Source organism: Pristiophorus japonicus, chromosome 25, assembly GCF_044704955.1.
Source record: "Pristiophorus japonicus isolate sPriJap1 chromosome 25, sPriJap1.hap1, whole genome shotgun sequence".
Classification (NCBI taxonomy): Eukaryota; Metazoa; Chordata; class Chondrichthyes; family Pristiophoridae; genus Pristiophorus; species Pristiophorus japonicus.
Window position 1 is genome coordinate 31,624,901 of NC_092001.1, and position 144,179 is coordinate 31,769,079.

Here is a 144,179-nt window from a genome sequence, read left to right on the forward strand (position 1 = left end):
AGGGGCTTGCTGGCCTACTCCTGTTCCTAATTCTTATGTTCTTATGTCCCTATTAATATGGGGGGTATGATTAAAAAATTTGTGGATGGTACTAAAATCGGCTTTGTGGTTAATAATGAAGAAAGCTGCTGACTGCAGGAAGATATCAATCAACTGGTCAGGTGGGCTGAACAGTGGCAAATGGAATTGTGAAAGGGAAATCATGCTTGACAAATCTTCTGGAATTTTTTGAGGATGTTTCCAGTGGAGTGGACAAGGGAGAACCAGTTGATGTGGTATATTTGGATTTTCAGAAGGCTTTCGACAAGGTCCCACACAAGAGATTAATGTGCAAAGTTAAAGCACATGGGATTGGGGGTAGTGTGCTGACATGGCTTGAGAACTGATTGTCAGACAGGAAGCAAAGAGTAGGAGTAAATGGGGACTTTTCATAATGGCAGGCAGTGACAAGTGGGGTACCGCGAGGTTCTGTGTTGGGGCCCCAGCTGTTTACACTGTATATTAATGATTTAGACGAGGGGATTAAATGTAGTATCTCCAAATTTGCGGATGACACTAAGTTGGATGGCAGTGTGAGCTGCGAGGAGGAAGCTATGAGGCTGCAGAGCGACTTGGATAGGTTAGGTGCGTGGGCAAATGCATGGCAGATGAAGTATAATGTGGATAAATGTGAGGTTATCCACTTTGGTGGTAAAAACAGAAAGACAGACTATTATCTGAATGGTGACAGATTGGGAAAAGGGGAGGTGCAACGAGACCTGGGTGTCATGGTACATCAGTCATTGAAGGTTGGCATGCAGGTACAGCAGACGGTTAAGAAAGCAAATGGCATGTTGGCCTTCATAGCGAGGGGATTTGAGTACAGGGGCAGGGAGGTGTTGCTACAGTTGTACAGGGCCTTGGTGAGGCCACACCTGGAATATTGTGTACAGTTTTGGTCTCCTAACCTGAGGAAGGACATTCTTGCTATTGAGGGAGTGCAGCGAAGGTTCACCAGACTGATTCCCGGGATGGCGGGACAGACCTATCAAGAAAGACTGGATCAACTGGGCTTGTATTCACTGTAGTTCAGCAGAATGAGAGGGGACCTCATAGAAACGTTTAAAATTCTGACGGGGTTAGACAGGTTAGATGCAGAAAGAATGTTCCCAATGTTGGGGAAGTCCAGAACCAGTTGACACAGTCTAAGAATAAGGGGTAAGCCATTTAGGACCGAGATGAGGAGGAATTTCTTCACCCAGAGAGTGCTGAACCTGTGGAAGTCTCTACCACAGAAAGTTGTTGAGGCCAATTCACTAAATATATTCAAAAAGGGGTTAGATGGAGTCCTTACTACTAGGGAAATCAAGCGGTATGGTGAGAAAGCAGGAATGTGGTACTGAAGTTGCATGTTCAGCCATGAACTCATTGAATGGCGGTGCAGGCTAGAAGGGCCGAATGGCCTACTCCTGCAGCTATTTTCTATGTTTCTATGTTTCTAATCCGGAGATTGTTAATAATGCATTTTGGGGAGGGCTAACAAGGAAAGGGAATACAGATTAAGTGGTAAGAGACTGAGAAGTTTAGAAGGACAAAGGAACCTTAGAATGCATGTCCACAGATCCCTGAAGGTAGCAGGCCAGCAAGATAAGGTGGTTAAGAAGATATACGGAATACTTGCATTTGTTATCCGAAGCATAGAATACAAGGTCAGAGGGGCTATGCTTGTATTGTATACAATATTGGTTAAGCAGTTCTGGTCACCGCATTCCAGGAAGGATGTGATTGCACTGGAGAAGTTACAGAGCAGATTTGCGAAGATGTTTCCAGGAGTGGAGATTCTTAATCGAAAATAAGAACATAAGAAATAGGAGGAGGAGAAAGTCATACGGCCCTTCCAGCCTGCTCCACCATTTAATACGATCATGGTTGATTAGATCGAGGACTCAGCTCCACTCCCTGTCCGCTACCCATAACCCCTTATTCCCTTATCGTTTAAGAAACTGACTATTTCTGTCTTAAATTTATTCAATGTCTCGGCTTCTACAACTCGCTGAGGCAGCGAATTCCACAGATCCACATCCTTCTGAGAGAATAAATTTCTCGTCATCACAGTTATAAATGGGCGGCCCCTTATTCTAAGATTATGCCTTCTACGTTTACTCACCCCTATCAGTGGACACATTCTCTCTGCATCTACCCTGTCAAGCCACCTCATCTTTTTACAGGTTTCGGTAAGATTACCTCTCATTGTTCTGAATTCCCTTGAGTAGAGGCCCAACCTACACAAAGTTTCCTCATAAGTAAACGCCGTCATCTCTGGAATCAACCTTGTGAACCCTCTTTGAACTGCCTCCAAACCAAGTATGTCCTTTTGTAAATATGGAAAGCAAAACTGTCCGCAGTGTTCCAGGTGTGATCTCACCAATACCCTATACAACTTTCCTGCTTTTATTCTCCAGCCCCGATGCATTTAAGGCCAAGATTCAATTGGCCTTCCTGATCACTTGCTTTACCTGCATATTAACCTTTTGTGTTTCATGCACAAGTACCTCCAGGTCCCGCTGTACTGCAGCACTTTGCAATCCTTCTCAATTAAAATATTAATTTCTTTTTTGATCTTGTTCCGCTAAAATGCATGACCTCACATTTTCCAACATTATATTCGATCTGCCAAATCTTTGCACACACACTTAGCCTGTCCATGTCCCTTTTCAGATTTTGTGTGTCCAACTCACACGTTTCTTTTCCTCCGATCTTTGTATCGTCGGCAAACTTCGCTACGTTACATTCAGTCGCTTCCTACACGTCGCTAATATAGATTGTAAATAGTTGGGGGTCCCAGCACTGATCGCTGCGGCACCCCACTGGTTCCTATTTGCCAACCCGGGAATGAACCATTTATTGCTACTCTCTGTTTTCTGTTCGTTAGCTAATCCTCTATCCATGCTAATATCTTACCCCCTACGCCGTTAATTTTTATCTTGTGCAGTAACCTTTTATGTGGCATATTGTCAAATGCCTTCTGGAAGTCCAAATACACTACATCCAGTGGTTCCGCATCCACCCTGTTCATTAAATCCTCAATGAATTCTAGCAAATTTGTCAAACATGACTTCCCCTTTATAAATCTATGTTGACTATGCCTGACCGAATTTTGCTTTTCCAAATATCCTGCTACTGCTACTTTAATAATGGACTCAAACATCTTCCCAACCTCAGATGTTAGGCTAACTGGTCTATAGTTTCCGGCTTTTTGTCTGACTCTTTTTTTAAATAGTGGCGTTACATTTGCAGTTTTCCAATCTGCTGAAACTTTCCCAGAATGCAGTGAATTTTTGTAAATTACAACCTAAGCATCTATAATCCCTGCCGCTACTTCTCTTAAACCCTAGGATGCATGAATCAGGTCCAGTGTAGTTATCTACCTTTAGTCCCATTATCTTACTGAGTGCCACTTCCTTAGTGATTGCGATTGTGCTAAGTTCCTCCCCCCGATAGCCACTTGACTATCCACTGTTGGAATAATATTAGTGTACTCACCATAAGGATTGATAAAAAAATGTTTGTTCAGAGTTTCTGTCATCTCCATGTTCCCCATTACTAATTCTCCGGTCTCGTCCTCCAAGGGATCAACTTTACTCGAGCCATTCTTGTCCATTTTATATACCTATAGAAACTCTTGCCAAATGTTTTTATAGATCGTGCTAGTTTATTTTTCGTAGTCTATCTTCCCTTTCTTAATCATTTTTTTAGCCATTCTTTGTTGGCTTTTAAACGCTTCCCAATCTTGTGTCCTCCCAGTAGTTTTGGCCACATTGTATACCCATGCTTTTAATTCGATACCGTCCTTTATTTCTTTAGTAAGCAACGGATGGCTATCTTTTCCCTCACGCCCTTTCCTCCTCATTTTTCATGAGAGTTGTGAAATATCTCCTAAAATGTATACCATTGTTCATCAACTGTCCTACACTTTAATCTATTTTCCCAGTCCACTTTAGCCAACTGAGCACTCATACCTTCATTGTTTACTTTATTTAAGCTCAGTATGCTAGTTAGAGATCCAAATTTCTCACCCTCCATCTGAATTTGAAATTGAATCATGCTATGATCACTCATTCATATCTATGATGGCAGATTGCATAGGCTGAGTTTGTTTTCCTTAGAATAGAGCAGTCTGAGTGGTGACCTAATCGAGCTATATAAAATTATTAGGGCCTAGATATAAGGAATGCAAATGGCATATTACCCTTTGTTGTAAGGTGGTTGGAGTGTAAGAATGTGGAAATCGTGCTCAAATTCTGCAGTGCCTATAGAAAGTGTCTATTTCCCTTAGCAGCGGTGTCAGAAAACCAGGGACATAAATTTAAAATAATTGGCAGAAAGTTTAGAGGGGGTTCGAACGGTTATTTTTTCACCCAGAAGATTGCGGGGAGCTGCACGCACTGCCTGAAACCCTCACCACATTTAAAACGTGTTGGATATGCACCTGGAGTGCAATGACGTGCAGGGCTATGGACCCAGAGTTGGAAAGTGCGATTAGCCACTTGTTGGCTGGCAAAGACACGATGGATCGAAATGGCCTCCTTCTGTGCTGTAAACTTCTATGATTTTATGATTCTATAAGAACATAAGAAATAGGAGATTGTCTACCTCAACTCCACTTTCCGGCCCGATCCCCACATTACTTGATTCCCCTAGAGTCCAAAAAATCGATCCAAGTCAGCCTTGTTTATACTCAAACATTAGTATCCACAGCCTTCTGAGGGAAAAAATTGCCAACATTCACAATCCACTGAGTGAAGAATGTCTTCCTTATTTCGGTTTTAATTGTCTAACCCTTATCCTGGGACTGTGCCTCCTTGTTCCAACCACTCCAGCTAGGGGAAACAATCACTCATTATTTCTCCTATCAACCCTGTTCCAGCATCTTGGAAGTTTCAATGAGATCACCACTCTTTACTAACTGCCAGAAAGTATAGGCCAATTCTACTAAATCTATGATCATAAGACAACCCTCGCATCCCCTGCATCGGTTAGCGATCCTTTGTTGCACCATTTCCAAGGCAACGTTACCCTTCCTTAGATAAGGAGACAATTTCCAGGTATGGTCCCACCAAGGCACTGCATAATGATCGCAAGATTTCCCCACTGTTTCACTCCAACCCCTTTACAACAAAGGACAACATGCCATTTGCATTCCTTATTACTTGCTGTACCTGCATGTGTGTTTCTTGCACAAGGACATGAAAATCTCGCTGAACTACAGCATTTAAAAGTTTCATACCATTTAAACATATTATGTTTTCTTATTTTTCTTCCCAAAGTACATAAGATCACATTTCCCTACATTACACTCCATCTGCCAGCTTACTGGCACTCACAATCTATCTATATCCCTTTTCAGACGGTTTGTGTTCTCCTTACAAGCTTACTGTCCCACCTAGCTTTGTAGCGTCAGCAAACATGATTACAGAACACTAGGTCCCTTCATATCGGTAGTTAATATAGTTTGTAAATAGCTGAGTCCGCAGCACTGATCATTGAGGCTCCACACTAGTTACCAGCTACTAACTTGAAAAAGATCAAATGAACACAATTCTTTGTACCTTTCCATTAAGAACACTGTTATCCATGCTGACATATTACCCCAATACCTGAGCCCTAATCTTGTGTAATAATTATCTATTTGTCATTTTTGGAATGCCTTCTGGAAATCCAAATATACTGCATCCATTGGTTTCCCTTCATATATGCTCCTCGTTACATCCTAAAAGCATTATAATAAATTTGTCAAACATGATTTCCCTTTCATAAAACCAGATTTGCTCTGCGTGATATGATTTTCTAAGTGTCCTGATTCCACTTCTTTAACAAAGGATTCCAGCATTTCCCCCCAACATTGATGTCAGTCTAACTGGCCAGTAGGCCTCTATTTTCTCTCCCCCACCTTTTTTGAATAGCAGTGTTATATTTTCTCAATTCCATCCCAGAACAGCATCATTAATCTATTGAATTTTGGAAGATCAATACCAATACATCCATTATCTCTGCATCCAGCCCTTTTATAAACCAAGAATGAAGCCCGTCAAATCTATTGGGGTTGTCGGATAATCGTCCTATTCGTTGCCTCGTACTTTTTCTCTACTTCTATTCATTGCATTAAGTTCTTCACCCTCATTAGACCCTTGGTTCCCCAAAATTGTTGGTATGCTTTTTGTGTATTCAAATGTGAAGACTGGTACAAAATATTTGTTTAACGTTTCTGCCATTTCCTTATACCTCATAATATTTTCTCCTGTCTCAGCCTCTAAAGGTCCGAAGAAGACTTGTGCTACTCTGTTCCTTTTTACATTCTCGCAGAAGCTATTGCAATCTGTTTTTATATTTCTTGCTAGTTTTCTCTCATATTGTATTTATCCCCATTTTATCAATTTGTTTGTCATTCTTTGCTGGTTTCTGAAATTCTCGCAATGCGCAGGCTTACTACCATTCTTCGCAATATTATAAGCTTATTTCAATCTAATGCTATGCTTAAATTGCTCAGTTAGCCTTGGATTGATCACTTTTTCCATGGAATTTTTATTTCTCTTTCTGTCTTTGCTTCTGTCCGTGTAATGGTGAGGGATAACTTGTCCTTCCAACCAGTTCCACCCTAGTTTATATCGGTTTATACCCTGAAACATTGTAACAGATGAAATCACCGCATGCCGGCGTCACAATTTGTCCCACAGCTCGTCGGCCGTATGTTCACATTGGGTATGATCAGCCTCCCTAGCTGGTTTGTGATTACAGAACACTCGGTCCCTTCATATCGGTAGTTATTATAGTTTGTAAATAGCTGAGTCCGCAGCAGTGATCATTGAGGCTCCACACTAATTACCAGCTACTAACTTGAAAAAGATCAAATGAACACTATTCTTTGTACCTTTCCATTAAGAACACTGTTATCCATGCTGACATATTACCCCAATACCTGAGCCCTAATCTTGTGTAATAATTATCTATTTGTCATTTTTGGAATGCCTTCTGGAAATCCAAATATACTGCATCCATTGGTTTCCCTTTATATATGCTCCTCGTTACATCCTAAAAGCATTATAATAAATTTGTCAAACATGATTTCCCTTTCATAAAACCAGATTTGCTCTGCGTGATATGATTGTCCAAGTGTCCTGATTCCACTTATTTAACAAAGGATTCCAGCATTTCCCCCCAACATTGATGTCAGTCTAACTGGCCAGTAGGCCTCTATTTTCTCTCCCCCACCTTTTTTGAATAGCAGTGTTATATTTTCTCAATTCCATCCCAGAACAGCATCATTAATCTATTGAATTTTGGAAGATCAATACCAATACATCCATTATCTCTGCATCCAGCCCTTTTATAAACCAAGAATGAAGCCCGTCAAATCTATTGGGGTAGTCGGCTAATCGTCCTATTCGTTGTCTCGTACTTTTTCTCTACTTCTATTCATTGCATTAAGTTATTCACCCTCATTAGACCCTTGGTTCCCCAAAATTGTTGGTATGCTTTTTGTGTATTCAAATGTGAAGACTGGTACAAAATATTTGTTTAACGTTTCTGCCATTTCCTTATACCTCATAATATTTTCTCCTGTCTCAGCCTCTAAAGGTCCGAAGAAGACTTGTGCTACTCTGTTCCTTTTTACATTCTCGCAGAAGCTATTGCAATCTGTTTTTATATTTCTTGCTAGTTTTCTCTCATATTGTATTTATCCCCATTTTATCAATTTGTTTGTCATTCTTTGCTGGTTTCTGAAATTCTCGCAATGCGCAGGCTTACTACCATTCTTCGCAATATTATAAGCTTATTTCAATCTAATGCTATGCTTAAATTGCTCAGTTAGCCTTGGATTGATCACTTTTTCCATGGAATTTTTATTTCTCTTTCTGTCTTTGCTTCTGTCCGTGTAATGGTGAGGGATAACTTGTCCTTCCAACCAGTTCCACCCTAGTTTATATCGGTTTATACCCTGAAACATTGTAACAGATGAAATCACCGCATGCCGGCGTCCCAATTTGTCCCACAGCTCGTCGGCCGTATGTTCACATTGGGTATGATCAGCCTCCCTAGCTGGTTTGTGATTACAGAACACTCGGTCCCTTCATATCGGTAGTTATTATAGTTTGTAAATAGCTGAGTCCGCAGCAGTGATCATTGAGGCTCCACACTAATTACCAGCTACTAACTTGAAAAAGATCAAATGAACACTATTCTTTGTACCTTTCCATTAAGAACACTGTTATCCATGCTGACATATTACCCCAATACCTGAGCCCTAATCTTGTGTAATAATTATCTATTTGTCATTTTTGGAATGCCTTCTGGAAATCCAAATATACTGCATCCATTGGTTTCCCTTCATATATGCTCCTCGTTACATCCTAAAAGCATTATAATAAATTTGTCAAACATGATTTCCCTTTCATAAAACCAGATTTGCTCTGCGTGATATGATTGTCCAAGTGTCCTGATTCCACTTCTTTAACAAAGGATTCCAGCATTTCCCCCCAACATTGATGTCAGTCTAACTGGCCAGTAGGCCTCTATTTTCTCTCCCCCACCTTTTTTGAATAGCAGTGTTATATTTTCTCAATTCCATCCCAGAACAGCATCATTAATCTATTGAATTTTGGAAGATCAATACCAATACATCCATTATCTCTGCATCCAGCCCTTTTATAAACCAAGAATGAAGCCCGTCAAATCTATTGGGGTAGTCGGCTAATCGTCCTATTCGTTGTCTCGTACTTTTTCTCTACTTCTATTCATTGCATTAAGTTATTCACCCTCATTAGACCCTTGGTTCCCCAAAATTGTTGGTATGCTTTTTGTGTATTCAAATGTGAAGACTGGTACAAAATATTTGTTTAACGTTTCTGCCATTTCCTTATACCTCATAATATTTTCTCCTGTCTCAGCCTCTAAAGGTCCGAAGAAGACTTGTGCTACTCTGTTCCTTTTTGCATTCTCGCAGAAGCTATTGCAATCTGTTTTTATATTTCTTGCTAGTTTTCTCTCATATTGTATTTATCCCCATTTTATCAATTTGTTTGTCATTCTTTGCTGGTTTCTGAAATTCTCACAATGCGCAGGCTTACTACCATTCTTCGCAATATTATAAGCTTATTTCAATCTAATGCTATGCTTAAATTGCTCAGTTAGCCTTGGATTGATCACTTTTTCCATGGAATTTTTATTTCTCTTTCTGTCTTTGCTTCTGTCCGTGTAATGGTGAGGGATAACTTGTCCTTCCAACCAGTTCCACCCTAGTTTATATCGGCTTATCCCCTGAAACATTGTAACAGATGAAATCACCGCATTCCGGCGTCCCAATGTGTCCCACAGCTCGTAAGCCGTATGTTCACATTGGGTATGATCAGCCTCCCTAGCTGGTTTGATCATTATTTCCCAATAAGGCTCCTATCGCTTCTTCCAACTTTTGGGTCCAAACGTCAAATTCGTTTTCTAATTCTGTATTTCTATCATTTATCGCTCGTGACCCGACTGCGACTACAGCTGATACATACGCCTGAGTTTGCAGGTGCTGTAGCAGACATAACAGGTCCTGGGGCCTTGTGAGGTGTGCCTTGAATGTCTGCATTGTTTCGCCAAGTTACTTTTCCACATCAAGGTATTGCAGTTTTTACAGGCTTAGCTGTTTTCTAGATCAATGATTAGCTGCTCACTTATTTGTTGCAAACGAATGCAGCAAATCCCAACCACGGTCTGCCCTTTTCCAATCTGATTGCATTGTCATCGACCTTCTTTTGGATGAACCGCTGCAAATTAGCTTTATAATTACAGGACAAAATCGCCTTGAATAAATCCGTCCCACTCAACTTACCCAAGTGTTTCTCTAAAGCTATCTCTATGTCAGTTGTAAAGTCAGATATTCTGGGACATTATGACAACTGGCAGGTGTACTAATATCCCTGCACTCCCCAATGGCTATCCTTCCAAGAACGATGTACCAGCAAAATGGATCGGCCTTAGAATGTTTTTTAAACCCAAATAAACACCACCGTTTGGTCACACCAGATTTTGCTAGGGTTTTTGCATGCTTTACCAATTGTTTGACGTGACTTCAATATGGCACAATGTTTTTTATTAGGTATTACACAACGGTGAGCATTTATCTATAGTTTACAGTATAGAACGGAAATGATATCACGCGTGCAGCCTCAGGTAGTTTTAGTACCCTTTTGATAGGAGTCTGAAAGGGTCAAAGGGTCTCTTCCACCTTACCCCGCCTGGAGTATCTAATGTTCATTGGCCCTTGGGTTGGACTCATCCCACTCGAGGTTTTCTCTGTTCGTTGGCCTTTGCCTTGGACTCAAGCCGCTTGGGCTATTCTATGTTCATTGGCCCTTATCTTGTCTGTTTGGATCCGGATCCTCCTCCCGTGGGCCACTACTGCTTGGTCCCTCTCCAGGGTCAGCCCTTGCTCCTCGTATTCTACAGTCTAACTCTCATAAGTGGCCCTTTTATACTACTTTTCCAGGCGGTTTCATGAGTCGATATTGACACAGGTACCATTTTGGTGTCTTTCCAAATGGTGGGCTGGCCAATAGGGCGTCGAGTTTCTTTCAGACGATGAAAGAAGAGTCGTCCCTCATCATATCCATAACTTTGATGGACAAGGGGTGATTGACTAGTCCTCAAGATGCCATATATTTATGGCTGACGAATTAACGGCCTACAAGAGAGGAAGAGGGTTGTTCTTTCATTTTATTTGGCTCTTGCTTTTTCTCAAGGCCTTAGCCAGAAACTTCAGAACATGTGATCACCAATTCTACAAATATTATCCCGTCCCAGGCTTCGGACTTCCAAGAAACAATTGTAAACACTGTTTATTATGTGTATTATGTCGTCTCAAGACCAGTTAGTTGATTCTAACATTGCATTAATTGCATGAAGTTAGAATGCTTCTTTTTCTCAGTTTTTCAATGCTTGACAAATTTAGGCTTCAGGACTACTGTACACTTGTTCGATTAACATGAAAAAGATGAACATATAAGAAAAATAAAAAGTTCTATTTCAAAAATGCATGTGGTACATTGAATCTAAACACGTGTGTAAGGTTGCAAGACGAGTCGACAATCAGTTCGTAGTCAATAAGTATATCTCTGGCTAATACAAAGGAGATTAAAAAAATACATATCCGATCCAGATTTAACATATAGTGGAATGTTATTTCACAGCTGAGCCTGCGTTAAGTATTGCTGCAGTAAATAGTGCAGACTGGAGCAAGAAACATCCACTCCAGAGACTTCATCACACATATCTGGCTGAAAATCCACTGAAATATAGAGGGAATGCTGAACTGTCGGTGGTGCCTTCTTTCAGATGAGTGTTATGTTCTCCGAGGAGGGCGTAGACGGTCCTATGGCACGATTTCTAAGAAGAGCTTGGGAGTTATCCAGTTGCATAAACCTATATATATCCCGCAATCAAATTCATGATTAACGGAGATTACCTTGTTATTGTAACATTGCTGTTTTTGGAACTCTGCTGTGTACAAATTACCTGCAGCATTTGCTACAAAAGTACAGTGACTAAAGGTGAAAAATTATGTAATTGGCTATAAAGCCTTTTGTGACATCCGTTGATTGTGAAAGGCGCTATGTAAATTCAAGTGTTTCTATAAATGCGGGAAATATTGAGTTGGGGAGTAATTGAATGGTGGAGTATGTCCGAGCAACTAAATAGCCTACTAGTGTCCGTACATTCCTCAGCCTCTATAATATCTCAGAACATATCAAAGTGAAACTACGGCAATGGATAATACGAGAAGATAATGAATGGAGCAGCGTCGTGAATCCCCACCACAGCCCACAAAATCCATGGGAAGGTACATTTCCAGAGAGATTCTGCTTCTCACGTGTGAGAAGCTATTCCAATGCTGTACAGGTCCCTTGTCACAGTTAGCCCTCTGGAAACGGTTTTAACATCATCTGTAACGTTTGAAAAATGTTAATTGCAGTCAAACGAGGTTTATTTCGAGCCATTTTCTAATGTTACATTTTTCTACACTAGTTTTTAGGTTAATTTTATTCTAGGTGTTGGTGCAAAGCCCGACATCATGCCGTTGTAAAGATATAAATTCCTCATTCAATTGCAAGCCTCAACTCCGAGATTGAAAGGGATGATTGTCAAATGACGGGAGTGGTGTAAAATTTGTAATTTGATTGGGAATTTGGGGAATTCGCATTGTGCATTGACAAGAGTAAACCGCGTCATTTAACAGTTGGAAAACTGAAGCTGTTTCTGTTTAAGGTGCGGAAGTCATGCCGGCAGAGCTCGGCTTTCTGTACATTTTTAGTTAGAAATATGACCAATATATTAGGCCAAGCTTTTGGGCGGTTTCACATCAAACACTTGTATTACCAGGTTGGATATAATCAGTGCAGCACAAACATTACAGTGAAGGGAGTTGACGTGCTGCCAAATGACTGGAAATAATATCAATGCTCCCATGGAAAGGGTCCCGCAATTATAAATGATGTTTTCTCTTAAGCTCTCGTCTCACAATTATTTTGATCTCTGTTTCCAGTGCCAAGAGTCATCAAACAGAATGAGAGTTCTGTTAACTGCCTATCCATTTTCCTGGTTACCACTAATTTTACAGGCAGTAATGATTTACTATCCGATTATAGCAGCCATTGGAACCCCTGGTAAGTGATTATATGCCGTTACAAAATTTGTGAATAAAGTTGGAATTAAATGTATTCCTATCTCAGGAACTGTCTTTTTGTAACGATCCTTCACAATTCAATCCAAAGGCAGAAATTCAGTGACAGTATTTCTCACTCAACCTTGTTCATTGACTGATCATTTGGTGACTTTTAATCTTATTTAACCCCGCATAATACCTGCAGATTAATTTCCACATGTAATGTCTTTCAAACTTGTTCCGTTTTAACTGAGAGTCGTGCAATTTTTATTCAATGGACTAATTTAATTCTATTCTCTTCTTGTCTCCCCGAACACTCGGTAATATCTGACAGATTATATGTGACTGAACATTCCGCCTGTTGTAAAATGCTCCAGTTTGTCTCCCATTGACTCCCGCTGTGGAGATAGACACTGACAGCCGATCATGAACATATACCTGGGAATTCGGACAGTCAGGACCGGGATTTGTTCAGTCCCGTCAATCAGAATCTACCCGCTGTTCTCGGTCAGTTTCCAGCAAAGTGCCGGATATTATTCCTGGTGATCACAATCCATGCCGAGAGTGGGATTGTGCTCCATGCAGCAACACAGACTCTCTCCCTCATCTTCTCCACTGACCGGTGACCAGCCTGTTCTCAGACTCGCCTTCACCCTCCCGGCGTAGATTTTTCTGCCTTCAGCCGGTGGGAGTCAGCTGGTTTCTGTCACATCCATTCGTGCAGCGGTACAGGTCAGACCGGGAATCCGTGCTGTGAGAGACCGATTGAAACAAGGCAGCCGCGCTCTATGCAGCTGTACTGGTTATGTCCACATTTAAAAACCCATTTTAGATTCAATACCTGCATTTTAACCAAAACACCGTCTCTATGCCGGGTCATGCTCCCTTTATACGAATCGGACAAACTTATTGTTCAGATCAAATGCTTGCAGGGTGATAGAACATCGATGTACCCTCAGAAAGCCTGTCCGCTCGGTTATCCACACACATTCACTTTAATTTCGCTTCAGAAACTTTCAGATAGATGAATTTCTAGTCACATTTACCCACCCGGTCTCCATATCCTTTTATCGCCTCTTCCTCTAGCCACGTACACAATCTACTTTGAATTGCGACACAGATACTGCCTCAACCTCTATCCATGTAACTGAACTCGACCGCCTCCTCAATCCCTGTATAAAAAAGCTTCTCCCGCTCTCTGTTCTTTCTGTTCCATTGTCTTCTATTTCATCTAGTTTCTACAGCGTCTCGTTCTGAAACACGCATCTACTGGAATCAGTCTGCTTCTATCATACCTTCTTCCATCCTGTCAATAATTTTAAACACATTTGTCACATCGCCCTGTAATCTGTGTCTATATTACATTCCTCTACCTCACATTTACAATTTATGTGGCAGAGCTCAGTGTATCGAACCAGTGTGTTTTATCACCCATTGTACCACTGTCTAAATTTCCCCACTTCACCTGGGAAACTGAAATCTCACATACTGTCTCATGAGTTCCCACCACCCTGTACTAATAAATTGCTTTGCATGTGTGTGTTTGAAGAAATATGATCAGCATTAAAGTCCAATATTACGGCTGTTGTTTCCAACACTCTGCAGAGTCTGTTTGAAGAGGTTACTCAATGAGAACAGATTGAAGTGAGTTGTCTCACTGTCCCGCTGACTCTCACAAATCTCAGGATCAATGCAGCCTAATGCTCCTACTGCAAGTTTCGCCCCTGTATTATTAAGAGTATCTCTGACTATATCAGCTCACATGGTCCGTTGTAACATGTGCCGCACCAAGAGTCCGCATCATTTCTCAGAGATCAATACAGTTTGATTTATTGTATTACCATTTGCCGTGTTCCAGTTCTCGGTGTGCTAATTGGTGTTCCCGGTAACGTGTTTAGTTTGTGAAGCAAATACGCCAAATTGTTATTTCCATTCAATATTGTGTCAGCTGCGGTAATTTTAACAATAAACATGATCAGTACTCGGTGCATTGGAATGTCTGTTCCCATCGTCTAAAATTGTATTACCTTGTCAGTTAAGTTCTTGCTTTGATAATGTTTTTCAGTTATTATTCGTAAAAATCGGAACCCACGTAATTTGCGGTAATCTTACGACTTGGATCGATAGTTGATTGCACGGAAGGAACCACAGAATAGAGATACATGTTTAGCGAATTATGGCTTTTATCACAAGGGGGAAGATATTTACAACTGAGGAAGTGCTGTTCTCGCTGTACAGAGATTTGGTGAGATCTCATTTGGAATATATACGTTCAGTTTTGGGCAGCATATCACAGGATAGATGGATTGGCCTTCGGGGGGTTTCAGCACAAGTTAACCAGACTGATACCACGGTTTATAAAGTATTCAAATATGAGGAATGGTTACATAACTTTGCCTTGTATTCCATTGTGTTTAGAAGGATGAAGCGTGATATAACCGAGCTATTTAAATAGATAAAGGTGTTCGATAGTGTAGGCACAGAAACTGTTTCCTATGGCGGTGTAATCTAAACCAGAAGGCATTATCTTAAAATTGGAGCTCGACAATTTAGGAGTGAAATCACGAAATATTTTCTCACACAAAGTCGAGGAGAAATCTAACATTCGTTCTCCCAAAATTCTGTCAATTAACGGTCAGTTGTAATTATACAGACTCTGATCGATAGATTTGTTAAGGTCAGGGTATCAAGGGGTATGGAACCAAGACGGTAATTGGAGTTAGGGTGCCGATCACCCATGGTCTACTGGAATGGTGGAATAGGCTTGTGGGGCAGAATGATCTAATCCTGCGTTCTTGTGCGTCAAACACCCAGAGTCATCATTTCTGCAAAGACAGTTCCATTACTCGCAGGTCCAATTTCAGTGTATCTGTATGTTCTACAGGAAAAAAATGTCTGATGATATTATTGCAGCCCATAGAGTTTCCGGCACTCATTTTAACAGGTTACCGATTGCATAAATCCGTGTCTCGCTGTATTACCTGGAGCGCCTGTTCATTGCTCTGTCGTTCCTGAGGTGATTATTTGTCAGATTTGGGTCACTATCGGAAATTCCGAGAATATCTGTCCTCCATTTCCTCCAAACTTTGCGAGATGTTTATTGCTATTACAATGTATTTGAATCTCCAACACAAAATCTAACATTGTTTTGCATGGAATGTCTCAGAGCAATGCGTTTCTAAGTCAGAATGAGCCCAGTATTCACACAGTGGGATGTCGTTTGAGTGTGAAATTGTTTCAGTTAATCGTTAGCAGCGTCAAGAACCCCTCGCTAATGTTCTCCTCTTTGCATGCTCTGGTTCAATAATCTACATCGCCTTTTACTGGAAAAGTGGGGGCTCCCATCTGATTCAGAAGTTTTTGGGTTTGACACCCTGTCGAAAATCTAGGCTCACATTCGTATGCACTGACTTTCCCATGGCAGTGTTTTCGAAGAAAGCAAACCTTAGCCAACTTTACCAACTAGATGTTGTGTTTGTGGACCTTGCTGTGTGCAAATATATAGACATTTAGTTACATACCAAGGTATGTTATGAAGTTGTAGAAACCATCTTCTGATAAACAGTGAAAGTCCATATTACTTTGCTAGACTGTAACAAACAAGTGTTTTATTGCAAGCCATTTCTGACAAATACGGTTGTGTTTTCAAGCATTTCCTGAAACCATAATTTTGGTGTATTTATTCAGAGCTGAATTCGTGCACCAAGCAAAGTTATGCCCTGTGGCCGCAAATTTTATTTTTAAATATTTGCAGTCAGTTATACACACATGTAATGATTATATTTGTGACATTGCACTGGCAGTGGAACCGGAGACTGAAGGGATGGAGAGCTTGGAAAATAGAAACAGTAAGACACAGTAGTAATGATGTTTTGATTTGTAACTGGCAACAGTGGTGTTTGGATTCTGTGAGAGAAGGACATTGTTTCCTTTTTGTCCTGTCATTATATAGCAGCTGCAATAGCAACAAGATTAATTGTCAAATCGTTTTGTTACTAGAATATTTGTCAATCAGGTATCACCACTATTTAAACTGTGACTCTGTTTAAACCGAGGAGATAATGTATTAATTGGCAATGACATTTCTGCAGCCACTAATCTCCTCAAATATCCCCTCACCATCACTTTTGATGCCATATTTCCTATTAAAACAATTAATCTCTCTCACCCTGGCCTTTCCCCTGTACGGCCCTCATTCTCGCTCACTTAAGTCCAAGGGCCGTAGACTTGTACGGATTTGGCGGACAACTGGTTTAACCATTCAACGCCAGATTTGGCTAGACCACATAAAGTATTATCGGGCCCTACTCATGTCTGCCAAAACTGCTCACTATTCTAGCACCATTATAGAATGCAAACATAACCCTCGGCTAGTATTCTCGACTGTTAACCATCTTGTGAAACCCCTCTCCCCTGTCTCCACCACACTTCCTCCAACAACAAGTGTGAGTAGCTCATGGAATTATTTGTCTCAAAGATTGAGAACACCCAATCAGCTGCCTCTGCCACTTCGCTTCCTTACTATAGCCCAACGGGTCAAACTACCCCTAATGTTCCACCCTGCCCGAGGCATGAAGTCGCATCTCTCTCTAGTCTCTCCCTGATCTGCACCTCTTGACCTCTCCATGCTCATCTTATCCATGAGACCCACTTCCTGCTCACTTGATCTTATTCCCAGCAAGCTGCTGACCACCCAACTTCCTTTTCTGGCTCCCCTGTTAGCTGACATTGTTAATGGTCCTCTCAGCTCATGTCCTCTCATCTCATTCAAATCTACCATCATCACCTCTCTCCTCAAAAAACCATTGATATATTCGGCTGACAAGCTACCGCCCCCTCTCCAATCTCAATTTCAACTCCCAAGTCCTTGAACATGTTGTCGCCTCCCGGAACTCCAAGTTTTAATCCCTTTAGTCTGGTTTCCACCAAGCCACGCTACTGAAACAGCTCTCATCAAAGTCACAAAAGTCATCCTTTGTGACATTGAAAAAGTAACCTTTCCCTCCTCAACATTCTCGACATGTCTGCAAACTATGATATGGTTGGGTACTCCATGTTCCTCCAATGCCTCTCCACCACCCTCCAGCTGGGTGGGACTGCACTCACCTTGTTCCATCAATATCTCCCTAATTGTAGCCAGAAAATCACTTGCATTCGCTTATATTCCCACGAGCCAATCGTTGCATATCGTGCTTCCCAAGGATCTATCCTTGGCACCCTCGCGTTTCTCCACTATATGCTGCCTCTTAACATCATCCGAAAACACAGCGTCAGTCTCCACATGTGGACTGATGATATCAAGCTCCATCACACCATCACTTCTTTCGACCCCTCCAAGGTCTCTAAATTGGCAGACTGCTTGTCCGACATCCAGTACTGGATGAGCAGAATATTTCTCTAATTAAATATTGGGAAGAGTGACGACATTCTCTTTGCTTCCCGCCGCAAATTGTGTTCCCTAACCATCGACTCGATCCCTCTCCCGTGCTTCTGTCTGTGACTGAAGCAGACAGTTCGCAAACTAGGTGTCCTTTAGAAAGTGAAATGATCTTCTGGCCATATATCTGCGATATGACATTGCCTGTCTTCGCCCGTGTCTCAGCTCCTCTGCTGCTGAAACCCTCATCCATGCCTTTGTGACCTCTAGTTTGTACAGCTCCAACACACTCCTCGCTGACCTCCTACATTCTACGCGATGTAAACTTGAAGTCATTCATAACTCGCCAAGTGCATGTCCAATCTCGCACGAAATCCCACCTGTGCTCGCAGAGCTACATTGATCCCGGTTCAACAATACCTCGGCTTCAAACTTCTCCTTCTGTGTACAAATCCCTCCATGGCCTCGTCCCTCGCTATCTCTGTAATTTGCTTCAACATCGCAACCACCAAAGATGTCTGCGCGACTCAAATTCTATCCTCTTGTGCATCCCTGATTATAACTGCTCAAACATTGGTGGCCGTGCCTACAGCTGTCCGAACCCTGAGCTCTGGAACAGCCTCCCGAAATCCTAACGGCCTCTATACCTCCCTTTCTTCCTTGAAGACAGTGCTTAGAACCTACCTCTGACCAAACGTTTGGTCATCGGTCGTAATTTATTCTTATGGGGCTCGGTGCCAAATTTATTTGTTTTGTCTGGTATCAGTCTTGTGAAGCGCCTCAGGAAGTTTTATAAAGGCGCTATATAAGTAGAAATTATTGTTGTTGTTAAAATAATGTTACAATTGTTGAATTAATTAAGTGGTTTGAAAATTACTGAACAGGGGACATGATTTTAGCAACTTTTATGAGGCTCTATAGTTCAGATACATAAATTACTGACAGATTTGGCCGTTTGCAAAGTCCAGACGGAAATATTTTCTCATCATATCTTCACCATTATTTCATGCAGCTCACCACCTAACAACTCTGTGGAGCACCGTCAACACAGGGACTGCAGCGGTTCGAGAAGGAGCCCCACCTCCGTCTTGTAAAAAGCACAGGACGGCCCATTTCTTGTGTTTGATTCAGAGTTACTTTGTTCATTTTTCTCTGTAGATTTCCATTATACTTCTGTATCCATGGTAACCACACCCACCATCCTCCCCACATACCACATACCACACACTCATACTTAACTATATTAATCTTATATACTCATGTGATTTAATTTCCAGCTAAGACTGTATTGTCTAAACACAGTTGAACGGGAATGCAATTAATTATTTCTACACCAGCCGCCTTATCTTGTTCAGGATATCTTTTCAGTGAAGATGTTTCTTTTGTATATGTAGTCTCTCTCTCGCTCTCTGCCTGTCTCTATTTCTTTACAAATGAACACATGGAGCTCTTTACGTATATCAAGTTGGAACAACTGCTATATGTCACACTATCCTGCACACCAAAGGATTCCGAATCAAACACTTCTGAGCATATCTTACATTGTTGATAGATTGCGCTGGAAGCTCAGGTATATATAATGTCTAACATCCGCTGCGATGTACTTTCCGCCAGTCTTTCTCACCAGGGAGACAGATTATCCATATTGCTATGTGCCGGATTAATATTAAAGGTGGATTCTGCCAATTCAGAGCTAAGACCTTACCACGGAGCCTTTCTGAAGCTGAATCTCGGCAGGTATCTCCTGGGCTGGACTGCAGCCTCTATTGTCACTTGTACTGTATCTTTGCTTCGGTCTGGAGATCGCCACCCACAACTCCCTCTGAAGTTTGCTGCATTATTAGAAGCGTCAAAAGCGAGGTGAAGATTATGCCCCTTGTGCCATTGTGTACTATGGAATGTATATTTTTCCTAGGATTACAGAAGAAGGTGCAAGATAAGGTTTTTTGTTCCTGATCACATCTGAACTTCTCCCCCTTGTTGTTATTTTTGGAGTTTGTCCAGATGGGGGTTGCACTATACAAGGCACCAATGTAAAGACCTGCGACTGCAGGCCAAGAAGTCAGTTGTCCAGCTTAAATGTTCATCTGGTGGATTATAAACATAACTGTTGCAAATTGGTTGAGTTGAAACATACCAACTCCCCTATTATCGTGGTGTTTGACAGTAGTTTGTCCAAAGATCTTTACTCATAGCCTCCAGTCGGCGAATACAACATGAGAACTCTGAGCCATTTCGTACCCACACCTTGTATCCGCTCCCCTTTCCTGTCCACGGACCCAAATCTCGCACTTTGTCCCACCCTCGGTTGTTCCCCTTCAGCATTCACTGCATTTCGGTCAGGCTTCATTCTCATCGCTCCTCAACCATCTCCCAATTTAGAATTGACCATTCATGACTTATTTTAAAATAGTTTTCTGTTCATTTCTTCTTCCGTCACTTAACTGCTACTTTTCGCAATTATCCATAACTCATTCTCACACTTTCCATTTATTCATACATTTAAATGGCCAGTAGTTTACTCGGATTTCCGGTGGATTTCTACCCCACTTTCTACGAAGTTGCAGTGGCAGAAGGTAACAGCTCCGAGGAAATTTCCAGAGTCTATTTGTATATTCTATACACTTTGTGAAGTCATTTATTTTCGCGTATTTAACCCAGTCACAGATATTTAACATTACAATTGTATGTTAAAATCCTGTTCTGCTAGACAATTCTAGGAGCGGTAAAGAGTTCAGTTCCAGTCCCCAGATCCTGCAGTAAAGTACATTTCACACCAAATCCTGTGTAACTGGCTCCCTTGTTGTAACCTGACGGCTGATTCCCTGTTTCTGTGTGTTTCCCTTTTACAGCTAATGTGGTGACGATTGTGGTCCTGTCCCGGGGAAAGTGCGGTCTCTCCAGATGTATCACTCGCTACCTGGTGACCATGGCAGCGGCGGATCTACTGGTCATTATCACTGATGTGATACTGGTTCGGATTAATAATTATTATTTCCCGACTACCTTCCTGCACATCACAGCTGTGTGTTCTTTCCTCCGAGCGCTGATGCGTGCAGTCACCGATATTTCCGTCTGGTTAACAATCGCTTTCACTTTCGATCGTTTTCTTACCATTTGTTGCCAGAAGCTGAGGACTAAATATTGCACCGAGAAAACTGCATCTCTGGTTATAGGAACCGTGTGCCTGCTGTCCTGTATAAAAAACATCCCGTGGTTCTTTATATATGAACCGTACTATACAATCGACAATGTACCCTGGGGCTGTCATGAAAAACTAGAGTATTACACTGTAACTGCTTGGGTAGCATTTGACTGGATTAACCGCTGTTTAACCCCACTGCTCCCAATATTACTGATACTGCTGCTCAATGCTCTGACGGTAGGATACATTTTGGCGGCCAGCAGAGTCCGCAGGAGGCTAAGGGGCAGCAAGAATGATGTGAATCACAATGATCCGGAGATGGAGAACCGAAGGAAATCCATCATCTTACTCTTTGCTTTGTCCGTTAACTTCATACTGCTCTGGACAACCTTTGTGATATTTTTCTTATTATACCGAATTACAAACCAGTATTATTCTACAGGTTACAATTGCCCAATGCATATTGCAGACTGTACCAGCTATATGCTGCTGCTTTTGAGCTGCTGTAGAAACACGTGTATTTATGCAGTAACCCAGACTAAATTCAGAGATGAACTGAAAAATGGGTTGAAGTATCCTCTGAGAATAATATTTAATTTAGTTCAGGAAAGAAAAGTTCAGAGCAATTCCCAACATTAGATCTGCATTAGATTACATATCGTATCCTGGGTTATATTTTACCTGATCCTCAGCAGGCTGCAACTCAGGCCCAGGCTTCTTCAAACATAACACTGGGCAATATCTGACAAGGCCTGCGGTTTCCTATATAAGTGTCTGTGAACAAGGTAGAAGAGCATTATGTAGACAGTGGGTTTTAATAGAGGTAGGAGTTTAATTGGATTAAATCCTGCTCCTGGACACAAAGAGATACAAGTCCCAGCATTGAGGTTTAGGATGTTGTGACCATGGAATGTTTATTGCCCGATGAACATCAGAAAAGGTGGGTTATCCCAGGGGAGTGTAAAAGGAGAATACGCCTCTCGATTTAATAGCTGAAGAATATAGGGAAGTGACTAATAACTGTGTTGGTTTTTATGTGTGGAAATGCCTGGAGTATAATAAACAGATCATGATATCAATCAGCATGTATTGTCTTTGAAATTTTACATTCTCCAGTTCACGAACAGCTTCTCTATCACCTGCGGCTCTGTGGAATTTATTGGAACTGAAGTGATGTTGATTGTGGACGTGAGTCCATTGTTCTGGTGTCTGTGAACGGCGGTGTTTCCAGCAGCGAGTCCCCTTTCCCACTGTCTATGTACAATGGTGTTTGCAGAGTAACAACACCACTGGCAATGAGAACCAGTAGCACAGTGTGTGGACAGCTGCAGACTCTTCTCAGGAAGAAATGACCCAGGTGGCCATTGCCTGCAGTCAGATATCTGAGACTGCAGGTCAGATTGGGCACTGTGACAGCAATGTGATTCTAACCTTGTGAGCAGTAAAATAGGATCGCTTTCATCGAGCTCTCCTTCACCGAAAACATACTGAGGCTCAATTTCTGGAGGAAAACCCCGCCATTGTCCTAACTCATTCGCTGCATATCCAGTATCAGGGTCCAGTGATCCAGACCTAGCTGAAGTGTGTGTGAATGTGAGGCTCAGTGTGTGAGGGACCAGCCTCAGGGTCAAGTGATCCAGACCCTGCTGAAATGTGTGTGAATGTGAGGCTCAGTGTGTGAGGGATAAGACTCAGGGTCCAGTGATCCAGACCCAGATGAAGTGTGTGTGAATGTAAGGCTCAGTGTGTGAGGGACCTGCCTCAGGGTCCAGTGATCCAGACCCAGCTGAAGTGTGTGTGAATGTAAGGGTTCAGTGTGTGAGGGACCAGACTCAGGATCCAGTGACCTAGACCAAGCTGAAGTGTGTGTGGATGTGAGACTCAGTGTGTGAGGTACCAGCCTCAGGGTCCAGTGATCCACACCCAGCTGTGCACAACGCAGTTTAGGGAGAATATGAAAGCCTTATAGAGGGTGCAGAAAAGATTTACGAGAATGATTCCAGGGATGAGGGACTTCAGTTACCTGGATAACTGGAGAAGTTGGGATTGCAAAGGGGATAGAGTATAAAAGCAGAGAAGTCCTGCTACAACTGTACAGGTTATTGATGACGCCACACCTGGAGTACTGCGTGCAGTTTTGGTCTCTTATTTAAGGAAGGATATACTTCCATTGGAGGCAATTCAGAGAAGGTTCACGAGGTTGATTCCTGAGATGAGGGGGTTGACTTATAAAGAAAGGTTTGAGTAGTTTGTGCCTATACACATTGGAGTTAAGAAGAATGAGAGGTGATCTTATTGAAACATAAAAGATACTGAGGGGGCTTGACAAGGTGAATGCAGAGAGGATGTTCCCACTCATCGGGGAAACTAAAACCAGGGGGCATAGTTTCAGAGTAAGAGGTCGCCCATTTAAAACGGAGATGAGGAGGAATTTCTTCTCTTGAGGGTTATAAATCTGTGGAATTCCCTGTCCCAGAGAGCTGTGGAAGACGGGTCATTGAATATAATTAAAGCGGGGATAGACAGATGTTGGAGCGATTGTGGAAGTAAAGGTTTATGGGGAGCGGGCAGCGAAGTGGAGCTGAATCCATGATCAGATCAGCCATGATCTTATTGAATGGGGGAGCAGGCTCCAGGGGCCGTATGGCCTACTCCTGCTCCTATTTCTTATGTTCTAATGTAATTATTTCACTTTACTTTACAGAAGTTCACTTTACAGGGTATTAAAGAGGGAGGATTTGTCGACCAGAGGATCAAACCAAACATCACATTCAGACCTGATGGAGTCACTCGATTCATCGGGACCTGAATATCTTCAGCCTTTGACCATGGAAGCAAAAAACACTGTTCACAGCGGGGAGAAACTGTACACGTGCTGTGTGTGTGGGCAAGGATTCAGCCGATCATTCAACCTGGAGAGACACAAGCGCAGTCACACTGGAGAAAAACTGTGTAAATATGGGGACTGTGGGAAAGAATTCAACTGCCCGTCCCAGCTGGAAACACATCGGCGAGTTCACACTGGGGAGAGACCGTTCACCTCTCTGTGTGTGGGAAGGGATTCACTTGGTTATCCCGCCTGCTGATACAACAGTGACTTCACACTGGGGAGAGGCCGTTCACCTCTCTGAGTGTGGGAAGGGATTCACTCAGTTATCCAACCTACTGATACGCCAGCGAGTTCACACTGGGGAGAGACCGTTCACCTCTCTGAGTGTGGGAAGGGATTCACTCAGTTATCCCACCTGCTGATACACCAGCGAGTTCACACTGGGGAGAGGCCGTTCACCTCTCTGAGTGTGGGAAGGGATTCACTCAGTTATCCGACCTACTGATATACCAGTGACTTCACACTGGGGAGATGCCGTTCACCTCTCTGTGTGTGGGAAGGGATTCAGTCAGTTATCCCACCTGCTGATAAACCAGCGAGTTCACACTGGGGAGAGGCCGTTCACCTCTCTGTGTGTGGGAATGGATTCACTCAGTTATCCCACCTACTGATACACCAGCGAGTTCACACTGGGGAGAGGCCGTTCACCTCTCTGAGTGTGGGAAGGGATTCACTCAGTTATCCCACCTGCTGATACACCAGCGAGTTCACACTGGGGAGAGACCGTTCACCTCTCTGAGTGTGGGAAGGGATTCACTCATTTATCTCACCAGCTGATACACCGGCGAGTTCACACTGGGGAGAGACCGTTCAGCTCTCTGAGTATGGGAAGGGATTCACTGAGTCATTAGAGTCAGGCAGAGAATTCCGCAGGTTAACAATTCTCTGAGTGAGTTATGTACTCAGAAAGGTGAGGGGCTTTAATGGCAGCTTTCCAGGCCCCTGTTTGTTTTACCTTCTCTCTGATCTAATTATCTCAGTTCTGAAGAAAGGCCTTGCCTGAATTGTGAAATGAAGCGAATGTTTCTCCAATGTTGGTATTACTGCAGTACTGATGCACACCAGCAGCTGGTGATATTGTACTGTAAAACTTTACAGACCTTTACCCAGCTCACCCTCCCCATCTCCTGGCTGTCAGTGGTCTACACTGGGCTGCAAGGGACGGTTAAACACTCTGGGGTGAATTCTCACTTTTACCTCCCACAACTCGGGTGTTAGGTGATCGGCTCCAGTTTTACAGCCCGCACGGAGGAAATGTGAACATTCAGCCCTTTAAACCGAAGGTTTACAAACTCCGGGTCTCTGTGAAGAGAGATAGTTTGTGTATTTCCCATCACCAATGGTGCGTGGTGCTGATACCTGAGCAATGTGCTCACTTTCAGACCACAACTTATTGCTGCTTTTTAATAAAAAAGGAGCGGGGCAGTGATGAGAAAGGGCGGGAATGGAGCTGCTGCCGGCGTTTACTTTTTATTAAAGTCTTCTCACATTTTATATTTCTATCGGTTTATTTACAATCTCACTAGGATTTACAATGTGTCATTTGGTATTACATTTTCTAACTCCCGAACTCTGACGTCTGCACCTGACCCCATCCGCTCTGGGTCAAGTCATTGTGAGGTCACGGATGATACAGGCCGAGAGAGAGACAGAGAGAGAGAGAGACTGAGAGAGGGAAAGATAGAGTGAGAGAGAGAGAGAGAGAGACAGAGAGAGGGAAAGATAGATAGAGAGAGAGAGACAGAGCGACATAGAGTGAGAGAGAGACAGAGAGGGAGAGAGCGAGACAAAGAGTGAGATACATAGAGAGAGAGAGAGAGAGAGAGAGAGAGAGAGAGGAAGTGTGTCCCTACTCTGTCTGTCTTTCTGTATAGATTCTGGGTTTGATACAGGGCTATGGGGAGAGAGCGGGGCAGTGGGATTAGTTTGGAGATTATTACAGGATTATGGGGAGAGAGCGGGGCAGTGGGATTAGTTTGCGGATTGGCAGAGGGCTATGGGGAGAGAGCGGGGCAGTGTGATTAGTTTGGGGATTGATACAGGGCCATGAGGAGAGAGTGGGGCAGTGGGATAAGTTTGGGGATTGATAAAGGGCTATGGGGAGAGAGCGAGGCAGTGGGATTAGTTTTGGGATTGATGCAGGGCTATGGGGAGAGATCGGGGCAGTGGGATTAGTTTGGGGACTGATACAGGATTATCGGGAGAGAGCGGGGCAGTGGGATTCCTTTGGGGATTGATACAGGATTATGGGGAGAGAGCGGGGTAGTGGGATTAGTTTGTGATTGATACAGTGCTATGGGGAGAGAGCGAGGCAATGGGATTTGTTTGGGTGAGATTGAGCAGCCATTTTACATGAGATGTGTGGTGACCATTTTACACCAGGACACATTTTACAGAGAACGGGAGAGAGAGAGAGAGAGAGAGAGAGAGAGAGAGAGAGAGAGAGAGAGAGAGAGAGAGAGAGAGAGAGAGAGAGAGACAAGAGAGTGAGAGTGACAGAAATCGAGAGGGAGAGAGGCACAGAGAGAGAGAACGAGAGAGACATAGAGAAAGAGACAGAGGGAGAGAGACAGATCGAGACACAGAGGGAGAGAGAGAGAGAGAGAGAGAAAAAGACAGGGAGAGACTGAGTGACAATCAGAGCGAGAGAAAAAAATAGAGACAGATAGGCAGAGAGATAGGGAAAGATAGTGCAAGGCAGAAACAGGGAAAGAGACACAGAGAAACAAAGAGAGAGAGAGAGTGACAGAGAGGGAGAGAGAATGAGAGAGAGAGATACAGAGCGAGTTGGAGAGAGAGAGTCAGAGAGAGAGACACAAAAAATACAGAGCGAGAGAGAGAGATCGACAGACAGGTAGAGAGAGATAGAGAGAGAGACTCAGAGAGAGGGGGACAGAGAGAGCGAGAGAGAGAAAGACAAACTTATAGAGAGAATCAGAGAGACAGAGATATAGAGAGATCAATAGAGAGAGAGTGATGGAGAGAGAGAGCGAGACAGAGATAGGCAGACAGAGAGAGCCAGAGAAAGATACTCAGAGAGAAAGGGACAGAGAGAGAGAGACAGAGAGAGAGAGAGAGAGAGTGACAGATAGAGAGAGAGACAGAGGGTAAGAGAATCATGCAGAGACAGACAGAGAGTGAGAGACAGAGCGACTGAGACAGAGAGAGAGAGAGAGACAGAGCGAAAGACAGATATAGAGGCAGAGAGAGAGAGAGAGAGAGAAGAGGCAGATTGACAAAGAGAGAGAGAGAGATTGACATAGGGAGCGAGAGAGACAGATAGAGGGAGAGCGAGAGGGAGAGAAACAGATAGACAGGCAGAAAGACAGAGAGAGAGACAGACACAGAGATAAAGATAGACAGAGAGCGAGACAGAGAGTGAGAGGCATAGAGAGAGAGAGGTAGAGAGTGACAGTAATGGAGAGAGAGACAGAGATCGAGAGACAGAGAAACAGAGAGATAGAGAGAAACAGAGTGAGTGTGTGTGTCTCTCTCTCTCTCTGTATAGATTCTGGGTTTGATACAGGTCTATGAGGAGAGAGCAGGGAAGTGGGATTAATTTGGGATTGATACAGGGCTATGAGGATAGAGCGGGGCAGTGGGATTAGTTAGGGAATTGATACAGGTCTATGGGGATAGAGCGGGGCAGTGGATTAATTTGAGGATTGATACAGGGCTATGAGGAGAGAGCAGGGCAGTGGGATTAGTTTGAGGATTGATACAGGGCTATGGGGAGAGGGCGGGGCAGAGGGATTAGTTTGGGTATTGACACAGGTCTATGGGGAGAGAGCGGGGTAGTGGGATTAGTTTGGTGATTGATACAGAGCTATGGGGAGAGAGTGGGGCAGTGGGATTAGTTTGAGGATGGTACAGGGCTATGGGGAGAGAGGGGGCAGAAGGATTGGTTTGGGTGAGATTGAGCATCCCTTTTACATGAAATGTGTGGTGACCATTTTACACCAGGACACGTGTTGCAGAGAAAGAGAGAGAGAGAGAGAGAGACAGAGAAGTCAGTGATAGAGAGTGAGAGAGAGAGAGACAAGAGAGTGAGAGTGACAGAAATAGAGAGGGAGAGAGGCACAGAGAGAAAGAGAGAGACATAGAGAAAGTGACATAGAGGAAGAGGCAGAGGGAGAGAGACAGATAGAGCCAGAGAGAGAGAGGGAGAGAGAGAGAAAGAAAGGGAGAGACTGAGAGTGAGATTCAGAGAGAAAGAGAAAAAACAGAGACACGGATAGACAGAGAAACAAAGAGAGAAAGAGAGAGACAGGGACAGAGAGAGAGAAAAAGAGAGAGATACAGAGCGAGATGGAGAGAGAGAGAGTCAGAGAGAGAGACACAAAAAATACAGAGCGAGAGAGAGAGAGAGAGAGACAGAGAGAGATCGACAGACAGATAGAGAGAGACAGAGAGAGAGACTCAGAGAGAGGGGAACAGAGAGACAGAGAGCGAGAGAGAGAGAGACAGGCAAAATTATAGAGAGATGCAGAGAGAGACAGAGAAAGAGAGAGAGAGTGTGTGTGTGTGTGTGTGTGTGTGTGTGTGTGTGTGTGTGTGTGTGTGTGTCTCTATCTGTCTCTCTGTTTAGATTCTGGGATTGACACAGGACTATGGGGAGAGGGCGGGGCAGTTGAATTAGTTTGGGGACTGATACAGGGCTATGGGGAGAGAGCGGGGCAGTGGGATTATTTTGGGGTTGGGACAGGGCTATGGGGAGAGAGCTGGGCCGTGAGATTAGTTTAGCTGTTGATACAGTGCTTTAGGGAGAGAGCGGGGCAGTGGGATTAGACCGAGAGAGAGAGCCAGAGAGACTGAGAGAGAGAGAGAGAGAGGCAGCGACAGAGAGACAGAGAGAGAGAGACAGAGAAAAATACAAAATGAGAGAGAGAGACAGAGAGAGTGAGAGACAGATCGCGGGAGAGAGAGAGACAGAGAGAGACAGGGAGAGAGAGAGAGGCAGAGACAGTGACACAGAGAGAGAGGCAGAGAGAGCGAGAGAGGCAGAGAGAGCGAGAGAGACAGAGAGAGCGAGAGAGACAGAGAGAGCGAGAGAGATACAGAGAAAGAGAGACGGAGAGATACATAGTGAGAGAGAGAGAGAGAGTCGGCGAGAGAGAGAGATAGACAGAGATATGGAGAGACAGAGATACAGAGAGAGAGAGCGAGAGAGAGAGTGATGGAGAGAGAGAGAGAGACAGAGATAGGCAGACAGAGCGATAGAGAGAGAGACTTAGAGAGAGCAGGACAGAGAGACAGAGACAGAAAACATAAGAGACAGGCAGAGAATGAGAGACAGACAGAGACAGAGCGAGAGAGAGAGGATTGCGAGCCAAAAAGAGAGACAGAGTGAGAAGGAAAGAAAGTGAGAGCGAGTGGGAGAGACAGATTGACAGAGAGAGGGAGAGAGAGATAGAGAGAGAAAGAGAGAGACAAAGAGAGAGACAGAGAAAAATACAGAGCGAGAGAGAGAGACAGAGAGAGAAAGGCAGAGAGAGAAAGAGGGTGAGAGAGAGATAGAGACAGATGGAGAGAGATAGAGATAGAGATATAAGAGCGGTGGAGAGGCACAAAGAGGCAGAAAGAGAAAGAGAGAGAGAGAAACAGATAGAGACAGAGAGAGAGAGGGAAAGAAAGACAGAGAGAGAGGTTGAGCGAGAGTCAGAGAGAGAAAAACAGAGACAGAAAGACAGAGAGAGAGAGAGATACAGAGCGAGGCAGAAACAGAGAGAGAGACAGAGAGAGACAAAGAGAGAGTGAAAGTGAGAGAGAGAGGCAGAGAGAGAGACAGAGACAGAGAGAGAGACCAAAAGAGAGACACAGAGAAAAATACAACGCGAGAGAGAGAGGCAGAGAGCGTGAGGGACAGATCGAGGGAGAGAGACAGAGAGACAGTGATAGAGACAGGGAGACAGAGAGATAGAGAGGCAGAGAGAGAGAGAGACAGAGACAGAGAGAGAAAGACAGAAAAATACAGAGTGAGAGATAGTGAGAGACAGGGAGAGAGTGAGTGAGAGAGAGAGAGTGTGAGAGACAGGGCGAATGGGAGAGTCAGGGAGAGAGTGAAGCAGAGAGAGAGAGAGACAGAGGGACATCAACAGACAGACAGAGAGGGACAGAGAACGGGAGAGGGTGAGACAGAGTGAGAGAGAGAGAGAGAGAGAGAGAGAGAGAGAGAGTTATTGAGAGATGCACAGAGAGAGAGACAAAGAGATACATAGCAAGAGAGAGACAGAGAGGGAGAGCGAGAGAGACAGAGAGCGAGAGTGATGGAGAGAGAGAGACAGATATAGGCAGACAGAGAGAGATAGAGGGATAGATTCATAGAGAGAGAGGGATAGAGAGACAGAGAGAGAGACAGAGATATACAGAGAGGGACTGACAGAGAGAGAGAGACCTAGAGAGAGAGACTGAGAGCGAGACCAAGAGAGAGAGACCGAGAAAGAGATACCGAGAGAGAGACAGAGAGAGAGACATAGAGAGAGACAGAGAGACCGAGAGAGAGAGAGGCAGAAATAGAGACAGTGAGAAAGAGAGAGAGAGAGAGAGAGGCAGAGAGAGATAGAGATTTAGTCACAGAGAAAGAAAGACAGAAACAATGCAGAGTGAGAGAGAGAGAGAGAGAGAGAGAGAGAGCAAATGAGACAGACAGAGTGACAGAGAGAGTGAGAGACAGATCGAGAGAGAGAGAGAGACAGGGAAAGAGAGAGAGATAGAGACAGAGACAGAGAGAGAGAGAGGGGGGAGAGAGAGGGCGAGAGAGGGCGAGAGAGGGAGAGAGAAAGAGAGAGAGAGAGAGACGGAGACAGAGAGAGAGACAGAGAAAAATACAGAGCGAGAGAGATAGACAGAGACAGGGAGTCAGAGAGAGAGATAGAGATGGTTGGAGACAAGAGAGAGACAGAGAAAGATATAAAGTGAGAGAGAGAGAGAGGAATTGAGAGAGAGAGATGCAGAGTGACAGAGACAGAGAGACAGAGAGCGAGAGAGAGACAGAGACAGGAGAGAGAGACAGAGTGAGAGACAGAGAGAGACAGAATTGTAGAGAGATACAGAGAGTGAGACAGAGCGATACATAGAGAGAGGGTGACGCAGGGAGAGAGACAGAGATAGGCAGACAAAGAGAGAGAGATAGACTCAGAGAGAGGGACAAACAGTCATAGTGAGAGAGAAACAGAGAGATAGAGAGAGAGTCAGAGAGATGGAGAGAGAGAGAGAGTCAGAGAGAGAGAAAAACAGAGAGATACAGATAAACAACGCGAGAGAAAGAGAGAAAGAGAAGACAGACAGAGCGAGAGAGCGAGAGAGTGAGAGAGAGAGAGACAGAGAGAAAGCCACAGAGAGCGAGGGAGAGAGACAGAGAGACAGAGAGAGAGACAGATGGAGAGGCAGAGAGTGTCAGAGAGAGAAAAAACAGAGAGACAGATAGACAGAGAGAGAGAGAATGAGAGAGAGAGACAGACAGAGAGAAAGACACAGAGAGCGAGAGAGAGAGAGAGAGAGAAAGAGAGAGAGTGACAGAGAGGGAGACAGACAGAGAGACAGTCTGCGGGAGAGAGAGAGACAGATAGAGAGAGAGAAACAGAGAGAGAGACAGATCAGAGAGAGACACAAGAAAAAGAAGAGATAGACAGAGAGCGAGAGAGAGAGACAGAGATAGGGAGACAGACAGAGAGAGAGAGACACACAGAGGGAGAGAGAGACAGACAGAGAGCGAGAGAGAGCGACAGATAGTGAGAGACAGACAGAGACAGAGAGGACAAGATTGCATGTGTCTGTCTCTCTATGTGTCTCTCTTCCTGTATAGATTCTGGGATTGATACAAGGCTATAGGGAGAGAGAGGGGCAGTGAGATTTGTTTGGGGATTGATACATGCTATGGGGAGAGAACGGGAAAGTGGGATTAGTTTGGGGATTGACACAGGGCTATGGGGAGAGAACGGGCGAGAGGGATTAGTTTGGGAATTGATACACTGCTATCGGGAGAAAGCGGGGCAGTGGGATTAGAGACAGAGAGAGAGAGAGAGAGAGCGAGAGAGACAGAGATAGAGAGAAATAGTGAGAAAAAGTGAGGGAAAGATAAAGAGAGAGACAGAGAGAGTGAGTCCGAGAGAGAGAAAAACAGAGAGACAGAAAGACAAAGATAGAGATTGAGAGAGAGAGATAGTGAGAGAGAGAGTCAGTGAGAGACAGGCAGACAGAGAGCGAGAGAGCGAGACAGAAATAGAGACAGACAGACACAGAGAGAGAGAGAGAGACACAGAGAGTCAGAGACAGAGAAAGAGAGAGCGAGAGAGAGAGAGAGAGAGCGAGAGAGCGGAAGACAGAGAGTGGGAGTAGACAGCGAGAGAGAGAGTGCGTGTGTGTCTCTCTCGCTCTATATATATATTATATATCTATGTGTCAGTGTGTGTTTGTCTCTCTATCTGTCTCTCTCTGTATAGATTCTGGGATTGATTCAGGACTATGGGGAGAGAGCAGGGCAGTTGGATTAGTTCGGGGATTGATACAGAGCTATGGGGAGAGAGCGCGGCAGTGGGATTAGTTTGGGGATTGACACAGGGTTATTGGGAGAGAACGACAGAGAAGGATTAGTTTGGGGATTGATACAGGGCTATGGAGAGAGAGTTGGGGCAGTGGGATTAGTTTGGGATTGATACAGGGCTGTGAGGAGAGAGCGGGGCAGTGGGATTATTTTGGTATTGATACAGGACTCTGTGGAGAGAGCGGGGCAGTGGGATTAGTATGGAGATTGATACAGGGCTATGGGGAGAGAGCGGGGCAGTGGTATTAGTTTGGAGATTGATACAGGGCTATGGGGAGAGAGCGGGGCAGTAGGATTACTTTTGGAATGATACTGTGCTTTGGCGAGAGGCGGGAGCAGCGTCGGAGCGGCCTATAAAAGGCCCAGCGGGTGTTGCACAGGCAGCGGCAATTGGTGAGAGGTGGGAGCAGTGACGGAGAGGCCTATAAAGGCGGGACTTGTACAGCTACAGCGGGGAGAGAAAGCAAAAAAGAAGTAGAAAGGAATCAAAAGGTTACTTCACAGCCAAGCGGGTAAGTGATTGGCTGGTGATTGGTGAGTAGCTTTTCTTTTTATTTTTTATATAAGTAAATAAACTGTAACATTGTTGTGCCAATTTAACGGTATCTAAGGGTTAAGTCATGGTAGGAGAGCTCGGTGACTTGTTATGCTCCTCCTGTACCATGTAGGAACTCAGGGACACATCCGGTGTCCCTGACGACTACGTGTGCGGGAAGTGTATCCGCCTCCATCTCCTCACGGTCCGCATTGCGGAATTGGAGCTGAGGGTGGATTCACTCTGGAGCATCCACGATGCTGAGAATGACATGAGTGGCACATGTCGTGAGTTGGTCTTACCGCAGGAGAAGGTTCCACAGCCATCTAGGGAATGGAAGACCAGCAGGAAGAGTAGTACAAAGAAGGTAGTGCAAGGGTCCCATGTGGTCATCCCCCTGCAAAACTGATACACTGCTTTGGGTACTGTGAAGGGTTGACTCATCAATGGTGGGCAGCAGCAGCCAAGTTCAATGCACCGTGGATGGTTCTGTTGCACAGGAGGGCAGGAAAAGTGTGGGAGAGCGATAGTGATAGTGGATTTAAACATAAGTGGAATAGATAGGCGTTTCTGCAGCCGCAACCGAGACTCCAGGATGACTTGTTGCCTCCCTGGAGCAAGGGTGAAGGATGTCTCAGAGCGGGTGCAGGACATTCTAAAAAGGGAGGGAGAACAGCCAGTTGTCGTGGTGCACATTGGTACCAACGACATAGGTAAACAAAGGGATGAGGTCCTACGAGACGAATGTAAGGAGCTAGAAGCTAAATTAAAACGTAGGATCTCAAAAGTAGTAATCTCGGGATTGCTACCAGTGCCACGTGCTAGTCAGAGTAGGAATCGCAGGATAGCACAGATGAATACGTGGCTTGAGCAGTGGTGCAGCAGGGAGGGATTCAAATTCCTGGGGCATTGGAACCGGTTCTGGGGGAGGTGGGCCCAGTACAAACCGGACGGTCTGCATTTGGGCAGGACCGGAACCAATGTCCTAGGGGGAGTGTTTGCTAGTCTTGTTGGGGAGGAGTTAAACTAATATGGCAGGGGGATGGGAACCAATACAGGGAGACAGAGGGAAACAAAAAGGAGACAAAAACAAAAGACAGAAAGGAGATGAGTAATAGTGGAGGGCAGAGAAACCCAAGGCAAGAAACAAAAAGGGCCACTAAATATAAAGGGGCTGCAGGAGGGGTCAAAACTAAAAATCATGGTTTAAAAACTAGGATGAAAACACTCTACCTAAATGCACGTAGCATTCGAAATAAAGTAAATGAGTTGACGGCACAAATCATTGCAAATGGGTATGATTTGGTGGTCATTACAGAAACATGGTTGCAGGGTGGACAAGACTGGGAATTAAACATACAGGGGAATCTGACGATTCAGAAAGATAGGCAAGAAGGGAAAGGAGGTGTGGTAGCTCTGTAAATAAAAAATGATATCAGGGCAGTTGTCAGAGATGATATTGGCTCTAATGAACAAAATGTTGCATCATTGTGGGTGGAGATTAGTGATAGTAAGGGGAAAAAGTCACTGGTCAGCGTAGTTTATAGGCCCCCAAATAAAAACTTCACGGTGGGGCGGGAAATAATCAAGGGAATAATGGAGGCATGTGAAAAAGGAACGGCAGTAGTCATGGGGGATTTTAACCTACATATCGATTGGTCAAATCAAATCGCACGGGGTAGCCTGGAGGAGGAATGCATAGAATGCATACGTGATTGTTTCTTAGAACAGCATGTAACAGAACCTACAAGGGAGCAAGCCACCTTAGATCTGGTGCTGTGTAATGAGACAGGAAAAATAAACGATCTCCTAGTAAAAGATGCTCTCAGAATGAGTGATCACAATATGGTGGAATTTGTAATACAGATTGAGGATGAGGAAGTTGTGTCATTAACGAGCATACTATGCATAAACAAAGGGGACTACAGCGGGATGAGGGCAGAGTTGGCTAAAGTAGACTGGAAACAAGGACTAAACGGTGGCACAATTGAGGAACAGTGGAGCACGTTTAAGGAGCTCTTTCATAGTGCGCAACAAAAATATATTCCAGTGAAAAAGAAGGGCGGCAAGAGAAGGGATAACCAGCCGTGGATAACCAAGGAAATAAAGGAAAGTATCAAATCAAAGACCAATGCGTATAAGGTGGCCAAGGTTAGTCGGAAACTACAGGATTGGGAAAATTATAAGCAACAGCGAAGAATGACTAAAAAAGGAATAAAGAAAGGGAAGGTAGATTACGAAGGTAAACTTACGCAAAACATAAAAACAGATAGTAAAAGCTTTTACAGATATATAAAACGGAAAAGAGTGACTGAAGTAAATGTTGGTCCCTTAGAAGATGAAAAGGGGGATTTAATAATGGGAAATGTGGAAATGGCTGAGACCTTAAACAATTATTTTGCTTCCGTCGTCACAGTGGAAGACACAAAAACCATGCCAAAATTTTCAGGCCACAGGAATGTGGGAAGGGAGGACGTTGAGATGATCACTATCACTAGCGGGGTAGTGCTGGACAGGCTAATGGGACTGGAGGAAGACAAGTCCCCTGGTCCTGATGAAATGCATTTCAGGGTATTAAAAGAGATGGCGGAAGTGAAAGCAGATGCATTCGTTCTAATCTACCAAAATTCTCTGGACTCTGGGGAGGTACCAGCGGATTGGAAAGCAGCTAATGTAACGCCTCTGTTTAAAAAAGGGGGAAGGCCAAAGGCAGGTAACTGTAGGCCGGTTAGTTTAACATCTGTAGTGGGGAAAATGCTTCAAACTATCAGTAAGGAAGAAATAGCGGGACATCTAGATAGGAATAGTGCAATCAAGCAGACGCAACATGGATTCATGAAGGGCAAATCATGTTTAACTAACTTACTGGAATTATTTGAGGATATAATGAGCATGGTGGATAGAGTTGTACCGATGGATGTGGTGTATTTAGATTTCCAAAAGGCATTCAATAAGGTGCCACACAAAAGGTTACTGCAGAAGATAAAGCTACGCGGATTCAGAGGAAATGTATTAGCATGGATAGATAATTGGCTGGGGAACAGAAAGCATAGAGTCGGGATAAATGGGTCCTTTTCCGGTTGGAAATCAGTGGTTAGTGGTGTGCCACAGGGATCGGTGCTGGGACCACAACTGTTTACAATATACATACATGACCTGGAAGAGGGGACAGAGTGTAGTGCAACAAAATTTGCAGATGACACAAAGATTAGTGGGGAAGCGGGTTGTGTAGAAGACACAGAGAGGCTGAAAAGAGATTTAGATAGGTTAAGCGAATGGGCTAAGGTTTGGCAGATGGAATACAATGTCGGAAAATGTGAGGTCATCCACCTTGGGAAAAAAAACAGTAAAAGGGAATATTATTTGAATGGGGAGAAATTACAACATGCTGTGGTGCAGACCGACCTGGGGGTCCTTGAACATTTATCCCAAAAGGTTAGTTTGCAGGTGCATCACGTAATCAGGAAGGCGAATGGAATGTTGGCCTTCATTGCGAAAGGGATGGAGTACAAAAGCAGGGAGGTCCTGCTGCAACTGTATAGGCTATTGGTGAGGCCGCACCTGGAGTACTGCGTTCAGTTTTGGTCACCTTACTTAAGGAAGGATATAATAGCTTTGAAAGGGGTACAGAGACGATTCACTAGGCTGATTCCAGAAATGAGGGGGTTACCTGATGACGATAGATTGAGAAGACTGGGTCTTTACTCGTTGCAATTCAGAATGATGAGGGGGGATCTTATAGAAACATTTAAAATCATGAAAGGGATAGACAAGATAGAGGCAGAGAGATTGTTTCCACTGGTAAGGGAGACTAGAACTAGTGGGCACAGCCTCAAAATGCGGAGGAGCCAATTTAAAACCGAGTTGAGAAAGAATGCCTTCTCCCAGAGGGTTGTGAATCTGTGGAATTCTCTGCCCAAGGAAGCAGTTGAGGCTAGCTCATTGAATGTTTTCAAGTTAAAGATAGATATATTTTTAACCAATAAGGGAATTAAGGGTTACAGGGAGAGGGCGGGTTAGTGGAGCTCAGTCCACGCAGAGATCAGCCATCGTCTTATTGAATGGTGGAGCAGGCTCGAGGGGCTAGATGGCCTACTCCTGTTCCTAATTCTTATGTTCTTATGTTCTTATGTCCCGGTTCATTCTGTGTCTGTTTAAAAGGGATGTGCTATCTGTCCCAGATTTCAAATTTCAAATTTCAAAAACAGCATTTGGAGGGTGCAGGAATTTTAGTTTAATTGTGTGTTTGTGTTAGCGAGAGAGTGCGTGCAAACATGCTGCTCGATTTACTGTGCATTTCATGTCATGTGAGAAAAAAGGCATCACATGCAAATTGAAGCCATACTGACTTGATGGAACACGCATTCGAGGACTGCCTGACATGAGAAGAATTGCTGTGGGATTTTGCTATTCCACATCTGAAAGAAGGCAATGAGATAAGTTAAAAACATATCGATTTTAGCGAGAGCTTGCGTATGGGCTGTTTGACATGATGAGCTCCTTCCCCCTTATTTTCAAATACAAATCAAATCAAGACAAGACACGACATGACTGACTGACTTTGTTTATACAGATATATATAGATATAAAAATGTATATGCTGTTCAGGATCATTCGGTGCTTGCTTAAACGGGATGGTTGTCAGTTTCGGTTCATAATTTGCCCGTTTAAGACTTATTTTCACATAATCCGGATCATCCTGTATATTTTAAAAGGAGTGTGATTTCAGCTGCGATGACCGAATTGTGAAACTGTTGTGTTTCAAGCTACATTGACGTTGCCTGTGCTCGTGCGCATCCATATCACAGCAAAACTATTCATTGCTCGAAATATGCTCATGTTTTCTTAAATCTATTCCTTGATATAACCCTTGTCCCAAATTTGCTCCCAATATAAAAAACAACAAATGTTTTGCAACCGGCAGCGGCCGCTTTGCCCAATGGATAATAAGTCTGACTTCGATTGTAACCGCGATGTTATCAGAAAATTGCAGGTTCGAGTCCTGCCGCGGTCAACTAACTGGCCACGTGAATTTTTATATTCTTTATTTTGATTCTGCCTCAAAAAACCAATCATCTCGTACAGTCACTCACCTGAAGTACCGGAAGGCTGTTTGCTTTCAGAAGCTAATGGCACATTTTCATCACTGCCGATCTGGTTGCATGGGCAGAACAGGTGGTGAAGTTGACTTTCTTGCACATTATTTCTGTTTGGATGCAAAAAATAGGGGATGGATGTCTGACGTTACTGTAAATAGGACACGAGGTGGCCGAGATGTTCAGGCGATGGACTGCTGATACAGTGTGCTCCCACCATCGTCGCTATTGTGTTAAACATTTGACCGCTCTGGTTTTTTTGTCAATTACATTTAACCTCATTGCCAAATTCACATTTTACTGACAAGGATGCAGCTCTTTGGTAATGTAATGTCTCAAATTAATAATATATTCATCAAAGGGAAAACATTACCAGGACTATGGAGAGGGGGACTCAATAGATAGGTCACTGAGAATCAGCACAGGCACGATGAGCCGAATAGCATGCTACCGTTAGAATCTGAGAGCGCCGTTCCACACTGTCGGCGGCTCGTTGGTCTAGGTGTATGATTTTCGCTTTGAGATTTTCATAATTGAAATGCAAGAGGTCCCAGGTTCAAATCCCGGAGGAGCCCTGCCAACTTTTATTCAAAGAACTGCTTCTGTGACCGGTCGACATGTGAGAAAACGGACATATTTCAAAATAAAGCGTGTCATTTCGATCCGTTGTTCCCACAGCGTCCAAATCCTGGAGTTTTCCAGGAGCAAAGTAAAACTCACCTAACTGATTAAAGTTAAAGTATCTCTGAGATGTACTCGGCTCTGTGTCTCATTGGACAACCTAAAGCCGTGTTTGTTTCCGGCCAATACTTGATCAAAATATCTTCATTTCTGCATGCATGAGCTCACCGCCATTGGGATACGCATATATTCAGCGTCAATCTCCACTTCAACGTCAAAATTCTCTTCCATGAATATGAGTGCCTCCTGTTTCTCTAGTGCCGAAAAGATGTGAGAAGCTGGCTTTTGAATTAGTCCAGTGAAAAACAAGGGCGGGCAGAGAAGGGATAACAGCCGGGGATAAACAAGGAAATAAAGGAGAGTATCAAATTAAAAACCAATGCGCATAAGTTCGCCAAGGTTAGTGGAAAACTAGAAGATTGAGAAAATTGTAAACGACAGCAAAGTATGACTAAGAAAGCAATAAAGAAAGGAAATATAGATTACGAAAGTAAACTTGCGCAAAACATAAAAACAAATAGTAAAAGCTTTTACCGATATATAAAAAGGAAAAGAGTGACTAAAGTAAATGTTGGTCCTTTAGAAGATGAGAAGGGGGATTTAATAATGGGAAATGTGGTATTGGCTGAGACCTTAAACAATTATTTTGCTTTGGTCTTCACAGTGGAAGACACAAAAACCATGCCAAAAATTGCTGGTCACGGGAATGTGGGAAGGGAGGACCTTGAGACAATCACTATCACTAGGGAGGTAGTGCTAGACAGGCTAATGGGACTCAAGGTAGACAATCCCCTGGTCCTGATGAAATGCATCCCAGGATATTAAAAGAGATGGCAGAAGTTATAGCAGATGCATTAGTTATAATCTACCAAAATTGTCTGGACTCTGGGGAGGTATCAGTGGATTGGAAAGCAGCTAATGTAACGCCTCTGTTTAAAAAAGGTGGCAGACAAAAGGCAGATAATTATAGGCCGGTTAGTTTAACATCTGTCGTGGGGAAAATGCCTGAACTATCAGTAAGGAAGAAATAGCGGGACATCTAGATAGGAATAGTGCAATCAAGCAGACACAACATGGATTCATGAAGGGGAAATCATGTTTAAATAATTTACTGAAATTATTTGAAGCTATAACGAGCATGGTGGATTGAGGTGTACCGATGGATGTGGTGTATTTAGATTTCCAAAAGGCATTCGATAAGGTGCCACACAAAATGGTACTGCAGAATGTAAAGGTACGCAGAGTCAGTGGACATGTATTAGCATGGATAGAGAATTTGCTGGCTAACAGAAAGCAGAGAGTTGGGATAAATGGGTCATTTTCAGGTTGGAAATCGATGGTTAGTGGTGTGCCACAGGGATCGGTGCTGAGACCACAACTGTTTAATATATACATAGATGAGCTGGAGGAGGGAACAGAGAGTAGTATAACAAAATTTGCAGATGCCACAACGATTAGTGGGGAAACGGGTTGTGTAGAGGGCAAAGAGAGGGTGCAAAGAGATTTAGATAGGTTAAGCGAATGGGCTAAGGCTTGGCAGATGGAATACAATGTAGGAAAGTGTGAGGTCATCCACCTTGGAAAAAAAAACAGTAAAAGAGAATATTATGTGAATGGGGAGAAATTACAACATGCTGCGGTGCAGAGGGACCTGGGGGTCCTTGTACATTAATCTCAAAAATTTAATTTGCATGTGCAGCAGGTAATCAGGAAGGCGAATGGAATGTTGGCCTTCATTGGAGAGGGATGGAGTACAAAAGCAGGGAGGTCTGGCTGCAATTTTACAGGATATTGGGGAGGCCACACCTGGAGTACTGCGTGCAGTTTTGGTCACCTTACATAAGGAAGGATATACTAGCTTTGGAGGGGGTACTGAGACGATTCACTAGGCTTATTACGGAGATGAGGGGGTTACCTTATGATGATAGATTGAGAAGACTGGGACTTTACTCGTTGGAGTTCAGAAGGATGAGGGGTGATATTATAGAAACATTTAAAATAATGAAAGTGATAGACAAGATAGAGGCAGAGAGGTTGTTTCCTCTGGTTGGGGAGACTAGAACTAGGGGCCACACCCTCAAAATACGGGAGAGCCAATATAAAACCGAGTTGAGAAGGAATTTCTTCTCCCAGAGGGTTGTGAATCTGTGGAATTCTCTGCCCAGGGAAGCAGTTGAGGCTAGCTCATTGAATGTATTCAAATCACAGTTAGATAAATGTTTAAGCAATAAGGGAATGAAGGGGTCTGTGGAGCGAGCGGGTAAGTGGAGCTAAGTCCATGGCCAGATCAGCTATGATCTTTGTGAATGGCTGAGCAGGCTCGACGGGCGCGATGGCCTACTCCTGTTCCTAATTCTTATGTTCTTACGTTCTTATGTTCTTATTATGTTCCCTTGGCTACCGAATTCAAACCGTGCAGGAAATCAATCCGAGGTGGCCAAGCTGCCTCGTCTGATTAAAAGGCGTTCACACCCTATATTTCAGGTATGTTATCGTCTTCTGGCCAAAACATTAGGTTCAACGTATCGGATCATAAGCACCGCTCCCATTGTCTGGTAATGGTTCTGCTGTTCCCACTAACACCTCCTCTGGACCATCCTTTGTTGCTTTATTGCCCGCTTACCACCCACTTTGCCTTTTCGCATTGTGCCATTTATTATTCAATCACTTCTAAGATCCACTGTATCACAGACATTCCCTTTTGTCCTTCCTCGCTGCCTATTTTTTTTCAGGCGCTATTTTTGTTGAAAAAATCTGTAAAATTTACATTTTTCCTAAAATAGCGGAATGATCATCTGACTGAACGTGAGCACGGGATCTTCATCCACAGAATCTGCACGACCTGCTGAGTTTTACAGAATTCTCTGTTTTTGTTCATTCTGTTTCCGTATCCCTTTTAAGGTGATGTGCTGATCGCCGGCGTCATTCTCTGTCTCTCCAAAATGGTGTGCTATCAGTCCCGGTTCATTCTGTGTCTGTTTACAAGGGATGTGCTATCTGTACCGAATTTCAAATTTCAAAAACTGCTTTGTGAGGGTGCAGGAATTTTAGTTTGATTGTGTGTTTGTGTAAGCGAGAGAGTGCGTGCAAACGTGCTGCGTGATCTTCCTGTGCATTTCATGTCGTGTGAGAAAAAATGCATTACATGCAACTTGAATCCGTACTGGCTTGATGGAACACGCATTCGAGGACTGCCTGAAATGAGAAGAATCTGCTGTGGGATTTTGCTATTCCACATCTGAAAGAAGGCAAATGACCAAATGACATAAGTTAGAAACATGGCGATTTTAGCGAGAGCTTGCGTATGGGCTGTGTGACATGATGAGCTCCTTCCCCCTTATTTTCAAATACAAATCAATTCAAGACAAGGCACGACATGACTGACTGACTTTGTTTATACAGGTATATATAGATATAAAAATGTAAATGTACGTATGTTTTTATATATTCCCGACTTTTTAACATTCACAATAAATGTGCTTTTTCTGTTCTGCCTGCATTGGCTCTATTACATTTGACGTCTTTCACAGCACACGCAGCTGCTGTCAGATCCTGCAGAAAGGCACTCGCGACTTTAAAAGATCGCCTTGTTGCCTACAACTTCCATCGTGGCTTGTCTTCCACCATGGGCTTACTGTGTTTGGGTATTTAGAGACTGCACGCCTTGATTTCCAGTGGAATTCATCCAGTCACACAGCCTTCGTTCAATCAAAAATGTATAGATTATGAAACAATTAATTATTTGTTTGAATCAAATCAAATTCAAATTTTTGCAATAAAATTGTAAAATTATTTATTTTCTTATTATGATAAATATCTAGAAATTTTAAATTGGCTTTTTGTCTGGTTTGGTTTTACTTCCCTCCGTCCTTCCTGCCTAATATCACCTGTGGCTTCAACAACTGTCCCAGCCCCGACTGGTCCTGAGACCCACGCTCACTCACGCTCTCAATATAAAAAACAACAAATGTTTTGCAAACGGCAGCGGCCACTTTCCCTAATGGATAATAAGTCTGACTTCGATTGTAACCGCGATGTTATCAGAAGATTGCAGGTTCGAGTCCTGCCGCGGTCAACTAATTAGCCACGTGAAATTTTATATTCTTTATTTTGATTCTGCCTCAAAAAACCAATCATCTCGTACAGTCACTCACCTGAAGTACAGGAAGGCTGTTTGCTTTCAGAAGCTAATGGCACATTTTCATCACTGCCGATCTGGTTGCATGGGCAGAACAGGTGGTTAAGTCAACTTTCTTGCACATTATTTCTGTTTGGATGCAAAAAATAGGGGATGGATGTCTGACGTTACTGTAAATAGGAGACGAGGTGGCCGAGAGGTTCAGGCGATGGTCGGCTGATACAGTCTGCTCCCACCATCGTCGATATTGTGTTAAACATTTGACCGCTCTGGTTTTTTTGTCAATCACATTTAACCTCATTGCCAAATTCACCTTTTACTGACAAGGATGCAGCTCTTTGGAAATGTAATGTCTCAAATTAATAATATATTCACCAAAGGGAAAACATTAGCAGGACTATGGAGAGGGGGACTCATTCGATAGATCTCTGAGAGTCAGCACAGGTACGATGAGTCGAATAGCAAACTACCGTTAGAATCTGAGAACTATGTCTCTCACTGTCGGCGGCTCGTTGGTCTAGGTGTATGATTTTTGCCTTGAGATTTTCATAATTGAAATGCAAGAGGTCTCAGGTTCAAATCCCGGACGAGCCCTGCCCACATTTAGTCAAAGAACCGCTTCTGTGACCGGTCGACATGTGAGAAAACGGACATATTTCAAAATAAAACGTGTCATTTCGCTCCGTTGTTCCCACAGCGTCCAAATCCTGGAGTTTTCCAGGAGCAAAGTGAAACTCACCTAACTGATTAAAGTTAAAGTATCTCAGATGTACTCGGCTCTGTGTCTCATTGGACAACCTAAACCCGTGTTTGTTTCCGGCCAATACTTGATCAATATATCGTCATTTCTGCACGCATGAGCTCACCTCCATTGGGATAAGCATATATTCAGCGTCAATCTCCACTTCAACGTCAAACATACTCTACCCTGAATATGAGTGCCTCCTGTTTCTCCAGTGCCGAAAAGATGTGAGAAGCTGGCTTTTGAAGTAGTCCAGTGAAAAACAAGGGCGGACAGAGAAGGGATAACAGCCGTGGATAACCAAGGAAATAAAAAGAGTATCAAATTAAAAATTAATGCGTATAAGTTGGCCAAGGTTATTGGAAAACTAGAAGATTGAGAAAATTTTAAATGACAGCAAAGTATGATTAAGAAAGCAATAAAGAAAGGAAAGATAGATTCCAAAAGTATACTTGCGCAAAACATAAAATCAGATAGTAAAAGCATTTACCGATATATAAAAAGGAAAAGAGTGACTAAAGTAAATGTTGGTCCTTTAGAAGTTGAGAAGGGGGATTTAGTAATGGGAAATGTGGTATTGGCTGAGACCTAAAACAATTATTTTGCTTCGGTCTTCACAGTGGAAGACACAAAAACCATGCCAAAAATTGCTGGTCACGGGAATGTGGGAAGGGAGGACCTTGAGACAATCACTATCACTAGGGAGGTAGTGCTAGACAGGCTAATCGGACTCAAGGTAGACAAGGCCCCTGGTCCTGATGAAATGCATCCCAGGGTATTAAAAGAGATGGTAGAAGTTATAGCAGATGTATTGGTTATAATCTACCAAAATTGTCTGGACTCTGGGGAGGTACCAGTGGATGGGAAAGCAGCCAATGTAACGCCTCTGTTTAAAAAAGGGGCAGACAAAAGGCAGATAACTATAGGCCGGTTAGTTTAACATCTGTCGTGGGGAAAATGCTTGAAGCTATCAGTAAGGAAGAAATAGCGGGACATCGAGATAGGAATAGTGCAATCAAGCAGACGCAACATGGATTCATGAAGGGGAACTCATGTTTAACTAATTTACTGGAATTCTTTGAAGATATAACGAGCATGGTGGATAGAGGTGTGCCGAATGATGCGGTGTATTTGGCATTCGATAAGGTGCCACACAAAATGCTACTGCAGAAGGTAAAGGTACGCAGAGTCAGTGGAAATGTATTAGCATGGATAGAGAATTTGCTGGCTAATAGAAAGCAGAGAGTTAGGATAAATGGGTCCTTTTCAGGTTGGAAATCGGTGGTTAGTGGTGTGCCACAGGGATCGATGCTGGGACCACAACTGTTTACTATATACATAGATGAGCTGGAGGCGGGAACAGAGAGTAGTGTAACAACATTTGTAGATGACACAAAGATTAGTGGGGAAGCGGGTTGTGTAGAGGACACAGAGAGGCTGCAAAGAGATTTCGATAGGTTAAGCGAATGGGCTAAGGCTTGGCAGATGGAATACAATGTAGGAAAATGTGAGGTCATCCACCTTGGAAAAAAAAAACAGTAAAAGGGAATATTATGTGAATGGGGAGAAATTACAACATGCTGTGGTACAGAGGGACCTGGGGGTCCTTGTACATTAATCCCAAAATTTTAATTTGCAGGTGCAGCAGGTAATCAGGAAGGCGAATGCAATGTTGGCCTTCATTGCGAGAGGGATGGAGTACAAAAGCAGGGAGGTCTGGCTGCAACTGTACAGGTTATTGGGGAGGCCACACCTGGAGTACTGCGTGCAGTTTTGGTCACCTTACATGAGGAAGGATATACTAGCTTTGGAGGGGGTACAGAGACGATTCACTCGGCTGATTACAGAGATGAGGGCGTTACCTTATGATGATAGATTGAGAGGACTGGGACTTTACTCGTTGGAGTTCAGAAGGATGAGGGGTGATGTTATAGAATCATTTAAAATAATGAAAGGGAGAGAAAAGATAGAGGCAGAGAGGTTGTTTCCTCTGGTTGGGGAGACTAGAACTAGGTGGCACAGCCTCAAAATACGGGAGAGCCAATTTAAAACCGAGTTGAGAAGGAATTTCTTCTCCCAGTGGGTTGTGAATCTGTGGAATTCTCTGCCCAGGGAAGCAGTTGAGGCTAGCTCATTGAATGTATTCAAATCACAGGTTTATAAATTTTTAACCAATAAGGGAATGAAGGGGTCTGTGGAGCGGGCGGGTAAGTGGAGCTAAGTCCATGGCCAGATCAGCCATGATCTTTGAGAATGGCTGAGAAGGCTCGAGGGGCACGATGGCCTACTCCTGTTCCTAATTCTTATGTTCTTACTTTCTTATGTTCTTATTATGTTCCCTTGGCTACCGAATTCAAACCGTGCAGGAAATCAATCCGGGGTGGCCAAGCTGCCTGGTCTGATTAAAATGCGTTCACACCCTGTATTTCAGGCATGTTATAGTCTTCTAGCCTCAACATTAGGTTCAACGTATCGGATCATAAGCACCGCTCCCATTGTCTGGCAATGGTTCTGCTGTTCCCACTAACACCTCCTCTGGACCATCCTTTGTTGCTTTATTGCCCGCTTACCACCAACTTTGCCTTTTCGCATTGTGCCATTTATTATTCAATCACTTCTAAGCTCCACTGTATCACAGACATTCCCTTTTGTCCTTCCTCGCTGCCTATTTTTTTCCAGGCGCTATTGTTGTTGAAAAAATCTGTAAAATTTACATTTTTCCTAAAATATCGGAATGACCGTCTGACTGAACGTGAGTACGGGTTTTTCATCCACAGAATCTGCACGACCTGCTGAGTTTTACAGAATTCTCTGTTTTTGTTCATTCTGTTTCCGTATCCCTTTTAAGGTGATGTGCTGATCGCCGGCGTCATTCTCTGTCTCTCCAAAATGGTGTGCTCTCAGTCCCGGTTCATTCTGTGTCTGTTTACAAGGGATGTGCTGTCTGTCCCGGATTTCAAATTTCAATTTTCAAAAACTGCCTTTGGAGGGTGCAGGAATTTTAGTTTGATTGTCTGTTTGTGTAAGCGAGAGAGTGCGTGCAAACGTGCTGTGCGATCTTACTGTGCATTTCATGAAATGTGAGAAAAACGGCATTACATGCAACTTGAAGCCATACTGGCTTGATGGAACACGCATTCGAGGACTGCCTGACATGAGAAGAATCTGCTGTGGGATTTTGCTATTCCACATCTGAAAGAAGGCAAATGACATAAGTTAGAAACATAGCGATTTTAGCGAGAGCTTGCGCATAGGCTGTGTGACATGATGAGCTCCTTCCCCCTTATTTTCAAATACAAATCAAATCAAGACAAGACACGACATGACTGACTGACTTGGTTTATACAGATATATATAGATATAAAAAATTATATGTACGTATCTTTACATACATTCCCGACTTTTTAACATTCACAATAAATGTGCTTTTTCTGTTCTGCCTGCATTGGCTCTATTACATTAGAACTCTTTCACAGCACACGCAGCTGCTGTCAGATCCTGCAGAAAGGCACTCGCGACTTTAAAAGGATGCCTTTGTTGCCCACAACTTCCATCGTGGCTTGTCTTCCACCATGGGCTGACTGTGTTTGGGTATTTACTGACTGCACCCCCTGATTTCCAGTCACACAGTCTTCGTTCAATCAAAAATATAGAGATTATGAAACAATTAATTATTTGTTTGAATCAAATCAAATTCAAATTTTTGCAATAAAATTCTAAAATTATTTATTTTCTTATTATGATAAATATCTAGAAATTTTAAATTGGCTTTTTGTCTGGGTTGGTTTTACTTCCCTCCGTCCTTCCTGCCTGTCGATCACCTGTGGCTTCAATAACTGTCCCAGTCCTGAGACCCACGCTCACTCACGCACAGCACAATTGCCTTCAGGAATGATAGAAATCCCACTTTATTCTTTTAAAAGCGAACTGCTTTCCCTCAAGGGTGATTCTACATCTTTGTAATAGGAATGCGCTTGCAGTTCAGGATCATTCGGTGCTTGCTTAAACGGGATGGTATTCAGTTCCAGTTCATAATTTGCCCCTTTATGACGTATTTTCGCATAATCCGGTTCATCCTGTATATTTTAAAAGGAGTTTGATTTCAGCTGCGATAACCGAATTGTTAAACTGTTGTATTTCAAGCTGCATTGACGTTGTCTGTGCCCGTGCGCATCCACATCGCAGCGCATCTATTCATTACTCGAAATATGCTCATGTTTTCCGAAATCCATTCCTTGATATAACCCTTGTCCCAAATTTGCTCTCAATATAAAAAACAACAAATGTTTTGCAAACGGCAGCGGCCGCTTTCCCGAATGGATAAGGCGTCTGACTTCGATTGTAACCGCGATGTTATCAGAAGATTGCAGTTTCGAGTCCTGCCGCGGTCAACTAACTGGCCACGTGAAATTTTATATTCTTTATTTTGATTCTGCCTCAAAAAACCAATCATCTCGGACAGTCACTCACCTGAAGTAAAGGAAGGCTGTTTGCTTTAAGAAGCTAATGGCACATTTTTATCACTGTCGATCTGGTTGCACGGGCAGAACAGGTGGTGAAGTATACTTTCTTGCACATTATTTCTGTTTGCATGCAAAAAATAGGGGATGAATGTCTGACGTTGCTGCCAATAGTAGACGAGGTGGCTGAGAGGTTCAGGCGATGGACTGCTGATCCAGTGTGCTCCCACCATCGTCGTTATTGTGTTAAACATTTGACCGCTCTGATTTTTTTGTCAATCACATTTAACCTCATTACCAAATTCACCTTTTACTGACAAGAATGCAACTCTTTGGTAATGTAATGTCTCAAATTAATAATATATTCATCAAAGGGAAAACATTAGCAGGACTATTGAGAGGAGGACTCATCAGATAGGTCTCTGAGAGTCAGCACAGGCACGATGAGCCGAATAGCAAACTACCGTTAGAATCTGAGAGCACCGCTGTTCTCTGTCGGCGGCTCGTTGGTCCAGAAGTATGATTCTCGCTTTGAGATTTTCATACGTGAAATGCGAGAGGTCCCAGGCTCAAATCTCGGACGAACCCTGCCAACTTTTAGTCAACGAACCGCTTCTGTGCTGATCGACATGTGAGAAAACGGACATATTTCAAAATAAAACGTGTGATTTCGCTCCATTGTTCCCACAGCGTCCAAATCCTGGAGTTTCCCAGCAGCAAAGTGAAACTCTCCGAACTGATTAAAGTTCATGTATCTGAGATGTACTCGGCTCTGTGTCTCATTGGACAACCTAAACCTGTGTTTTTTATAAAGGCCAATGCCTGATCAGTATATCTTCATTTCTGCACGCATGAGCTCACCTCCATTGGGATAAGCATACATTCAGCGTCAATCGCCACTTCAACGTGAAAAATACTCTACCCTGAATATGAGTGCGTCCTGTTTCTCAAGCGCCGGAAAGATGTGAGAAGCTGGCTTTTGAATTAGTCCCTTGGCTGCCGAATTCAAACCGTACAGGAAATCAATCCGGGGTGTCCAAGCTGCCTGGTCTGATTAAAGGGCGTTCACACGCTATATTTCAGGCATGTTATAGTCTTCTGGCCTCAACATTAGGTTCAACGTATCGGACCATAAGCACCGCTCCCATTGTCTGATAATGGTTCTGTTGTTCACACTAACACCTCCTCTGGTCCATCCTTTGTTACTTTTTTGCCCGCTTACCACCCATATTGCCTTTTCTCATTGTGCCATTTATTATTCAATCACTCCGAAGCTCCACTGTATCACAGACATTCCCGTTTGTCGTTCCTCATTGCCCACTTTTTTCCAGGCGCTATTTTTGTTGAAAACATCTGTAAACTTTACATTTTTCCTAAAATATCGGAATGATCATCTGACTGAAAGCGAACCCGGGATCTTCATCCACTGAATTGCACGACCTGCTGAGTTTGCAGAATTCTCTTTTTTTGTTCATTCTGTTTCCGTATCCCTTTTAAGGTGATGTGCTGTCTGTCCGGGGTCATTCTCTGACTCTCTAAAATGGTGTGCTATCAGTCCCGGATCATTCTGTGTTTGTTTAAAAGGGATGTGCTGTCTGCCCCGAATTTCAATTTCAAATTTCAAAAACTGCCTTTTGAGGGTGCAGGAATTTTAGTTTGTTTCTGTGTTTGTGTAAGCGAGAGAGTGCGTGCAAACGTGCTGCGCGATTTTAATGTGCATTTCATTTCATGTGAGAAAAAAGGCATTACATGCAGCTTGAAGCCATTCTGATTTGATTGAACACGCATTAGAGGACTGCCTGACAGGAGAAGAATCTGCTCTGGGATTTTGCTATTCCACATCTGAAAGAAGGCAAATCACATACGTTAGAAACATAGCGATTTTAGCGAGAGCTTGCGTATGGGTTGTGTGACATGATGAGCTCCTTCCCCCTTATTTTCAAATACAAATCAAATCAAGACAAGACTGACTGATTGACTTTGTTTTTTATCTATATATATATATATATATAAATATTCATATATATGTATATTAATATATACATTCACTAATTTTTAAATTTCACAATAAATGTGCTTTTTCTGTTCTGCCTACACTGGACTCTACTACATTTTAATCTCTTTCACAGCACACGCAGCTGCTATTAGATCCTGCAGAAAGGCAGTCGCGACTTTAAATGATCGCCTTTGTTGCCCACATCTTCGTTGGTCGCTTGTCTTCCACCATGGGCTTACTGTGTTTGGGCATTTACTGACTGCACCCCCTGATTTCCAGTGGAATTCATCCAGTCACACAAACTTCGTTCAATCAAAAATACATAGCTTATGAAACAATTATTTATTTATTTAAATCATATCAAATTCAATTTTTTTCAATAAAATTGTGAACTTATTTATTTACTTATTATGATAAATGTATATATATTTCAAATTGGCTTTTTGTTTGCAGTCCCGGATCATTCGGTGTCTGTTTAAACGGGATGGTTGTCAGTTCCGGTTCATAATTTGCCCGTTTAAGACTTATTTTCTCATAATCCGGATCATCCTGTATATTTTAAAAGGAGTGTGATTTCAGCTGCGATGATCGAATTGTGAAACTGTTGTGTTTCAAGCTACATTGACGTTGCCTGTGCCCGTGCGCATCCATATCGCAGCGCATCTATTCATTACTCGAAATATGCTCATGTTTTCCTAAATGCACACCTTGATATAACCCTTCTCCCAAATTTGCTCTCAATATAAAAAAACAACAAATGTTGCGTCAACGGCAGCGGCCGCTTTCCCTAATGGATAAGGCATCTGACTTCGATTGTCATCACGATGTTATCGGAAGATTGCAGGTTCGAGTCCTGCCGCGGTCAACTAACTCGCCGAGTGAAATTTTATATTCTTTATTTTGATTCTGCCTCAAAACCAAGCATCTCGTACAGTCACTCACCTGAAGTAAAGGAAGGCTGTTTGCTTTAGGAAGCTAATGTGACATTTTCATCACTTCCGATCTGGTTGCACGGGTAGAACAGGCGGTGAAGTAGACTTTCGTGCACATTATTTCTGTTTGGATGCAGAAAGTAGGGGATGGATGTCTGACGTTGCTGTAAAAAGGAGGCGAGGTAGCCGAGAGGTTCGGGCGATGGACTGCTGATACAGTGTGCTCCCACCATCGTCGTTATTGTGTTAAACATTTGACCGCTCTTGTTTTTTTGTCAATCACATTTAACCTCATTGCCAAATTCACCTTTTACAGACAAGGATGCAGCTCTTTGGCAATGTAATGTCTCAAATTAATAATATATTCATCAAAGGGAAAACATTAGCAGGATTATGGAGAGGGGGACTCATTCGATAGGTCTCTGAGAGTCAGCACAGCAACGGTGGGCCGAATAGTAAACTACCGTCAGAATCTGAGAGCTACGCTCCACATTGTCGGCGGCTCGTTGGTCTAGGTGTATGATTCTCACTTAGGGGATTTTCATAATTGAAATGCGAGACGTCCCGGGTTTAAATCGTGGACGAGCCCTGCCAACTTTTAGTCAGAGGACCGCTTCTGAGCCGGTCGACATGTGAGAAAACAGACATATTTCAAATTAAAACGTGTGATTTCGCTCCGTTGTTCCAACATCGTCCAAATCCTGGAGTTTTCCAGGAGCAAAGTTGAAACTCACCGAACTGAGTAAAGTTAAAGTATCTCAGATGTACTCATTGACAACCTAAAGCCGTGTTTGGTTCCGGCCAATACTTGATCAGTCTATCTTCATTTCTGCGCGCATGAGCTCATATCCATTGGGATGAGCATATATTCAGCGTCAATCTCCAGTTCAACGTCAAACAGACTCTGCCTTGAATATGAGTGCGTCCTGTTGCTCTTGTGCCGAAAAGATGTGAGAAGCTAGCTTTTGATATAGTCCCTTGGATGCCTAATTCAAACCGTACAGGAAATCAATCTTGGGTGGCCAAGTTGCCTGGTCTGATTAAAAGGCGTTCACACCCTATATTTCAGGCATGTTAGAGTCTTCTGGCCTCAACATTAGGTTCAACGTATCGGACCATAAGCACCGCTCCCTATTTATGGTAATAGTTATGCTGGTCACACTATCACCTCCTCTGGACCATCCTTTGTTACTTTATTGACCGCTTACCACCCACTTTGCCTTTTCGCATTGTGCCATTTATTATTCAATCACTCCTAAGCTCCACTGTATCACAGATATTCCCTTTTGTCCTTCCTCGCTGCCTATTTTTATCCAGGCGCTATTTTTTTGAAAAAATCAGTAAACTTTACGTTTTTCCTAAAATATCGGAATGATCATCTGACGGAACGTGAACCCGGGATCTTCATCCACAGAATCTGCACGACCTGCTGAGTTTTACAGAATTCTCTGTTTTTGTTCATTCTGTTTCTATATCCCTTTTAAGGTGATGTGCTGATGGTCGGGGTCATTCTCTGAGTGAGTGACAGTGTCTGTCCTATACACACCTGTCAATCCTGGACTGACACACAGTACCAGAGAGTGAGTGGCAGTGTCTGTCCTATACACAGCTGTCATTCAAACACTGACACACAGTACCAGAGAGTGAGTGAAAATGTCTGTCCTATACACACCTGTCAATACAACACTGACACACAGTACCACAAAGTGACCGATAAAGTGTCTAATCTATCCTAATGAAGCAATGTAAAACTATCCCATTGGACCAATGACTGACAGAAACAATACCAGCCAGAGTCAGCATCTTCAGGGGAGGGAGAGGGAGGGGAACCAGTGAGTGTAGAACTGAACCCAGCCAGTGATGGTGATGATAATTCGGAACATAGGACAAGCTGCCTTCAGACGTGCGATGCGTTTGAATTTCAGGACAGGGATGGGGATGAGAGTATGGGGAGGGGATTTACAGCTTTGGAGGAACAAAAGAGGAAATAATGTTCCATAGAATCTAGATTTGCCTGTTCTGAATTTCTGTCCTGTACTTGCAGTAATGATTTGTGTAAACTCCTTTTCCAGGGTATCAGAAGGGGAGGATTTGTAGATGGGAAACACAAAGCAAACATCACGTCAAGATCGAACAGAACGACTCGATTCCTCAGGACCTGAAAATCATCGGCCTTTGAATGTGGAAGGAGAAATGTTTGTCTGTTCTGTCTGGGAACAGATTTCAAACATCAGTGTGACTGGAAAAGCACCAAGACACACATACCCGAGTGAGAGTGTTCCAGTGCACTGACTGTGGAAAGAGCTTTAACCAGTTACACAGCTTGAAAAAACATCGCAGCATTGACAGCGGGGAGAACCCGTATACGTGTTCTGTGTGTGGACCAGGCTTCAAGTGATCGTCCAACCTGGAGTGACACAAGGACCCCCGCAACATGGAGAAACCGTGTGAATGTGGGGACTGTGGGAAGGGATTCAATTACCTGTCTGAGCTGGAAGTTCATCGACACAGTCACACTGGAGAGAGGCCGTTCACCTGCGCTGAGTGTGGGAAGGGATTCACTCGATCATCCAACCTGCTGACACACCAGCGAGTTCACACTGGGGAGAGGCCATTTACCTGCTCCGCGTGTTGGAAGGGATTCACTGCATCATCCGACCTGCTGAAACACCAGCGAGTTCACACTGGGGAGAGGCCGTTCACCTGCTCCGCGTGTGGGAAGGGATTCACTACATCATCCCATCTGTTGACACACCAGTGAGTTCACACTGGGGAGAGGCCGTTCAACTGCTTCGAGTGTGGGAAAGGATTCACTACATCATCCCACCTGTTGACACACCAGCGAGTTCACACTGGGGAGAGGCCGTACACCTGCTCTGACTGTGGGAATGGATTCACTACATCATCCAACCTGCTAAACACTAGCGAGTTCACACTGCAGAGAGGCCGTACACCTGCTCCGAGTGTGGGAAGGGATAAACTCAGTTATCCGACCTGCTGAGACACCAGCCAGTTCACAAGTGACTTCAGGGTTTGGATTCTGCTGTTGTCCCAGACTGAAACGTGCCCATTCTGACAGTTGGGCTTGCTTTCTGCTTATACTGATCACCCGTATAATTGGGCTGGATTTTAATATTCGAGATATTTCACCAATTAATCAATGGGAATAGAGTCAGGTAAAACAATAACGCTTATTGTGTATGCATCCATACTTCACTCTTTAAAAAACATAAGAAATAGGAGCAGGAGTAGGCCATCGTCCACTCGAGCACGCTCTGCCATTTAATAAGATCATGGCTGATCTGATCTTGGGCACAGCTCCACTTCCCTGCCCGCTCCCCATAACCCTTCACTTCATTATCGCTCACACATCTGTCTATCTCCACCTTAAATATATTCAATGACTCAGCCTCCACAGCGCTCTGGGGTAGAGAATTGCAAATATTTATGATCCTCTGAGAAAAGAAATATTTCCACATCTCCGTTTTAAATCGGTGACCCCTTATTCTCAAACTATGTCCCTAGTTCTAGATTTCCCCACGAGAAGAAACATACTCTCTGCATCTACTTTGTTGCAACCCCTCAGTATCTTATATCTTTCAATAAGATAATTTCTCATTCTTCCAAACTCCAATGAGTATAGGCCCAACCTACTCAACCTTTCTTCATAAGTCAATCTCTTCACCTCAGGAATCAAACTAGTGAAGCTTCTCTGAACTGTCTCCAATGTAAGTATATCCCGCCTTAAATAAGGAGATCAAAACTGTGCACAGTACGCTAGGTGTGGTCTCACCAATACCCTGTACAGTTGTAGCAGGACTTCTCTGCTTTTATACTCTATCCCCCTTGCAATAAAGGCCAACATTCCATTTGCCTTCCTGATCACTTGCTGTACCTGCATACTAACTTTTTGTGTTTCATGCACAAGGTCCCCCAGGTCCCTCTGTACTGCAGCACTTTGCAATTTTTCTCCATTTAAATTACAATTTGCTTTCTTATTTTTTCTACCAAAGTGGATAACCTCACATTTTCCCACATTATACTCCATGTGCCAAATTTTTGCCCACTCACTTAGTCTGTCTATATTCCTTTTTAGATTGTTTGTGTCCTCCTCACAATTTGCTTTCCCACCCAACTTTGTATCATCAGGAAACATGGCCACATTACACTTGATCCCCTCATCCGAGTCATTAATATAGATTGTAAATAGGTGAGCACCCAGCACCGATCCCTACCGCACCTTACTAGTTACTGATTGCCAACCTGAAAATGACCAATTTATGCCAACTCTCTGTTTTCTGTTAGTTAACCAATCCTCTATCCATGCTAATATATTATTCCCAACCCCGTGAACTTTTATCTTGTCAAATGCCTTCTGGATGTCCAAATACACCACATACACTGGTTCGCCCTTATCCACCCTGCTCGGTACACCCTCAAATTGCTCCAGCAAATTTGTGAAATGAGAGTTCCCTTTCGTAAACCATGCTGACTCTGCTTGACTGTATTATGCTTTTCCAAATGTCCTGCTACTGCTTCCTTAGTAACGGACTCCAGCATTTTCCCAACGACAGATGTTAGGCTAATTGATCTATAGTTTCCTGCTTTTTGTCTGCCTCCTTTTGTAAGGACTAAGCAGCCCACTTAATTGGCCCTGCATTGACCACATTAAACATTCACTCCCTCCATCACCGGCGCACCGTGGCTGCAGTGTGTAACATCTACAAGATGCACTGCAGCAACTCACCAAGGCTTCGTTGTCAGCACCTACCAAACCCGCGATCCCTACAACCTAGAATGACAAGGGCAGCAAGCGCATGGAAACAGCATCATCTGCAAGTTCCCCTCCAAATTACTCACAATCCTGACTTGGAAATATATCGGCTGTTGCTTCATAGTCGCTGGGTCAAAATCCTGGCACTCCCTCCCTAACAGCACCGTGGGAGCACCTTCAGCACATGGACTGCAGCGGTTCAAGAACGCAGCTCACTCTCACTTCTCGGGGGCGATTAGGGATGGGCAATATATACTGGCCAGGAGAGTGCCACCCGCAATTGAAGAACGAATAAAGAAAGGAATCAAATTAATCAGAATGCACCAGATTAAAGTGACAAGTCAGCACTTTCTAGGGAGGTGATTGACCCAGACACATTGGCAGTGAATAGTATTTAGAAAGGTCAGGAGAAAGGGGCAGGGGGAACACAGTAACAAACAGAGAAAAACTATAGACACACAGACATAAGCACAGACATATATCACACACAGCCTGTACACAGATATATATCACACACACAGCCTGTACACAGACATATATCACACACACAGCCTGTACACAGACATATATCACACACGCACAGCCTGTACACAGACATATATCACACACACACAGCCTGTACACTGACATATATCACACACACAGTCTGGACACAGACATATATCACACACACAGACTGCACACTGACATATATCAGACACACACAGCCTGTACACTGACATATATCACACACACAGCCTGTACACGGACATATATCACACACACAGCCTGTACACAGACATATTTCACACACATAGCCTATACACAGACATATATCAGACACACACAGTCTATACACTGACAAATATCACACACACAGCCTGCACACTGACATATATCACACACACAGTCTGTACACTGACATATATCACACACACAGCCTGTGCACTGAAATATATTACACACAGTCTGTACACAGACATATATCACACACACACAGCCTGTAAACAGACATATATGACAGACAAAGCCAGTACACAGACATATATCACACACACAGCCTGTACACAGACATATATCAGACACACACAGCCTGTACACTGACATATATCACACACACAGCCTGTACACTGACATATATCACACATACAGTCTGTACACTGACATATATCACACACACAGCCTGTACACTGAAATATATCACACACAGCCTGTACACAGACATATATCACATACACAGCCTGTACACTGACATATATCAGACACACACAGCCTGTGCACTGACATATATCACACACACAGCCTGTACACTGAAATATATCACACACAGTCTGTACACAGACATATATCACACACACACAGCCTGTACACTGACATATAGAAACATAGAAACATAGAAAATAGGTGCAGGAGCAGGCCATTCAGCCCTTCTAGCCTGCACCGCTTTTCAATGAGTTCATGGCTGAACATGAAACTTCAGTACCCCCTTCCTGCTTTCTCGCCATACCCCTTGATCCCCCGAGTAGTAAGGACTTCATCTAACTCCCTTTTGAATATATTTAGTGAATTGGCCTCAACTACTTTCTGTGGTAGAGAATTCCACAGGTTCACCACTCTCTGGGTGAAGAAGTTTCTCCTCATCTCGGTCCTAAATGGCTTATCCCTTATCCTTAGACTGTGACCCCTGGTTCTGGACTTCCCCAACATTGGGAACATTCTTCCTGCATCCAACCTGTCCAAACCCCTCAGAATTTTAGACGTTTCTATGAGGTCACCTCTCACTCTTCTGAATTCCAGTGAATACAAGCCCAGTTGATCCAGTCTTTCTTGATAGGTCAGTCACACCATCCCGGGAATCAGTCTGGTGAATCTTCGCTGCACTCCCTCAATAGCAAGAATGTCCTTCCCCAAGTTAGGAGACCAAAACTGTACACAATACTCCAGGTGTGGCCTCACCAAGGCCCTGTACAACTGTAGCAACACCTCCCTGCCCCGGTACTCAAATCCGCTCGCTATGAAGGCCAACATGCCATTTGCTTTCTTAACGGCCTGCTGGACCTGCATGCCAACCTTCAGTGACTGATGTACCATGACACCCAGGTCTCGTTGCACCTCCCCTTTTCCTAATCTGTCACCATTCAGATAATAGTCTGTCTCTCTGTTTTTACCACCAAAGTGGATAACCTCACATTTATCCACATTATACTTCATCTGCCATGCATTTGCCCATTCACCTAACCTATCCAAGTCACTCTGCATCCTCATAGCTTCCTTCGCGCAGCTCACACTGCCACCCAACTTAGTGTCATCCGCAAATTTGGAGACACTACATTTAATCCCCTCTTCTAAATCATTAATGTACAATGTAAACAGCTGGGGCCCCAGCACAGAACCCTGCGGTACCCCACGAGTCACTGCCTGCCATTCTGAAAAGTACCCATTTACGCCTACTCTTTGCTTCCTGTCTGACAACTTGTTCTCAATCCATGTCAGCACACTATCCGCAATCCCTTGTGCTCTAACTTTGTACATTAATCTCCTGTGTGGGACCTTGTCGAAAGCCTTCTGAAAGTCCAAATATACCACATCAACTGGTTCTCCTTTTTCCACTTTACTGGAAACATCCTCAAAAAATTCCAGAAGATTTGTCAAGCATGATTTACTTTTCACAAATCCATGCTGACTTGGACCTATCATGTCACCATTTTCCAAATGCGCTGCTATGACATCTTTAATAATTGATTCCATCATTTTACCCACAACTGAGGTCAGGCTGACCGGTCTATAATTCCCTGCTTTCTCTCTCCCTCCTTTTCTAAAAAGTGGGGTTACATTGGCTACCCTCCACTCGATAGGAACTGATCCAGAATCAATGGAATGTTGGAAAATGACTGTCAATGCATCCGCTATTTCCAAGGCCACCTCCTTAAGTACTCTGGGATGCAGTCCATCAGGCCCTGGGGATTTATCGGCCTTCAATCCCATCAATTTCCCAACACAATTTCCCGACTAATAAAGATTTCCCTCAGTTCCTCCTCCTTATTAGACCCTCTGACCCCTTTTATATCCGGAAGGTTGTTTGCGTCCTCCTTCGTGAAAACTGAACCAAAGTACTTGTTCAATTGGTCTGCCATTTCTTTGTTCCCCGTTATGACTTCCCCGGATTCTGACTGCAGGGGACCTACGTTTGTCTTTACTAACTTTTTTCTCTTTACATACCTATAGAAACTTTTGCAATCCGCCTTAATGTTCCCTGCAAGCTTCTTCTCATACTTCATTTTCCCTGCACTAATCAAACCCTTTGTCCTCCTCTGCTGAGTTCTAAATTTCTCCCAGTCCCCAGGTTCGCTGCTATTTTGGCCAATTTGTATGCCACTTCCTTGGCTTTAATACTATCCCTGATTACCCTAGGTAACCACGGTTGAGCCACCTTCCCTTTTTTATTTTTACGCCAGACAGGAATGCACAATTGTTGTAATTCATCCATGCGGTCTCTAAATGTCTGTCATTGCCCATCCACAGTCAACCCCTTAATTCCCATTCGCCAATCTATCTTAGCCAATTCACGCCTCATACCTTCAAAGTTACCCTTCTTTAAGTTCTGGACCATGGTCTCTGAATTAACTGTTTCATTCTCCATCCTAACGCAGAATTCCACCATATTATGGTCACTCTTCCCCAAGGGGCCTCGCACAACGAGATTGCTAATTAATCCTCTCTCATTACACAACACCCAGTCTAAGATGGCCTCCCCCCTAGTTGGTTCCTCGACATATTGGTCTAGAAAACCATCCGTTATGCACTCCAGGAAATCCTCCTCCACCGTATTGCTTCCAGTTTGGCTAGCCCAATCTATGTGCATATTAAAGTCACCCATTATAACTGCTGCACCTTTATTGCATGCTCTCCTAATTTCCTGTTTGATGCCCTCCCCAACATCACTACTACTGTTTGGAGGTCTGTACACAACTCCCACTAACGTTTTTTGCCCTTTAGTGTTCTGCAGCTCTACCCATATAGATTCCATATCATCCAAGCTGATGTCTTTCCTAACTATTGCATTAATCTCCTCTTTAACCAGCAATGCTACCCACCACCTTTTCCTTTTATTCTATCATTCCTGAATGTTGAATACCGCTGGATGTTGAGTTCCCAACCCTGATCATCCTGGAGCCACATCTCCGTAATCCCAATCACATCATATTTCTTAACATCTATTTGCACAGTTAATTCATCCACCTTAATGCGGATACTCCTTGCATTAAGACACAAAGCCTAGAGGCTTGTTTTTTTTAACACCCTTTGTCCTTTTAGAATTTTGCTGTACAGTGGCCATTTTTGTTCTTTGCCTTGGGTTTCTCTGCCCTACACTTATCTTCATTTCCTTTCTGTCTTCAGCTTTTGCCTCCTTTTTGTCTCCCTGTGTCTCCCTGCATAGGTTCCCACCCCCTGCCATATTAGTTTAACTCCTCCCCAACAGCACTAGCAAACACTCCCCCTCGGACATTGGTTCCGATCCTGCCCAGGTGCAGACCGTCCGGTTTGTACTGGTCCCACCTCCCCCAGAATCGGTTCCAATGCCCCAGTAATTTGAATCCCTCCCTGCTGCATCACTGCTCAAGCCACATATTCATCTGCGCTATCCTGCGATTCCTATATATCACACACACAGCCTGTACACTGAAATATATCACACACAATCTGTACACAGACATATATCACACACACACAGCCTGTACACAGATATATTTCACACACACAGCCTGTACACTGACATATATCACACACACACAGCCTGTACACAGACATATATCACACATACAGTCTGTACACAGACATATATCACAAACACAGCCCGTACACAGACATATATCACACACACAGTCTGTACACAGACATATATCACAAACACAGCCCGTACACAGACATATATCGCACACACAGCCTGTACACTGACATATATCACACACACAGCCAGTACACATATATATGTCACACACACAGCCTGTACACTGACATATATCACACACACAGTCTGTACACATACATATATCACACACACAGCCAGTACACAGATATATATCACACACACACACAGCCTGTACTCTGATATATAATCACACACACAGCCTGTACACAGACATATTTCAGACACACAGCCTGTACAAAGACATATATCACACACACAGTCTGTACACATACATATTTAACACACACAGCCTGTACACTGACATATATCACACACACAGCCCGTACACAGACATATATCACACACACAGCCTGTACACAGACATATATCACACACACAGCCGCCTGTACACTGATATATATCACAAACACAGTCTGTACACAGACAATATCTCACACACAGCCTGTACACTGACATATATCACACACACAGTCTGTACACAGATATATATCACACACACAGTCTGTACACAGACATATATCACACACAGCATGTACACAGACATATATCACACACACAGCATGTACAGACATATATCACACACACGGCCTGTACACAGACATATCACACACTCAGTCTGTACACAGACATATATCACACACACAACCTGTACACAGACATATATCAAACACACAGACTGTACACAGATATATAGCACACAAACAGCCTGTACACAGACATATATCACACACACAGCCTCTACACAGATATATATCACGCGCACAGACTGTACACTGACATATAGCACACACACAGTCTGTACACTGACATATATCACACACACAGCCTGTACACTGACATATATCACACACACAGTCTGTACACTGACATATATCACATACACAACCTGTACACTGACATATATCAAACACACAGCCTGTACACAGACATATATCACACACACACAGCCTGTACACTGACATATATCACACACACAGTCTGCACACTGACATATATCGCACACACAGTCTGTACACAGACATATATCACACACACACAGCCTGTACACTGACATATATCACACACACAGCCTGTACACTGACATATATCACACACAGCCTGTACACTGACATATATCACACACACAGCCTGTACACTGACATATGTCACACACAGCCTGTACACTGGCATATATCACACACACAGCCCGTACACAGACATATATCACACACACAGACTGTACACAGATATATATCACGCACACAGTCAGTACGCAGACATATATCACACACCCAGCCTGTACACAGATATATATCACACACAGTCTGTACACAGACATATATCACACACACAGCCTGTACACAGACATATATCACACACACAGCCCGTACACTTACATATATCACACACACAGCCTGTACAGAGATATATATATATATCACACACAGTCTGTACACAGACATATATCACACACACAGTCTGTACACAGACATATATCACACACACACAGGATTTACACAGACATATATCACACACACACAGGATTTACACAGACATATATCACACACACACAGTCTGTACACAGACATATATCACACACACAGCCCGTACACAGACATATATCGCACACACAGCCTGTACACAGATATATATCACACACACAGCCTGTACACTGACATATATCACACACACAGCCTGTACACATACATATATCACACACACAGTGTGAACACTGACATATTTCACACACACAGCCTGTGCACAAACATATATCACACAGACAGCCTGTACACTGGCATATATCACACACACAGCCCGTACACAGACGTTTATCACACACACAGTCTGTACACAAACATATATCACACACACAGTCAGTACGCAGACATATATCACATACCCAGCCTGTACACAGATATATATCACACACAGTCTGTACACAGACATATATCACACACACATCCTGTACACAGATATATATATATATCACACACAGTCTGTACAAATACATATATCACACACACAGTCTGTACACAGACATATATCACACACACACAAGATTTACACATACATATATCACACACACACACAGGATTTACACAGACATATATCACACACACACAGTCTGTACACAGACATATATCACACACACACACATATATCACACACACAGCCCGTACACAGACATATATCACACACACAGTCTGTACACAGACATATATCACACACACACAGGATTTACACAGACATATATCACACACACACAGGATTTACACAGACATATATCACACACACATAGTCTGTACACAGACATATATCACACACACACAGTCTGTACACAGACATATATCACACACACAGACATATATCACACACACAGCCCGTACACAGACATATATCACACACACAGTCTGTACACAGACATATATCACAAACACAGCCCGTACACAGACATATATCGCACACACAGCCTGTACACAGACATATATCACACACACAGCACGTACACAGACACATATCACACACACAGCCCGTACACAGACATATATCGCACACACAGCCTGTACACAGACATATATCACACACACAGTCAGTACACAGTCATATATCGCACACACATTCATTACACAGACATATATCGCACTCGCAGTCAGTACACAGACATATATCACACACACAGCCTGTACTCAGACATATATCACATACACAGTCTATACACAGACATATATCACACACACAGTCTGTATGCAGACATATATCACACACATACAGCCCGCTCCTGGTGCCAGCTTACAAGACGTCACACAGACTGCGTTGCCTGGTTACCGATGTCACACAGCTCGGGTTATGGAGGTCACATGCGCTGGGGCGGTTACCAGCAGATTTCAAATCAGGAGCAGATGCCTGGGAATGGCCTCGTCTCCGGCTGTGGGATTGGGCGGGGCGATTCTCGAGCTGTGCCCAGTCGCAATTGGTCGGGCTGCTGTCAATCCGCTGCCTTTACCCAATAGCAGCAACGGATCACATCGATCCCTGAGCGCGCTCTGAACTCCCACTGCGCATGTCATAGATCCCTGGATGTTGACGGTTGGTGAAAGAAAAGCAAATGTCGGAAAGTCAGCGGTCAGCGGAGGGAGATGGAAGCCGCTGAAGGTCAGTATCCCCCAGTGAGAGGGAGCCGGGGGCCGGACTGTGTGGAAAGTGCGGGTCCCAGAATAGGAGCCGATCCTCCAGCTGTAGCTGCCCTGGGAGTGTTTGATGGGACATTGTCGAGGGAGCTTTACTCTGTATCTAACCCCCTGGCCCCGCCCACCGTGTGTGAGGTCAGGGCCCCGCCCACCGTGTGTGAGGTCAGGGCCCCGCCCACACAGTCCCTGAGCCCAGCAGCGGGAATGCTGCAATGTGAGAGAATAAAGAGAGAAGGTGCTGGTGTCTGTACTTAGTCGACCTGGTGTCTGTACTTCTACTAAAGTACGTACCCGTCTGACAAAAGGGACCACATATCCCAAATAACAGGACCCCCTGCAGTCCTGTGGCAACCAGGGGTAGGCCTTATGCCCGCACACAAAATAAGTGCCATTGTATGCTGTTAGATTCGATCCCAATCTCTCTCTCACCCCCCGTCGCCACCTAATCTTAGTGTCCCAGTCCTGGCTACTTGTCTGATTCTTCAAACCCTCTATTTCAAAGAACCCCTGGCTTGTTGTTTCGCTGGCTATTATGTTCCACCTGGTGAGGTTAAAGTATCATGCTACAAAACCTGTTTCCTCACCAGTCAGGGTTCTAGTGAAACAAATGTCAGCAGTGGGCCTTCCAACTCCTGTTGGTCAAAACCAGGAACGGGGATCGTACCGACCTATTGTATTCCGCCTGGTACCACCCGTCAATGCATCCAAAAGGTAAACCCCCGATCTCCACGTTTCTTTATCCCTACTCTGGTTCCAAGTGTCATTTACTTCCCCTGTACCGTTTTGTCGCATTACCCACTCTGCTACTCCGAAATGTTAAGGGAGATTGACCTCAAAGGGATGCCTCCTTTGCTATGTATGGGGATGTGCGAACATACCCAGCAACTGGAAAAGTTCTCATTTTGCGCATAAACATAAGACATGTACAATAAGATATTAACATGTAACTTTCGTTTCGGTCTAGCTAGCAGGCCGGACCTAACACGAACTATGATAATCTCACCGATCGCAATATATAGTTTCATCTTATTACTCTATAATAAACAATTAGTCAAAGGAAAAATGTCCGTATGGCTTTGAAGAATCTCTCGCTGTCAATCTGTAAATAGACAAACAACAACAACTAATACGTGTCCTAAACGGCTGGTTCAAAATCCTTAAGCTGGGTCCGATGCTTCCATTGTCCTTTCCCTTTAACATCGATGCAGGCACAAGTATCCCTGCTGATTATAACCTCATACGGTCTATTCATTTTTGGGGCAAACACCGGTTTTCCATGGAGGACCCTTACCATAACGCAACTTCCCGCCAACGGGACTTCAGGGAGCTTTGTAAGCTCTGCTTCCGCATCCCTTTTAATTGAATACTTAGTTCCAAAACATACCATTTTATTTTGTCTTTTAATGGTCCTACATCGGCCCCCCCTGTTATGATGTTCTCTGGTAATTGAATCGCCCTTCCTGTCATAAGTTCATAAGGGGTTAATCCGGTTTTCCGGTTTGTCGTGGCTCTTAACTTCATCAATATAATGGGTAATACTTCTGTCCACGTTTTTGCTGACGTTTTCATGGCCTTTGCCTGGGCGTTCTTAAGGGTATGGTTCATGCGCTCTACCATCCCAGAACTCTGCGGGTGGTAGGGGATGTGGAATTTTTGTTTTATGCCCATCAGATGGCATATTGTTTTTACAATTTTTTTTTTCCGGTGAAGTGGGTGCCTTGGTCAGAATATCCTTGCCACTGTGAGGCAGTGCAATCACGTGTGGGGAAAGCTTCCATCCACCGGGTAAATTGATCTATAATCACTAGGTAATATCTTTTTCCATGGGATGGGGGCAAAGGACCTGTGAAATCAATTTGTACCTGTTCCATGGCCTGCGTGGACGCGGCTGGTGTCACATTTTAATTTTATTGGGCCTGCCTGGATTATATTGCGCGCACGTAAGACATCGATGGCAATATTTGGCGATATCTCTCCCCATCCCTTTCCACCACCAATCTCTTCCAAGACTCCCGGTCTTGGCCTCTCGTCCTGAATGAGAGAGGCCATGATACAACTCCAATAAGGTATTCTGTATGCATTCAGGCGCCATTACCTTGTCGTTTCGTCTCCAAACGTTCTCCTTCCCTTGCTTTGCGCCCTGCTTTGTCCACATATTTCCTCCTCAGAAGTGTCCTGGTGTAGTTTCTCAATACTTATCTGTTCGTCTCGGTCCCCAGCGGCACAGACTGAAGTTTCCTCACACTTTTCCAGTTCTAATACCTTCTGTGCAGCTACGTCTGCAGCTTTATTTCCCTGGTGACTCAGCCAATCTGGACTGGTTCGGTCCGGCTCCCCCCTGTGGGCTTTAATTTTAATAACCGCTACATGTTTTGGTTTATCACTGGCTGCTAAAAGAGCTTCTATATTCTCAGCTGATGCGTTATGGGATGTCCGCCTATTGTGATAAAACCCCTTCTCCCTCATGCTGTCATATAATCGTGTACTACCCCGAATGCATATCTACTGTCCGTATAGATATTAACAATGTGATTTTCCGATAATTCCAGTGCCCGGGTGAGGGCTAACAGTTCTGCCACTTGAGCTGGCGACCCCCCATTAATTCGCCCTGATTGAACTGACTCTAGATCCTGGTTAACTACGGCCCATCCAGTACGAGGTAGTCCCTCTACGTATTTTCGTCAGCCGTCCACAAACAAGGTTTGTTCTGCGGTTTGAAGGGGGGTGTCTTTTATTCTATCCTCTTCCATATCCTCACATACCTCTTCGCAAAAGTGGGGTTCCCCTTCACCCATCATACCTTCTGCGGGGTTGTTTCCTACATCCATAATTATGGTTACCTCTTTGTTGGGTGTTAAGAGGACTGCTTCCCTCTTTTCCCGTCTCATATTAAATACGGTTCTCAGTTTTCCTGTGTTTAACATTTCTACCAATGTGTGTTTAGTGTGGAGAATGATGTTTCCAGTCATCATCACAGGCTCGCTTAATTTTTACCGCCCAAGCTGCGCAATTTGGCGTGGCTATACATCTGGATAACCCAGTCACCACCGAGCTTTCGGTGGTAGAGTATAAGGCTTTTGGTGTCCTTTTATCCTAGTGATCTTGGGTGACCACGGCCATATAGAACCCACCTTCATTGTTACATTGGATGTGGAAATCCTTACCCATGTCAGGCAGTCCCAATCCAGGTGCGGAGACTAGTTCTGACTTGAGTTTACTATACGCCTGTTCTTGTTCCGGGCCCCACTCTATGAGGTCTAGGGCCGGTTTCCCACCTTTCACTAATCTTTGTATTGGCTTAGCAATTTTTGCAAAATTAGGGATAAAGTTCCGGCTGTAATTAAAGAGTTCCAGTACCTTCCTCACCGCCCTTACATTTACTGGTCTAGGCATGTCCTTGACAGCCTTTTTCCTATCCGAGGGCATTTTTTCAGCTCCTTTGAGAGGCAGTACCCGAGGTACAGGACCTGGGATTTCCCTACCTGGGCCTTTTTGGGGTTCACCTTATGGCCCGCCGTTTCCAGAGCCCTTAATACTAAGTATAGGGTTGCCTGATGTCCTTCCTTGGTATCTGAGGCTATTAATATGTCGTCGACATCTTGTAAAATACTATTTCCTGCCGGTACCTCTATTTGTTTTAGTATATCCCTCATGACTCGAGGGAATATGGCTGGACTATTATGGAATCCTTGTGGTAATCGGGACCAAGTATATTGTTTATCCTCCACCGTGAAGGGAAAGTTTTCTTGTGATTCCAGGTCGAGGGGAAGTGCCCAAAACCCATTGGCTATGTCCAGGACTGTAAAGACCTTATGTTCAGGGGATAATCCATTAAGAATTGTGGAGGGGCTGGCCACTATCTGGTGTAATTTGGGGGTGACCTTGTTAAGGGCAGTGTAGTTTATAGTGAGTCTATAACTCCCATCTGGTTTCCCTACTGGCCATGTTGGGGAGTTAGTGATGCTAACTGTTTCTTTTACGATACCCTTTTCCACTAGCCCTTTTACTATTTCTACAACCGCTGTTCTAGCTTCAGGTCTTATAGTGTATTGTCGGTGTGGTTTATGAGGTGGTCCAGGGATTTAATAGGGTCCATCTTCGCCTTTCCAGTATCCAATTTTGTCTTTGCCCGACCCCGGGCACACAGGCACATATGCCTCCATACCCTCCAGTCCCGATAAGCCAGTCAGTTTTAGTGGCTGAAGCTACAGATATACTTTCCACATGGTGGGCTATCTGTCCTAAATCTCCCTTACTGCCATCCGCCTTTGGCCATGTCAGTTTCCCCTTGCCGCAATCAATCAGGGCCTTAAATTCCCTCATTACATCATTCCCCAATATTGTTCCCTCACGACTCTTGCATACGTAAAATCTCATGGGTAATATATAAGTTATCAATTTCCACCAATTGGGTGTTGCTCAGGTAGGCCAGTGTGGGCCGTCCATCTGTTCCGTTTATCAGAGCCTTCTTGGTGACGGGAAGGGTCATATTGGTAATGGATATTGAGGCTCCCGTGTCTACTAGCATTTCACACTGTCGGCCCCCTAATGGTACAGACACATATATCCTTCCCTCCTTTTTACTTTGTACAGGGGCCGCCGGACATCACCGGGTGGCTTTGTACGCCTGCCACTTCTGGTATTCTTGTTCTGACAGGGTCCTTGCCTTATTAGTATAACCATTTTTACTGTAGCATGTCGCTTCCAGGTGCCCTTACTTACCACAATACGTACATTGCTTTTCACTGCGTTTCCCTTTGCATTCCCTGGCAAAATGGCCCGGTTTTCCACAATTATGGCAAGTCCCCCTTTTCTGCCCTCCTCCTGTTCGCGTGGCAAAGATCTTTTCCTGCTTTATCTTTGTCTGAGATTTTCATCGCCCCCTCCCTGGACGCCACTAGCCCACTCGACCATTTCATCATAATCCTGGGTTACAATTACTCCCATTTTTATAATGGTCTGGTGTGCAGCGGCTAGTCCGTCCTTGAATGCCTGGATAAATGCTCGGTCACCGCGTCCTGGGTTTCCCTGTCGAGAGCATTCTTGATATATCTGGAACAATCGTTCCCCATACTTTGAGGCTCCTTCCCCTTTTTGCTGTTTGGTTGCAGTAATTTTACCCCAATTAGTAGGGGCATTGCCTAAAACCCGATGGATCTCGGTTTTAAAAGGTCCAAAGGCCGCCTGTTGACCATCTACTTCGGTGGTTAAAGGTACCGCGTGTGTCCAACGTCTCCCTGAAAAGTCGACATTGGCTGCTACCACTGCTCCTCCGGCCACTACTGTCCACCGATCTGCCGGGCAAACCGCTCGGACTAGTTGGTATGATATCTCTGAGGTGTAGTTGGTGGCCCAACAAACTGTATCCAGCTCTGCTCAAAATTTAATATTCCCACATCGGGGTTGTAATTTACCCAGGGATGCCATTATCTGCTGTCATTCGCCGGGGGTAAAGGGCTCATAGCTCTCAGTGGGATTTACGGCCGTCCCTGCTCTTGTTACCAGCGCCACCGGGAGGGTGTATAAATCTTCCTGACCCGGGGCGGTTTCTTCGCATTGATAATTCTCGTAAGGGGGCAGCAATCCCCCCCATTAAGATCGATCCTGGATCTGTTGTTCCAGCGCCAGGCATTCCTTTTCCCACTCTAAATTTTTCCTTTGTGCCTGGTTTAATAGTTTACTTTTTTCATCCATTTTCTCTTTAACCTCCTTAACCTGTTCAATTAGTTAACCTAACTGATTCACCAATAATACTCCGGCTTTTTTAGTTTTATCTTTCTTTTGTTTAACTATCCAACTTCGCTGTTGTTCTAACGTCTGGGAGACATCCAAACCGTCCTTTTGCATTTTCTTCATTAAAACCTGTCGATCGGTCACATAGGAATTAATTAATGACCCGGGCAGCCCGCGTTTTACATTCCCATCCTTACCTTCCATCTTTGCCAGTCTCGGACGTTTCCCTTTGTTCCTGTAATACTTACGGCCATGACTACTCAGTGGGGACTCTTTGTCTTCGCAACAAAGCTAGCGTGTTTCCTTACCACCGGAGTTTTTCGGCTCTAGGTTGGAGTGATCAGTTCCCTTCCGCACAGACCTTATTTACCAAAGGGAAAAATCAAACTGTTAGTCAGCCTCTTCCCGCTATCTACTTACTCGTATCTTATACACTATCCCGTCGTGCCCGTACACCTCTCTTTTTAGTCTCTAACAATAGATTCCAGATACTGTCTTATGTGATCACGTCTGATCGGAGAGTATCCTGTAGTGACGCCATTTTGTTGTGGAAAAATATTTACGAGACTGTATAATATAAAAAGAGAGGTTTATTAAATCGGAGACAAAGCTTTGGGAGAAGTGTTAAAGACTCCTGTCTTTGAACCAGCTTCTCAATTTGATATCTCCAGTGAGGTTCTTTTATCTTACAAATTACGTCACTTTACATCACATGCTCTATCATCGCATTACAAGGTTTACAAAGCTTTTCCTCCAAGGCTGAGGTTTTTTGATATAACCCATCCTCGCATTGTGGCAGAGCATTATAAACAAGGGCAGACTCTTTGGCACCGGTATAGACAAACATCCCACTTAATTATCTCTCCAGTCGTTCATTACCTCACTTTCCTATCTCCATAACTCAAAGCCAGCATACCTTAAAGTCTACCTGTGTTTTTTATATAAAGCATATTGCATCAGTATTGTCCCTTACAAAATTCATTAAAGGGGAAAATAAAACAAATGTTTGGTCCCGTATACAAGTCAAGTATATGTCCAAAAATCCGCTGCAACATCCATCAGTAAGGGTTCCATTATTTTCCTATCTAAGAGACAATTATACCCCTTGACCACCTAGCTGATTAGCTGAGACAAGCAGGGAGTGCAGGGAGTGATTCAGCCTATCCCGCTTTCTAATGCGTAATACAGCGACATCAAGTTGTACAGTCTCGGATTAGTCTTTGTCTGTTTAAAATGTTTGTGCTGTCAGTGCTGCTTCACTCGCTGTGTTTTTAAATATGCAACGTGCTATCTGCAGTGGTAATGTGCTTAAATCTTTGGATTTGGAATTGTTTCCGAGTAGGTTCGAGCCCTACTCGTAGTGAACCAGTAGGTGTAGGCATTTGCTCGTAATCCGCTCTGATTGGAGTTCATTTGAGCTTAAATTCTTCTGAATTATTTTGCATCAACTTTTAGGGCACCTGTTACGTCACACTCCCCCAATCATCCACTCGTGTGAGTCCAGAGGATTGGGACATTTTTAAAATCCAGCCAAGAACTATTAAAAATATGATTAAAAGTGGATAGATTATGAATGTTAACTTATACGAAATATAAAATTAGATAGTAAGAGTTTCTACAGGTGTATAAAAAGGAAAAGATTGGCTAAAGTAAATGTTGGTCTCCTGGACGATGAGAATGGGGAATTAATAATGGCGAACAGGGAAATGGCAGAGACTTTGAACAAATATTTTGCATCAGTTCTCACGGTAGAAGTCACTAAAAACATCCCAATAGTGGATTATCCATGGGCTATAGGGAGGGAGGCACTTAATACTATCATTATCACTAATGAAGTAATCAGAGGTAAAATAATGGGAATAAAGGCGGACAAGTCCCCTGAATCTGATGGCTTATATCCTAGTGTCTTAAGAGAAAAGGCAGCAGAGATACTGGATGGTTTGGTTGTAATCTACCAAAATTCCCTCGATTCTGGGTTCGTCCCAGCGGATTGGAATACCACAAACGTAAAGCCCCTATTTAAATAAAGAGGCAGACGCAAAGCAGGAAACTATAAACCAGTTAGACGAACATCTGTCGTTGGGAAAAAGCTGGGGTCCATTATTAAGGAAGCAGTAGCAGGACATTTGATAAAACATGATTGAATCAAGCAGAGTCAACATGGTTTTATGAAAGGGAAGTCATGTTAGACAAATATCCTGCAACTCTTTGAGGATATATCGAGCAGAGTGGATAAGGGGAAACAAGTGGATGTGGTGCATTTGGATTTCCAGAAGGCATTCGATAAAATGCCACACAAGAGGTTACTGCACAAGATAAACGCTCACGGGATTGGCGGTAATATATTAGCATGAATAGAGGATTGGCTTACTAACAGAAATCAGAGAGTCAGGATAAATGGATCATTTTCCGGATGGGAAACAGTGACTAATGAGGTGCCGCAGAGATTTGTGCTGGGTCCTCAGCTATTTGAAATCTATATTAATTACTTAGATGAAAGGACCGAGTGTAAAGTAGCCAAGTTTGCTGATGATACAAAGATGGGTGGGAAAGCAAATCGTGAGCAGCACAAAAAAATCTTCAAAAGGATTTAGACAGGCTAAGTGACTGGGCAATAATTAGGCAGATTGATTTTAATGTGGGAACATGTGAGGTTATCAACTTTGGCAGAAATAATAGAAAAGCAAATATTGGCCCTGAAATTCCGGCTTCCCCGGGTCTGTACAGAGTTCCTATGGAGCCGGGACGGCATCGGAAATGCCGGTTTTCAGTGTGCAAGCTTCTGACTTGAGAGATGGCCCGATCTCTGGAGCAAGGACACTTGTAGGTGGAAATTTCCAATATTTATTCTTACTAATATCCTCAAAAATCTTGTGCCTGAAAAAGCAGGCGCATCGCCGACTTTTACAGGCGCAAATGTTTTACAAAATACAAAAACATAAAAATCAAGTTATTATAACATATTTTATCATTAAAAACACTCCCCAGAACGGTGTTTGTTAAAGAAAATTTTAAAAAATCGTGAATTTTTTAAAGACATTATTAACTTTAATTTAAATGGAAGTAGTGTAATTATTTTTTTTATCAGTGTTTTAGCTGTTTGGGTCTGTGTTTTTAGTGTTTCAGGCGCTATCACAATCATAGTAACAGGAGTATAGGATCCTGCGGAACTCCTATTACTATGATACCTCACCTGATTGGCTGCCCAAAGCCATGTGACTCCAGCTCTAGGCCGTGCACACGCTGCGAAGCGCAGTCGAAGGAGTCCTCAAGAAAGTCGAACGTGGTCAACAGCTTAATGTAGATGCGTTTGTTTTCACTAAAATGCCCACGGGAAGGCCAAAACGGCATTTCATGGCCCACAATTTAAATGGAGAAACGTTGCAACGTGATGCAATCAAATGAGACCTGGGGGTCCTTATGCATTAAACACAAAAACGTTATTATTCAGTTACAGTAAGTAATCAGGAAGGCATATAGCTTGTTGGCATTTATTGCAAGGGAGATAGAGTATAAAAACAATGAAGTCTTGCTACAACTGTACAGGCCACCACGTGGAGTACTGTGTACAGTTTTTAAGGAAGGTTATACTTGCATTGGAGGCTGCTCAGAGAAGGTTCACTAGGTTCATTCCGGAGATGAGGGCGTTGGTTTGAGGATAGGTTTGGAAGGTTGGCCCTATACATATTGGAGTTCTGAAGAATGCGAGGTGATCTGATTGAAATGTATAAGATCGATCGGGAGCTCGACTCGGTGCATGCAGAGAGGATATTTCCACTCATAGGAGAAAAAAAAACAAGGGGATATAGTCTTAAAATAATGTGCCGCCAATTTAAAACTCAGATGAGGAAACATTTCATCTCTCAGAGTTTTGTTAAACAATGCCCCAGAGCGCTGTGGAGGCTTGGTCTGAATATATTTAAAGCGGAGATAGAAAGCTTTTTGAGCAATAATTGGGTAAATGGGTTATGGAGTGCGGACAGGGAAGTGGAGCTGATTCCATTATCAGATCAGCCATCGTCTTATTGAATAGCCGAGCAGACCAAATAGCCTACTCCTGCTCCTATTTCTTACGTTCTTATGTTCCAAATACAACACATCTTCTCGCAACAGCAGTGGGATGTGGCCCAGTGGATAAGGCGCCTGACTTCGGTGCTAACCATGTCCTGTCGGTGCCGGATAACTCACCAGGTAATACCTTTTCTATTCTGCTCTGAAACTGTCTCAAAACTGGCCATTTCTGATACTCCATCACCTGAAGTATTGGAAGGGCTTTTGCTTACAGAAGCTGATTGTAGACTTTGAACGTTGTCGACCTGGATGCTCGGTCCACACAAGTGGTGAACTGGACTTTGTCGCAGGGCATATATGTTTCGATGCAAAAAACAGGAAACCGAAGGACAGATCACACTTTAGGCCTCAGACAAGGTGGCCGTGTGGTTAAGTCGATGTACTGCTAATCCGTTATGCTCTGCACGTGTTGTTTCGGATCCCATTCTCGTAGTTTTTTTGTGGAATGTTTCATGCCTCTGTTTTTTTTTCATTGTACTTTTACCTTGAAGCTCATGTCCAAATTAATCTTTTTCTACCAAGCATGTTACACTCAGCTCATGAAATTTCTCAAATTAATAAGCGAGCCTCGCTGGCTTTTAGATAAAAAGTAAATATAAACTTATGAATTTGCTCCATTTTCCCCACATTTTCCGAAATCTCAGAGCTTCACATGAGCAACTAATGAAAACTAATCAACTGAGTAAAGTTAAATGTTTCCCGGTGTAGGCGGCGCTGTGTCGACTTGACGTCTGACGCCCGTGTTCCATTCAGCACGCAGGAACTCGACTGAATTTGGATACATTTAAATTCAGCGTAAATCTCAAAATAAACTTGAAAAATCCTCAGCACTGTATTTTAGTCAGTGCCCATTCTCTAGTGCTGAAGGTTTAAAGGAGCTGGCCTTTGAATTCGTATCATGTGTGCCGAATGCATCCGATTATTTAGGATATACAGAGCAGGAGCAGGCCATTCGACCCAACCAGTCGATTCCCACCTTTATGGTCCGCTGGACATCCTCTCATCAGAATAACGCGATATTCCTTTTTCACACATATACTTATCTAACTGTCCTTTAAATGATTATATCCTACTTGCTTCAACAAATCCCTGTGATAGTGAGTTCCACATTCACAATCTATGATAAATATGTTTCTTGTGAATTCTTTATTGGATTTGTTCGTGACGATCTTATATTGATACCCTCCAGTGACGGTCCTCCCCACATGTGGAAACTCTCTCTCTCTGTGCATTTAACCTATCAAACCCTTTCATGTCTAGCAGACCTCTATTAGGTCACGCTCAGACTTCTCTTTTCAAGCGAAAAGAGACGCGGCCTGTTTATCCTTTCCTGATATATATCATCGCATTTCATGTATCCTCCTTGTAAATCCTCTCTTTACCCTCTCCAGTTCCATTATATCAATTTTGTAAATAATATGACGACCAGATTTGCACACAATACGCCAAATGTGGTCTATCCGTAGAGGATTCTGTAATGACTGGAAATCAAACCGGCGTCGCCAGGCTGTCTGATCAGAGTAAAAGGCTTCATTCGATCAGGCAGTTTATAGCATTCCTGAAGGCATTTTGCTTGCAGAATCTGATTCTACATTTTGAACTTTGTCAATCTGGTTGCACGGGCAGGACTTTGAAGGTGAGGGGGACACTCTAGCAGAGTATTTCTGGTTGGAGACTAACAGCACCAAATTGAATGGCTGAGTTGTCTTAGACAGTAGACGGGACGTTAAGGCGATGGCCGCCTAAACCGTTGTGCTCATTTATTGTGGTAAACTTTTGATGCTGATGAATCATCCTAGAATTTGACTGAAACTTACGTACAATAGGCATTGAATCCAAATCTCCTGAAAACTACTGGTCTCTGCCCCAGCATTGTTCACGTCTTGTTACAATGAACACTGACTATTGGAATAATTCACTTCTTGAATGAAGGTGGAACAGAGATCCGGTTCGGAGATGGAACTTTTCCTCACTTCTTCCTTCAGATCATTCTGGAGTGAACTGACAAAGATTTTTTTAAGAAATGACATTCAAAGAGAAAACGTGCATGACAGTTATCTTTACCACAAGACCTGTCCGTGCACCCCGATCAACAATGTGAAAAACTGACAGTCAGCTTCTGTGAGCAAAATTAATTTCGCTAAGTCCGTTATGTAAAGTCAGAGACTGTTAGAAATGGTCGGGTAAAAGCAGTTCCTTTTCACGTTGGAAGCCACTGGGCAAACCGACCTTAACAGACTCGAAACCGCAATGTTATGTTCCATGAGGAGAGGTTGAGTAGACTAGGCCTATATTATACAGAGTTTTGAAGAATAGGAGGTGATTTCATTGCAGAGCAGGCTCGAAGGGCTGAATTGCCGACCCTTTCTACTAATGCTTATTTTCTTATGTTCGTCGCATGCCTTGCGGATGTCCTCAGATCGATAATATGGAAAACGCAGAATCAGTCTCTGTAAGCAGGCGTTTCCATAACTTCAGTTGAGTAACTGTCAGAATTGGTCGCTTTTAGGGGAGATTTGGAACACAGAAGAATAAGTTTTGCCCGGTGAGTTAAACAACGGGAGCACAAGCCGAACCTGCAATTTTCTGACAACATCACGATTAAAACTGAACGCGGAGGCCTTATCCATTCGGCAATGTGTCCACAGCTGGTCACTTTGTTGTGGAGAGAATTGGGAGCTTTCTCAGGGCCTCAGCTCTGATTAGAGAAAGGGTTTTACTCAAATATAAATACATTTTGAATTATTCAACAGACGCGCTGTCAACTGGGTTCACTCCTACGCAAGGAAACCCATATCGCTTTCAAATATATCACCTTAGAAATTCGGTCTTCACAGCTGTAATCACACTAATATTAAGCAGGCACACGCACAGAATGATACTGGACAGACAGCACATCCCTTTTATACTGACAAAGAATGAACTGAACTGACAGCATATCCATTTAAAGAGACACAGAATGATCCGGGAGTGACAGCACAGACATATTAAACACATATTGGTCTACTTTGCTAAATCCTAAAATTTCCCCATCATCACCGGAAGTCCTCGGAATTGAGGAGGAGTTACTTCCACTCCCAAAGTGAGTTCTTTCATGGCTGAACACTCCGATAAGAGAGCCACAGACTCTGTCACAGGTGGGACAGACATTCGACGGTGGAAGGGGTCGGTTGGGCTGGATTGCCGCGCGCTCCTTCCGCTGCGTGCGCCTGGGCTCTTCATGCGCCTTGCATCAAGCCTTAAAGAGCACAACGCCCTCCCGGATTGACTTTATCCACCTCGGGCGATCTGCGGCCAGGGTTTCCCAGTTGTCAGTGGTGATGTCGCAGTTTACCAGAGAATCTTTGAGGATGTCCTTATAACGTTTATGCTGTCCTCCTTTGGCTCGGTCACCATGAAGGAGCTCTGCCTAAAGCATTTGCTTCGGGAGTCTCGTATCTGGCATGCGTACTATGTGGCCTGCACAGCGAAGCTGATCGAGTGTGGGCAGTGCTTCAATACTGGGGATTATATTAACTGGAATTTAGAAGAATGAGAGGGGATTGCATAGAAACAGATACAATTCTGACGGGATTGGACAGGTTAAATGCAGGAAGAATGTACCCGATGTTAGGGAAATCCAGAACTAGGGATCAGAGTCTAAGGATAAGAGATAAGCCATTTAGGACTGAGAAGAGGAGAAACTTCTTCACTCAGATAATTGTGAACCTGTGGAATTTTCTATCACGGAAAGTTGTTGTAGCCAGTTCGTTAGATATATTCAAAAGGGAGTAAGATGTTCCACTTACTGCTAAAGGGATCAAGTGGTATGGAGAGAAAGCGGGAATTGTATACTGATTTTGCATGATCAGCCATCATCATATGAATGATGGTGCAGGCTCGAAGGGCCGAATCGCCTACTCCTACATCCATTTTCTATGTTTGTATGTTTCTATGTATCCTGTTGATGTCCAATAGGTGAACAGCGTTTAATCATCCCCTCTATTCCAATGTAAGTGTTTTGAGGGACCGAATAGTCTGCTTCTGTGTAACAATTTATGGGGGCTGAATGACGTCCTTTTGTTCCACTACCACAGGCTTGAAGTACTGAATCGCCTCTACCCGTTCCTGCGTAACAGGCTCAAGTGGATGAATGGCCTCCTCCTATTCGTGTGTAACAAGCTCGAGTGGCGGAATGCCCTCCTGCTGTCTTGTCTAACAAGCTTGAGGGAGTGAATGAACTCCTCCTGTTCCTGATTAACCAGCCTCTGTGGGTTGAATATTCTTCTCCTGTTCCTATATAACCGGCTCGGGAGATTGAATGTCTTCCTCTTTTTCTAATGTATGAGCATCTATGGGCTTAATGACAACCTCCTGTTCCTATGCAACGGATTCGAGGGGCAGAATTGCCTTTTCCTATAACTATAAAACTGTCTGGAAGTGCTGAATGACCCGCCTCCTGTTCTTATTTAAAACGCTTGAAAAGTTGAATGGTGGCCACCTATTACTATTTAACATGTATGAGGGGATGAATAGCCTGCTCCTGCGTATAAGGTTCAAGGAACTGAAAGGCTTGTTCCTGTGCAGTAGCCTCACATCATCATCATCATCATCATAGGCAGTCCCTCGGAATGGAGGAAGACTTGCTTCCACTCTTAGCATGAGTTGGTAGGTGGCTGTACAGTCTAATACGAGAACCACAGTCTCTGTCACAAGTGGGACAGACAGTGTTTGAAGTAAAGGGTGGGCGTGGAGTCTGTTTTGTTGCACGCTCTTTCCGCTGCCTGCGCTTGATGTCTGCATGTTCTCGGGGATGAGACTCGAGCAGCTCAGTGCCCTCCCGGATGCACTTGCTCCACTTAGGGCGGTCATGGGCCAGTGACGCCCAAGTGTCAGTGGGAATGTCACACTATATCCGGGAGGCTTTGAGTGTGTCCTTGTAACGTTTCCACTGCCCAACTTTGGCTCGTTGGCCGTGGACGAGTTGCGAGTAGAGCGCTTGCTTTGGGTGTCTCGTGTCTGGCGTGCGAACTATGTAGCCTGCCCAACGGAGCTGATCAAGTATAGTCAGTGCTACAATGCTGGGTATGTTGGCCTGGACGAGGATATAAAATTTGGTGCGTCTGTCCTCCCAGGGGATTTGTAGGATCTTTCGGACAAATCATTGGTGGTATTTCTCCAACGACGTGCGGTGCCTACTTTATATGTTCCACATCTCTGAGCAGTACAGGATGGCGGGTATTACTACGGCCTGTCGACCATGAGCTTGGTGAAAGTATTTAGGACCTGGCCTTAAAACACACTTTTCCACAGGCGGCCGAAGGCTGCACTGGCTTTCTGTAGGCGTTGTTGGAACTTATTGTCAATGACAGCTCTTTTTGATAGGAGGCACCCGAAATAAGAGAAGTGGCCCACGTTGTCCAGGGCCGTGGATGACGGAGGGTCAATGCTGTGCAGCGAGGACACGTTGGTGAAGGATGTTTAGCGCACGCCACATGCATTCGTGCATCTCATTAAATGCCTCGACTGCGTCCTGGAGTTCAGCCTCTGTGTGAGCACAGATTCAGGCGTCATCCACGTACTGTAGCTCACGACAGAGGTTGGGATGGTCTTGGACCTTGCCGAGAGATGGCGAAGGATGAACAGGTTTCTCCTGGTTCTGTAGTTTAGTTCCACTCTTGCGGGGAGCTTGTGGACTGTGAGGTGGAACATGGCAGCGAGGAAAAATGAGAAGAGGGTTCGAGCGTTGACGCAGTCTGCTTGACCCCCGGTCCGGAAGTGGATTGCGTCTGTGATGTATCCGTTGGTAAGGATCACGGCCTGCATGTCATCGTGGAGCAGGCGGAGGATGGTGACGTACTTTTGGTGGCGTCCGAAACGGAGGAGGATGTTCCTTAGGCTCTCGTGGTTGAGAGTGGGAAAGGCATTTGTAAGGTCGAAGAAGGCCATGTTTCCTGCATTTTTCCTGCAGCTGTCGTGCTGCAAAAAATCATGTCTGTTTTTCCCCGGAGGGGACGAAATCTGCTCTGCAACTCCGCGAGGAGCTCCTCGGCCACAGGGAGAAGCCAGTTGAGAGTGAGGCTAGCGACGACTTTCCAAATGGCTGATAGCAGGGAGATTCCCCTTTAGTTGCTGCAGTCGGACTTACCGCCTTATTAAAGATGTTCACGATCACTGAATCACTAAGATCTCCCGACATGCGTTCCTCCCTCCAGATGCGAGAAAGAAGGTCAGGTATTCGCGCCAGCAGTGCCTCACTGCCATAATTTAGTGCCTCTGCAATGATTCCGTCAGCCCCCGTAGCCTTGTTATTTTTTAGCTTTCTTATGGCGTTTGCTACCTCGTGCAGTGTTGGGGTCTCATTGAGGTGGTGGCGGGTAGCATTCTACGGAATGGAGTCAAGTACACTAATGTCAAGCATTGGATTACATCGGATATACAGCACTGAAACAGGCCATTCGCCTCAGCCAGTCTTTTATGCTCCACTGGAGCCTCCGCTCAACATTCCTCAACAGCCTAATGCTCTATTTCCTTCTCTCTCATATGCCTGTCTAGCCCCTCCTTAAATACTTCCATACTATTCTCTTCAACCACTCCCTGTGGTACCGCGTTCCACAATTTCACCACTCTTTGGGTAAATAAGTTTCTTCTGAATTCCCTATTTTGATTTCATGGTGTCTATCTTATATTGATGGCGTCCAGTTATTCTGTTCCCCACAAGTTAAAACATTCTAATTGTATCCACTCCATCAAAATCTTTCATAATTTTAAATGTCTGTATCATGTCACGCCTCAGCCTTCCTTTTTCAAGAGAAAAGAGACACTGCCTGTTCATCCTTTCCTGATTTGTATACGCTGGCTGTTCTGGTATTATCCTTGAAAATCTTCTCTGCATCCTCTGAAATGCCTCTATGTTCTTGTTATAATATGGCGACCGGAACTGTACGTAGTACTCCAAGCGTGATCTAATGAAGGTTAAATACAGGTTTAGCATAATGTCGCTACTTTTCAATTCTGTATGTCTAGAAATAAATCACCGTGTTTGGTTTGCTTTTTTATGGCCTTGCTAACTTATGCCGTTATTATTTAGAGTTGTTGTATTTGTACTCCGATATCCCTTTGTTCCTGTACACCACCCAGACTGGCACCTTCCAATAATAAGTGACCTCAATAAGTCTCCTACTTAAATGTAACACCTCACATTTATATGCTTTGAAATTCATTTGGCAATTATATGCCCATTCTGCAAGTTTATTAATGTCCTCTTGTAAGTTGCTGCAGTGTTCCATCGTATTAACTATCCCTCCTAATTTGGTGTCACCCGCACATTTAGAAATGTTGTTTTTCATTCCGAGGTCTAAATCTTTAATATAAATTTTGAACAACAGTGGTCCCAGCACCGATCCTTGTGAAACGCCACTACGCGCCTTCTGCGGCTAAGAAACGCTAACTTTGACACATACTCTTTGATTACTGTCTTGAAGCCAGCTAGCTATCCATTCTGCTAGTTGTCACCTGACTCCTCATTCTCTGACCTGGCTTGAGGCTCTTCTTGTTCCGATGAACAATCTATTTTTTTTATTTTATTCATTCAAGCATGTCGACATCGCTAGCAAGAGCCGGATTTGTTGCCCATCTCCATCTGCCCTTGTGAAATTGTTGGTGAGTCACTTTACGCAACCGACTGGCTCGCCAGGCCATTTCAGAGGTCAGTTAAGAGCCAACGACATTGCTGTGGGTTTGGAGTTACATGTTGGCCCAGACCGGTAAGGACGGCAGAATTCTTTCCCGAAAGGAGACAAGTGAACCAGATGAGGAGTTTGTTACAATGGTCATCATTATTGATACTTTTAAAATTCCAGATTTACTTAATTGAATGTAAATATCCCCACTCTCGTGGTGGGCTATGATTTCTTCTCTCTGGATTACTAGTCCAGTGACATAACCATCATGCTACTATGATTGACCTCCATCTGTGTAAGCGCTCAAGGGCTTGAATGACACTTCCTAATCCTTTGCAACCGGTTGAGGGAAGGAATGGTGTGCCCTGTTCCTACGCAACAGGATCGGGAGATTGATTAGCCTCCTCCTGTTCCTGTATAACAGGTTCGTGAGTCGCAAATGCCTCATCCTCAGCCTTTTGAATTGCTAAATGGACTTCTACTCTTCTTATCGATAAGTCTCAAGGAGCTCAATGGCTTCCGCCAGTCCTATGCCTCAGGTTCGAGGGGTTAATGTCCTTCCCCTGTCCTTGTGCAACAGACTGGAGAGGCTCAATGGCATCCTCCTATTTCTGCTCAACAGCTTCGTTGGTTTGGCATTGCCTTCTGGTCAACTATGCGAAAGATTCGAGCGACCGAATGGAGTTCGACATTTCTTGTAAAATAGACGCACACAGCTGAATGGCTTCCTCCTGCCCTTTGAAATTGGTTTGAGGGGTTTAGTGACTCATTGGCCTCCACCTGTCCCTGAGTAACAGGCTCGATTGCTTGCATCCGTTACTGTGCAAAATATTCAGATGATACTTGGGAAGGACTGGAGCCACTAGTGCAACAGAAAGTGCAGGGACCACAGTTAGCCTTCTCTGAAGTATTGCTTTGATGCAAAGTTCACTGTGCGGCCCTGGCTCAAATCCTGACTCTGGTGGGAGTCGAACACAAAAACTTTGAATGTTTAATATGCCAAGAATTAAAAACTAACGTGCTATCCATTGCGCCACAGAGTCGCCAAATTTTGCATCAATACAAAAGTAAAATAGTGTTGATGCGTAATCTGAGCTAAAAACAAACCTGGAAACACTCAGCAGAAGAGGCAGAATCTGCAGAGAGAGAAACAGAGTGAACATTTCAGGTCGATGAACTTTCATCACCACTGGATCAAGCTCCGCCGTCTAAAACGGATGCCCTGTCAGACCCGAATCATTATGTTTGAAAGGGATGTTTTGTCATGGACTCGTAGAACCTTTCAGCACGGAAGGAGGCTACTTCGGCCTAGCGTGTCCGCACCGTCCGAAAATTGATATCCCGCCTAATCCCACTTTCCAACTCTTCTTTTAACCATGTAACAATCTATTTTTTTTTCAAGCATGTTGACATCGCTAGCAAGCGGTTAATGGCCTTCTCCTTTACTTGTGTAACAGACTGGAGAGGGTCAATTGCCTCCTACTATTTCTGTGCAACAGGTTCGTTGGTTTGGCATTGCCTTCTCGTCATCTATGCAACAGGTTCGCGCGACCGAATTTGATGCAGTCATCCTCAGTATTGAATATCCAACTAATTTGGCGTCATCCGCAAATTGAGAAATTGTGTTTTTGATTTCCAGGTAGAAGTCATTAACATAAATTGTAAAAAACAGTGCTCCCAGCACAGATCCTTGTGGAACAGCACTACCCACCTTCTGCTACTCTGAAAAGCTAACTTTTACCCCTACACTCTGCTTTCTGTCTTAAAGCCAGCTAGCTATGCATTTATCTCGTTGTCTCTAGACTCCACATTCTCTGACCTCTCTTGCGGTTCTTCTTTATCCTGTGTAACAATCTAGAGATCCTATTGTTTATTTTATTCATTCTAGTATGTGGACAATGCTAGCAAGGGCAGCCTTTGTTGCACTTCCATAATTGCCCTTTTGAAGGTGATGGTTAGCCACCTGATGCAAATGAGTTTCTCGCTAGGCCTTTTCAGAGGGCCGTAAAGAGCCAACCACTTTGCTCTGGATCTGGAGCCACATTTGGGCCCAGACCAGTAAGGACTGCAGTTTTCCTTCACTAAAGGAGATTATTGAAAGAGATGGGTGTGTTGCGTCAATGGTCAACATTATTAACACTTTCAAATGTCTAGATGTATTTAATTGAATTTAAATTGTCCTACTCTCTTGTGGACTTTGATTTTCTGTCACTGGATTACTAGTCCAGTGCCACAGGCCTCCGGCTGTGTAATGTGCTAGCGGGGCTGAATGACTCAGGCTGTTCCTGTGCAATAGTTTGAGGGACGGAATGTCGTCCCCCGCGTCCTATGTAACAGGTTCTAGGGGTTGATTATTCTCCACCTGTTCCTGTATAACAGGTCGGTGTGTCTGAAATGCCTCGTCCTAATCCTATGCAACATCTTCTATTAAGGGGAGAGTGGTGTGGGGGAGGGGAGGCGGTGGGGAGGACGGTCGCAATGCAGAGAAATCTAGACTGCTAAAGAGAAATGAAAAGGAAGCAATGCCGGAAAGTGATTGTTGTAATGTAACCACATTATGTCAAGAAGGGACAGAGTATACAAACAAAAGAGTGCACTAATAAATAGGATCCTGATAAGAAAAAAAGCGATAAGATAAATCGGGCTATAGTGCAAAAAAATTTTATGATCTCTATTAATGTTAAAAAGACCAATCCAAAAGCATTGTATCTGAATGGACGAAGCATCTGTAATACGATAGAAGATTTAACAGCGCAAATAGATGTAAACAGATACAATATCGTTGCAGTTACAGATATATGGTTGCACGGTGACCAGGGTTGGGAACTGAATATCAAACATTATCCGGTATTTAGAAAGGAAAGGCAAAAAGGAAGAGCGGATTGTGTGGCCTTGTTAGTAAAGGATGGTATCAGCGCAATAATGAGAAAGGTATTCGGCTCAGAAAGACAAGATGTAGATTCAGTTGGATGGCGCTAAGGAGAACGAAGGATCAGAAAAGATTGGTGTGAGTTGTCCATCGGCCTCCAAACAGTTGTGGTAGTGTGGAGGATAACATCAACAGGAAATTAGAGCTGCATGTAACAAGGGTACTACCTTCATCGAAGGTGACTTTAAACTACATATAAATTAAAGTAATAATAACGTGGCCGATGAATTCCTGGCGTTTGTACCAGTTGTTATTTTAGCCCAGTATTTTGCGGAGCCTACTAGGGAACAGAATATCCTAGATTGGGTCTTGTGTAATGAGAAGGGGTTAATTAAAAGTCAAGTTGTCTGGGGTCCTTTAGCGAAAAGTGGCAATAACTCGATTAAACTCGTTATTAAGATGGAAAGTGAAGTAGCGCAATCCGAATCTATGGTCCTAAATCTAAGCAAAGGAAACTACGAATGCATGGGGAATGAATTGCATGGGGTATGATAGATTGGGAAGAATCAATAAACGTCATGTTGGTGGATGGGCAAGGACAAACATTTCAGGAACGAATGTATCAATTGCGGCAGTTATACTTTCCTTTCTGGTGTAAAATAAAGGATGCTGGCCCAACCTTAGTTAACAAAATAAATTAAGGATAGTATTAGATTCAAAGAAGAGTTATACAAAGTTGCCAGTAAAAGTACAAGCCTGAGGATGGGGAACAATTTAGAATTCAGCAAAAATGTGCGAAAAGATTGATTGAGAGGCGAGAAATAGAGTGTAAGAATGAACTTGCAAGGAAAATAAAAACCGGCTGCAGTAGATTCTACAAGTTCGTATAAAGAAAAGATTAGTGAAGATAAATGTAGGCCCTTTACAGGCAGAAACGGGGGAATTTATAATGTGGAACAAGGAAATGGCAGGACAATTAAATAAATACTTCGGTTCTGTCTTCACGGAGGACATAAATAACATCCCAAAAATGCTTGTGAACCAAAGGTCTAGTGCGCAAGAGGAATTAATGGACATGATTATTTGTAAGAAAATAGCGCTAAGGAAACTAATGGGAATGAAGGCCGATAAATCCCCAGGGCATGATGATCTGCATCCCAGAGTACTAAAAGAAGTTGCAATGGAAACAGTGCATGCATTGGTTGACAACTTCCAAACATCTGTAGATTATGGAACAGTTCCTGCAGTTTGCACGGTGGCAAATGTAACCACACTGTTTAAAAATGGAGGAGGAGAGAAAACAAGGAACTACAGACCGGTTTGCCGAACACCAGTTGTAGGGAAAATGCGAGAATCTATAGTAAAGAATAGTATAACGGAATACTTAGATAATACCAAAGGAATTAGACAAAGTCAACATGAATTCCTGAAAAGAAAGTAATGTTTGACAAACCTACTCGAGTTTTTGAGGATGCAACTGATAGAAAAGTTGAGGGAGAACAAGTGGATATAGTATTTGGATTTTCGGAAGGCCTCTGACAAAGTCCCACGTAAGATGTAGTGTGCAAAATTAAAACATATATGATTGGGGGTAATATACTAGCATGGATTGAAAATTGGTTAATGGACAGGAAATTGGATCGATGGGCAGAGGGACCTGGTGTCCTTGCTAAATAGTCTATTGAAAGCATACATGCAGGTGCAGCAATCAGTTAGGAAGGCAGATGGTATGTTGGCCTTCATTCAAAAGCGGATGTGAGTAAATAAGTAAAGATGTGTTACTACAGTTCTATAGGGCCTTGGTGAGACCGCACCTGGAGTATTGTGTGCAGTTTTGGTTTCGTTACCCAAGAAAGGATATTCTTGCCACAGAGGGAGTGCAGCGAAGGTTCACCAGATAGATTATTGGGATGGCAGGACTGTCGTATGAGCAGAGATTGGGTCGACTCGGCCTGTATTCTGCAGAGTTTAGAAGAATGAGAGAGGATCTCATTGAAACGTATACAATTCTGAAAGGGTTGAATAGACTGGATGCGGGGAAGATGAATCACCTGATTGGTAAGGTTATAACAAGGGGTCACAGTCTCAGGATACGGGGTAGGAAATTAGGAAGGAGAAGGTGAGATTTTCTTTTCATTCAGAGAGTGGTGCAGCTGTGGAATTCCTTTTCACAGAAGGCTGTGAATGCCGAGTCACTGAATATATTTAAGATGGAGCTGGATTTCTAGATACAAAATACATCAAGTGATATGCGGGAAAAGCGTGAATATGGTGTTGAGATAGAGGATTAGGAATGATCATATTAAATGGCGGTGCGGACTCGAAGGGCCGAATGTATTACTACTGCTCCCGTTTTCTATGTTTCTATGTTCTCGGATCTAAATGGACTTATACTCTTCTTGTAGAGCAAGCTCATGGAACTGATCGGCTTCTGCCTCTCCTAAGGCTCAGATTTGAGGTGTTAATGGCCTCCTCCTTTCCCTGTGCAACAGTGCGGTGCGGCTGAATGGCCTCCAGCCTTCTGTGTAACAGGAAAGTGTTCCTCCTCGTCATCTATGCAGCAGGTACGAGCGGCCGAAGGCGTTCTACTATTCTTGTATAAAAAGCCCAAGGATCTGAATTACTTCCTCTTGTCCTTTGCAACTGGCTCGAGGGGCTCATGGATTTCTGCTGTCCTTCTCTAACAGGGTCGATGGCTTGCTCTTGTTCCTGTATAATAGACTCAGGTTCTAAGAGAACTCAATGGAAAAGTGGGTCGGATTGGAGCCACTTATGTAGCAGGAATTGCAGGGAATGCAGTTTCCCTTCTCTGAAGTATTGATTTGCTGCAAAATGCACTGAGCTGCTGAAGAAACACCAGATCATGACCAAAATTCCAACTAAAATCCGACCTATCCAGACTAATGCCACTTTCCAGCTCTTGGTCCATAGCCTTTTAGGTTACTGGAATTGAAGTGCACATTCAAGGACTTTTAAAAGTGGTGAGGACTTCTGCCTCTAAATCACTTTCAGGAGTGGTTTCCAGACTCTCAGCACCCCTGGGTGAAAACAGTGTACCTCAAATTCCGGAAAACCTCCAACAATTACTTTAAATCTATGAAGCCTGGTTGTTGGCCACTCTGCTAAGGGAAATAGATCCTTTCTATGCACTCGATCTAGGCCACTGATAATTTTATTCACTTCAATACGGACCCCCTTAGCCTCCTCTGTTCCAAAGAAAACAAACCCAGCCGATGCAATATTTACTCAGAGCTAAATTCACCATCCGCCTAAATCTAACCTGTATGCTCACGAGTGCTGTCTGATCCTTCCTGTAATGCGGTGACCAGAGAAGCATGCAATAATTTAGCGGTGGCCCAACTAGAGTTTTACACATTTGAAGCATAACTTCCCCGATCTTATATTCTATAGCTCATCTAATGAAGACAAGTATTCCGTGTTGCTTCTCAACATAGAAACATCGAAAATTGATTCTGCAGTACACCATTCGACACTTCGAGCCTGCACCACCACTCAATAAGATCATGGCTGATCCTTCCCTCAGTACCGCTTTCCTGTTTCCTCCCTACCTCTTGATCCTTTTCGCCATAAGGGCCACAATAACTCCCTGTTGAATATATCCAATGAACTGGCATCAACAACTCTTTGCGGCAGGGAATTCCACAGGTTAACAACTCTCTGAGTGAAGAAGTTTCTCCTCATCTTCGTTCTAAATGGCCTACCCCTTATCCTAAGGCTGTGTACCCTGGTTCTGGACTTTCCCAAAATGTTGAACATTCTATCCGCATCTAACCTGTCCAGTCCCGTCGGAATCTTACATGTTTCTACGAGATTCCCTCTCATCCTTCTAAACTCCAGTGTATAAAGGCCCAGTTGATCCAGTCTCTTTTCATATGTCAGTCTAGCGATCCCTGGAACTTCGTTGCACTCCCTCAATAGCAAGCACTTCCTTCCTCAAATTAGGAGACCAAAACTGAACACAATATTCCAGGTGAGGTCTCACCAATGCCCTTTACAACTTCAGTAAGACGACCCTGCTCCTATACACAAATCCCCTAGCTATGAAGGCCAACATACCATTTGCGTTCTTCACAGCCTGCTGAACCTGCATGCCAACTTTCAATGACTGATGAACCATGACACCCAGGTCTCGTTACACCTCACCTTTTCATAATCTGCCGCCATGCAGATAATATCCTGATTTGTTGTTTTGCCATCAAAGTGGATAACCGCACATTTATCAACAGTTATCATACATCTGCCATGTATTTGCCCACTCACCTAACCTGTCCAAGTCAACCTGCAGCATCTTAGCGTCCTCCTCACGGCTCACACCGCCAGCTAATTTAGTTTCATCTGCAAACCTGGAGATATTGCACTCAATTACTTCATCTGAATCATTAATGTATTCTGTGAAGAGCTAGGATCCCAGCATTGAGCCCTGCGGCACTCCACTAGTCACTGCCGGCCATTCTGTAAAGGACACGTTTATCCAGACTCTCTGCTTCCTGTCTGCCAACCAGTTCTCGACACTTCGGTTTGTCTTCACAAAGGAAGATACAGATCACCTTCCGAATGTACTAGGGGACAGTGGGTCTAGTGAGAATGAGGAACTGAAAGATATCCTTATTAGTGGGAAATTGTGTTGGGTAGTTGATGGGATTAAAGGCAGATAAATCGCCGAGTCCTGATAGTTTGCATGTCAAAGTACTTAAGGAAGTGGCCCGAAAAAAAGTGGATGCATTGGTGTTCATTTTCCAACAATCTATCGACTCTGGATCAGTTCCTATGGACTGGAGGGTATCTAATGTAACGCCACTTTTGAAAAATGAAGGGAGAAACAAAGCGGGTAATTAAAGACCGGTTAGCCTGACATCCGTAATGGGGAAAATGTTGGAATCAATCATTATGGAGCCCATTTCGAAAGCAGTGACAAGATCGGACCGAGTCAGCATAGATTTATGAAAGGGAAATCGTGCTTGACGAATCTTCTGGAATTTTTTGAGGATGTAACTAGTAGAGTGCACAAGGATAACTAATGGATGTGGTGTATTTCGGCTTTCAAAAGGCTTTTGACGAAGTCCGGCACAAGAGATTGGTATGCAAAGTCAAAGCGCATGGTATTGGTGGTAGTGTACTGACGTGGATAGAGATCTGGTTGGCAGACAGGAAACAGAGAGTCGGGCTGAACGGGTCGTTTTCAGAATGGCAGGCAGTGACTAGTGGACTGTCGCAGGGCTCAGTGCTGGAACCCCAGCTCTTTACAATATACATTAACGATTTGGATAAAGGGATAGAGTGTAATATATCCAAGTTTGTGGATGACACTAAACTGGGTGGCGGTGTGAGCTGTGAGGAGGAAGCTAAGAGGCTGCAGGGTGACGTGGACAGTTTAGTTGAGTGCGCAAATACATGGCAGATGCAGTATAATCTGGATAAATGTGAGGTTATCCATTTTGGGGGCAAAAACACGAAGGCAGAATATTATCTAAATGGTGGCAGACTAGAAAAAGGGGAGATGCAGCGAGACCTGGGTGTCATGGTTCATCAGTCACTGAAAGTGTGCACGCAGGTGCAGCAGGTGGTAAAGAAGGCAAATGGTATGTTGGCCTTCGTAGCTAGGGGATTTGAATATAGGAGCAGGGAGGTCTTACTGCAGTTGTACAGGGCCTTAATGAGTCCTCACCTGGAATATTATGTTCAGTTTTGGTCTCCTAGTCTGAGGAAGGACGTTCTTGCTATTGAGGGAGTGCAGCGAAGGTTCACGAGACTGATTCCCGGGATGGCAGTACAGACGTTTAAGGAGCGACTGGAATAACTCGGCCGGTATTCACTGGAGTTTAGAAGGATGAGATGCAACCTCATAGATATATTCAAGAGGGAGTTAAATATAGCCCTTACGGTTAAGGGGATCAAGAGGTATGGAGAGACAGCGGTACTGAAGGAATGGTCAGTCATGATCTGATTGAATGCCGGTGCATGCTCGAATGGCCGAATGGCCTACGCCTGCAACTATTTTCTTTGTTTTTCTGTTTCTATCCACGTAAGTACATTACCCCCAATACCATGTGCTTTGATTTTGCACACAAATCTCTTGTGTGCGATCTTATCTAAAGCCTTTTGTAAGTCATAATACACTACATCCATTGGTTCTCCCTTGTCCACTCTGCAAGTTACATATTCAGAACATTCTGGAAGATTCGTCAAGCTTAATTTTCCTTCATAAATCCATGCTGACTTGGACCGACCCTATCACTGCTTTCCAAATGCGCTGCGATTTCATCTTTAATAATTGATTCAAACATTTTCCCCACGACTGATGTCAGGCTAACCGGTCTATAATTACCCATTTTCTATCTCCCTCCTTTTTTTAAAAGTGATGTTACATTACCAACCCTCCAGTCCATGGGAACTGATCCAGAGTCGATAGACTGTTGGAAAATGATCACGAATGCATCCACTATTTCTCGGGACACTTCCTTAAGTACTTTGGGATGCAGACTATCAGGCCCCGGGGATTTATCGGCCTTCAATCCCATCAATTTCCGCAACACAATTTCCCATCTAATCAGCATATCCTTCAGTTCCTCTTTCGCACTAGACCCTCGGCCCCCTAGTACATCCAGAAGGTTATCTGTGTCTTCCGTCGTGAAGACAGAACCAAAGTATTTGTTCAATTAGTTTGCCTTTTAATTGTTCCCCATTATAAATTCACCTGAATCCGAATGCAAGGGACCTACCTTTGTCTTCACTAATCTTTTTCTCTTCACATATATATAAAAGCTTTGGCAGTAATTTTTACGCTTCTGGCACGCTTCGTCTCGTACTCTTTTTTCCCCCTCTTAACGAAACCCTTAGTCCCCCTTGGCAGAATTCTAAATTTCTCCCAGTCCTCAGGTTTCCTGATTTTTCTGCCAATTTATATAACTCTTCCTTGGATTTAACACTATCCTTAATTTCCCTTGTTAGCCACGGTTGAGCCACTTCCCCGTTGTATTATTACTCCAGACAGGGATGTACAATTGTTGAAGTTCATCCTTGTGGTCTTTAAATGTTTCCCATTGCCTATCCACCGTCAACCCTTTAAGTATCATTTGCCAGTCTATTCTAGCTAATTCACGCCTCATACCATCGAAATTACCTTTCCTAAAGTTCAGATCCCTAGTTTCTGAATTAACTGTGTCACTCTCCATCTTATAAAGAATTCTACCATGTTATGGTCACTCTTCCCCAAGCGGCCTCGCACAACAAGTTTGCCAATTAGTCCATTCTCATTACACATCACAACCACGATGGCCAGCTCTCTCGGTGGTTCCTCGACATATTGGTCTGGAAAACCATCCCTAATATACTCCAGGAAATCGTACTCCACCGCATTGCTACCATTTTGGTCAGCCCAATCAATATATAGATTCAAGTCGCCCATGGTAACTGCTGTACCTTTATTGCACACATCCCTTATTTCTTGTTTGATGCTGTCCCCAACCTCACTACTACTGTTTGGAGGTCTGTACACAATTCCCAGTATCGTTTTCTGCCATTTGGTATTCTGCAGCTCCCCCCATACCGCTTCCAAATCATCCAAGCTAATGTCCCTCCTTATCATTGCATTAATTTCCTCTTTCACCAGCAACGCCACCCCGCCTCCTTTTTCTTTCTGTCCATCCTTCACAAGCATCGTATCTACCTGCCCTGTTACCGTCAAGGATTCTGTGGACATGCACTCCAAGGTCATTTGCACCTCTACACTCATCAGTGGCCTAACATTTAATTTTTATTCGCTTTCCCTATAAGCACTCCCCAAATGCATTATCTAACACTTCTCCGGTTTGAATTCCATTAAACCCCTGACCAGTTATTTGATATCTACCTGCAATGTACAGCTCTCTTCCTCATTATCAAGCATACCTGGTTGACCAATCTTTTAGTCACCTGCGCTAATTTGTATTTAGTGGCTCGGTGTCAAATTTGTATCACATAATACTTTTGTGAAGCGCCTTGGACATTTCGCTAATTTCAAGGTGCAAATTATATATAAGTTGTTGTTGTTGTTTAAAATGTGTGTTACATAACGTTATATAGAGATTGCATCACAGAAAGAAACTGGTGTTGCTAGAGTTAATGCTGCACACTACCCTACTTCACTTGACCTGTCAGCATATTGATCTATTGCTTTCTCAGTCATGTGCTCAGGTAATTCCCTTTAAAATGAATCTGTGCTATTCGCCTCAACGACTGCTTGTGTAGCATCTTCCACATTCTAAACACCCTTTGGCAAATAATTTGCTCTTGAATTGTCGACTGAATTTATCGGTGACCTCCCGTTCGGAACTCCTGCACAATAGCAAACATTTTCTCCACATCAACTCGTTCAAATACCTTCATAATGTTAAAAATATATCTCACTTGTTTTTCGAGAAAGAAGCTCCCCAGACTGTTCAGTTTTTCCCGAAATGTAAATTATTTCAGTTCTGACCGAAATTTTTCCTTCTTTGCTGTGAGATTCTGTGATTCTGTGATTTAATTTTCACATCGTCTGGGAGATCCAATCGGGCAAGCATGCAGGCGGTCTCTCTGACAAATTGCACCGACGATTCGACTATTAAAGTAAGTCTACTGTGTAGCTGCGATGGCCGGGTGGTTAAGACGTTGTACTTGAAATCCAATGGGATTTCCCCGCGCAGGTTCGAACCCTGCTCGCAGCGATTCTACAGGTGCTTTTTTTTTATCGACTCACGGGGATCTCATTGGAATCTGATCACAATTCGCTCCACTGCCCTTTATTACACTGATTGACGCGAAGCTGTTGTTCGAACTGGAAACAGTAACAGTTTATCGGTATTAATTGTTGGTCTGTTGGCCACTATCTGCAAAAATCAGTGAGCAATATACACAGCATGAAAAAATGCCTTTTAATAAAGATCAGTGCATTGTTTGGGAGGAACTCACCTTTATTTAATGAGTGCGAACGAGGTTTGGTTTTATAAGGATGAACAAGTTTTGCCAAAATGACCACGGCAGCGTTTGACGTTGCAATTTTCTGATAACATCAGTGTTTGCATGAAAGTAGATGCCTTATCCATTAAACGATGTGGCACCTGCAGTTTGCAGCAGACTAATGTACAGCAAAATTCTAATGGGTCAAAGTGTAATAGAAAGGCAAGCATGACATCTCGGTGCCGCAATGCAAGGAGTATTTGGAACCCAGGAGAGGGCTCTGAGCTAGTTAGAGTGGGTGAGAGCTCAGATCACAGGACCCGAAGAAAAAATGTAAAAGGCAGGAGGCAACAGAGCAGAGTAGCACTGGCGTAAGTGTAAACGACAAGGTGATAGGAAGGGAAAATATGTATGAATATAAAGAGGCTACAGGAGTGGTCAAAACTAAAAATCCTGGTTTAAAAACTAGTATTAAAACACTCTACCTAACCGCACGCAGCATTCGAAATAAAGTAAATGATTTGACGGCACAAATCATCATAAATGGGAAAGATTTGGTGGACATTACAGAAACGTTGGAGGTTGGCCAGGACAGGGAATTAAACATACAGGGGTATCTGACAATTCGGAAAGATAGACAAGAAGGAAAAGGAGGTGGGGTAGCTCTCTTAGTAAGGGATGATATCAGGGCAGGTGTGAGAGACGATACTGGCTCCAATGAACAAAATGTTGAATCATTGTGGGTGAAGATTCGAGATAGTAAGGGGAAAAAGTCACTGGTGGGCGTAGTTTATAGGCCCCCAAATAATAGCTTCACGGTGGGGCGGGCAATAACCAAGGGAATAATGGAGGCATGTGAAAAAGGAACGGCAGTTATCATGGGGGATTTTAACCTACATATCGATTGGTCAAATCAAATCTCACTGGGTAGCCTTGAGGAGGAATTCATAGAATGCACACGGGATTGTTTCTTAAAACAGTATGTTACAGAACATACAAGGGAGCAAGCTATCTTAGATCTGGTCCTGTGTAATGAGACAGGAATAATAAACGATCTCCCAGTAAAAGATCCTCTCGGAATGAGTGATCACAGTATGGTTGAATTTGTAATACAGTTTGAGGGTGAGGAAGTAGTGTCTCAAACGAGCGTACTATGCTTAACCAAAAGTGACGATATTGGGATGAGTGCAGAGTTGTTGAAGTAGACTGGAAACACAGACTAAACGGTGGCACAATTGAGGAACAGTGGAGGACTTTTATGGAGATCTTTCATAGTGCTCAACAAAATATATATTCCTGTGAAAAAGAAGAGCGGTAAGAGAAGGGATAACCAGCCGTGGATAACCAAGGAAATAAAGGAGAGTATCTAAATAAAAACCAATGCGTATAAGGTGGCCAAGGTTAGTGGGAAACTAGCAGATTGGGAAAATTTTAAATGACAGCAAAGAATGACGAAGAAAGCAGTACAGAAAGGAAAGATAGATTACGAAGTTAAACTTGCACAAAACATAAAAATAGTTAGTAAAATCATTTACCGATATATAAAACGGAAAAGAGTGACTAAAGTAAATGTTGGTCCATTAGAAGATGAGAAGGGGGATTTAATAATTGGAAATGTGGAAATGGCTGAGACCTCAAACAATTATTTTGCTTCGGTCTTCACAGTGGAACACACAAAAACCATGCCAAAAATTGCTGGTCACGGCAATATGGGTTGGAAGGACCTTGAGATAATCACTATCACTAGGGGGGTAGTGCTGGACAGGCTAATAGGACTCAAGGTAGACAAGCCCCCTGGTCCTGATGAAATGCATCCCATGGTATTAAAAGAGATGGCAGACGTTCTAGCAGATGCATTCGTTATAATCCTCTGGACTCTGGGGAGGTACCAGCGAATTAAAAAGCAGCAAATGTAACGCCTCTGTTTAAAAAAGGGGGCAGACAAAAGGCAGGTAACTATAGGCCGGTTCGTTTAACATCTATTATGGGGAAAATGCTTGAAGCTATCATTAAGGAAGAAATAGCGGGACATCTAGAAAAGAATAGTACAATCAAGCAGATGTAACATTGATTCAGGAAGGGAAAGCATGTTTAAATAATTTACTGGAATTCTTTGAGGATATAACGAGCATGGTGGATAGAGGTGTACCGATGCATGTGGTGTAGTTAGATTTCCAAAAGGCTTTCGATAAGGTGCCACACAAAAGGTTACTGCAGAAGATAAAGTTACGCGGAGGCATAGGAAATCTATTAGCATGGATAGAGAATTGGCTGGCAAACAGAAAGCAGAGAGTCAGGATAATTAGGTCCTTTTTGGGTTGGAAATCGGTGTTTAGTGGTGTGCCACAGGGATCGATGCTGGGACCATAACTGTTTACAATATACACAGAGGACCTGGAAGAGGGGTCAGAGTGTCGTGTAACAAAATTTGCAGATGACACAAAGATTAGTGGGAAAGCGGATTGAGTAGAAGACACAGAGAGGCTGCAAAGAGATTTAGAAAGGTTAAGCGAATGGGCTAAGGTCTGGCAGATGGAATACAATGTCGGAAAATGTGAGGTCATCCACCTTGGGGAAAGAAAAACAGTAAAAAGTAATATTATTTGAATGGGGAGAAATTACAACATGCTGAGGTGCAGAGGGACCTGGGGGTCCTTGTGCATGAATCCCAAAATGTTAGTTTGTAGGTGCAGCAAGTAATCAGGAAGGCGAATGGAATGTTGGCCTTCATTGTGAGCGGGTTGGAGTACAACAGCAGGGACGTCCTTCTGCAACTGTATAGGGCATTGTTGAGGACGCACCTGGAGTACTTCGTGCAGTTTTGATCACCTTTCTTTGGGAACTATATACTAGCTTTGAAGGGGGTACATAGACGATTCACTTGGCTGATTCCGGAGATGAGGGGACTGCCTTATTATGATAGATCGCGTAGTCTGGGTCTTTACTCGTTGGGTTCAGAAGGATGAGGGGTGATCTAAAAGAAACATTTAAAATAATGAAAGGGATAGGCAAGTTAGAGGCAGAGAGGTTGTTTCCACTGGTCGGGGAGACTAGAACTAGGGGGCACAGCCTCAAAATGCGTGGGAGCCAATTTTAAACCGAGTTGAGAAGGAATTTGTTCTCCCAGTGAGTTGTGAATCTATGGAATTCTCTGCCCAAGGAAGCAGTTGAAGCTAGCTCATTGAATGTATTCAAATCACAGATCGATACATTTTTAACCAATAAGCGAATTAAGGGTTACGGGGAGCGGGCGGGTCAGTGGAGCTGAGTCCACGGCCAGATCAGCCATGATCTTGTTGAATGGCGGATCAGGCTCGAGGGGCAAGATGGCCTACTCCTGTTCTGAATTTTAATGTTCTTATAATGAGGGATTACGCAGTGGAATTGTATTTCGATCAATTCCACACTTTGCACTACAAACCAATCAGCGGCAGTGAGCCTTTCACTGATTGAAATACGAGAAGTCACAAATCCCCGGAGGATATGGAATTGTTCATTAAATGCTGGAAACACTCCGCAGGGCCACCAGCTCTCGGCAGAACTAATGTTTTGCAGCATTGCTTCAATGTATTGCAGGTTTGGTGTGAGTTTCGTCCCTGAATGTTTAAGCCGCTCTAACATACTTGCAGCCCAACCGCACAACCAACAATGAAATAAATGGCTCGTAATGGGTTCGAACTCGCCAATTTGGCGTTAGTAACAACAAGCGCTAACCAAGTGAGGCAACCGGCCTTCATGCGATGTACTTTCTGATGGCACTTTTACATTAAAATGATAGCATTCCTCCAGCGACTTTCACCTCAGCACTTCCCAAAGCTGTTCAGAGCAAATTAATTACTTTTAAAATGTGATCACTTTGTAGTGTAGGAAATGCAAAAATGTACAGCATGGAAGGAGGCCATTTCAGCCAATAGTGCCCGAGGAGGCCGATCAAGAGCTTTCCAGCCTAATTCCCACTTCCCAGCTCTAAGTCCGTCCTATGGGTTACAGCAATTTAAGTGGCATTCAAGTATTTTTAAAATGTGTGAGGGTTTCTGCCGCATTGAGGCATTGAGTTCCCGACCACCATGACGCCCTGGGTAAAGACATGTATCCTCACAGCTCGTCTAACCCTCCCCCTAATTCATCATCATAGGCAGTCCATCGGAATCGAGGAAGACTTGCTTCCACTCTTAGCATGTGTTCTTAGATGGCTGTCCAGTTCAATACGGGAACCACAGTCTCTGTCACAGGTCAGACAGACCGTCGTTGAGGGAAAGGATGGGCAGGGAGCCTGGTTTGCCGCAGCTCCTTCCGCTCCCTGCACCTGATTCCTGCATGCTCTCGGCGACGATACTCGAGGAGCTCAGCACACTCCCGCAGGCACTTCCTCCACTTAGGGCCATCTATGGCCAAGGACTCCCAGGTCACAGTGGGGATGTCACACTTTATCAGGGAGGCTTTGAGGGTGTATTTGAAACGTTTCCTCTGTCCGCCTTTAGCTCATTTGCCGTGGACGAGTTCCGAGAAGAGCGCTTGCTATGGCAGTCTCGTGTCTGGCATATGGCCTGCGCAGCGGAGCTGATCAAGTGTGGTAAGTGGTGCAATGCTGGGGATGATGTACTGGACGAGGACGCGAATGTTTGCCCGTCTGTCCTGCCAGGGGATTTGCAGGATCTTGAGGAGACATCGCTGGTGGCATTTCTCCAGCAACTTGAGGTGTTTACGTCGCTGAGCAATACAGGAGGGCGGGTATTACTACAGCCTTGTAGACCATGAGCTTGGTGAAAGTTTTGAGGGACTCATCTTCAAACACCCTTTTCCTCACGCAGCCGAAGGCTGCACTGGCGTACTGCAGGCGGTGTTGGATCTCGTCATCAATGCCTGCTCTTGTTGATAGGAGGCGCCCGAGATAGGGGAATTGCTCCAACCCGAAGTTAGTTTAAATCTATTCCCCCTGGTTGTTGACCACTCTGCAAAGGGAAACAGGACCTTCCTATCAACTCTATCTAGGGCCCTCATAAAGTTATGCACCTCAATATAGTCTCCCCTCAGCCTCCTCTGGTCCAAAGAAAACAGACTCAGTATTTCCAATCTTTCCTCATCACCAAAATTCTCCAGTCCAGGCACTTTTTTTGCAAATTTCCTCAGTACCCTTTCCAGCGCAATCACATCTTTTTTTTTTTAAATGTGGTGACCAGAACTGCACACAGTACTCCAGCAGCGGCCTAACCAATGTTTTATACAGTCAAGTACAATGTCCTTGCTGTAACCAGCAGAGTTACGGACCGAGAGCTGGTAAGTGGGGTTAGGCTGGATAACCTTTTGTTGGCTGGCGCAGGTACTGCAGGGATTCCAATACGACCAAGTTGATCTCTTGGACTAATTTGATCGCGTGGATGGAGAAGAATTTTAACAGATTTTTTCCCCACAATTAGCCTGGGATTTTTTTCTGCCTTTTTCCTTCTCCCCTGCGTTCGCATGGCTCGGGTTGGGGTGGTGTGTATTATTTTTCGGTGCAAGGGATGTAGAAGTTGTGTAACGCGGACCTATTGGGCTGGGCGTTCTTTATCTTTCCGCCATTGTCATACTTCACAGTTTCATATATAGCCTTCAGGGTTGTTGATCAAAGGGCCTTCTGGCTCTTTGTCGACTGGCATGTATATATGGGCCGAAGTGGCCTCCTTCAGCGCTGTGGATTTCTAGATTTCTATGTACTTTCAAAGCCCCAGACTATTCCTTCACAGAGCCAGACAGCTGCATAACATATTCAAACGGCTCTTTCACAGTCCCAGACTCTACCGTCACAGATTCACAATCTTCCAACACAGTCCCATACTCTACCTTCACAGATCCAAACTTTTCCTGCACCGACCAAGACAGCGGCTAAACAGACCCATCTAGCTCCATCACAGAGGGGTACTGATCCTACACCGAGTCAGACATTACTGCACAGATCCATACCCTTCTGTGCAGACAGGCAAAGCGCATCCACAGCATCAAAATGCTTGTGTACAGACTCAGACAGTTCCTTTCAGAGACCCAGCATTACCTACACAGGAGCAAATATGTCCTCATCAGCCGCAGACAACACCAACACATTTCCAGAGAGCTTCGACAGAGACACTGACATTTCCTTCGCGAAAGTAGGCAGCTCCTGTACAGAACCAGGCAGGTGCTACACTGAAGCAGGGATTAACAGCACAGGCATAAACTTTCCTACACAAACCCATACAGCTCTACCCTGGCCAAGGCATCACCAACACAGATCCAAGAGCTCCTACACAGATATAAGCAGTTCTTAAACGGGCGCAGACTGTTCCGAGAAAGGCACAGACTGCTCGTTCACCGAGCCAGACAGCTCGCTTCGGAGATGCAGACACCTCATTTAAAGATCAAGACAGCACCGGTACTGAATCAAAAATCTCAATGCAGAACCACACTGACCCAGGGAGATCAACCACAGACAGACACACTCCAACACAGACGCAGACTCTCCGGCACAAACAGAGACAACTCTTGCACAGACCCAGTCAGCTCCAAACCTGACACATAGAGCTGCAACACAAACCCCGACGCTCCTACACAAACCCGGACAACACTTAAACAGACACAGTCAGCTCAAAATCTGATACAGGCAGCTGCAACACAGACAGCACCGAAAGAGACCCAGAAACTATTACACAGAAACAGAAGGCTCTTACAGTGACACAGACACTCCTACATATACTCAGAGAGCGTGTCATTGAATCCAATGCATAATGCTGAAGATAACTGAATTAAATAGGCTTACAAAGGACAGCATAGCGTATACTGCCTTTCTGGCTATTCTGACCATGCCAGCGTTTATGTTCCACTCTAATATTCTGGAGTCTTTCCTAATTTAAATCTATCAGCATAGCCATCTATTCCTTTCTTCCTCATATGATTATTTAGCCTCTACTTATATGTATCTATATTATTCGCTTGAATCACTCCTACGCTTTTGAGTTTCACATTCTCATCACTCTTTCCAGAAAGAAGTTGCTTCTGAATTCTCTATTTGATTTCTGGATTTCTTGATGACTATCTTATATTGGTGGCCTCCAGTTATGCTCTTCCCCACATGTGAAAACATTTTCTCTGTAAACATTCTATCAAAATCTTTCATAATTTTAAATAAATCTATTAGGTCACCCCTATAGATCAATCTTCAAGAGAAAAGAGACCCAGCTTGTTCATTACTTCCACTTATGAATAACCTCCCATTTCTGGTAGCATCCGTGTAAGTCTTCTCTGCACCCTCCCAAATGCCTCTATATCATCTTTATAATAGGATGACCAGTATTGCATGCAGCACTCTAAGTGTGGTCTAACCGAGGTTCAATACAGGTTTAGCATAATCTTCCTATTTTGCTATTCTATACCACTAGAAATAACTTCCAATGCTTAGTTACCTTTATTTTGTCTTGCTAAACTCTGTCACAATTTTTCTGATTTGTGTAGTTGTACTCAGAGATCCTATTGTTCCTCTACCCCACCTAGAGTCGTTTGTGCCAAGTAATAAGTGACCTCCATATTCTTCCTACCAAAATGTAATATCTCACATGTATGTGTGCGGAACTTAATTGAAAATTATATGCCCATTCTGCGTGTTTATTAATGTTGTCCTTAATTTGTTGCAGTCCTCCTCAGTATAAATTTCCTCCAATTTGTTCTCATTGGCTAATTAGGAAATTCTGTTTTTAGTTCCAAATTCTAAATCGTTAATATAAATTGTGAACAATAGTGGTTCTGGCATTGATCCTTTTGGAACACCACTACCCATCTTCTGCCAATGTGAATATCTGCCTTTTACCTCCAATCTCTTATTTCAGTCTTGAAGCTAGCTCGCTATGCATTCTGCTACTTATACCCTGACGTTGCATGATCAATGTCTACCCTCTCTATAACCTCTTCAAAAATCATGAGTTTGGTCCAGCAGTACTTTCCCTGTTGAAATCCATGTTGATTATTCATTTTTTTACTTTTGGTTTCTAGATGTTCTTCTATTTTCTCCATTAGTAAGGGTTCCATTATTTTCCTATATAAGTGCCAATCATACCCCTTGACCAACGAGCTGATTAGCTGAGACAAGCAGGGAGTACATCATTTAATTCCTGCCAAAAGAGATTCAGCCATTCCCACTTTATATTGTGTAATACAGCGACTTCAAGTTGTTGTAATGTCAGTCTCGGATCAGTCTTTATCTGTTTAAAAGGCTTGTGCTCTCAGTGCTGCTTCATTCAGTGTGTGTTTAAAAAAATGCGACGTGCTAGCTGCCGTGGCTGGGTGGTTAAATCGTTGGATTAGGAATGTAATCGAATTGCTTGTGAGTAAGTTCGAGCCCTGTTCACAATGAATCAGTAGCTGTCGGCATTGGCACATAATCCGCTCTGTTTGGAGGTCATTTGAGGTGTAATTGTTCTGAATTATTTTGCAGCAACTTTTAGGTCACCTGTTCCGTCACGCTCACCCAATCATCCACTCGTGCGAGTCCAGAGGATTGGGAAATTTTTTTAATCCAGCAAAGAACGACTAAAATATGATTAAAATAGGGTAGATTATGAATTTTAACTTGAACGAAATATAAAGACAGATAGTAAGAGTTTCCACAGGTATGTAAAAAGGAAAAGAGTGGATAAAGTAAATGTTAGTCTCCTGGAGGATGAGACTGGGGAATTAATAATCGAGAACAGGGAAATGGCAGAAACTTTGAACAAATATTTTGTTTCAGTTCTCACGGTAGAAGTCAGTAAAAACATCCAAATAGTGGATAATCCAAGGGCTATGTGGAGGGAGGCACTTAATGCTATCAATATCACTAATGAAGTAGTATGAGGTAAAATAATGGAACTAAAGGCGGACAAGTCCCCTGGACCTGATGGCTTCTATCCTATGGATGCATTGGTTGTATCCACAGGATATAAGCCATCAGGTCCAGGGGTCCTATTGAGGACTTGCTTCCACTCCCAAAGTGAATCCTTTGGTGGCTGAGCAGTCCGATACGAGAGCCACAGACCATTTCACAGGTGGGACAGACATTCGTCAGGGGAAGGGGTCGGTAGGGCTGGTTTGCAGCACGCTCCTTCTGCTGCATGCGCCTTGGCTCTTCATGCTCCTTGCATCGAGCCTCAAAGAGCTCAACGCCCTACCGGATGGATTTTCTCCACCTCGGGCGATCTGCGGCCAGGGTCTCGCAGGTGTCAGTGGTGATGTCGCAGTTTACCAACGAGGCTTTGAGGATGTCCTGAAAACGTTTACACTGTCCTCCTTTAGCTCGTTTACCATGAAGAAGCTCCGCATAAAGCATTGCTTAGAGAGTCTCACATCTGGAATGCGTACTATGTGGCCTGCCCAGCGAAGCTGATCGAGTGTGGTCAGTGCTTCAATACTGGGGATGTTACCCTGGTCCAGGACACTGATGTTGATGCGCTTGTCCTGCCAGGAGATTTGCAGGATCTTGCTAAGACATCGTTGGTGATATATCTCCAGCGACCTGAGGTGACTTCTGCACATCGTCCATGCCTCAGACCCATACAGGAGGGCGGGTATTATTACAGCCCTGTAGACCATGAGTTTGATGGTAGATTTGAGGGCCTGGTCTTCAAACAGTCTTTTCCGCAGGCGGCCGAAGGCTGCACTGGCGCACTGGAGGCGATGCTGAATCTCCACATCAATGTCTGCCTTTGTTGATAAAAGGCACCCCCTCATTTCCAATGGAATTTTTCCAGTCACACAGCCTTCGTTCAATCAAAAAGTATCTAGATTATGAATCAATTATTTATTTATTTAAAACAAATCAAATTCAATTTTTTTTATATAAAAATTAAATTTATTTATTTTCTTAAATAGTTTCATATATATATATTTGTAAATTTGCTTTCAGTCTGCGCTGTTTTTACGTCCCTCCCTCCTTCCTGCCTATCTATCACCTGTGGCTTCAATAACCGTCTCTGCCCCGCGTGGTCCTGAGCTCCACAGCACAATTACCTTCACTGATGATCGAAATCTCACTTTATTCTTTGAAAAGGGAACTGCGGTCAGTCAAGGGTGATTCTGCATCTGGGTAAAAGGGATGTCCTTGCAGTCCCCGAGCATTCTGTATCCGTTTAAAAGGGCTGGTTGTCAGTTCCGGCTCATAATCTTTCCCTTTAAAACGGATTTTCTCATAAATCCGGGGCATCCTGTATAGTTTGAGAAGGAGCATGATTTCAGCTGCAATGACCGATTTGTTAAACTGTTGTGTTCCAATTTACATTGGGGTTGCCTGCACCGGCTACGCACCCAGATCGCAGTGCATCTGTTCATTCACTCGAAATATGCTCATCTTTTCCTCAATCCACTCCTTGATTTTGCTCGCAATATACATAACAACACATTGTATGATGGTGGCAGCGGCCGCCTAGTCTAATGGATACGGCGTCTGACTTCAATTATAACCGCGAGCTTATCAAAACATTGCAGATTCGTAACTTGCCGCGGTCAATTAAATCTCTGCGTGAAATTTTATATTTGTTGCGATTCTGCCGAAAAACCAACCATCTCTTCCAGTCACTCATCTGAAGTAAAGGAAGGCAGTTTGCTTTAAGAATTTAATGGCACGTGCTCATCATTGTCGATCTGCATGCACGGGCAGAGCAAGCTGTGAAGTGGACTTCCTTGCACATTATTACTGTTGGAATACAAAAAGCAGGAGATTGAAAGGCTGACGCTTGGCTGGATAAGAAACGAGGTGGCCGAGAAGTTTAGGCGATGGATTACTAATCAATTTTGTTCTGCACGCATGGGTTCGAATCCCATCCTCATCGTATTTATTTTCAGCTTTGACTCCCCTGGTCACTTTGTCAATCACATTAACCTCATCGCCGAATTTCCCTTTCACTGACAAGGATGCTGCACTTTGATCATGTCATGTCTCAAATTAATAATATATTCGTCAAAAGGATAACATTTGTCGGACTGCGGAAAGGGGGACTAATTTGATAGGTCTCTGAGGAACAGCACAAGCACGATGGGTCTAAAATCTTTTCTCACTACCGTCCGAATCTGAGAGCTGCGCTCATCACTGTCGGCGGCTCGTTGGTCTCGGGGTATGATTCTCGCTTAGGAAATAATCACATTTGAAATGCGAGAGGTCGCGGGCCAAATCCTGAATGAGCCCCGCCATTTTTTATTCAAAGTTCCGCTCCTCACAGCCGCTTGACATGTGAGAAAGCAGACATATTTCAAATTAAAACGTGTGATTTTGCGCCGATTGTTCCCACAGCGTCCAAATCCCAGAGCAAAGTGAAACTCACACAACTGAGTAAAGTTAATGTTTCTCCGAGGTACTCGGCTCTGTGACTCGTTGGATAACCTAAACCCGTGTTTAGTTTCGGCCAATAATTGATCAGTACATCTTCCTGTCTGTGCGCATCAGCTCACCTCAATGGGGATACGTACACATTCAGCGTCAATCTCCACCTCTGCCCTGAATATGAATGCGTCTTGTTTCTCTAGAGCTGAAAAGATGTGAGAAGCTAGCTTTTCAATTAGTCTCTTGGTTGCCGAATTCAGAGCGGACAGGAATTCAATCCGGGGTGCCCAAGCTTCCTGGTCTGATTAAAAGGATTTGACACCTTATATTGTAGACATGTTATAGTCTTCTGGCCTCAACATTAGGTTCAACGTTTCGGGTGATAAGCACCGCTCCCATTGTCTGTTAATGGTTCTGCTATTCCCACTAACACGTTCTCTGGACCATCCTTTGTTACGTTATTGCCCGATTGCCACCCACTTTGCCTTTCTCCATTGTGCCATTTATTATGTAATCACTCCTGCGTTCCACTGTATCACAGACGTTCCCATTTGACTTTCTCGCTGTGTATTATTTCCAGGCGCTATTTTTGTTGAAAAAATCTGCAATCTTGAACTTTTTCCTAAAATGTAGGAATGATTATCCGACAGAACGTGAAACCGGGTTCTTCATCCACAGAATCTGCACGACCTGCTGAGTTTTACATATTTATCTGTTTTTATTCATTCTGTTTCCGTGTCCCTTTTAAGGGGATGTGCTGTCTGTCCGCGATCATTCTCTGTCTATTTAAAATGGTGTGCTATCAGCTCTGCATCATTCTGTGTCTGTTTAAAAGCGATGTGCTGTCTGTCCCGGAGTTCAAATTTCAAATTTCAAAAACTGCCTTTAGAGCATGCAGGAATTTTAGTTTGTTTGTGTCTTTGTGTGCAAACGTGCTGTGCGATCTAACTGTCATGTGAGAAAAATGCATTACATGCAGCTTGAAACCGTACTGATTGGATTGAACACTCCTTCGTGGACTCTCGGACGGTAGAAGAATCTGCTGTGGGATTTTGCTATTCCACATCTGAAAGAAGGGAAAATACACAAGTTAGAAATATAGCGATTTTATCGAGGGCTTGCGTGTGGGCTGTGTGACATGATGACATCCTCCACCCTTATTTTCAAATTCAAATCAAATAAAATAAAATCAAGACAATACAAGACATGACTGACTGACTGACTTTGTATATATATATATGTATATTTATATCCAATCCCAACTTTTTAACTTCCAAAATAAATGTAGTTTTTCTGTTCTGCCTGCACGGGGCTCTATTACATTTGACCTCTTTCACAGCACAAGCAGCTGCTGTCAGATCCAGCAGAAAGACACACGCGACTTTAAAAGGTCGCCTTTGTAGCCCACAGCTTCCCTCGTGGCTTGTCTTCCGCCATGGGCTTACTGTGTTTGGGTATTTATTGACTGCACCTCCTCATTTCCAATGGAATTCGTTCAATCAAAAATATATGGATTATGAATCAATTATTTATTTATTTAAAACAAATCAAATTCAATTAAAAAAAAATTAAATGTACTTATTCCTAAAATGTTAAATATATATATATTTAAAAATTGGCTTTCAGTCTGGGCTGTTTTTACGTCCCTCCCTCCCTCCTTCCTGCCGATCTATCACCTGTGGCTTCAATAACCGTCTCTGTCCCGCGTGCTCCTGAGCCCCACTGCACAATTGCCTTCAGTGATGATAGAAATCTCACTTTATTCTTTTAAAAGGGAACTGCTGTCAGTCCAGGCTCATTCTGCATCTGTGTAAAAGGGATGTCCTTGCAGTCCCGAATCATTCTGTGTCTGTTTAAACGGGCTGGTTGTCAGTTCCGGTTCATAATCTTTCCCTTTAAAACGGATTGTCTCATAAACCCGGGTCATCCTGTATAGTTTGAGAAGGAATATGATTTCAGCTGCAATGACCGAATTGTTAAACTGTTGTGTTCCCACTTCCATTGGGGTTGCCTGCGCCGGTGTGCACCCAAATCGCAGGGCATCTGTTCATTTACTCGAAATATGCTCATCTTTTCCGAAATCCACTCCTTGATGTAGCAGTTTCCCCGAATTTGCTCCCGATATACACAACAACACATTGACGGCTGATGGCAGAGGCCGCGTGGCCTAATGGTTAAAGCGTCTGACTTCGGTTATAACCACGAGGTTATCAGAAAATTACAGCTCGAGTACTGCCTCGGTCAATTAGTTCGCTGCCTGAAATTTTATATTCTTTGTTTTGATTCTGCCAAAAAACCAACCATCACTTCCAGTCACTCAGCTGAAGGAATGGAAGGCTGTTTACTTTACGAATCTAATGTCACGTTTTCATCATTGTCGATCTGCATGCACGGGCAGAGCAAGCTGTGAAGTGAACTTTCTTGCACATTTTTTATGTTTGGATACAAAAAGCAGGAGATTGAACGGCTGAGGCTGCACTGACTGAGAGATGAAATGGCCGAGAGGTTAAGGCGATGGACTGCTAATTCACTGTGCTCTGACACGCATGGTTCCGAATCCCATCCTCGTCGGTGTTGTGTTACAGATTTCATCCCCCTGGTCCGATTGTAAATCACATTTAACCTCATCGCCTAATTCCCCTTTTACTGACAAGGATGCTGTATTTGCTCATGTCATGTCTCAAATTAATAATATATTCGTCAAAACGATAACATTTGCAGGACTATGGGGAGGGGGACTAATGAGATAGGTCTCTGAGGGACAGCATAAGCACGATGGGCCTCATATATTTTCTCACTACCATCAGAATTTGAGAGCTGCACTTTTCACTGTCGGCGGTTCGTTGGTCGAGGCGTACGATTCTCGCTTAGAGATGATCACATTTGAAATGCGAGAGGTCTCGGGCCAAATCCCGGACGAGCCCTGCCATTTTTTACTCGACATGTGAGAAAACAGACATATTTCATATTAAAACGTGTGATTTTGCGCGGATGTTCCCACAGCGTCCAAATCCCAGAGCAAAGTGAAACTCACCCAACTGAGTAAAGTTAAAGTATCTCAGACGTACTCGGCTCTGTGACTGGTTCGGTAACCTAAACCCTTGTTTGGTTCCGGCCAATACTTGATCAGTATAGCTTCCTGTCTGTACGCATAAGCTCACCTCAAAGGGGATACGCATACATTCAGCGTCAATCTCCACCTCTACTCTGAATATGAATGCGCCCTGTTTCTATAGAGCTGACAAGATGTGAGAAGCTGGCTTTTGAATTAGTCCATTGGTTACCGAATTCCAAGCGGACAGGAAATCAATCCGGGGTGGTCAAGCTGCCTGGTCTGATTAAAAGGCGGTGACACCCTATATTGTAGGCATGTTATAGTCTTCTGGCCTCAACATTAGGTTCAACGTATCGGATCATCGTACCGCTCCCATTGTCTGGTATTGGTTCTGCTATTCCCACGAACACCTCCTCTGGACCATCCTTTGTTACGTTATTGCCCGATTACCATCCACTTTGCCTTTCTCCATTGTGCCAGTTATTATTTAATCACTCCTGCTTTCCACTCTATCACAGACGTTGCCATTTGACCTTTGTCACTGCATATTTTTTTCCAGGCGCTATTTTTGTTGAAAAAATCTGTAATCTTGAACTTTTTCCGAAAATATAGGAATGATTATGCGACAGAACGTGAAACCGGGTTCTTCATCCACAGAATCTGCACGATCTGCTGAGTTTTACATATTTATCTGTTTTTATTCATTCTGTTTCCGTGTCCCTTTTAAGGGGATGCGCTGTCTGTCCGGGATCATTCTGTGTCTGTTTAAAAGCGATGTGCTGTCTTTCCCGGAGTTCAAATTTCAAAAACTGCCTTTAGAGGGTGCAGGAATTTTAGTTTGTTTGTGTGTTTGTGTAAGTCAGAGTGTGTTCAAACGTGCTGTGAGATCTTACTGTCATGTGAGAAAAATGCATTACATGCAGCTTGAAACCGTACTGATTTGATTGAACACTCCTTCGTGGACTCTCTGACGGTAGAAGAATCTGCTGTGGGATTTTGCTATTCCACATCTGAAAGAAGGGAAAATACACAAGTTAGAAATATAGCGATTTTATCGAGGGCTTGCGTGTGGGCTGTGTGATATGATGACATCCTCGACTTGACGAGACGAGACGAGACGAGACATGACTGACTGACTTTGTATATATAAATGTATATTTATATCCAATCCCAACTTTTTAACTTCCAAAATAAATGTGCTTTTTCTGTTCTGCCTGCACAATTGTATTCAGTGAGTATAGCAATCTCACCTCATTCTTTTCAAAGGGAATTGCTGTCAGTCAAGTGTAATTCTACATCTGTGTAAAAGGGATTTGCTTGCAGTCCTGGATCATTCTGTGTCTCTTTAAACGGGATGGTTGTCAGTTCCGTTTCATAATCTGTCCATTTAAGACGGATTTTCTCATAATCCCGCCTCATCCTTTATAGTTTGAGAAGGAGTATGATTTCAGCTGCAATGATCGAATTGATAAACTGCTGTGTTCCAAGTTACATTGGGGTTGCCTGCACCGGCGCGCACACAGATCGCAGTGCATCTGTTCATTTACTCGAAATCCGCTTAGCTTTTCTTAAATCCACTCCTTGATAGAGCAGTCGCTCCAAATTAGTTCCCATTATTCACAACAAGAAATGTTACGGTCATGGCAGAAACTGCGTGGCTTAATTGATAAGGCGTTTGACTTCGATTGTAGCTGCGACTTTATTACAAAATTGTAGGTTCGAGTCCTGCGGCGGTAAATAAATTCGCTGTGTGAAATTTTATGTTCTTTGTTGTGATTCTGCCGAAAAACCAACCGTCACTCACCGGAAGTAAAGGAATGCTGTTTGCATTAAAATTCAAATGGCACGTTTTGATCATTGTCGATCTCGTTGCACGGGCAGAGCAAGCTGTGAAGTGGACTTTCCAGCACATTATTTGTTTTTGGAAATAAAAAGCAGGAGATTGAATGGCTGAAGCTAGGGTAAATAAGAGACGAGGTGGTCGAGAGGTTAAGACAATGCACTGCTAATTCATTGTTCTCTGCATGCACGGATTCGAATCCCATTTTCGTCATTATTGTGTTGCAGCTTTGAACCCCCGAGTCGTTTTGTCAATCACATTTAGCCTCATCACCAAATTTCCCTTTTACTGACAAGGATGCTGCACCTTGCCCATGTCATGTCTCAAATTAATAATATATTCATCAAAGGAATAACATTTGTAGGACTATGGAGTGGGGGACTAATTAGATCGGTCTCTGAGGGACAGCACAAGCACGATGGGCCCAATACCTTTTCTCACTACCGTCAGAATCTGAGAGCTACGCTTCACTGTTGGCGGCTCGTTGGTCTAGGGTTGTGATTCTTGCTTTGGGATGATCACATTTGATATGCGAGAGGTCCTGAGTACAAAGCGCGGACGAGCCCCGCCATTCTTAACTCTCAGTCACTCGACATGTGAGAAAACAGACATATTACACATTAAAACGTGTGATTTTGCGCCAATGTTCCCACAGCTTCCAAATCCCAGAGCAAAGATTTAATCACCTTCCCACTGAACACTGCGGACAGACCTGGTCACCTTGGTAACGGAATGGTCATTGTGACATCACTTTCTAAACAATAGCACACAAGACAATGTGTCATCAGTAAATGGTAAATGAATTAAACACTCTGCAATTACATTGTAAATAATAGGAAATAAAATGCTGGATAATAACTGGTGCAGATAATAGCTTATCTCTAGCAAACATTATGATGTGCTTTGTTCTCAGACACACACACACACACACACGACTCTGTGCGCATTCTTTTCAGTTGTTGCACTTAACCTGATGCAATTTTATTTCTTCGGACTTTAGGAACCCACGGGAAGCCATCAGGCGGTGTTTGCTCTTTCAGTATCTCAAGAGATAGCGCGCCGTTGCTCCTCCCACTGCCCAGGGGAATGGGGTAGCTATTTAAAGGGACAGGAACAGTCCAATTTATCTCAGAGTGTTGGCGGACTTCACGAACCGAGCTACCATTACCATTCTCTCCCTTCTGTACTGTGCTCTGATTGTAAAGCTGTCTATTTCAGTGACTTGAGCCTTTCTAAAATGTCACATTATTTTTATAATCCATTTGACTTGCTTGTCTAATTTTTCAAAATTTCAGAATTGTGCAGTTTGACAAAGGTTTTGTTTGAAGGTGGAATAAAATTTGTTTCAAAATATTCTTTCTAACCCTCCCTCAGCTCCCAAATTTTAGAATACTCTGCAATACTGACTGGGAAGGTGCCAAGTTCGGTCCTTGATCTGGGCTCTTAGTTGATCTCAGCCAAGGCAGCAGTTCAGGGGTTATAATTGTCCTCAGTACCACTGGGGTAAATATGAGTAAATTTAGCCACTGCAATTGCTCTTAATACTGATCCAGTGACATCCGTTGGGAAGTGTATGGATGTCATTTGAGGGTAGGATTGGACTCGCTCTGATGCTTACCACAGTGGAAATCCTGCTGACACTCACTGAGTCGGCTGATGGTGAGGACGAAATTTCAACTGATCGTCCAATCTGGAGAGACACAAGGACACTCACACCATGGAGAAACCGTGGAAATGTGGAGAATGTGGGAAGGGATTCAGTTCCACGTCTGATCTAGAAATGCATTGTCACAGTCACACCGGAGATAGGCCGTTCTCCTGCTCCATGTATGGGCAGGGCTTCACTCAGTCATCCGTACTGCTGAAACTCCAGCGAGTTCACACTGGGGAAGTGTGGGAAGGATTCACTCAGTCATCTGATTTGGTAGATCACAAGTGACTGCAGGGGTTGGATTCTACTGTTATTACTGCTGTTAGTCACATCCTGACTGAACCGTGTTCGTTCTGTCATTTGGGATTTGTTTCTGCTGATGTTAATAATTCCGAAAATTTGGCTGGAGGGTATTATTTGATATTTCAAATAACACAATGCGTCAATATTTGATATCTCTATGATAAGAGGAAACTTTTGATGTCATGTTACCGACTGCTCCATTTTGGGCCGTTTCTCCTTTCTAACTCTCGATTGTTTCAGTTCCCATGCCTTTGGTTACTCTCAGGAACAAGTCCCAGATCCCCACACCTTCCAGAGTGTCTCTCTTTGCCTTGGTGTCCAGGTTAGGGATAGCTGACATGCCAGGGATCACTGAATGATTGAACACAAAACCCAGTCTGTTAATCACTTTCAGCGACAGCACTTAACATGTGCCTACAGCAGTTGTTGAGATAAGCGACTGCATCTCTTTCCACACTCAATTACTAAATGGTCTCTCCCTGATGTGTTTTCACCCGACGCGCATCTGCATCCATTCCCACTGTCCCCACATTTACAGTGTTGAGTCAGCTGGGCACATGAGTCTCACAGGTTAGACGATTGGTTGAAGGTGCATCCACACGCAGAACATGTGTCCTGTTTCTGCCCACTGTGATTGGTGTTTTTCCAAAGGCTGATGATAAGGTGATCCTGATTAATCCGATGATTCCCTCAAATCTTGACGTGATGGTTGGTTTGAGATTCCCAGCTGCAGATGCTCCCCTTCCAATACCCTCTAATTAGAGGTTACAAAAGTTGTTACTTTAAGTACAGGATAGAAATTTCCACTGTGATAGGCATCAGAGCCGAATTCAATCCAGCCCTAAAATGACATCCATACACTCCCCATTTGATGCAACTGGATCGGTATCAAGAGCAAGGGCACTGGATACATTTTACTCATATTTAGCCCAGTGGTAGTGAGGACAATTATAACCCCTGAACTGCTGCCTTGACTGAGAACAACTAACAGCCCAGATCAAGGACCGAACTTGGGACCATCGCAGTCAGTATTGCAGAATGCTCTAATATTTGTGGGGTTGGGCGAGGGTTAGTAAGAATATTTTCAAACAAATTTTAATCTATCTTTAAACAAAACCTTCGTCACAATGCACAATTCTGAAATCCTTTCAAATTAGAAAAGCAAATGAAATGAATCATTAAAAACAATGAGACATTATAGAAAAACTCGCCACTGAAACTAAACAGCTTTACAATCAATGCACAGTACTGAAGGGAGCGACTGTTATTGGGAGCTCGGCTTGTGAAGTCCTCCAACACTCCGAGATAAACCGGACTGTTCTTTTAAGTATAACTAGGCAGAGAAAAGGGAGTCCCTGTCCCTTTTAATATCTGCTCCATTCCCCCGGGCAGTGGGAGGAGCAATAGTGTGCAGTCTCTTTATATCCTGACGCAAGACCTAAGAAAACATATTACATCAACTTAAGCACAACAACTGAAATGTGTGCACACAAAGTCTTTGCTATATATATGTGTATATATATGTGTATATATGTGTGTGTGTGTGTGTGTGTGTGTGTGTAAACTAAACACATCATTATTATTGTTTATTATTGAATTCCACAGAGATAAGCTATTTTCTTCGCTAGTTGTTTTTCAGCATTTTATTTCCTATTATTTACGATGTAATTGCAGAGTGTTTAATCCCTTGTTTAGAAAGTGATGTCACACTGACCATTCCGTTACCAAGGTGACCATCTGTGCGCAGTATACTGTGGGAAAGGGATTAAATCTCACCGAGGGGAATGAGCAGCCACCCATCAGTCTCTGAACTTTATTGTCCAGTGATCATCTCATCATCACACAGCAGCTCCTCAGCTTTACCTCCAGTGTGGATGACTTGTGTAAGTGATGTTGAAAATGAAACTGTAAGAATGAAAGAGGAGTTGGTGGCGGTGGGTTTGGAGAGAAGGCTGAAAGAGGAGTTGGGGTGAGAGTTTGAAAGAAATGGGATGATAGAGGAGTTGGGGTGAGAGGTTTGGTAAGTAGGGGTGAAAGAGTAGTTGGCGAGGGGAGTTGGAGAGTAGGGGTGAAAGAGGTGTATGAATCAATGGAATTTACTGCTATTAATTGCCTTTGTTGAACTATGATGGGTTTATTTTTATTTTCAAATGTTTTGCACTGTGTTCCACTGAAGCTAAATGCGGGGCAGCAGTTCCTTGCGGGCACTGGGCTGTTTCTGGTGAATTAATATGGGTAGTGTTAATTGGGAATATATTTTAATGGGATCTGTCTGTGCTGAATACGCTGCTGGGCTGCGGGGTTGTCCACAGTCCCAATGACGAGGTAATGTTGACAACAAATCCAAGATTCCCTTACACTGCGGCATCAAATCCAGGGACCACTTACACTGAGGCACAAAATCAAGGGACCGCTTAAACTGAGACATCAAATCCAGGGACATCTTACATTGAGACACCAAATCCAGGGACCCCTTGCACTGAGGCATCAAATCCAGGGACCCCTTACTCTGAGACACCAAATCCAGCGACACCATTGCACTGAGGCATCCAATCCTGGGACCCCTTAAACTGAGACATCAAATCCATGGACCCCTGACACTGAGGCATCAAATCCAGGGACCCCTTACACTGAGGCACCTAATCCAGGGAACCCTTACAATGAGGCACCAAATCCAGCGACCCCATTACACTGATGCATCAAATCCTGGCACCCCTTACAATGAGGCATCAAATGCAGGAACCACTTACACTGAGGCATCAAATCCAGGGACCACTTACATTGAGACACAAAATGCAGGGACCCCTTACACCGAGGCATCAAATGCAGCGACCCCGTACCCTGAGGCATCAAATTCAGGACCACTTACACTGAGACACCAAATCCAGGGACCCTTACACTGAGGCCACAAATTCAGGGACCCCTTACCAACTGAGGCATCAAATGCAAGTACCCCTTACCCGGAGGCATCAAATCCAGGACCCATTACAATGAGGCACCAAATCCAGGGACACCTTACATTGAGACACCAAATCCAGGGACCCCATTACACTGAGGCATCCAGTCCTGGGACCCCTTACACTTAGATATCAAATCCAGGTACCCCTTACCCTGAGGCATCAAATCCAGGGACCCCATTACACTGAGGTATCCAATCCTGGGATCCCTTACACTGAGACATCAAATCCAGGGACCCCTTACACAGAGGCACCTAATCCAGGGAGCCCATACACTGAGGCACCAAATCTACCTAACCCTTAATCTGAGGCACCAAATCCAGCGACCCCATTACACTGATGCATCAAATTCTGGGACCCCTTACTCTGAGGCATCAAATCCAGGAACCACTTACACTGAGGCATCAAATCCAGTGACCACTTACACTGAGACACCAAATGCAGGGACCACTTACACTGAGACATCAAATCCTGGGACCCCTTACTCTGAGGCAACAAATCCATGGACCACTTACACTGAGGCATCAAATGCAGGGACCCCGTACCCTGATGCATCAAATCCAGGACCACTTACACTGAGACACCAAATCCAGAGACCCTTACACTGAGGCAACACATCCAGGGACACCTTACACTGAGGCATCAAATGCAGGTACCCCATTACCCTGAGGCATCAAATCCAGGACCCCTTACAATGAGTCATCAAATCCTGGGAACCCTTACAATGAGGCTTCAAATCCTGCGACCCCTTACACGGAGGCATCAAATCCAGGGACCCCTTACACTGAGACATCAAATCCAGGGACCCCTTGCACTGAGGCACCTAATCCAGGGAGCCCATACACTGAGGCACCAAATCTGCGTAACCCTGACACTGAGGCACCAAACCCAGCGACCCCATTACACTGATGCATCAAATCCTGGGACCCCTTACACTGAGGCATCAAATCCAGGGACCACTTACACTGAGGCAACAAATCCAGGGACCCCTTACACTGAGACACCCAATCCAGGGACCCCTTGAACTGAGAAACCACATCCAGGGACCCCTTACACTGAGGCATCAAATCCAGTTACCCCTTACACTGCGACACGAAATCTAGGGACCCTATACACTGAGGCATCAAATCCAGTGACCAGTTACAATGATGCACCAAATCCAGGGACCCCTTACACTGAGGCATCAAATCCAGGGACCCCTTACACTGAGGCAACAAATCCAGGGACCCCTTACAATGAGACATCAAATCCAGGGACCCCTTACAATGAAACACCAAATCCAGGGAACCCTTACATTGAGGAATGAAATCCAGGCACCCCTTACACTGAGACACCAAATCCAGGGAACCCCTCCACTGAGGCATCAAATCCAGGGACCCCTGACACTGAGGCATCAAATCCAGGGAGCCCATACACTGAGGCATCAAATCCAGGGAGCCCATACACTGAGGCTTCAAATTCAGGGACCCCTTACACTGAGGCATCAAATGCAGGGACCACTTACCGAGGCATCATATCCAGGACCACTTACACTGAGACACCAAATCCAGGGACCCTTACACTGAGGCAACAAATCCAGGGACACCTTACATTGAGACACCAAATCAATGGACAATGGACAATTGACAGTGAGGCATCAAATCCAGGGACCCCATACACTGAGGCAACAAATCCAGGGACAACCTTACACTGAGGCATCAAATCCAGGGACCCCTTACACTGAGGCAACAAATCCAGGGACCCCTTACAATGAGACATCAAATCCAGGGACCCCTTACAATGAAACACCAAATCCAGGGAACCCTTACATTGAGGAATGAAATCCAGGCACCCCTTACACTGAGACACCAAATCCAGGGAACCCCTCCACTGAGGCATCAAATCCAGGGACCCCTGACACTGAGGCATCAAATCCAGGGAGCCCATACACTGAGGCATCAAATCCAGGGAGCCCATACACTGAGGCTTCAAATTCAGGGTCCCCTTACACTGAGGCATCAAATGCAGGGACCCCTTACCGAGGCATCAAATGCAGGGACCCCTTACCGAGGCATCAAATCCAGGACCACTTACACTGAGACACCAAATCCAGGGACCCTTACACTGAGGCAACAAATCCAGGGACACCTTACATTGAGACACCAAATCAATGGACAATGGACAATTGACAGTGAGGCATCAAATCCAGGGACCCCATACACTGAGGCAACAAATCCAGGGACACCTTACACTGAGGCATCAATTGCAGGTACCCCTTACCCTGAGGCATCAAATCCAGGGACCCCATGACACTGAGGTATCCAATCCTGGGACCCCTTATACTGAGACATCAAATCCAGGGACCCCTTACACTGAGGCACCTAATCCAGGGAGCCCATACACTGAGGCACCAAATGAAGGGACCCCTTACCGAGGCATCATATCCAGGACCACTTACACTGAGACACCAAATCCAGGGACCCTTACACTGAGGCAACAAATCCAGGGACCCCTTACACTGAGGCATCAAATCCAGGGACCCCTTACACTGAGGCAACAAATCCAGGGACCCCTTACAATGAGACATCAAATCCAGGGACCCCTTACAATGAAACACCAAATCCAGGGACCCCTTACACTGAGGCACCTAATCCAGGGAGCCCATACACTGAGGCACCAAATCTACCTAACCCTTAATCTGAGGCACCAAATCCAGCGACCCCATTACACTGATGCGTCAAATCCTGGGACGACTTACACTGAGGCATCAAATCTCAGGGACCACTTACACTGACGCACCAAGTGCAGGGACCCATTACACTGAGACACCAAATCCAGGGACCCCTTGCACTGCGGCATCATATCCAGGGACCACTTATACTGAGGCACAAAATCAAGGGACCCCTTCAACTGAGACATCAAATCCAGGGACCCCTTTCACTGAGGCATCAAATGCACAGACCCCTTACACTGAGGCATCAAATCCACGGAACCCTCACACTGAGGAATCAAATCCAGTAACCCCTTACACTGAGGTATCAAATCCAGGGATCCCTTACACTGAATCAGCAAATCCAGGGACCACTTATATTGAGACATAAATCCAGGGACCCCTGACACTGAGGCAGCAAATGCAGAGATCCCTTACACTGAGACACCAAATCCAGGGACCCCTCACAATGCGGCATCAAATCCAGCGACCCCTTACACTGAGGCATCAAATCCAGCGACCCCTTACACTGAGGCATCAAATCCAGGGACCCCTTACATTGAGACATCAAATTCAGGGACCCCTTAAATTGATGCATCAAATCAAGGGATCCCTTACACTGAGGCACCAAATCCAGGGACTCCTTACACTGAGACACCAAATCCAGGGACCCCTTACACTGAGGCAACAAATCCAGGGAACCCTGACACTGAGACACCAAATCCAGTGACCCCTTACACTGAGGCATAAAATCCAGGGACCCTTTACACTGAGGCATCAAATCCAGTGACCAGTTACAATGATGCACCAAATCCAGGGAGCACTTACACTGAGGCATCAAATCCAGGGACCCCTTACACTGAGACACAAAATCCAGGGAACGCATACACTGAGGCATCAAATCCAGGGAGCCCAGACACTGAGGCATCAAATTCAGGGACCCCTTACACTGAGGCATCAAATCCAGGGAGCCTTTATACTGAGACACCAAATCCAGGGACCCCATTACACTCATGCATCAAATCCAGGGACCCCTTACACTGAGGCATCAAATCCAAGGACCCCTTACACTGAGGCATCAAATCCAGGGATTCCTGGCACTGAGACACCACATCCAGAGACGCCTTACACTGAGACACCAAATCCAGGGACCCCTTGCACTGAGACATCAAATCCAGGGTCCCCTTACACTGAGACACCAAATCCAGGGACCCCATTACACTGAGGCATCCAATCCTGGGACCCCTTACACTGAGACATCAAATCCAGGGAACCCTGACATTGAGGCACCAAATCCAGGGACACCTTACGTTGAGACACCAAATCCAGGGACCCCTTGCACTGAGACACCAAATCAAAGGACAACTTACACTGAGGCATCAAATCCAGGGACCCCATACACTGAGGCAACAAATCCAGGGATCCCTTACACTGAGGCATCAAATGCAGGGACCCCTTACCCTGGGGCATCAAATCCAGGACCACTTACACTGAGACACCAAATCCAGGGACCCTTACACTGAGGCAACAAACCCAGGGACTCCTTACACTGAGGCATCAATTGCAGGTACCCCTTACCCTGAGGCATCAAATCCAGGGACCCCTTACACTGAGGCAGGAAATCCAGCGACCCCTTACACTGACACATCAAATTCAGGGACCCCTTACACTGAGGCATCAAATGAAGGTACCCCTTAAACTGAGGCACCAAATCCAGGGACCCCTTACACTGAGGCATCAAATCCAGGGACCACTTACACTGAATCATCAAGTACAGCACCCCTTACAATGAGGCTTCAAATCCTGGGACACCTCACACTGAGGCATCAAATCCAGGGACCCCTTACACTGAGGCACCAAATCCAGCCACACCTTACAGTGAGACACCAAATCCAGGGACCCCTTGCACTGAGACATCAAATCCAGGGACCCCTTACACTGAGACACCAAATCCAGGGACCCTTACACTGAGGCATCAAATGCAGGGACCCCTTAACCTGAGGCATCAAATCCAGGACCACTTACACTGAGACACGAAATCCAGGGACCCTTTCACTGAGGCAACAAATCCAGGTACCCCTAACCCTGAGACATCAAATCCAGGGACCCCTTATACTGAGACACCAAATCCAGGGAGCACTTACACTGAGACACCAAATCCAGGGACCGCTTACAATGCGGCATCACATCCAGGGACCCCTTGAATTGAGGCACCAAATCCAGTGAGCACTTACACTGAGACATCAAATCCACGGACCACTTACACTGAGACATCAAATCCAGGGAGCCCTTCCACTGAGACATCAAATCCAGGGACCCCTTACACTGAGGCAACAAATCCAGGGACCACTTCCACTGAGACATTAATACCAGGGACCACTGACACTGAGGCATCAAATCCAGGGACCCCTTACACTGAGGCATCAAATCCAGCGACCACTTACACTGAGACACCAAATCCAGCGACCACTTACACTGAGACACCAAATCCAGGACCCCTTACAATGAGGCATCAAATCCTGGGACCCCTTACAATGAGGCTTCAAATCCTGGGACAACTCACACTGAGGCATCAAATCCAGGGACCCCTTACACTGAGGCACCAAATCCAGGGACACCTTCCATTGAGACACCAAATCCAGGGACCCCTTACACTGAGGCATCAAATCCAGCGACCACTTACATTGAGACATCAATCCAGAGAACCCTTAGACTGAGACATCAAATCCAGGGAGCACTTACACTGAGGCACCAAATCCAGGGACTCCTTACACTGAGACACCAAATCCAGGGACCCCTTAAGCTGAAGCATCAAATCCAGCGACCACTTACACTGAGACACCAAATCCAGTGACCAGTTACAATGATGCACCAAATCCAGGGACCCCTTGCACTGCGAAACCAAATCAAGGGACCACTTAAAATGAGGCAACAAATGGTGGGACCCCTTACACTGAGACATCGAATCCAGGGACCCCTTACACTGAGACACCAAATCCAGGGAACCCTTACACTGAGGCATCAAATCCAGTGACCCCTTACACTGAGACACCAAATACAGGGAAACCTCACACTGATGCATCAAATCAAGGGACCCCTTACACTGAGGCACAAATCCAGGGAGCCCATTACACTGAGGCATCCAATCATGGGACCGCTTGAACTGAGATATCAAATCCAGGTACCCCTGACACTGAGGCATCAAATCCAGGGACCCCTTGCACTGAGGCACCTAATCCAGGGAGCCCACACACTGAGGCACCAAATCCAGCGACCCCATTACACTGATGCATTAAATCCTGCGACCCCTTACACTGAGGCATCAAATCCAGGGACCACTTACACTGAGGCAACAAATTCAGGGTCCACTTAAACTGAGGCAACAAATTCAGGGTCCACTTAAACTGAGGCACCAAATGCAGGGACCCCTTACACTGAGACACCAAATCCAGGGACCCCTTGCACTGAGAAACCACATCCAGGGACCCCTTACACTGCGGCATCAAATCCAGGGACCACTTACACTGAGGCACAAAATCAAGGGACCGCTTAAACTGAGACATCAAATCCAGGGACCCCTTACACTGAGGCATCAAATCCAGGGACCCCTTACACTGAGGCAGCAAATCCAGTGACCCCTTACACTGCGACACCAAATCTAGGGACCCTTTACACTGAGGCATCAAATCCAGTGACCAGTTACAATGATGCACCAAATCCAGGGAGCCCTTACACTGAGGCATCAAATCCAGGGACCCTTTACACTGAGGCATCAAACCCATGGACCCCTTACACTGAGGCAACAAATCCAGGGACCCCTTACACTGAGACATCAAATCCAGGGACCCCTTACAATGAAACACCAAATCCAGGGAACCCTTACACTGAGGAAACAAATTCAGGCACCCCTTGCACTGAGACACCAAATCCAGGGAACCCCTCCACTGAGGCATCAAATCCAGGGACCCCTTACACTGAGGCATCAAATCCAGGGAGCCCATACACTGAAGCATCAAATCCAGGGAGCCCATACACTGAGGCATCAAATCCAGGGACTCCTGACACTGAGACACCAAATCCAGTGACCCTTTACACTGAGGCATCAAATCCAGTGACCAGTTACATTGATGCACCAAATCCAGGGACCACTTACACTGAGGCATCAAATCCAGGGACCACTTACACTGAGGCATCAAATCCAGGGACCCCTTACACTGAGACACAAAATCCAGGGAACCCATACACTGAGGCATCAAATCCAGGGAGCCCATACACTGAGGCATCAAATTCAGGGACCCCTTACACTGAGGCATGAAATCCAGGGAGCCTTTATACTGAGACACCAAATCCAGGGACCCCATTACACTCATGCATCAAATCCAGGGACCCCTTACACTGAGGCATCAAATCCAAGGACCCCTTACACTGAGGCACCAAATCCAGGGATTCCTTGGACTGAGACACCACATCCAGAGACGCCTTACACTGAGGCACCAAATCCAGTGACCCCTTACACTGCGACACCAAATCCAGGGATTCCTTGCACTGTGGCATCAAATCCAGGGAGCCCTTACACTGAGGCATCAAATCCAGGGACCCCTTACACTGAGGCATCAAATCCTGGGACCCCTCACAATGAGGCTTCAAATCCTGGGACCCCTCACACTGAGGCATCAAATCCAGGGACACCTTGCACTGAGGCTTCAAATCCAGGGACCCCTTATACTGAGGCACCAAATCCAGGGTCCCCTTACACTGAGACACCAAATCCAGGGACCCCATTAAACTGAGGCATCCAATCCTGGGACCCCTTACACTGAGACATCAAATCCAGGGACCACTGACACTAAGGCACCAAATCCAGGTACACCTTACATTGAGACACCAAATCCAGGGACCCCTTGCACTGAGACACCAAATCTCGGGACAACTTACACTGAGGCATCATATCCAGGGACCCCATACACTGAGGCAACAAATCCAGGGACCCCATACACTGAGGCAACAAATCCAGGGATCCCTTACACTTAGGCATCAAATGCAGGGACCCCTTACCCTGGGGCATTAAATCCAGGACCACTTACACTGAAACACCAAATCCAGGGAACCTTACCCTGAGGCATCAAATTCAGGGACCCCTTACACTGAGGCATCAAATGAAGGTACCCCTTAAACTGAGGCACCAAATCCAGGGACGCCTTACACTGACACATCAAATCCAAGGACCACTTACACTGAGACACCAAATCCAGGGACCCCTGACACTGAGACACCAAATCCAGTGACCCCTTACACTGCGACACCAAATCCAGGGTCCCTTCACACTGACGCATCAAATCCAGTGACCAGTTACAATGATGCACCAAATCCAGGGAACCCTTACACTGAGGCATCAAATCCAGGCACCCCTTACACTGAGACACCAAATCCAGGGAACCCTTTCACTGAGGCAACAAATCCAGGGACCGCTTACAATGAGGCATCACATCCAGGGACCCCTTGAATTGAGGCACCAAATCCAGGGACCACTTACACTGAGACTCCAAATCAAGGACCCCTTACAATGAGGCATCAAATCCTGGGATCCCTTACAATGAGGCTTCAAATCCTGGGACAACTCACACTGAGGCATCAAATCCAGGGACCCCTTACACTGAGGCACCAAATCCAGGGACACCTTCCATTGATTCACCAAATCCAGGGACCCCTTACACTGAGGCATCAAATCCAGCGACCACTTACACTGAGACACCAAATCCAGGGACCACTTACATTGAGACATCAATCCAGGGACCCCTGACACTGAGGCATCAAATTCAGAGAACCCTTAGACTGAGACATCAAATCCAGGGACCCCTTACACTGAGACATCAAATCCAGGGATCCCTTAAACTGAGGCACCAAATCCAGGGACCCCTTACACTGAGGCATCAAATCCAGTGACCAGTTACAATGATGCACCAAATCCAGGGACCCCTTGCACTGCGAAACCAAATAAAGGGACCCTTTGCACTGAGGCATCAAATCCAGGGAGCCCTTACACTGAGACATCAAATCCAGGGACCCCTTACATTGAGACATCAAATCCAGGGACCCCTTACACTGAGGCATCAAATCCAGGGACCACTTCCACTGAGACACCAAACCCAGGGACCACTGACACTGAGGCATCAAATCCAGTGACCCCTTAGACTGAGACACCAAATCGAGGGACCCTTTATACTGAGGCATCAAATTCAGGGAGACCTTACAGTGAGGCATCAAATCCAGGGACCCCTTGCACTGAGGGATCAAATCCAGGGACCCCTTACACTGAGGCAACAAATCCAGGGACCACTTACACTGAGGCATCAAATGCAGGTACCCCTTACCCTGAGGCATTAAATCCAGGACCCCTTACAATGAGTCATCAAATCCTGGGACCCCTTACAATGAGGCTTCAAATCCTGGGACCCCTCACATTGAGGCATCAAATCCAGGGACCCCTTACACTGAGGCTTCAAATCCAGGGACCCCTTACACTGAGGCCCCAAATCCAGCGACCCCTTACAGTGAGACACCAAATCCAGGGAACCCTTGCACTGAGACATCAAATCCAGGGACCTCTTACACTGAGACACCAAATCCAGGGACCCCATTACACTGAGGCATCCAATCCTGGGACCCCTTACACTGAGGCATCAAATTAAGGTACCCCTTAAACTGAGGCACCAAATCCAGGGACGCCTTACACTGAGGCATCAAATCCAGGGACCCCTTGTACTGAGACATCAAATCCAGGGACCACTGACACTGAGGCTCCAAATCCAGGGACACCTTACATTGAGACACCAAATCCAAGGCCAACTTACACTGAGGCACCAAATCCAGGCACCCCTTACACTGAGACACCAAATCCAGGGAACCCTTTCACTGAGGCAACAAATCCAGGGAGCCCTTACACTGAGACACCAAATCCAGGGACCGCTTACAATGAGGCATCACATCCAGGGACCCCTTGAATTGAGGCACCAAATCCAGGGACCACTTACACTGAGACTCCAAATCAAGGACCCCTTACAATGAGGCATCAAATCCTGGGATCCCTTACAATGAGGCTTCTGATCCTGGGACAACTCACACTGAGGCATCAAATCCAGGGACCCCTTACACTGAGGCACCAAATCCAGGGACACCTTCCATTGATTCACCAAATCCAGGGACCCCTTACACTGAGGCATCAAATCCAGCGACCACTTACACTGAGACACCAAATCCAGGGACCACTTACATTGAGACATCAATCCAGGGACCCCTGACACTGAGGCATCAAATTCAGAGAACCCTTAGACTGAGACATCAAATCCAGGGACCCCTTACACTGAGACATCAAATCCAGGGATCCCTTAAACTGAGGCACCAAATCCAGGGACCCCTTACACTGAGGCATCAAATCCAGTGACCAGTTACAATGATGCACCAAATCCAGGGACCCCTTGCACTGCGAAACCAAATAAAGGGACCCTTTGCACTGAGGCATCAAATCCAGGGAGCCCTTACACTGAGACATCAAATCCAGGGACCCCTTACACTGAGACATCAAATCCAGGGACCCCTTACACTGAGGCATCAAATCCAGGGACCACTTCCACTGAGACACCAAACCCAGGGACCACTGACACTGGGGCATCAAATCCAGTGACCCCTTAGACTGAGACACCAAATCGAGGGACCCTTTATACTGAGGCATCAAATTCAGGGAGACCTTACAGTGAGGCATCAAATCCAGGGACCCCTTGCACTGAGGGATCAAATCCAGGGACCCCTTACACTGAGGCAACAAATCCAGGGACCACTTACACTGAGGCATCAAATGCAGGTACCCCTTACCCTGAGGCATTAAATCCAGGACCCCTTACAATGAGTCATCAAATCCTGGGACCCCTTACAATGAGGCTTCAAATCCTGGGACCCCTCACATTGAGGCATCAAATCCAGGGACCCCTTACACTGAGGCTTCAAATCCAGGGACCCCTTACACTGAGGGCCCAAATCCAGCGACCCCTTACAGTGAGACACCAAATCCAGGGAACCCTTGCACTGAGACATCAAATCCAGGGACCTCTTACACTGAGACACCAAATCCAGGGACCCCATTACACTGAGGCATCCAATCCTGGGACCCCTTACACTGAGGCATCAAATTAAGGTACCCCTTAAACTGAGGCACCAAATCCAGGGACGCCTTACACTGAGGCATCAAATCCAGGGACCCCTTGTACTGAGACATCAAATCCAGGGACCACTGACACTGAGGCTCCAAATCCAGGGACACCTTACATTGAGACACCAAATCCAAGGACAACTTACACTGAGGCACCAAATCCAGGGAGCCTTACACTGAGGCATCAAATGCAGGGACCCCTTAACCTGAGGCATCAAATCCAGGACCACTTACACTGAGACACGAAATCCAGGGACCCTTTCACTGAGGAAAACAAATCCAGGGACCCCTTACACTGAGGCATCAATTGCAGGTACCCCTTACCCTGAGACATCAAATCCAGGACCACATACACTGAGACATCAAATTCAGGGACCCCTTAAACTGAGGCACCAAATCCAGGAACCCCTTACACTGACACATCAAATCCAGGGACCCCTTACACTGAGGCATCAAATCCAGGGACCACTTACACTGAGACACCAAATCCAGGGACCCCTGACACTGAGACACCAAATCCAGTGACCCCTTACACTGCGACACCAAATCTAGGGTCCCTTCACACTGAGGCATCAAATCCAGTGACCAGTTACAATGATGCACCAAATCCAGGGACCCCTTACACTGAGACACCAAATCCAGGGAACCCTTACACTGAGGCATCAAATCCAGGCACCCCTTACACTGAGACTCCAAATCCAGGGAACCCTTTCACTGAGGCATCAAATCAAGGGACCCCTTACACTACGACACCAAATCAAGGGATCGTTTGCACTGAGGCAACAAATCCAGGGAGCCCTTACACTGAGACACCAAATCCAGTGACCGCTTACAATGAGACACCAATACCAAGGACCACTGACACTGAGGAATCAAATCCAGGGACCCCTTACACTGATACACCAATCGAGGGACCACTTATACTGAGGCATCAAATCCAGGGACCCCTTACACTGAGGCATCAAATCCAGCGACCACTTACACTGAGACACCAAATCCAGGACCCCTTACAATGAGGCATCAAATCCTGGGACCCGTTACAATGAGGCTTCAAATCCTGGGACAACTCACACTGAGGCATCAAATCCAGGGACCCCTTACACTGAGGCACCAAATCCAGGGACACCTTCCATTGAGACACCAAATCCAGGGACCCCTTACACTGAGGCATCAAATCCAGCGACCACTTACACTGAGACACCAAATCCAGGGACCACTTACATTGAGACATCAATCAAGGAACCCCTGACACTGAGGCATCAAATTCAGAGAACCCTTAGACTGAGACATCAAATCCAGGGACCCCTTACACTGAGACATCAAATCCAGGGATCCCTTCAACTGAGGCACCAAATCCAGGGACCCCTTACACTGAGGCATCAAATTCAGAGATCCCTTACACTGAGGCATCAAATCCAGTGACCAGTTACAATGATGCACCAAATCCAGGGACCCCTTGCACTGCGAAACCAAATAAAGGGACCCTTTGCACTGAGGCATCAAATCCAGGGAGCCCTTACACTGAGACATCAAATCCAGGGACCCCTTACACTGAGACATCAAATCCAGGGACCCCTTACACTGAGGCATCAAATCCACGGACCAGTTCCACTGAGACACCAAACCCAGGGACCACTGACACTGAGGCATCAAATCCATTGACCCCTTAGACTGAGACACCAAATCGAGGGACCCTTTATACTGAGGCATCAAATTCAGGGAGACCTTACAGTGAGGCATCAAATCCAGGGACCCCTTGCACTGAGGGATCAAATCCAGGGACCCCTTACACTGAGACACCAAATCCAGGGGCTCTGACACTGAGGCAACAAATCCAGGGACCACTTATACTGAGGCATCAAATGCAGGTACCCCTTCCCATGAGTCTTCAAATCCAGGACCCCTTACAATGAGTCATCAAATCCTGGGACCCCATTACACTGAGGCATCCAATCCTGAGACCCCTTACACTGAGACATCAAATCCAGGACCACTTATACTGAGACACCAAATCCAGGGACCCTTACACTGAGGCAACAAATCCAGGGACCCCTTACACTGAGGCATCAATTGGTGGTACCCCTTACCCTGAGGCATCAAATCCAGGGACCCCTTACACTGAGGCATCAAATCCAGGGACTCTTTACACTGAGACATCAAATTCAGGGATCCCTTACACAGATGCATCAAATCCAGGGATCCCTTACACTGAGGCATCAAATGCAGGGAACCCTTACCCTGAGGCATCAAGTCCAAAAAACCCTTATATTGAGACACCAAATTCAGGGAACCCTTACACTGAAGCATCAAATCCAGGACCCCTTACAATGAGTCATCAAATCCTGGGACCCCTCACACTGAGGCATCAAATCCAGGGACCCCTTACACTGAGGCTTCAAATCCAGGGACCCCTTATACTGAGGCCCCAAATCCAGCGACCCCTTACAGTGAGACACCAAATCCAGGGAACCCTTGCACTGAGACATCAAATCCAGGGACCCTTTACACTGAGACACCAAATCCAGCGACACCATTACACTGAGGCATCCAATCCTGGGACCCCTTAAACTGAGACATCAAATCCATGGACCCCTGACACTGAGGCATCAAATCCAGGGACCCCTTACCCTGAGGCACCTAATCCAGGGAACCCTTACAATGAGGCACCAAATCCAGCGACCCCATTACACTGATGCATCAAATCCTGGGACCCCTTGCACTGAGGCATCAAATCCAGGGACCACTTACACTGAGGCATCAAATCCAGGGACCACTTACATTGAGACACCAAATGCAGGGACCCCTTACACCGAGACATCAAATCCAAGGACCCCTTACACTGAGGCATCAAATCCAGGGACCCCTTACACTGAGGCACCAAATCCAGGGACACCTTACATTGAGACACCAAATCCAGGGACCCCATTACACTGAGGCATCCAATTCTGGGACCCCTTACACTGAGACACCAAATCCACGGACCCCATTACACTGAGGCATCCAATGCTGGGACCCCTTACACTGAGACACCAAATCCAGGGACCCTATTACACTGAGGCATCCAATCCTGGGACCCCTTACACTGAGATATCAAATCCAGGGGCCCCTTATACTGAGGCACCAAATCCAGCGACACCTTACATTGAGACACCAAATCCAGGGACCCCTTGCACTGAGACACCAAATCTAGGGACAACTTACACTGAGGCATCAAATCCAGGGACCCCTTACACTGACACATCAAATTCAGCGACCCCTTACACTGAGGCATCAAATGAAGGTACCCCTTAAACTGAGGCACCAAATCCAGGGACGCCTTACACTGAGGCATCAAATCCAGGGACCACTGACACTGAGGCACCAAATCCAGAGACACCAAATCCAAGGACAACTTACACTGAGGCACCAAATCCAGGGACCCTTACACTGAGGCATCAAATGCAGGGACCCCTTAACCTGAGGCATCAAATCCAGGACCACTTACACTGAGACACGAAATCCAGGGACCCTTTCACTGAGGAAAACAAATCCAGGGACCACTTACACTGAGGCATCAATTGCAGTTACCCCTTATCCTGAGACATCAAATCCAGGACCACTTACACTGAGACATCAAATCCAGGGACCCCTTAAACTGAGGCACCAAATCCAGGAACCCCTTACACTGACACATCAAATGCAGGGACCCCTTACACTGAGGCATCAAATCCAGGGACCACTTACACTGAGACACCAAATCCAGGGACCGCTGACACTGAGATACCAAATCCAGTGACCCCTTACACTGCGACACCAAATCCAGGGTCCATTCACACTGAGGCATCAAATCCAGTCACCAGTTACAATGATGCACCAAATCCAGGACCCCTTACACTGAGGCATCAAATCCAGGGAACCCTTACACTGAGACATCAAATCCAGGGACCACTTACACTGAGACACCAAATCCAGGGAACCCTTACACTGAGGCATCAAATCCAGGCACCCCTTGCACTGAGACACCAAATCCAGGGAACCCTTTCACTGAGGCATCAAATCAAGGGACCCCTTACACTGCGACATCAAATCAAGGGACCCCTTACACTGCGACACCAAATCAAGGGATCCTATGCACTGAGGCAACAAATCCAGGGAGCCCTTACACTGAGACACCAAATCCAGGGACCGCTTACAATGAGGCATCACATCCAGGGACCCCTTGAATTGAGGCACCAAATCCAGTGAGCACTTACACTGAGACATCAAATCCACGGACCACTTACACTGAGACATCAAATCCAGGGAGCCCTTCCACTGAGACATCAAATCCAGGGACCCCTTACACTCTGGCAACAAATCCAGGGACCCCTTACACTGATACACCAATACCAGGGACCACTTATACGAAGGCATCAAATCCAGGGACCCCTGACACTGAGGCATCAAATCCAGCGACCACTTGCACTGAGACACCAAATCCAGGACCCCTTACAATAAGGCATCAAATCCTGGGACCCGTTACAATGAGGCTTCAAATCCTGGGACAACTCACACTGAGGCATCAAATCCAGGGACCCCTTACACTGAGGCACCATATCCAGGGACACCTTCCATTGAGACACAAATCCAGGGACCCCTTACACTGAGGCATCAAATCCAGCGACCACTTACACTGAGACACCAAATCCAGGGACCACTTACATTGAGACATCAATCCAGGGACCCCTGACACTGAGGCATCAAATTCAGAGAACCCTTAAACTGAGTCATCAAATCCAGGCACCCCTTACACTGAGACATCAAATCCAGGGATCCCTTAAACTGAGGCACCAAATCCAGGGACCCCTGACACTGAGGCATCAAATTCAGAGATCCCTTACACTGAGGCATCAAATCCAGTGACCAGTTACAATGATGCACCAAATCCAGAGACCCCTTGCACTGCGAAACCAAATAAAGGGACCCTTTGCACTGAGGCATCAAATCCAGGGAGCCCTAACACTGAGACATCAAATCCAGGGACCCCTTACACTGAGACATCAAATCCAGGGACCCCTTACACTGAGGCATCAAATCCAGGGACCACTTCCACTGAGACACCAAACCCAGGGACCACTGACACTGAGGCATCAAATCCAGTGACCCCTTAGACTGAGACACCAAATCCAGGACCCCTTACAATGAGTCATCAAATCCAGGGCTCCCTTACACTGAGGCCCCAAATCCAGCGATTCCTTACAGTGAGACACCAAATCCAGGGAACCCTTGCACTGAGACATCAAATCCAGGGACCCCTTACACTGAGACACCAAATCCAGGGACCCCATTACACTGAGGCATCCAATCCTGGGACCCCTTAAACTGAGACATCAAATCCAGGACCACTTACACTGAGACACCAAATCCAGGGACCCTAACACTGAGGCAACAAATCCAGGGACCCCTTACACTGAGGCATCAATTGCAGGTACCCCTTACCCTGAGGCATCAAATCCAGGGACCCCTTATACTGAGGCATCAAATCCAGGGACCCATTACACTGAGACATCAAATTCAGGGACCCCTTACACAGATGCATCAAATCCAGGGATCCCTTACACTGAGGCATCAAATGCAGGGAACCCTTACCCTGAGGCATCAAATCCAGGGAACCCTTACACTGAAGCATCAAATCCAGGACCCCTTACAATGAGTCATCAAATCCTGGGACCCCTCACACTGAGGCATCAAATCCAGGGACCCCTTACACTGAGGCTTCAAATCCAGGGACCCCTTACACTGAGGCCCCAAATCCAGCGACCCCTTACAGTGAGACACCAAATCCAGGGAACCCTTGCACTGAGACATCAAATCCAGGGACCCCTTACACTGAGGCATCAAATCCAGGGACCCCTTACACTGAGGCACCAAATCCAGGGACCCCATTACACTGAGGCATCCAATTCTGGGACCCTTTACACTGAGACACCAAATCCAGGGACCCCATTACACTGAGGCATCCAATTCTGGGACCCCTTACACTGAGACACCAAATCTAGGGACCCCATTACACTGAGGCATCCAATCCTGGGACCCCTTACACTGAGATATCAAATCCAGGGGCCCCTGACACTGAGGCATCAAATCCAAGGACCCCTTGCACTGAGGCACCTAATCCAGGTAGCCCATACACTGAGGCACCAAATCTACGTAACCCTTACACTGAGGCACCAAATCTTGCGACCCCATTACACTGATGCATCAAATCCTGGGACCCCTTACTCTGAGGCATCAAATCCAGGAACCACTTACACTGAGGCATCAAATCCAGGGACCACTTACACTGAGACACCAAATGCAGGGACCACTTACACTGAGACATCAAATCCTGGGACCCCTTACTCTGAGGCATCAAATCCAGGGACCACTTACACTGAGGCATCAAATGCAGGCACCCCGTACCCTGATGCATCAAATCCAGGACCCCTTACAATGAGGCATCAAATCCTGGCAAACCTTACAATGAGGCTTCAAATCCTGGGACCCCTCACACTGAGGCATCAAATCCAGGGACCCCTTACACTGAGACATCAAATCCAGGGTCCCCATTACACTGAGGGATCCAATCATGGGACCGCTTGCACTGAGATATCAAATCCAGGGACCCCTGACACTGAGGCATCAAATCCAGGGACCCCTTGCACTGAAGCACCTAATCCAGGGAGCCCATACACTGAGGCACCAAATCTACGTAACCCTGACACTGAGGCACCAAATCCAGCGACCCCATTACACTGATGCATCAAATCCTGGGACCCCTTACACTGAGGCATCAAATCCAGGGACCACTTCCACTGAGGCAACATTCCAGGGTCCACTTAAACTGAGGCACCAAATGCAGGGACCCCTTACACTGAGACACCAAATCCAGGGACCCCTTGTACTGCGGCATCAAATCCAGGGACCACTTACACTTGGGCACAAAATCAAGGGACCCCTTAAACTGAGACATCAAATCCAGGGACCCCTTCCACTGAGGCATCAAATCCAGTGACCCCTTACACTGCGACACCAAATCTAGGGACCCTTTACACTAAGGCATCAAATCCAGTGACCAGTTACAATGATGCACCAAATCCAGGGACCCCTTACACTGAGGCATCAAATCCAGGGACCCCTTACACTGAGGCAACAAATCCAGGGACCCCTTACACTGAGACATCAAATCCAGGGACCCCTTACAATGAAACACCAAATCCAGGGAACCCTTACACTGAGGAATCAAATCCAGGCACCCCTTACACTGAGACACCAAATCCAGGGAACCCCTCCACTGAGGCATCCAATCCAGGGACCCCTTGCACTGAGGCATCAAATCCAGGGAGCCCATACACTGAGGCATCAAATCCACGGAGCCCATACACTGAGGCTTCAAATTCAGGGACCCCTTACACTGAGGCATCAAATGCAGGGACCCCTTACCGAGGCATCAAATCCAGGACCACTTGCACTGAGGCAACAAATCCAGGGACACCTTACATTGAGACAACAAATCAATGGACAATTGACAGTGAGGCATCAAATCCAGGGACCCCATACACTGAGGCAACATTCCAGGGACACCTTACACTGAGGCATCAAATGCAGGAACCCCTTACCGAGGCATCAAATCCAGGACCACTTACACAGACACCAAATTCTGGGACCCTTACACTGAGGCAACAAATCCAGGGACCCCTTACACTGAGGCATCAATTGCAGGTACCCCTTACAATGAGGCACCTAATCCAGGGAGCCCAGACACTGAGGCACCAAATCTACCTAACCCTTAATCTGAGGCACCAAATCCAGCGACCCCATTACACTGATGCGTCAAATCCTGGGACCACTTACACTGAGGCATCAAATCTCAGGGACCACTTACACTGACGCACCAAGTGCAGGGACCCATTACACTGAGACACCAAATCCAGGGACCCCTTGCACTGCGGCATCAAATCCAGGGACCACTTACACTGAGGTATCAAATCCAGGGATCCCTTACACTGAGGAATCAAATCCAGTAACCCGTTACACTGAGGTATCAAATCCAGGGATCCCTTACACTGAGGCAGAAAATCCAGGGACCACTTATATTGAGACATAAATCCACGGACCCCTGACACTGAGGCAGCAAATTCAGAGATCCCTTACACTGAGACATCAAATCCAGGGACCCCTTACACTGCGGCATCAAATCCAGCGACCCCTTACAATGAGACATCAAATTCAGGGACCCCTTAAATTGATGCATCAAATCAAGGGATCCCTTCCACTGAGGCACCAAATCCAGGGACTCCTTACACTGACTCACCAAATCCAGGGACCCCGTACACTAAGGCACCAAATCCAGGGAACCCTGAGACAGAGACACCAAATCCATGGACCCCTTACACTGAGACATAAAATCCAGGGACTTCTTACACTGAGGCATCAAATCCAGGGACCTGTTACACTGAGACACCAAATCAAGGGACAACTTACACTGAGGCATCAAATCCAGGGTGCCCTTACACTGAGGCATCAAATGCAGGTAACCCTTACCCTGAGGGATCAAAGGCAGGGACCACTTACACTAATGCATCAAATCCAGGGACCCCTGACACTGAGACACCAAATCCAGGGACCCTTTACACTGAGGCATCAAATCCAGTGACCAGTTACAATGATGAACCAAATCCAGGGACCCCTTACACTGAGACACAAAATCCAGGGAACCCATACACTGAGGCATCAAATCCAGGGACCCCTTACACTGAGGCATCAAATCCAAGGACCCCTTACACTGAGGCACCATATCCAGGGATTCCTTGCACTGAGACACCACATCCAGAGACGCCTTACACTGAGGCACCAAATCCAGGGATTCCTTGCACTGAGGCATCAAATCCAGGGAGCCCTTACACTGAGGCATCAAATCCAGGGACCCCTTACACTGAGGCATCAAATCCTGGGACCCCTCACAATGAGGCTTCAAATCCTGGGACCCCTCACACTGAGGCATCAAATCCAGGGACCCCTTACACTGAGGCTTCAAATCCAGGGACACCTTACATTGAGACACCAAATCCAGGGACCCCTTGCACTGAGACACCAAATCAAGGGACAACTTACACTGAGGCATCAAATCCAGGGACCCCATACACTGAGGCATCAATTGCAGGTACCCCTTACCCTGAGGCATCAAATCCAGGGACCCGTTACACTGAGGCAGGAAATCCAGCGACCGCTTACACTGACGTATCAAATCCAGGGACCCCTTACACTGACACATCAAATTCAGGGACCCCTTACACTGAGGCATCAAATGAAGGTACCCCTTAAACTGAGGCACCAAATCCAGGGACGCCTTACACTGAGGCATCAAATCCAGGGACCCCTTGCACTGAGACATCAAATCCAGGGACCTTTACACTGAGGCATCAAATGCAGGGACCCCTTAACCTGAGGCATCAAATCCAGGACCACTTACACTGAGACACGAAATCCAGGGACCCTTTAACTGAGGCATCAATTGCAGGTACCCCTTACCCTGAGACATCAAATCCAGGACCACTTACACTGAGACATCAAATCCAGGGACCCCTTATACTGAAACACCAAATCCAGGGAACCCTTACACTGAGGCATCAAATCAAGGGACACCTTACACTGAGGCAGGAAATCCAGCGACCCCTTACACTGACGTATCAAATCCAGGGACCCCTTACACTGACACATCAAATTCAGGGACCCCTTACACTGAGGCATCAAATGAAGGTACCACTTAAACTGAGGCACCAAATCCAGGGACGCCTTACACTGAGGCATCAAATCCAGGGACCCCTTGCACTGAGGCACCAAATCCAGGGACCCCTTGCACTGAGACATCAAATCCAGGGACCCTTACACTGAGGCATCAAATGCAGGGACCCCTTAACCTGAGGCATCAAATCCAGGACCACTTACACTGAGACACGAAATCCAGGGACCCTTTAACTGAGGCAACAAATCCAGGGACCCCTTACACTGAGGCATCAATTGCAGGTACCCCTTACCCTGAGACATCAAATCCAGGACCACTTACACTGAGACATCAAATCCAGGGACCCCTTATACTGAGACACCAAATCCAGGGAACCCTTACACTGAGGCATCAAATCAAGGGACCCCTTACACTGCGACACCAAATCAAGGGACCCTTTGCACTGAGGCAACAAATCCAGGGAGCCCTTACACTGAGGCACCAAAACCAGGGAGCACTTACACTGAGACACCAAATCCAGGGACCGCTTACAATGAGGCATCACAGCCAGGGACCCCTTGAATTGAAGCACCAAATCCAGTGAGCACTTACACTGAGACATCAAATCCACGGACCACTTACACTGAGACATCAAATCCAGGGAGCCCTTCCACTGAGACATCAAATCCAGGGACCACTTCCACTGAGACACCAATACCAGGGACCACTGACACTGAGGCATCAAATCCAGGGACCCCTTACACTGATACACCAATCGAGGGACCACTTATACTGAGGCATCAAATCCAGGGACCCCTTACACTGAGGCATCAAATCCCGCGACCACTTACACTGAGACACCAAATCCAGGACCCCTTACAATGAGGCATCAAATCCTGGGACCCCTTACAATGAGGCTTCAAATCCTGGGACAACTCACACTGAGTAATCAAATTCAGAGATCCCTTACACTGAGGCATCAAATCCAGTGACCAGTTACAATGATGCACCAAATCCAGGGACCCCTTGCACTGCGAAACCAAATCAAGGGACCCTTTGCACTGAGGGATCAAATCCAGGGAGCCCTTACACTGAGACATCAAATCCAGGGACCCCTTAGACTGAGACACCAAATGCAGGTACCCCTTACCCTGAGGCATCAAATCCAGGGACCACTTACAATGAGTCATGAAATCCTGGGACCCCTTACACTGAGACATCACATTCAGGGACCCCTTACACAGATGCATCAAATCCAGGGATCCCTTACACTGAGGCATCAAATGCAGGGAACCATTACCCTGAGGCATCAAATCCAGGGAACCCTTATATTGAGACACCAAATCCAGGGAACCCTTTCACTGAAGCATCAAATCCAGGCATCCCTTACACTGAGACACCAAATCCAGGGAACCCTTACACTGAGGCATCAAATCCAGGGGCCTTTTTACACTGATGCATCAAATCCAGGGAACCCATACACTGAGGCATCAAATCCAGGGACCCCATTACACTGCGACATCAAATCCAGGGACCCCTTACACTGAGGCACCAAATCCAGGGACCCCTTACACAGAGGCACCAAATTCAGGGACCCCTTACACTGAGGCATCAAATCCAGTGACCAGTTACAATGATGAACCAAATCCAGGGACCACTTACACTGAGGCATCAAATCCAGGGACCCCTTACACTGAGACACAAAATCCAGGGAACCCATACACTGAGGCATCAAATCCAGGGAGCCCATACACTGAGGCATCAAATCCAGGGAGCCTTTATACTGAGACACCAAATCCAGGGACCCCATTACACTCATGCATCAAATCCAAGGACCCCTTACACTGAGGCACCAAATCCAGGGACCCCTTACACTGCGACACCAAATCCAGGGATTCCTTGCACTGAGGCATCAAATCCAGGGAGCCCTTACACTGAGGCATCAAATCCAGGGACCCCTTACACTGAGGCATCAAATCCTGGGACCCCTCACAATGAGGCTTCAAATCCTGGCACCCCTCACACTGAGGCATCAAATCCAGGGACCCCTTACACTGAGGCTTCAAATCCAGGGAGCACTTACACTGAGACACCAAATCCAGGGAACCCTTACACTGAGGGATCAAATCCAGGCACCCCTTACACTGAGACACCAAATCCAGGGAACCCTTTCACTGAGGCATCAAATCAAGGGACCCCTTACACTGCGACACCAAATCAAGGGATCGTTTGCACTGAGGCAACAAATCCAGGGAGCCCTTATACTGAGACACCAAATCCAGTGACCGCTTACAATGAGACACCAATACCAGGGACCACTGACACTGAGGAATCAAATCCAGGGACCCCTTACACTGATACACCAATCGAGGGACCACTTATACTGAGGCATCAAATCCAGGGACCCCTTACACTGAGGCATCAAATCCAGCGACCACTTACACTGAGACACCAAATCCAGGACCCCTTACAATGAGGCATCAAATCCTGGGACCCCTTACAATGAGGCTTCAAATCCTGGGACAACTCACACTGAGTAATCAAATTCAGAGATCCCTTACACTGAGGCATCAAATCCAGTGACCAGTTACAATGATGCACCAAATCCAGGGACCCCTTGCACTGCGAAACCAAATCAAGGGACCCTTTGCACTGAGGGATCAAATCCAGGGAGCCCTTACACTGAGACATCAAATCCAGGGACCCCTTAGACTGAGACACCAAATGCAGGTACCCCTTACCCTGAGGCATCAAATCCAGGGACCACTTACAATGAGTCATGAAATCCTGGGACCCCTTACACTGAGACATCAAATTCAGGGACCCCTTACACAGATGCATCAAATCCAGGGATCCTTACACTGAGGCATCAAATGCAGGGAACCATTACCCTGAGGCATCAAATCCAGGGAACCCTTATATTGAGACACCAAATCCAGGGAACCCTTTCACTGAAGCATCAAATCCAGGCATCCCTTACACTGAGACACCAAATCCAGGGAACCCTTACACTGAGGCATCAAATCCAGGGGCCTTTTTACACTGATGCATCAAATCCAGGGAACCCATACACTGAGGCATCAAATCCAGGGACCCCATTACACTGCGACATCAAATCCAGGGACCCCTTACACTGAGGCACCAAATCCAGGGACCCCTTACACAGAGGCACCAAATTCAGGGACCCCTTACACTGAGGCATCAAATCCAGTGACCAGTTACAATGATGAACCAAATCCAGGGACCACTTACACTGAGGCATCAAATCCAGGGACCCCTTACACTGAGGCATCAAATCCAGGGAGCCCATACACTGAGGCATCAAATCCAGGGAGCCTTTATACTGAGACACCAAATCCAGGGACCCCATTACACTCATGCATCAAATCCAGGGACCCCTTACACTGAGGCATCAAATCCAAGGACCCCTTACACTGAGGCACCAAATCCAGGGACCCCTTACACTGCGACACCAAATCCAGGGATTCCTTGCACTGAGGCATCAAATCCAGGGAGCCCTTACACTGAGGCATCAAATCCAGGGACCCCTTACACTGAGGCATCAAATCCTGGGACCCCTCACAATGAGGCTTCAAATCCTGGCACCCCTCAAACTGAGGCATCAAATCCAGGGACCCCTTACACTGAGGCATCAAATCCAGGGAACCCATACACTGAGGCATCAAATCCAGGGAGCCCATACACTGAGGCATCAAATCCAGGGAGCCCATACACTGAGGCATCAAATCCAGGGAGCCTTTATACTGAGACACCAAATCCAGGGACCCCATTACACTCATGCATCAAATCCAGGGACCCCTTACACTGAGGCATCAAATCCAAGGACCCCTTACACTGAGGCACCAAATCCAGGGACCCCTTACACTGCGAAAACCAAATCCAGGGATTCCTTGCACTGAGGCATCAAATCCAGGGAGCCCTTACACTGAGGCATCAAATCCAGGGACCCCTTACACTGAGGCATCAAATCCTGGGACCCCTCACAATGAGGCTTCAAATCCTGGCACCCCTCAAACTGAGGCATCAAATCCAGGGACCCCTTACACTGAGGCTTCAAATCCAGGGACCCCTTACACTGAGACACCAAATCCAGGGAACCCTTACACTGAGGGATCAAATCCAGGCACCCCTTACACTGAGACACCAAATCCAGGGAACCCTTTCACTGAGGCATCAAATCAAGGGACCCCTTACACTGCGACACCAAATCAAGGGATCGTTTGCACTGAGGCAACAAATCCAGGGAGCCCTTACACTGAGACACCAAATCCAGTGACCGCTTACAATGAGACACCAATACCAGGGACCACTGACACTGAGGAATCAAATCCAGGGACCCCTTACACTGATACACCAATCGAGGGACCACTTATACTGAGGCATCAAATCCAGGGACCCCTTACACTGAGGCATCAAATCCAGCGACCACTTACACTGAGACACCAAATCCAGGACCCCTTACAATGAGGCATCAAATCCTGGGACCCCTTACAATGAGGCTTCAAATCCTGGGACAACTCACACTGAGTAATCAAATTCAGAGATCCCTTACACTGAGGCATCAAATCCAGTGACCAGTTACAATGATGCACCAAATCCAGGGACCCCTTGCACTGCGAAACCAAATCAAGGGACCCTTTGCACTGAGGGATCAAATCCAGGGAGCCCTTACACTGAGACATCAAATCCAGGGACCCCTTAGACTGAGACACCAAATGCAGGTACCCCTTACCCTGAGGCATCAAATCCAGGGACCACTTACAATGAGTCATGAAATCCTGGGACCCCTTACACTGAGACATCAAATTCAGGGACCCCTTACACAGATGCATCAAATCCAGGGATCCCTTACACTGAGGCATCAAATGCAGGGAACCATTACCCTGAGGCATCAAATCCAGGGAACCCTTATATTGAGACACCAAATCCAGGGAACCCTTTCACTGAAGCATCAAATCCAGGCATCCCTTACACTGAGACACCAAATCCAGGGAACCCTTACACTGAGGCATCAAATCCAGGGGCCTTTTTACACTGATGCATCAAATCCAGGGAACCCATACACTGAGGCATCAAATCCAGGGACCCCATTACACTGCGACATCAAATCCAGGGACCCCTTACACTGAGGCACCAAATCCAGGGACCCCTTACACAGAGGCACCAAATTCAGGGACCCCTTACACTGAGGCATCAAATCCAGTGACCAGTTACAATGATGAACCAAATCCAGGGACCACTTACACTGAGGCATCAAATCCAGGGACCCCTTACACTGAGACACAAAATCCAGGGAACCCATACACTGAGGCATCAAATCCAGGGAGCCCATACACTGAGGCATCAAATCCAGGGAGCCTTTATACTGAGACACCAAATCCAGGGACCCCATTACACTCATGCATCAAATCCAGGGACCCCTTACACTGAGGCATCAAATCCAAGGACCCCTTACACTGAGGCACCAAATCCAGGGATTCCTTGTACTGAGACACCACATCCAGAGACGCCTTACACTGCGGCACCAAATCCAGGGACCCCTTACACTGCGACACCAAATCCAGGGATTCCTTGCACTGAGGCATCAAATCCAGGGAGCCCTTACACTGAGGCATCAAATCCAGGGACCCCTTACACTGAGGCATCAAATCCTGGGACCCCTCACAATGAGGCTTCAAATCCTGGGACCCCTCACACTGAGGCATCAAATCCAGGGACCCCTTACACTGAGGCTTCAAATCCAGGGACCCCTTATACTGAGGCACCAAATCCAGCGACACCTTACAGTGAGACATCAAATCCAGGGTCCCCTTACACTGAGACACCAAATCCAGGGACCCCATTACACTGAGGCATCCAATCCTGGGACCCCTCACACTGAGGCAACAAATCCAGGGGACCCTGACACTGAGGCACCAAATCCAGGGACACCTTACATTGAGACACCAAATCCAGTGACCCCTTGCACTGAGACACCAAATCAAGGGACAACTTACACTGAGGCATCAAATCCAGGGACCCCATACACTGAGGCATCAATTGCAGGTACCCCTTACCCTGAGGCATCAAATCCAGGGACCCGTTACACTGAGGCAGGAAATCCAGCGACCCCTTACACTGACGTATCAAATCCAGGGACCCCTTACACTGACACATCAAATTCAGGGACCCCTTACACTGAGGCATCAAATGAAGGTACCCCTTAAACTGAGGCACCAAATCCAGGGACGCCTTACACTGAGGCATCAAATCCAGGGACCCCTTGCACTGAGGCACCAAATCCAGCGACACCTTACAGTGAGACACCAAATCCAGGGACCCCTTGCACTGAGACATCAAATCCAGGGACCCTTACACTGAGGCATCAAATGCAGGGACCCCTTAACCTGAGGCATCAAATCCAGGACCACTTACACTGAGACACGAAATCCAGGGACCCTTTAACTGAGGCAACAAATCCAGGGACCCCTTACACTGAGGCATCAATTGCAGGTACCCCTTACCCTGAGACATCAAATCCAGGACCACTTACACTGAGACATCAAATCCAGGGACCCCTTATACTGAGACACCAAATCCAGGGAACCCTTACACTGAGGCATCAAATCAAGGGACCCCTTACACTGCGAAACCAAATCAAGGGACCCTTTGCACTGAGGCAACAAATCCAGGGAGCCCTTACACTGAGGCACCAAATCCAGGGAGCACTTACACTGAGACACCAAATCCAGGGACCGCTTACAATGAGGCATCACATCCAGGGACCCCTTGAATTGAGGCACCAAATCCAGTGAGCACTTACACTGAGACATCAAATCCACGGACCACTTACACTGAGACATCAAATCCAGGGAGCCCTTCCACTGAGACATCCAATCCAGGGACCCCTTACACTGAGGCAACAAATCCAGGGACCACTTCCACTGAGACACCAATACCAGGGACCACTGACACTGAGGCATCAAATCCAGGGACCCCTTACACTGATACACCAATCGAGGGACCACTTATACTGAGGCATCAAATCCAGGGACCCCTTACACTGAGGCATCAAATCCAGCGACCACTTACACTGAGACACCAAATCCAGGACCCCTTACAATGAGGCATCAAATCCTGGGACCCCTTACAATGAGTCTTCAAATCCTGAGACAACTCACACTGAGTAATCAAATTCAGAGATCCCTTACACTGAGGCATCAAATCCAGTGACCAGTTACAATGATGCACCAAATCCAGGGACCCCGTGCACTGCGAAACCAAATCAAGGGACCCTTTGCACTGAGGGATCAAATCCAGGGAGCCCTTACACTGAGACATCAAATCCAGGGACCCCTTAGACTGAGACACCAAATGCAGGTACCCCTTACCCTGAGGCATCAAATCCAGGGACCACTTACAATGAGTCATGAAATCCTGGGACCCCTTACACTGAGACATCAAATTCAGGGACCCCTTACACAGATGCATCAAATCCAGGGATCCCTTACACTGAGGCATCAAATGCAGGGAACCATTACCCTGAGGCATCAAATCCAGGGAACCCTTATATTGAGACACCAAATCCAGGGAACCCTTTCACTGAAGCATCAAATCCAGGCATCCCTTACACTGAGACACCAAATCCAGGGAACCCTTACACTGAGGCATCAAATCCAGGGGCCTTTTTACACTGATGCATCAAATCCAGGGAACCCATACACTGAGGCATCAAATCCAGGGACCCCATTACACTGCGACATCAAATCCAGGGACCCCTTACACTGAGGCACCAAATCCAGGGACCCCTTACACAGAGGCACCAAATTCAGGGACCCCTTACACTGAGGCATCAAATCCAGTGACCAGTTACAATGATGAACCAAATCCAGGGACCACTTACACTGAGGCATCAAATCCAGGGACCCCTTACACTGAGACACAAAATCCAGGGAACCCATACACTGAGGCATCAAATCCAGGGAGCCCATACACTGAGGCATCAAATCCAGGGAGCCTTTATACTGAGACATCAAATCCAGGGACCCCATTACACTCATGCATCAAATCCAGGGACCCCTTACACTGAGGCATCAAATCCAAGGACCCCTTACACTGAGGCACCAAATCCAGGGATTCCTTGCACTGAGACACCACATCCAGAGACGCCTTACACTGAGGCACCAAATCCAGGGACCCCTTACACTGCGACACCAAATCCAGGGATTCCTTGCACTGAGGCATCAAATCCAGGGAGCCCTTACACTGAGGCATCAAATCCAGGGACCCCTTACACTGAGGCATCAAATCCTGGGAACCCTCACAATGAGGCTTCAAATTCTGGGACCCCTCACACTGAGGCATCAAATCCAGGGACCCCTTACACTGAGGCTTCAAATCCAGGGACCCTTATACTGAGGCACCAAATCCAGCGACACCTTACAGTGAAACATCAAATCCAGGGTCCCCTTACACTGAGACACCAAATCCAGGGACCCCATTACACTGAGGCATCCAATCCTGGGACCCCTCACACTGAGGCACCAAATCCAGGGACACCTTACATTGAGACACCAAATCCAGGGACCCCTTGCACTGAGACACCAAATCAAGGGACAACTTACACTGAGGCATCAAATCCAGGGACCCCATACACTGAGGCATCAATTGCAGGTACCCCTTACCCTGAGGCATCAAATCCAGGGACCCGTTACACTGAGGCAGGAAATCCAGCGACCCCTTACACTGACGTATCAAATCCAGGGACCCCTTACACTGACACATCAAATTCAGGGACCCCTTACACTGAGGCATCAAATGAAGGTACCCCTTAAACTGAGGCACCAAATCCAGGGACGCCTTACACTGAGGCATCAAATCCAGGGACCCCTTGCACTGAGGCACCAAATCCAGCGACACCTTACAGTGAGACACCAAATCCAGGGACCCCTTGCACTGAGACATCAAATCCAGGGACCCTTACACTGAGGCATCAAATGCAGGGACCCCTTAACCTGAGGCATCAAATCCAGGAAACTTACACTGAGACACGAAATCCAGGGACCCTTTAACTGAGGCAACAAATCCAGGGACCCCTTACACTGAGGCATCAATTGCAGGTACCCCTTAC

The 144,179-nt window shown here is 45.1% G+C and overlaps 1 non-coding gene across 1 annotated transcript; it reads left to right on the top strand.

The window, feature by feature from the left end:
- The first annotated feature begins 93,020 nt into the window (after positions 1-93,020).
- On the top strand, positions 93,021-93,102 carry trnas-uga (transfer RNA serine (anticodon UGA)). The gene has a single exon. It is a non-coding gene; the product is annotated as a tRNA-Ser (tRNA).
- The last annotated feature ends 51,077 nt before the right edge of the window (positions 93,103-144,179 follow it).